General features: G+C 44.9%; 4 protein-coding genes across 4 annotated transcripts; 3 read left to right on the forward strand and 1 right to left on the reverse strand.

The window, feature by feature from the left end:
- The first annotated feature begins 6978 nt into the window (after window positions 1–6978).
- On the forward strand, window positions 6979–34234 carry GPR89B (G protein-coupled receptor 89B). The gene is made up of 14 exons (XM_054046809.1): window positions 6979–7107; window positions 10896–10955; window positions 11932–12035; window positions 12996–13102; window positions 15365–15466; window positions 19304–19424; window positions 19734–19814; window positions 25553–25662; window positions 26513–26601; window positions 27341–27433; window positions 27800–27895; window positions 32005–32094; window positions 33386–33451; window positions 33558–34234. Exons 1-14 carry the CDS (start codon window positions 7066–7068, stop codon window positions 33762–33764), a joined length of 1368 nt encoding a protein of 455 aa, XP_053902784.1. The 5' UTR covers window positions 6979–7065; the 3' UTR covers window positions 33765–34234.
- Window positions 34235–34703: 469 nt separating this feature from the next.
- Window positions 34704–49716, reverse strand: PDZK1 (PDZ domain containing 1). Its single transcript, XM_054046819.1, has 9 exons — window positions 49651–49716; window positions 45173–45384; window positions 44597–44840; window positions 43519–43655; window positions 41271–41466; window positions 40264–40460; window positions 37695–37889; window positions 36628–36927; window positions 34704–35586 (listed from the first exon to the last, which is right to left on the reverse strand). The coding sequence occupies exons 2-9, from the start codon at window positions 45380–45382 to the stop codon at window positions 35518–35520; spliced, it is 1548 nt and encodes a 515-aa protein (XP_053902794.1). The 5' UTR covers window positions 45383–45384; window positions 49651–49716; the 3' UTR covers window positions 34704–35517.
- Window positions 49717–65163: 15447 nt separating this feature from the next.
- Window positions 65164–71546, forward strand: LOC128830575 (uncharacterized). Its single transcript, XM_054016440.1, has 4 exons — window positions 65164–65279; window positions 66430–66783; window positions 69057–69202; window positions 69860–71546. The coding sequence occupies exons 1-3, from the start codon at window positions 65174–65176 to the stop codon at window positions 69197–69199; spliced, it is 603 nt and encodes a 200-aa protein (XP_053872415.1). The 5' UTR covers window positions 65164–65173; the 3' UTR covers window positions 69200–69202; window positions 69860–71546.
- A 17121-nt stretch (window positions 71547–88667) lies between these two features.
- On the forward strand, window positions 88668–103499 carry LOC128830611 (cell surface glycoprotein CD200 receptor 1-B-like). The gene is made up of 7 exons (XM_054016477.1): window positions 88668–88734; window positions 89860–90174; window positions 91322–91573; window positions 93367–93483; window positions 95410–95436; window positions 97400–97437; window positions 103352–103499. The coding sequence occupies exons 1-7, from the start codon at window positions 88668–88670 to the stop codon at window positions 103484–103486; spliced, it is 951 nt and encodes a 316-aa protein (XP_053872452.1). The 3' UTR covers window positions 103487–103499.
- Window positions 103500–121896: the final 18397 nt, after the last annotated feature.

The raw sequence follows: 121896 nt of genomic DNA on the forward strand, positions 1-121896 counted from the left end.
GGAACTGGGGGCTGGAGGATACAAGGTGATCCCTGCCTCGCCAGGGAAATGGGAAAGGGGGCCGGTGGATCTAAAGGGATCACCACCTCGCCAAAAGGCACACCTGCGTACTACATGTACACAAATTACAGTCCTGTCATTTGCAAGTTTCTGAAGAAATGGAATTGGTATACAAGATGCTCCAAAATTACAGTTTCCCCTAGAGCAGTGGTTCCCAAACTTTAACCACCTGTGAACCCCTTTCACTAAAATGTCAAGTCTCGCGAACCCCCTCCTAAAAATGAATATTTCCAGGGATTTTCTCCTTTACCTGAGTATAAATTATACAAGCAGTGATCGTGGAAATATAAAATTTGTTTTTATGACATGCTTATTACACACTATTTATTATTAATTACTGTTTATCATTTCATATTTTTATTACATTTATGAAAAGGGCAACACTCTTCCAAGATCTCACTTTCGTAGCTTGTATCACTTTGAATAAGCCTGTTATAAGACAAGGCTCCTATGTTTCATCAGGGACTATCAGACATGAAATAGCATGAAGGGATTTAAGAAGCCAACTCAAAGAGTTCTTCCTACACAAGCATTCAGGTCTTGAGCAGTCCAGGCAAACAACGCATGTTACAACAAAGCTTAAACTTGTTTTTCATAATAATTTTAAAAACAAGATTAGCTGCCTATTTAATTTTAAAAACAGCAAAAAATATCCACCTCCCTTTCCATTTCTTATAAGGAGTCTTGAAGTTTAAATCTCCTCAGTGTGATAGATGTGCTTGCTTTGAACTGCTTAGCTCTTGGAAGTCCAGGGGCTCCGGGCTGCTGGTCCCATGCTGCCCGGGGTCCCTAAGGACAGCTCTGTCCGCCATTAGGGAATTTTTTCCTGAGAACCCCTGGTAACATTTTGTGAACCCCCAGGGGTTCACGAACCCCAGTTTGGGAACTACTGCCCTAGAGGGAAGTTTCGACTTTGACAAGATTGTGCACCTCAAAGGTGCACTTCTAGCCAATAAAGTTGGGCAAGGTCCATTTGATGCATATTTCGATTGGTATGGAGAAACAGAAAAACAGTGCCGTGAATCTCAAATGAGGAGTCTCAAGGACTCCCAAGAGAATCTCAAAATACAATTAAAGGAGACAAAAGAGAAATTGGGTTTTTCCAAGCCCCTGCTGGCCAGCAGATATCTCTCTACCCTTTGAGGCCTCTTTGGGGTACCCCCTTAGCCCACTCCCTCCCGGGAGCACGCTCAGCCCAAGTCACAGAACTTGTTGCTCTTGCCTGCGCCTGTACCTTGGCCAAGGACAAATCTGTTACCATCTACACAGACTCCCGATATGCCTTCGGGGTGGTTCATGATTACGGACAACTATGGAAACACCGAGGATTTCTCATGTCGGGGGTGGGGGGGCAAGGATTAGTAATGGGCCTTTTGTTAATGCTCTTCTCTCTGCATTTCAGCTTCCTTCTGCTATTGCCATTGTACATTGTATTGCTTACCAGAAACCTTATGATGATGTTACAAGAGGAAATGCTTTGGTGGATGTTACTGCCAGACAGGCAGCCCTTTCCGAGTCTCTGGCTCCATTTAATCCTGTTTTCTTTATTTCACAGTCCCCCCCCCCCTCTGCCTAATACCCTCCAAGATTTAGCTCTCATGCAGGATTCAACCTCCGAGCATGAGAAAGATCGATGGAGGCGGGATGATTGTTCTTTACATCCTGATGCCTTGTGGCGCTCCCTAGATGGCCGCTTGGTGGCGCCCAAGGTCTTGCTCCCCTATCTTACAGTTGTGTCCCATGGAATGGCACACGTGAGCAAAGGGGGGATGATAGCATCAGTGCTGCAACATTGGTATGCCCTACATTTTTCCATAATGACGCAGCAGTACTGTAACTCTTGCCCTATCTGCCTAGTCGACAACAGTGGCAGACCAGTACGAGCAAAACCAGCTGCGCACCCCACCCCGTGGGGACCCTTTGTGAATATCCAGATTGATTTTATCAATATGCCAAAATGTTGTTCTTATGAATATGTCCTTGTTTGTGTTTGTATGGATTCCGGATGGATAGGGCCGATTCCATCACAGTGGTTAAAAGATCGTTAAAAGACTTTATCCCCCAGTTTGGTCTACCTGTCTCTATCAACAGTGACTGAGGCACCCATTTCACAGGCCGGATTATGCAACAGGTTTGCAAGGCCCTTAACGTCACCCAACACCAGGCACTAATGAAATGTGTCAGGTCTCTTTATTCACAGGTGAAAGAAGCACTACCCAAGGATCCTGAGCAACCCTGCCATTCGCTGGAACCAGGAGACTGGGTCTACATAAAGGTCCATCAGCGAAAGACCGCCCTAGCCCTGCGCTGGAAAGGCCCGTAGCAAGTCCTGTTAACAACCAACACCGCTGTGAAATGCCAAGGACTGACTGCCTGGACCCATGCTTCGCACTGCCAAAAGGCTCCTCCGCCACAAGATGGCTCTCCGATTAATAAGCGGAATATCACTCCTTCTGGTGCTGCTGTTCCTTCTGGACAGCAGAAGAAAAGGACAAGGGGAAGTGCTGGTAACCTTTCCCTTATCCACTGACAAAACTACATGCATTTGGATTTTGCTGAAAGACCCAAATCATTACAGGGTGATGTGCTAGTAACCTCTCCCCTGTATAATGCTAAACCACGACTGTTCCAAAAGAGAAAAAGGAACACTCGCACTGCTGAAACCCCCAAGGTCCAGGAATTCCTTACGACAAAGGACATTAAAAATTGGCCCTGGTGGAGAAAACGGAGTATTGTACATTGGCAGGGAGGGACTTGTGGGAGCCATGCTTGGGGATGTGGTATTGATTGGGTTTTGGGGTTTATTCCACAGGCTGCGCCCTGTGTTTTCGGGCAAGTACATCAGGATGTACTGCCCTCCCTAATTGGCTTCCGGAGGATGAATACCAAAAACACCTTGCTGCCACAAACATTAACCCCACCATCCCCTCCACCTCTGCCACCACCCCTGAAATTTACCCAAATACAGATAATACTGTATATTCTACTGAAACCCAATGGCCCAGACCTTCACATCTTAGTAATTTACTAAAATTTTGTTCAGAAAAATTATTTTTCAAAGTTCAGAATAGTTCATATGAGCGAACAACTGAGTGGAAAACAAATGGGTCGATGGAAATAGAAATATATGATATCACTACAAATGAGCCCCAGGAATCAGAAATTGAGATTGATAGGTTCTATGACAGGGTAGATATGATGGCCGTTCCTGGAATTTGCAGTATGGTAGATGAAAGAGGCCCTTACTGTTATTTGGTCACCAAATTAGTGAATAATCAAACGAATACCCAAAGAGTTTGTTCGGACACCGGAAAGTTTACCTGTACTGAAATAATTCCAGTAACTAATAATTTAACCTGCGCCATATTGCAATATACCCCTTCCTATGCTATTAATGTTAATGCCTCTCAAAAGTACATAAAAGTGTTTAGCCAACAGATGTGGTATGGTACTTCGCCAAAGAGGGATGTGTTAGGATATCGTTGGACTCTGATTAATGCTACTCTAGGAACTATAAAATTCACACTGCCCTTATCCAGCTTCCAAGTCACCTCTACATACCCTAATTGCTTGAAAGGGGCTGCCATTAGGTTAGCACAGCAAAGGGCCTGGGTTTCCTCTAGAAGAAAGAGGGACATGGCCGGACACTTATGGGATTGTGCCAACAGCGCAGCTGCAATTTGGAATATTTATAAAGGCCAACAACATGAAGAAAAATTAGCAAAAAGAAGAACAGGAGTACTTGTGGCACCTTAGAGACTAACAAGGTGCCACAAGTACTCCTGTTCTTCTTTTTGTGGATACAGACTAACACGGCTGCTACTCTGAAAGAAAAATTAGGACAATTGGAAAAGGCCACAGGTTTTATTACTGGAGCACAGTTAACTCACGTGCAGGCTGGAGTTGGTGAATTGCATGTTATTTCTGCCCTTAGTTCAGTGATCCAGAAACTGCTGACAACAATGGTGCTAAATATCACTGAGGCTGGGAAGGCCTTGCAGTGGGATCTGGCATGTTCAGAAATTCAGGATTTTCTGAATGACCAGCTGATGGCCATTCGGAGTGATCTTGAGCATCAGACTTGGCCCACTACCCTTACAGATACTTCAGGAGTATCATCTGACCTATGGCCCTGGAGACATAATTGGAGATTTTCTGGGTGGAAGTGCAGACATTCGCAATGCTCCTTCCAAGCATACGGACCCATTGGAGGAGTGTGGGCTCCCACATACCGAATCCTGCCGGGTCCATGGGGAGGATGCATGTGGGATTGGGTAATTCACCAAGACATTTGGGAAATTAAACTACCTGGTATGCCTAACCGATTTATAGTCAGGGCTCCTGGAATGACACCCGACATTTGGATAGGGATAGGGAGTCAATGGACACTCTGGCCATTAGAACCCCCACAGCTCCAGTGTGTACGCAAACTGAAGCCTGGGGAAGTTGTCACTGTTCATGATAAAGTTTGTTGGGAGGGTAAGGGACAAGGAATTACCCTGACAGGACACCTGCTTTTCCAAGCAAATAATACCTGTGTGTATGTTAAGGTCACCACTTTGCAAGACATACATTTTAATCTCATCACTGCGGCAGGCAATAATATTACTTATTGGCCTGCGGATAAAATTTTACAATCAGCCCTTAAGTTTCAGATACCTTTTAATTGGACTGCCTTGGTACCTGATCGGTTCCAAAATTTGCTTTCACTCCTACCAGAGGTCCAAAAAATTTCTGAATTTCAAGGGAAAATTCATATGCTCCAAAATATATATCAGATTGAAAAGAATGCTTTTCATACAGCCTATAGAGTGTCTACTTTATGTACTAAGTATGATGTATTGTGTTTTGTGACTAAGGCTATACAACAACCCCATCCTATTATTACAATGGCGATGTTAATGCTTTTATTATTATTGTTTAGCCTGGGATTATGTTGTTGTTGTTGTAAAGGACATAATAATAATAGCACCTTCCATGTTCATACCCATAACCATGCATTGTCGTTGCCTTCAACCAAAACCCCAAAGGCTGAGCCATTTGATTTAGAATCAGAAATACAAAATTAAATGAAAATGGAAGTTTAGGCCAAGGTGGTACAGGAAAGCTTTTTTTTCTGTATTCCTAATAAGGGAAAAATAGTAATGAGGAAGTGTGTTTGACTAGATGTTGCCTTTGAACTATAAAAGCCTTTGAACTATAAAAGCTTCCATGTTAAGGAGAGCAGCCAAGCTCGTTGTCTCTCCCTGCATGCTTGTAATAAAGGAGCCTAAGGGTAGGTCTACACTTACCCGGTAGTTCGGCGGCGAGCGATCGAACTTCTGGTTCGACTTATCGCGTCTTGTCTGGATGAGATAAGTCGAACCCGGAAGTGCTCGCCGTCGACTGCGGTACTCCAGCTAGACGAGAGGAGTACCGCGGAGTCGATGGGGGAGCCTGCCTGCCGCGTGTGGACCGAGGTAAGTTCAAACTAAGGTACTTCGAACTTCAGCTATGTTATTCACGTAGCTGAAGTTGTGTACCTTAGTTCGAATTAGGGGGTTAGTGTAGACCTGGCCTTAGGCTGTTCTGATCCAAACACAACGCATGGTAAATTTTTCCACAATACTGCTTTTCCTAACTGTTGCACAACTTTATATAGTGTGTGGACCACAACTCATGGAGAATCATGAACCTTTCTATTCATAATAGCACTGGCCATCTCCCCTCCACATCCCTTTGGTAACTACAGCAATTACTCACATGGAGAAAGTGAAATTAGGAAAGTGTTTAACGTCTTTTCAGTTTATTTAATGCAATTTAGCAGCTACAAATAAAGACAAACTATGCTATATGATAGGGTTACCATATCTCATAAATAAAAAAAGAGGACCCTCCACGGGCCCTGGCCCTGCCCATTTCCCCGCCCCTACTCCGCCCCTTCCCCACCCTAACTCTGCCCCCTCCTCCCTTCCACTCCCAGCCAGGGGGAAAGGGCTGCCCCAGTGCTACCGGCTTCAGGGTTTGCCGGGCAGCCCCCAGACCCTGCGCCCCCAGCCGGCGCTTCCCCAGCGCAGCTGGAGCCCGGGAGGGGAAGCGCCCAGCCGGGGGCGCAGGGTCTGGAGGCTGCCCGGCAAACCGTGAAGCCGGTAGCGCTCGGGCTTCGGGCAGCCCCTATGCCTCTGGACCCTGCGCCCCCAGCCGGGCACTTCCCCTCCCGGGCTCCGGCGGCGCAGGGTCTGGAGGCACGGGGCTGCCCAAAGCCGGTAGCGCTCGGGCAGCCCGGCTCTTAAATAGAGCCAAAGAGTCGGGGAGGAGCAGAGCCACCATTTTCCCGGACATGTTCGGCTTTTTGGCAATTCCCCCCGGACGGGGGTTTGAGTGCCGAAAAGCCGGACATGTCCGGGAAAAAGAGGACGTATGATAACCCTTCTATATGAACCAGCCACCTCCCAGCAGAGCACTGTTTGGGATCCTCTGCTTTACATCTATGTGATGACCAAACAGGGGGAGGGATAGCTCAGTGGCACTGGGATAAATGATACTTAGGTGAGTTGCCAGGTTTATATAGTCTCTTACATCTAGCAAGATTTATCTGCTCAACAAGTTCTAGCGTAAAACTCTTCCACGAAGAGGGCGGTTGGCTTGCAACGTAGGTGCTAGTGAAAATGAGACAAATAACAGGCACTGGACAAAACATTTGCTAGGATGCCTCAGCTCCAAGGCCCCGCCCCTCCGCACAGTTCCCGCCCCGCCCCCCGTTCATTGGCCCAGCCCCAAGCAGAACTCTCAGGCACCACTCTTTTTGCCTGGCCCCGCCCCCTAATCGACATCCCGGGCCCCGCCCCCTGCGGCCTGGCCCCGCCCCTCGCCGCGGAGCTCACCCGTCCCGCTGGCCCCGCCCCGCGCAGGCGCCGGGGGGGGGGGGGGGGGGGCGGACCCGGGCCGAGAGCGCGGCGCGCGCAGGCTGGGAGCCGGAGCGGCCGGTGGCGGGTCCGGGTAGCGACCCCTCCCCCCGCTGCCGCCATGAGCTTCCTGATCGACTCCGGCATCATGGTCACCTCCCAGGTACCGCCCGGGCTGGGCCCCGCGCGGACAGGCGGTGCCCAGCGGAGCGGGGCGGGCGCTGACCCGGACCCGGCGGCTCCGGGGGCTGTTTGACTGGACGCCGAGGCCCTCCCCGCCCCCCATCGCTGGGCCCCGCGCCGGCGGGGGCGGTGCTACAGCCCTGACCCCAGTTTCGTGTGACGCGGTTCCTCCCCCTCCCCCCCAGCGCTCACCAAAGGGGGGGATGGTCCCGGGCCCCCAGCGCTGCCCCCCCAAAGCTCTGTCACATCTGTGTGAAGAAAGTGAAACGGGCGGGGGACCCCCAAATTTCTCTCCACACTCCCCAAATCCTGCCCTGTCACCGGGCACGCGCTGCGCTGCGTCTCACAAGCCAGCAGAATCCGCCCTCGTGCCTCGGGGTGACTATTCCTGGCTCACTGCGATCCCCAGGGCGGTGGGGCGAAGGGGTTCCCCATTTATACAGTGGCCCAGTGGGAGTGCAGCTTCACTGCTAGCTTAGACTACGTCTCTCTCCCCTTTTGCTCGTGCTTGTGGTTCCCAACCCTTTCAGTGCCATGACTCTATGTTTCAGCAGGAAAAAAACAATCAGGACTTTCCCCCTTGTAACCACGAGAGAAGGTGGTTGTAACCTTCCCTGGACCTATTGATGGCCCTTGTTGAGAACCTGCTGCTGTGATGTATAGTCCACATCAGAATAAGACTATAAAAATCTCAACATCAATCAGGATCTTTTAATTACTAAAACGATATTCAGCTCAGTAAACTAATCTCCGGATTGTGATTCCAAGCAAGATGGGGTGACAGGCTATTGAGAATTGAATTCCTATAACCCAGCATAATTTGCACAAATCCAAATTTTCCATGTATGGGAACCCATGGAAAAGTTCAGCCTGCTGTCCTTTGAACTCTCTGTCTTGGTTCTATCATTGTCCAGAGTGCTGGTTAATCATGGCCTCTCCTTCCTGCTTGCAGCTTTGAGGAATCTGCTACAATTTTGCTTTCCAAGTTTGAAAGATTTTAATCTTTTTCTAGAAAGTATTTTTCGACAATTGTTGGAGCTCAGACATATCGTTCTCCCTTGATCCACCTGCAACCCAGGACCATCTCCATCTCTTTCATTTCCTCCAGTTTCCATCAGTCATCTTTCATTTAGTCTCCACTGTAGACATAGCTATCTCACTTGGAGCCTTATTAACTTCCAGTGTCTCTTGCCATCCTGTTCTTAATCCGTTTTAACTGAAATAACATTGCCCTGTTAGAGCCAAAACAATGTTATCTGCAGGGGGGGTACAACTCACTTACTTGAACCTACCTCACTTGCTAGTTACTTGTCCTATCTTCTTTCTCTCCCCCCTTCCCCCTTCCCCCCCCCCCCTGGTTATCCAGGTTCTTAAAAAATAGTGTCCTTTCCTCTATGATTACCTCTCTTGGTACAACTTCCCTGACTGCTTTCAGTCTGGTTTTTGATCATTTCATAGTGCTGCGGCTGTCTTCTGCATAGTAATGGCTTGTGCATTGTCTCTGTTGACACAACATTTTCTTCTTATCCTGCTTGATTTCAGTGTGGCTTTTGGACTGGTTGATCACTCTGTTCTCCTTAAGCAAGTCTCCCTTTCACTCACTTTCTGATTTGATTTCTTACCTTCTTAAATTGCTTCTCTTTCATTTCTGGTGGAGGCTTTGCATCATCTTCAGAAACATCAAGGTGCATACTTAAATTAGCCTATGTAATTGTGCCAATTTATTACTATTCTTCTTCTCTTCTGACCCCGTAATTATTGGCACAATCACTTGTGGTGTCTCAGTTAGACACTAAACTCTTAAGATTGTGTCTTCCTGAGTGTTTGTATAGTGCCAGGAACAAAGGAGCCCTAATCTTGATATTTTTAGCTAAAAATTTATTTGTGTTGATCATCTTCTAGTTTGTATTTCTCTGCTCCCTTTGTAGCTGCTACTTGCTAGCTTCTGCCTTGGAATCACTTTATGTAGATAAAACCTATAAGACTTCCTTAACTCATTCCCCAAACCTTCTGCTTGATGGTAATCAGTCTTACCTTTTTCTATCAGTCACTTCAAAGACTAAAGTCCTTTTTGTCCTGATTTCTCTGACTGCTCTCAATCACCTGCCTTAGTTCATACTTTTGGTTTCATAATTTTGGTGCCAAGGCAAAAATGTTTGGTCTTCCTTGGCTTATACTTTCCAGATCTTTGTCTGTAAATGTCATTCTTCTATTTCAGGAGCATAGTCAGAATTTGTCCTCACGTTGCTCATTTACTGCTTGGTACTGTTTACGTCTTTGTTCCTCCTTAATCCCTGCTCTCTGCATGTCGGGTCCATAATGCTATCAAATTTTTAATGTGCTCTAGGGATGGGGTACTCAATAGGCGGACCGCGGGTCAAATCTGGACCTCCAGACACTTTTGAAAGGACCCCAAAATCTTTTTATTTACTTATCTATTATCATTATTGCTGTTATTTTATTTTTATTATTTTCTCTGGTGTCTATCTGAACCTTGACTATACCTTGACCCAGAAATTGGGACGTTGGCAAAAAACAGACTACCCCGGCTCTAGGAAGTGACACTGTATCACTGCCATCTGTTCTGCCTTTCTGATCCTATCTCTGACATCAAAAATACCCCTTTAAAATAAATTTAAAAAAAGAATCCATATTCTTTCTGTTCATCTTCTCTTAACTTTTATCCACCTGTTTTTTAGACTGATGCCTTTGTGCCATCTGGGAGACAGGTGTGATCCTGTGGCTAGAGCAAGGCATTGGCAGTCAGGGCTCCAGAGTTCTATTCTTAGTTCTGCAACTGACTAGTTCACTTTTGACCAAGTCACCTAACCTCTGTGTGGATCAGTTTATCCATCCCCAAAATGGATATGGTATTTATTGTACCTCCAGAAAGGGTGTTGTGAGGCTTAGCTAATACAAGTTTGTAAAGTGTTTTGCTTTGAGAATCTCTGATAAGCACTATACAGGTATAAGTGAAAAGCATTATTGGGCTTGATCTGTCTTCTCCCTGTAACTTTTTACAGATGAGGCTCTTGCTTTCATGTATTCTGCCTTATTTGTAACTCCCTTCCCCTCCCTCTAAGCTGCTTGCCATCTTAAACTTTTTTTCTTTCACTTAAACCAGTCTTTCTAAAGCAGGGGTTCTCAAACTGGGGGTCGGGACCCGTCAGGGGGTCGCAAGGTTATTACATGGGGAGGTCGCGAAATGTCAGCCTCCAGCCCAAACCACACTTTGCCTCCAGCATTTATAATGGTGTTAAATATATAAAATGTGTTTTTAATTTATAAGGGGGGGGATCACACTCAGAGGCTTGCTATGTGAAAGGGGTCACCAATACAAAAGTTTGAGAACCACTGTTCTAAAGCATTGTGAAAGTGTGTTAAAGCCGCTATGTAAAAATAAAATGCATTCTAGGTCTTCATTAGTCTAGTGAAAGAGATGAATTCTGTAATATCTGTTCATACCTAGAAGCCTAGATGCTTGTTTTGACTCTTTCCCACTTCCTCTGCCTCCTTTCATTGAAAAGTTGTGCATTACTGGGTCTTTAGTAAGGCAGTGGTACTCTGTCTCAGTTACATTTCATCTCACTTAAAAATCTCTATCTCTCCACGCTAACAGCCGTTTTGGACCTCTCTGGTTATTGGATACATAGGAACTATGTGACCAGGCGCTGTAGTGCTTTGCCTGATGTTGCCCAGAAGCTTTCGGCTTTACGTTTTGCAAGTTTCTTCCTAACCAATGTCTTTGGATTGGCCTCTCTTTTACAGGTGCTCTTCTTTGGATTTGGATGGCTGTTCTTCATGCGCAAGCTATTCAAAGACTATGAGGTGAGAAGGAGCTGTTTCATTCAAACTGTGACTCTACATCTTACAGTGAAGCTGTCACACTGAAATCTAGTTCATTTAATAAAATCAGTAAAAAACAGCTTGGGGTACTAGTACCTCCTTTCAGCTGTATTTTTGTGATTTTACAGTTACATTTTCCTGTTCTTAAAAAAGAACGTTTTTCCTCCTCTGTTGCTATTTGAAAAACCCACCTAGATAACAGGGGAAATGGACAATACTGGGGAAACAGTGAAAGTTATCATACACAGTGCTGTTAAATATAAACAAATTGAAAATGTAGGAAATATATATTTATATATATTCCTCATCACTTTTGGTTATACTCACCGTGAGTGTTCCTCATAACAGTCATAGGTAAAAATTTTTCTCACACAGACATTTTTAAGTTGATAGTGTCCCTTGAATTTAAATTTTGGAAAGCTGTTAAAAAAGGACAGTGTGACTGGATTGTTAGGAAGAAGCCATTGGGGAATAGAATTGTGACAGTGTAGCAAAATAGGAGGGATATGAGAGAGAGTATTGTGTAGGCTACGAATGGCCAAAGTGCAGGCCAAATGTAGTCCCACAGAGTATTGCAATACGATCCATGGCTTCCCATGTCTATAATTCAGAGTTTGGGCCAGCTGAGAGTACAGGGCCCAGCAAGTGATGCACCATTTTGATTCATGTGGCCTGATGCATTGTATTCTGGAGCATGTAGTCTTTCTACGTACAGCACCTCTGTCTTAAGTACAAAGGCAGCTACAATCAGCTCAATGTTGTACAAACTGGATGTAATCCTCTGGCTCCTTGCAAACTGCCAGTTTATCCTCCTGTTTTGGCAAGGTTCGGGCACCTCAAGTGTAGACCCTGTTCTGTGCTGAGGCACCTCATGGTTTATTTCCCCTGTCTGATATGTACCTGGCCAATACCGTGTGAGGATGGAAGTGACTCCTGTCTCGTGTTTGCTCCATCACAGGTGCGACAGTATGTGGTGCAGGTGGTCTTCTCTGTGACCTTCGCCTTCTCCTGCACCATGTTTGAACTCATCATCTTTGAGATCCTGGGGGTGCTAAATAGCAGGTAGGTATGGGGGCTACCACACTTTCCTAGATAAAGGCCTGGCCTTCGTTTTATTCTCTAGCTACTCTAGTACTATTTCTGAGTTAATTGTCCCCATATCAAGGAAAAGCTGTAGGCAACGTTATGAATAGCTCAGTGAAGACATCTGAGCAGCAGGGTCATTCATATGATTGAGCATGAGGCTGGAAGCCAGGAGCTGCTGAGTCTCATCCAGTCTCTGCTACCGACTTGCTCAGGGTCCTTAGGGCAAGTCACTTATCTCCCTGCCTCAGTTTCTCCATCTATAAAATAAGGATTCTGTTTACTATTTCCCTCAGGGGTGTTGTGAGGATTAATTCAGATAATGTTTGTGAAGTGCTCTGTAATTATAAAGAGCTACAGAGAGTATTTGCTCAGTGCTTGACTGTGGTGAAAACAGCAAATAAGATACTATGTTAATTGAAGAGTAAGAATAATACAACAGAAACTATAAATCGATGATACGTTCGCACCTTATAATCAGTATTGCTCGACTTATCTAAAATGACTGAAGACATGCACTAAGGGATTCCGTATAAAAAGAGAGTTCAAAGTATTAGGCTTACTTCAGAAAGGAATAGAAAAAGAGGATATTGAACAGAGGAATATAGAAGCTGCCGGCTGGGTGCTCCGACTTACCTTTTCCCATGATACAAGAATAAGAGTGCACTCAAGGAAATTAAAACGCAACACATTTAAAATGGATAAAAGGAAATCTTGATTAGATAGCCCATTGCTGTGTTCTGGTATGCCAATTGCTTTTTTATGAACATTTGTGAGCTCTAGAGTAAGATCCAATTTGGGGTGTCCCAGTGTGCTGCTTTTAGGCGGGTGTTATCTAGTGCAACTTAGACTGAAGGGGAGGGGTGAGATGTGTTCAGCTTTAAGAGGAAATCTTTGCATTATGATCAGGCCCTGACCAATCTTTTGATTCCTTTTCAGTTCCCGGTATTTTCATTGGAAACTGAACCTGTGTGTGATTTTGCTCGTCCTAGTCTTCATGGTGCCTTTTTATATTGGCTACTTCATTGTGAGCAATATTAGACTATGTGAGTATACAGATTTACAGCAGTGAGATTGCTAGGTTTGAGAATTATGCCTCACAATGGGGGACAGGCCCCTTTCTCTTTGAAAGATGTCTCATTTTTCTCCCTACTCTGGCAGTTGTGACTGGGTAGCTCCTCTTTACCTGTCTCTGAAAGTTCTCAGGACTTCCAGTGTGACAGACTGTTCACTCTGGAAGTAATTAAATCAACCATTGGCCCTTAATACTTTAAACAAGGGGGATCATAAAAAATATCGGTATTCAGTAAATTGTCTCACTACATAAGAGCTGATTATTATTTATTTCTTCTTGCTCAACATCAGCAACTGCTATTTCGGTTCTTCCTTTCAGCCATGTTTCTGCCTCTTCACCTTTCTTTCTTTTAGCTTTGTTCCCCCTCCCCCCCATCTTCCTCTTTCTTGCATTTGCTTGATTTTCAGTCTTTGTTTATATTGAAGCTGATCGGTAAATATAAAGCACCAAATTCTAGTCCCAATACCTCTCTGGGCTCAGAGCCCCCACTAAGCAGGTTGGAAGACATTCTGCATGATACCTGCAGATGATATTTTTCTTCATGTTTTCTTCCCTTTCTCAGTTCTTGGAGGTGATTAGTGCCTGTTGGTAACATTATTGGAATTTGTTGCTTTACTATTTGCAGGTCAGTTGGTCCTTAGAGCCCTTGCGTTGACTGTCTTGTTTTGGGGGGAAGTCAAATGACACATGGAAGCCTAGTTAAATTAGTCCTCACTCTTCTCCCCAACCTTCCTAAGATGAGGACTCAAGCTCCTCATTGGCTGACATACCTGTCTGCTGCTGCTTACTCTCCTATATGCTAGTCCTTCCCCAGCCTTAGCTGCTGATGTTCAGCATCTCTCTGTTACAACTTAGAGTGGAGGGTGGGTGCGTGCACTGACTGGGATGAAGATGAGGTTCCTGGCAGAGGACGTGTAGTGGGTGTTGACCAGGTCACACCTTCTAGTGTCTAATGACTCTCTCTCTCTCTCTCCTCCCCACCCCAGAATCCTAGAAGCTGTTCAGTTCTTAGACAATGGGCAGTATTCTGTGCTGACTTGCAGCCTGCGCAACCCAATTGACTTTAGTGTTTCCATTACCTCTTTCCCGCTGTGTGTTCTTACTACTTAGCTTACTACTCCAGTGTCTTCCATTTCTCCTGCAGGTGTTTTTAAACTCAGAACTTTGATCTGCTCATTAATCCTTGTATTCCTTGTAATATTTTCCAGAGGCATTGTTAATTCTGACGGTGTTTTGGGTTCCCCAGCTGCATTCTTCATTGATGGATTTAAACATTCCCTCCCATTGGCCTTTAATCACAAGATTGCTTAATTTCTTTTGGAAAATTTGTTTGTTTAAAAATATTTTTAATTAACAAGCATTTTTTGTGATCAGAGGTCAGGAAAAGCTTCTAGTTACAAATCGTAAAGCCTGGGTCACATATGAGCACACACCGACCCTGTCAGTTCTAACACATTCTAACCCAATCTTCTGTGTGCATTCACAAGTAGGGCTAGGGTCCTCCAACACTAGGGTCCCCTCACCCTCTCCCCTGTACAGCAGAAGGGCAAGATGCAGTCCACAGACTCTTCCAAGTGCAGGAACTGTTCCCTTACAGCAGAGGTTCTCAGCCTGTGGGCTGCTTGCAGCCCAATCAGCACATAGCTGTGACCTATTTGACATCCTTAGGGCCATACGAGTAGTTTATATATTGTGTGGCTGTGGCCTACTTAGATATAGAGAGCTGCATATGCAGCCCACAGTGGTAAATAGGTTGAGAACCACTGCCTTGCAGCATGCTACAGGCCCTAGCCCTGCTAATGGGGGAAAGAAGTATCAACAGAAGTGGAGTCAGGGCTCTGCCCTACCCCTGCCCAAGTTAGAACAGCTGATCATGCATATTGCATCTCCTTAAGAAATGTGGCAGCATATGTCGTCCCAGTGTGTGCGAGCTTCAGGATCGTTTATACCTCCTTGAGGAGCTGGCTTTCCCAGAGCTCCAAAAAGAGGATTCATTGCATTACTCCTTGCTCTTGACTATGCCTGTCAGGTGATTGAGCCATTTAGAGTTGGCCAGTTTCATAAGAGTTACAGTACTAGATACTGCTAGCACAGTAGCAGTGCTAGATTGCTCCAGTTTTAATCATCTCTATGCAACACAATCTTGAGACCAATGTAGTGATTCTGCAGCCTTTCATGAAACCTAGACACAGGAACTTCCTAACAATGCCTGTTTTCTCTCCCCTTTTCTCAGTGCATAGGCAAAGGCTGCTCTTTGCCTGTGTTGTTTGGTTGACATTCATGTATTTCTTCTGGAAACTGGGAGATCCATTTCCTATCCTCAGCCCAAAACATGGTGAGTTTTCATATGTATGTTTCTTGCTTTCTCCTCCTTCTCCTCTGCATAGATAGTGCTTCAGCATTTCACTGTCTGGCTCTTGGCAACTCTGTGAACTGAAGTACATTCCATAGCTGGTTGCTTACTCCTGAGAATAAGCTCTGAAAGTCAGGAAACCCCCAGGAACCTTTAATGTCACCACAACACAGGTCCAAACAACTGGACTACCTAATTCATTTGTATTGTTTTCCCTCCAGAAAACAGCGGAAATATATCAGGTCAGGAAGTCCTGGGTGAATCTGGAATCCAGAGGAACTTAACATTGCTTGCATTTTACTGGGGGCACAGTCCCCAAAATGTCAGACCTAAATGTTGACCACCATGTTTACTCTTTCTTTTCTTGCGGGTGCTAAAGCAAGTCCATGGAAGAAGAGAACTTAGAAAAATCAACACCCATTATTGAATAGTCAGTATTGAATTCTCGAGTCCTGATTTTTGTTACCATGTTGTTCTCCAGCTCCTTTTGAAATGAGTGAGGATTCTGTTCACAGAGGTGGTTGCAGAATCAGGCCTTAAATGCTTAATGGATGAATTCTCCCTCATTTGATGAGCCCCAGCATTGAAAGAAACCAAGAAGAAAGGAGAAATTAACAGGCTGGCCTGACCCTATAATAGCTGAAAGATTTCACCTGTGATTCTAAAACATTTTTTCTCTCTTCGGCCCGGTCTACACTGTGGGGGGAGGGATAGATCTAAGATGCTCAACTTCAGCTACGAGAATAGCGTAGCTGAAGTTGACGTATCTTAGATCGACTTAGAATTACTTACTTCGCGTCCTCACGGCATGGGATCGACAGCCGCGGCTCCCCCGTCGACTTTGCTTCCGCCTCTCGCCGAGCTGGAGTTCAGCAGTCGACGGGAGAGCGATCAGGGATTGATTTATAGCGCCCACTACACGCGATAAATTGATCCCCGATAGATGGATCGCTACCCGCCGATCCGGTGGGTAGTGTAGACGTACCCTGAGAGAGAATGCCTGATTGCTTCACGTCCCACTGAAATCCACCTTTCTCTGGGATTGAATACAGTATCTATTCAGTAGTGTAGAGAAACATTGCATAGCAGTTTAAGGAACTGCAGGAAAGTAGTGTGTATCCCAGGGATCGGGGCACGCGACCTGTCAGGGTAAGCCCCTTGGCGGGCCGAGCTGGTTTGTTTACCTGCCGTGTCCGCAGGTTCGGCCGATCGCAGCTCCCACTGGCCGCGGTTCGCCACTCCAGGCCAATGGGGACTGCGGGAAGTCGTGGCCAGCATATCCCTCGGCCGCCGCTGCTTCCCGCAGCCCCCATTGGCCTGGGACGGCGAACCGCTGCCAGTGGGAGCTGCAATCTGCCGAACCTGCGGACGCGGCAGGTAAACAAACCAGCCCGGCCCGCCAGGGGCTTTCCCTGGCGGCCCGCATGCCAAAGGTTGCTGATTCCTGGTGTATCCATTTAAAGCTGCAGGAAGAGCTTGGTTTGGCAGAATGTAACCACCCAACTGGAATTTGGCCAGGGCACTGGAGTTAACCCTCTTAATCTATGTGTAAAAGTGTCATGGAATCATTGACCACTAGAAATTTCAAGAATCTCATTTTTTTTACATCTGCTCTTAAAGACAACACTTATAGCCACATGGTGCCCCTTAGTACCATATGCAGGCATTGGCACAGAGAGACTATAAGAGAAGAGCGTCCTCTGTTGCATCACCACTGTGATTAGTATTTACTTTAGTTTTCCACTAAAACTTTTGTTGGCCCCCATTCTGACTTTATAAAATGAACACTTTGTATGTCACCTCTCTGATCACAAAAGGAAGAATGCTAGGAAAAGCTTGGGATATCTTGCTTTAAGCAGTTGAACACGTCATTTTTAAAAGCATCTATATTTTACCTGCTCCTGTATATAACAGCATGCGGGGCAAAAGGCCAATGTATTGTTGCTCTCTAACTGGTGTAAATCTGCATGTGGCTGCATATGACTCTGTGGTCAAGCCCCTTTTGTTAAGGCCCTTTGCTATTGTTTTCATCATTTATTCCCCTTCCCTGAAGCATGAAATGTGGCCTGGCTCTCAGCCACCTCAGCTTCACAATCATATAAGCTCCAAATGTGCAGTGTATGGCTGCTGCTTTGTATCTCGTTCCCCAAAGGTGAGTGGTGTTTACTAGTCCATGATACCAGATTTCTATGAAAATCTGGTGTGTGGTTGTAGCTGGCAATAGAAAGTTGGGAAGGACAAATGAATCTTAGTATTTTAACTGCCTTGGTTGCAATGCAGAGCCTTAGTCTGTGTTTTATTGCAATGTTTTAGTGTGACTTTAGCGCTAATAAAAAATGCCAGATTGACAGTGTCACAGTTCATGGCAACTGCACCCATATTCCCCCTCCATGGTCCCTTGAGGGCACCCATTACGGGCTCCTCAGCAGTCACCTCTCTTGGTGATCCATGTGTCTCTCTCTCTCCTGACCAGGGTTTTCCAGGCTGCACTGTTCCTTGCCTACACTGAGTTCCCCTGCAAGTCAGACTGCCTAACCAGGCCAGAGTCTGCTCTTTGCTCTCTCTTCAAATGCTATGAACAATGTAATTGCCAGCAGTTGTAAGTTACCACGCAGCACTTTCTAAGCACTCGTGTGTATTCTCATAACAGAGAAAATATATAAAAACAATAAAAGCTCCTATATACGTATTAAAAGCTTACCAGCGCTCACCTATGAGTCTTATGGGGCCTCAGTAGGCTAAAGACCTTCCTACCCCTGCCAGGAAGACTGGTGTCCCCCTTAGACAGCAGGTCCTGTCCATTTGCTGGATCAGAAGGAAGACCCTGAGTCAATTTAAACTCAGGCTATTTATCCCAAAGTCCTTTTTTTTATCTGTTGGTCTCTGGAGAATCCAGTCTGGAACAGTATATGTGAGCCTCTCTAGGTGGTGGTACCTCTCTGGAGGTGTTTGAACCTGAGTGAATTTGCCCAATTACCACGCAGTGTACAAGGAGCTGAGGCAGCCCTGCCTCATGGAGTAGAACACGATCATACTTAAACCGTTCATGTAAAACAGTGGACCCCAAAGGTACTGCTTGGAGTTGTAATATCTCCCCCATGAAGATGTTACATACAATCCTGTTTCACAATAATACTTAAATGTAATGCCATAAGTCTTTCAGGAATATTGCAGGAAATTGCCATATCTGTTACAGATAGCACCTCTGGTAGTCTCTGTATCCACCAGATGGATATAGCACAGCCAGCATCAGCAGCAGTTTCTCTCTACCCTAACCCCATGCCCTATAAGCACGTGTCAGATCTGATGTGGAGGGATCACTTCTACGAGAGAGGGGCCAGTTTTGATCTCTGTAGTCTTGTCAATTCTTGGTCTCTTTGCTGAAAATGATACCCTTGGTGCCATACATGCTAGTTGTAGGAGTGGGCTTTGTGACATGGACAGATGTCTGCCAGAAAGTAAACTAAGACCACCAAGCAGCCATCATATGACAAAAATTGGTCACTTCTGGGCTAGTGATTTAGAACGGAAGGGTAATGTGCAGCCCATTCCCAGTCTCCTACAGACTCTGTTTAGCCTTGGTTTCCTGTCCTGTTTTTAAACCTGAGAGTTTCACATACTTCCCTGGGAGAGCATTCTCTTCCTCCTCTCCCCACCCCCTGCCTGTATACACTTTGAATCACCTCTGGTACCTGGATTCTGAAGGCAATTAGTTTGGCTAAGTAATTGAATGAGTACTATAGTCTTTTATGAGGACACCAAAGTGTAAAGAAGTACAGTAAAAGCAACCCCTTATTTACATTGTCTTCTTTTTTTCAGGAATCTTGTCCATAGAGCAGCTCATTAGCCGAGTGGGTGTGATTGGGGTGACACTCATGGCTCTGCTTTCTGGATTTGGTGCAGTTAACTGTCCATACACATACATGTCCTACTTTCTCAGGTAACCACAGCCTCTTGGAATTTTATTCTGTACACTCCTTGAGACTTTTTCCTTCTTCCTGTGTGTGCACTCTCTCAGATTCCCCTAGGACACTGCCCAGGTTTGGTCCTGGGCCTTCCTTTCCTGTCCCCCCAAGCCTGCTGATTTTAGCTGTCCCATCTACACTGCAAGACCCCTTCCATCACTGATGTATGCTGTCCTCACATAGACTCTTCAGTTCCAATTTGTTTGTCCCACATGCTTTTCCTTATTCACATTCTCCTTGGAGTGGAGTACCAAGGCTAATGGGGTATTGTGTGTATGTTACAGGAATGTGACAGATGCAGATATTCTAGCCCTGGAGCGCCGTCTCCTACAAACCATAGACATGATCATCAGCAAGAAGAAAAGGTGAGGAGAACAGAGCAGAGTCAAGATACTTTAATACTGTTGGGGTTAGCAGATTGCAGGGATACGGTGTTCTTGGAATAGCCAAAATCTTGGCTGCCAGGAGTTGTTAAGTAGTTGCATAACTGTGTCAGATAAGATTCCTTGCTTTGGTGAAACAAGTGCCCTGAAGGGGTTAGAATGGTGTATTGTAGCAGTCATTTCATTGCCTGAAACAAAATCTGTTCTGTTCCATTACAAGCCTAGACCCTGAACTTCCCAAGGTACCTTCCAGCTGCACATTTTTAGGATAGGGAGGAATTAAATAGTTAGAGGGTCTTTGTTATTGGAGAACTTCTCTGTGCTGTGCTGGATGTCACAAGGGCCAATATTTTGAGTTGGGAGAGAGGGCTGCTTTAGCTTAAAATAATTATCAATGACCTTGAAGAGGGCTTGATGCCAAATGTGGCTCTACTGGCTGCAGATACAAAAAAGGGGACCAGTAAACACAGTGGAATCATAGATTGCATTGACAATGCTATGAAAAGGTTTCAGCTTAGGGTTGGATAAGTGGCTCATGCATTTCAGTGCAGTGAAATGTTGAAGTAATGAGGCTGGGAGCCAGCAGTGATTATAGAGATTATGTTGTAGTGTAAATGGGAGCATGAGGGACAATATACAGCAGCTGCTTTTGTATTTGAACCAGTTCTTGAAGTCTTGTACAGATGGTCCAAAGCATCAAACAGTACCATCCCGTAATGGCTTTATGTGATTCTGCTTTATGAAAGCTTGTGTCACAGCCCCGTAATGACTACCAGAGTGCAGCAGTTCTCAAACTTCACTGCACCGTGACCCCCTTCTGACAACAAAAATGACTACATGACCCCGGGACCAAAGCCTGAGCCTGCCTGAGCCTCACCACCCCAGGCAAGGGGGCCAAAGCCAAAACCCAGGCAGTGGGGCTTGAGCTTTGGCTTCGGCCCTGGGTTGTGAGGTTCGGGCCTCTGCCCTGGGCCCCAGGAAGTCTAATGCCAGCCCTGGTGACCCCATTACAATGGGGTCCCGACCCATAGTTTGAGAACTGCTGCCACAGAGCATTGCTGCATTCAGACCAGTCCTCACAGCTCTGGGGAGAAGGCAGTTGTACAATGACAGAGGTGCTCCAAGGAGAGAGACATTTGGTGGGTTGTGTGGTCACTGAAAGAACATAATAACCGCCATACTGGGTCAGACCAAAGGTCCATCAAGCCCAGTATCCTGTCCTCTGACAGTGGCCAATGGCAGGTGCCCCAAAGGGAATGAATAGACAGGTTATCATCAAGTGATCCATGCCCTGTCACCCAATCCCAGCTTCTGGCGAACAGAGGCTAGGGAAACCATTCCTGCCCATCCTGGCTAATAGCCATTGATGGATCTATCTTCCATGAATCTGTCTAGCTCCCTTTTGAACCCTCTTATAGTATTGGCCTTCACAACACCCTTTGGCAAGGAGTACCAGAGTTTGACAGTGCGTTGCATGGAAAAAATACTTTCTTGTGTTTGTTTTAAACCTGCTACCTATTAATTTCATTTGGTGGCCCCTTGTTCTTGTATTATGAGAAGTAGTAAATAACACTTCCTTATTTAATTTCTCCACACCAGTCATGATTTTATAGATCTCTATCATATCCCCGCTTAGGCGCCTCTTTTCAAAGTTGAAAAGTCCCAGTCTTATTAATCTCTCCTCATACAGAAGCCGTTTTATACCCCTAATAATTTTTGTTTCCCTTTTCTGAACCTTTTCCAATTCCAATATATCTTTTTTTGAGATGGGGTGACCACGTCTGCACGCAGTATTCAAGATGTGGGTATACCATGGATTTATATAGAGGCACTATGATAGTTTCTGTCGTCTTATCTATCCCTTTCTTGATGATTCCCAACATTCTGTTTGCTTTTTTGACTGCCGCTACACACTGAGTGCATGATTTCAGAGAACGATCCACAATGATTCCAAGAGCTCTTTCTTGAGTGATAACAGCTAATTTAGACCCCATCGTTGTATATGTATAGTTAAGATTATGTTTTCCAATGTGCATTACTTTGCATTTATCAACATTACATTTCATCTGCCATTTTGTTGCCCAGTCACCCAGTTTTGTGAGATCCTTTTGTAGCTCTTCGCAGTCTGCCTGGGACTTAACTATTTTGAGTAGTTTTGTATCATCTGCAAATTTTGCACCTCACTGTTTACCCTTTTTCCAGCTCGTTTATGAATATGTTAAATAGGACTGGCCCCAGTACAGATCCCTGGGGCACACCACTATTTACTTCTCTCCATTCTGAAAACTGACCATTTATTCCTACCCTTTGTTTCTTATCTTTTAACCAGTTACCAATCCGTGAGAGAACCTTCCCTCTTAGCCCATGACTGCTTACTTTGCTTAAGAGCCTTTGGTGAGGGACCTTGTCACAGGCTTTCTGAAAATCTAAATACACTATATCCACTGGATCCCCCTTGTCCACATGCTTATTGACCCCCTCAAAGAATTCTAGTAGATTGGTGAGGCATGATTTCCCTTTACAAAAACCATGTTGACTATTTCCCAGAAAATTATGTTCCTCTGTGTCTGACAATTTTGTTCTTTACGATAGTTTCAACCAATTTGCCCAGTACTGAAGTGAGGCTTTCCGGCCTGTAGTTGCCAGGGTCACCTCTGGAGCCCTTTTTAAAAATTGGCATCACATTAGCTATCCTTCAGTTATTTGGTACAGAAGCTGATTTAGATGATAGGTTACAGATGACAGTTAGTAGTCCTGCAATTTCACATTTGAGTTCCTTCAGAACTCTTCGGTGAATACCATCAGGTTCTGGAGACTTATTACTGTTTAGTTTATCAATTTGTTCCAAAATCTCCTCTAATGACACCTCAATTTAGGACAGTTCCTCAGATCTGTCACCCAAAAAGAATGACTCGGGCTTGGGAATCTCCCTCACAGCCGCAACAGTGATGACCGATGCAAAGAATTCATTTAGTTTCTCTGCAATGGCCTTATTGTCTTTGAGTGCTCCTTTAGCATCTCAATCGTCCAGTGGCCCCACTGGTTGTTTAGCAGGCTTTCTGCTTCTGATGTATTTAAAAAATTGTTTGCAATTACTTTGGAGTCTTTGGCCAGCTGTTCTTCAAATTCTTTTTTCGTCTTTTTAATTATATTTTTACACTTCATTTGCCAGAGTTTATGCTCTTTTCTATTTTCCTCATTAGAATTTATCTTCCACTTTTTAAAGGATGCCTTTTGCCTCTCACTGCTTCTTTTAGCAGTTGTTGTTTAACCACAGTGGCTCTTTTTTGGTTCTCTTACTATTTTTTTAAATTGGGGTATACATTTAAGTTGAGCCTCTATTATGGTGTCTTTAAAAAGTTTCCACGCAGCTTGCAAGGATTTTACTTTTGGCACTGTACCTTTTAATTTCTGTTTCACTAACCTCCTCATTTTTGTGTAGTTCCCCTTTCTGAAATTAAATGCTACAGTGTTGGGCCGCTGTGGAGTTTTTCCCGCCACAGGGATGTTAAATTTAATTATATTATGGTCACTATTACTAAGCGGTCCAGCTATATTCACCTCTTGGACCTGATCCTGTGCTCCACTTAGGACTAAATCAAGAATTGCCTCTCCTCTGGTGGGTTCCAGGACCAGCTGCTCCAAGAAGCAGTGATTTAAGGTGTCAAGAAACTTTATCTCAGCATCCCTTCCTGAGGTGATATGTAACCAGTTAATATGGGGATACTTGAAATTCACCATTATTATTATTATTGAGTTTTTTATTTTATAGCCTCTCTAATCTCCCTGAGCATTTCAGAGTCACTAACACCATCCTCGTCAGGTGGTCTGTAATATAGCCCTACTACTATATTCTTATTTTTCAAGCATGGACTTATTATCCATAGAGATTCTATCATACAGTTTAGTTCATTTAAGATTTTTACTTCATTTGATTCTACGCTTTCTTTCATATATAGTGCCACTTCCCCACCAGCACGACTTGTTCTGTCCTTCCGATATATTTTGTATGCTGGTATTACTGTGTCCCATTGATTATCCTCATTCCACCAGGTTTCTGTGATGCCTATTATATCAATAATGTCATTTAATACTAGGCACTCAGTTCACCCATCTTATTATTTAGACTTCTAGCATTGGTATATAAGCATTTTAAAAACTTGTCATTTTTTGGCTGTCCCTATTGCATTACGTAATTTAATGGGACTTTTTTTCATTTGACTGTTTCCCATCAAATCCTCCCTGTATTTTATCATTTTCCATCCTCTCTTCCTTATTAGGACATAGCGAATCTCCATTTATAGATCCTCCCCTAAGGGATGTCCAAACCACATGCTTCTCTGCATCTGTCGGCTTTCCCCCAGTCCTTAGTTTAAAAACTGTTCTATGACCTTTTTAATTTTAAGCGCCAGCAATCTGGTTCCATTTTGGTTTAGGTGGAGCCCATCTTTCCTGTATAGGCTCCCTCTCTCCCAAAAGTTTCCCCAGTTCCTAATAAATCTAAACCCCTCCTCCCTACACCGTCATCTCATTCATGCATTGAGACGCTGCAGTTCTGCCTGTCTAACTGGCCCTGCGCGTGGAACTGGAAGCATTTCAGAGAATGCTACCATGGAGATCCTGGACTTCAATTTCTTACCTAACAGCCTAAATTTGGCCTCCAGGACCTCTCTCCTATCCTTCCCCATGTCGTTGGTATCTACATGTACCACAACCACTGGCTCCTCCCCAGCACTACACATAAGCCTATCTAGATATCTGGAGAGATCTGCAATCTTCACACCAAGCAGGCAAGTCACCATGCGGTTTTCCTGATCATCACAAACCCAGCTATCTATGTTTCTAATGATCAAATCGCCCATTACTAATACCTGTCTCTTCCTAATAACTGGAGTTCCCTCCCCTGGAGAAATATCCTCAGTGCGAGAGGATACCACAGCATCATCTGGGAGGAGGGTCGCAACTACGGGATCGTTTCCCTCTGCTCCAGTTAGATGTTCTCCTTCCCTGAGGCCTTCATTTACTGTGTCCTGGAAAGTCTCATCTGTGTACCTCTCTGTCTCCCTTAGCTCCTCCAGCTCAGCCACCCTGGTCTCCAAAGTCCGTACACGGTCTCTGAGGGCCAGGAGCTCCTTGCACTGAATCCATACATATGTCACCAGCCCATAGGGCAGGTAATTGTACATGCTGCATTGGGTGCAATAAACTGGGTAGCTCCCACTCTGTTGCTGGACTTCTGCCTGCATTCTCTTTTTTTTTTACTCCCAAAGCTTGTTTCGTTGTTGGTGCTTTGTTTTTATCAAGTGGTGTTTTGACCTTTAAGTGCACAGAATGTTAGGTGTCTCTAGCCCCTGCTCACACTCCCCCTTTAAACTCCCTTGCCAAACTCCCCTGTTAGCAGTTCCTGTCCTCTGAGATAGAAGATTGCGGAGTCACATGATCTGGAAGAGGACATGGGAGGCTGACAAGTCACATGCCTGAGACACCAGTTGAATCTTTATTTTTAATTCGTGGGAAATCCATTCTGTATTACTGAAACCTCAACAGCATGGCAGCTTGTTTGATTAGGACTGGATTCCATTCCTGAGCAAACTAAGATGTTTTGGAGCAGGATTGGTGATTGGGTGAATGGTAGGGGTGTGTCTCTGCACTGAATAAGTTTCACAATGTCTGCTGTACAAGGCATCTTTTTCTGAGAACTGAATCTTTTCTCTTTTCAGAATGGCAATGGCCCACAGGACCATGTTCCAAAGAGGGGAAGTGCACAACAAACCCACCGGCTTCTGGGGAATGATAAAAAGTGTTACCACATCAGCCTCTGGCAGTGAAAGTATCCTTCTTTTCCTGTCCCTGGGGCTTTAGGCTAGTTCCCTGCTGAGTAGAAATGGGATTTAATTAGGAAAAAGGACAGGGAGGCCAGTGTTGTTAAGCATTTATATATCACACAGCTCTTCCCAAAGCATAGTGTAAGAAACACTTTATGCCCCAAAGAGCTTACACTATAGCACAACAAAATATTGGACATCTGCTCAGGTAAGGGTTGGTGTAGGGAGAGTGTTGATGAGAACAAGATAGAAAGGAATCCTGTGAGAAGGGTGGGTTGGGACTTGAGAAACAGTGGAAGTTACAGAAAGACAATAGTTTTTGCTAAGCATTCAGATTCAGATCTCCCAAAATGCTTCAGGGGAGGGGCAGGGAACCTTACTGAGAGCCATATGGGTAGGCTTCTGGGCCAACAGGAAGGAGCAGGAGGGTATGCATGGTGAGGAAAATTCTCCACAGGATTTGATAACTAGTCTGTAATTCCCAGCAGAAGTCCTGTAGATGGTGATGGAGTGCAAGTAACACAAGGAAGTTCTAGTGGAGATTAAGGTGTGCGGATATTATAAAAACAAAGCAGCTAGTTTTTGGGAGAGACTTGGTTCCATTTGGTAGTGTGCATTCCTCTGCTTGTGATACAGAGATCAGTTATGTGATCCTGTTAAAGGTACCATGCTGCCCAGCATTGTTACAATGGAGTGCTCTGAAGATTCTATCATATGAGGGTTTTTGGAGCAGTTTAAACTGAGATTGTGTCTGTGCAGGGAGCCCAGGAATGGAGGAACCTCAGGGTATGTTTGTTTCTAGCTGATGTTAGGAACTTCTGCAGAATTCTACCCTTGACTCTTCTGGTTTGCCAGATCTGTCCCTTATCCAGCAGGAAGTTGATGCGTTGGAAGAGCTGAGTCGGCAGCTTTTCCTGGAAACTGCTGACCTGCATGCAACTAAGGTACATAGCAAAGAGCCAGATTGATAGTCTGGGAGAGGATGAGCAGAATAGACAGAAGTAATTTTAAAGTCATTCAGCTGGCAACAACGAAAACAGCAGCAGGTTTCTCAGCTTTGACACAATATTGGAAGAGTCTGTTTCTCAAATCTGGGGGTCAGATGGCAAGCTGTTTTCCCCAGTTCAGATATGCTGTGGAACATGTACCGGGCCTCAGAAAAGGCCAGCAATCCCAAACTGTGTTGGGAGAGTGGAGGGGAGTAACCAAGGCCTGTGCTCAGTTCCCCTGCTAATAAGGCCCTGACTTAGTCTTTTCTTCTGCAGATTGGCCTCACAATGTACTGAAGTGATGAGTTCTTATGTTCTATAAAAATTAATACATGTCAGTGCTAAAATATCAGGAGGTTGCATGGCTTAGTGGAAGCCAGGAATAGAAGTTTGGAGAGCTAGGTTCTCTTTCCAGATCTTTATGAGCTGTGACACTTTGGCACGTCACTGGTCAGTGCCTCAGTTTCCCCATTAATAAGAGGAGCTACTGTTACAGCTCTCTCTCACATGGGGTTTGAGGTTCATTCATTAATGTAAGTGTTTGTAAACACTTGAATGGTGAGAGCTGTAGAAGGACAAAGTAATCATTGCTGTTTTTTACTGGTAATTGTTTAAAACTTAAAAAATTGAATTTTATGTGAACCTGAAAATGTTAAATGTATGGGTGGTTTTTGTTGTTTTTGTTTCCTTTCAGGAGAGAATAGAATACTCCAAAACTTTCCAGGGGAAATACTTTAATTTCCTGGGTTACTTTTTCTCCATCTATTGTGTCTGGAAAATCTTCATGGTATGTGAATGTCATATATTCATAAACCTCTTGCATGGAGGGTTACACCTTGCTTAGATTGTTTGATACATACGGGTAATGAGACTTTACACACAGATTCTTGCCTGCACCTTAAGAATATTCTTCCAGTTTCCTTTCATACATCCTGCTCCTGGAAATTAGTTTTTGAATGAAATTAGCATCCATTTGGGATAACTGTTTCTTACTTCATTGTGTGTTTTCATACATTTTGTATACTCTCAGTTAACTCTATGGGACTGTTCTGTGATGAAATACAGAGCAAAGGACATGTATGTGTGTCACAGATACAGTTGTGCTGTGTATACCACATTCCCTTGAACTGATGCACTTGTCTCTCTCCTGCAGGCAACCATCAATATCGTATTTGATCGAGTTGGGAAGACTGATCCAGTCACAAGAGGAATTGAGATCACTGTAAATTATCTGGGAATCCAGTTTGATGTGAGAAACATTTAAAACCCCCCACTCACATCCGTAATTGCTGTTTTATCTATTACTAACTGAACTGGTGTTGTGGGAGCAGCTGGTGGGGATTAATGGGGCTCTGAGAAGGGGCTTAGATTTCTCCACCAATCTGGGAGCACATCATTTTAACCATGTTTCTAGTGAAAGTTAATGCTGGAGGATGTCCACTATCCACACAATAGGCCTATTGCATGTTAGTAGCTCACCATGCTGCACACCCTGACCTGGAGGGAGGAAAGGGTCCTTTGAGCTTTCATGTCACGGTCCCATGAGATGCGAGCATTCCATTCACCCCCATCTTAATGGAGTTATTGCCATAGGTGGTTGTATATAACTCTCAGGCAGAGATTCATGGTTAGAGCAGAGAACTCTGAGCTGGATTTTTGTTTGTGGCTCTGCTATTGACTAATGTCCTTGGAGAAGTCACTTAACCATTATGAGCCTCCGTTTTCCAATCTGTAAAATTAGAATAATACCGATCTTTTGGGATGTTGAACACTTCAATGGAGGGCACTATGGAAGTGGCTGTCCACGACGTGTCAATATGTGGAGGGGTGCAGTGGACAGTGTGTGTGCACGTACACTGCGTGAATTTACAGTTCATGTGAATAGATCTCTGAGGACTTAGATTAGTATTTGTTAATAAGAATGGACAACGTACTCAGCTGTGAATAAGAGATGAATAGTCTCTGGCCTGCAGAACTTAGTTTGTGTTAGTGTATTCATGGGCAGACAATTTTACAATGCGCATTCTATGTGAATAGTAATAAGTGTGTGCTTGCACAATTTGTGTACTAGTTGGTTTGTGGCACATGATTACAAGTGAAACATGAAATGACTCCACCTCCCCGGGGGGGTGCTCCATTTGAATTAGGGCTTGTGTTTTTATTTCTGCTTAATTCAGCTTTCACTTTTTTCTTGTAAAGTGTTACTCTTTTCTTACACTGTATTGGGGCAGGCAAACTTTTTGGCCTGAGGGCCGCATCAAGTTTCAGAAATTGTATGGAGCGCCCCCCCCCCCCCCCCGTCCCATCCAACCCCCCCGTCCCCTGACTGCCCTGGGAACCTCTGACTGCTCCCTGCCGGACCATCCGACCCCCCCTCATTCCTGACTGTGTCCCGCCCCCCCCCCCCGGGATCCCTGCCCCATCCAACCATCCCTTCTCCCTGTCCCCTGACTGCCCCCAGAACCCCTGTCCCCTGCCACTCCATCCAACTCCCCCTCCTTCTTGACTGTCCCCCCCGTGACCTCTGCCCCCATTCAACCCCCACTGTTCCCCGCCCTCTGACCGCCCCGACCCCTATCCACACCCCTGCTCACCCCCCCGAACTCCCCTGCCCACTATCCAACCCCTCCTGCTCCCTGCTCCCTTACCGCGCTGCCTGGAGCACTGGTGGCTGGCGGTGCTACAGCCGCGCCGTTGCCACCACGCAGCACAGAGCACCGGGTCAGGCCGGGCTCTGCAGCTGCGCTGCCCCAGAAGCTCATCGCCCCTCTGCCCAGAGCATTACGCCTCCCCAGCCAGGAAGGTCCCGCGGGCCATAGTTTGCCCACCTCTGCACTATATAAATAATTACACACGCAAAACTACATTAAAAGGACATGAGTGAGGTTTTGACGTCAAGCACTCAAAAGTTAGGAAATGCCAGCATTAAGGTTGCTTGTGCAGCCTTAATTCAGCTTTCTTGTGCATATGCATTCTGGTACAGTCTGTAGTTCCATGATCACTAGGGGCCTACCAAATTCACGGTCTATTTTGGTCAGTTTCACAGTCATAGGATTTTAAAATCATAAATTTCATGATTTCAAATATTTAAATCTGAAATTTCAGTGTTGTAACTGTAGGAATCCTGACCCAAAAGAGGGTTGTAGGGGGTGAGTTGCAAGGTTATTGTGGTGGGGGATCACGGTATTGCCACCCTTACTTCTGCACTGCTACTGGCAGTGGTGCTGCCATCAGAGCTGGCTGACTGGAGAGTGGTGGCTGCTTGCCAGGAGCCAGCAGCAGTGCAGAAGTAAAGATGTCATGATCGGGCGCTGCCTTCACAGCTAGGTGCCTGGCTAGCAGCCTCTGCTCTCTGGCCACCCAGCTCTGAAGGCAGCACAGAAATAAGGGTGGCAATACCCAACCTTCCTAAAATAACCTTGCCCCCCTCCCTGCATAACTCCCGTTCGGGTCGGGGCCTACAGTTAGAGAAACACTGGTGAAATCTGCATAGTATAGGGCAAAAGTACACAAAAGACCAGATTTCATGGGTGAGACATGACTCATTTTTCATGGCCATGAATTTGATAGGGTCCTAATGATAACATACTATTTTTTTCCTCTCTCTCTCCCCCCCCACCCCGGTTCCTCCCTCAGGCTTCCTGGACCAGATGCAGAAGGAGGAAGGGTAATAATAGAGAGCACAGTAGAGACAGGCTCCCTGATCTCAGTTTAGGTGTCTGGACCTCAGGATGGATTGATTTAAATCAAGGCAATTTAAATAATGATTTAAATCACTAAGTGGAAAGCCTCTATTTTGATCAATGATTTTTAATCAACTTTTCTATTTGTACTTCAGTTACCTTCTAAAAGAAGGTACATTCTCATGGGTTGATCTAACCATTAAAACATTGATTTACAGCTAAATAGAGCCCTTACACTAGATTTGATAGAACCTATTTGCTACCTAGGAAGATACAACACTATATATACATTTATTAAAGCAATTATATAGCTTAATATTTTCAGATTCTTTTTAATTCTACATTTTTAGTGTGTTAGAAAATAGTGAATGAGATATTATTTACTAGATAATTAACTTTTTGCTCATTATTTGTATCTGACTGCATTAGGATGGTAACTGGAAGTTATTTAAATACACAGAACAGCATATATTTATATTTATTAAACAAAACAACCTTAAATGTTTTGTATACATAAGCTTCTCTTACCAAAATGTGTTTCACATTTACAAATAAATTGTAGGAAGTTTAGGCCTTAATGTCTTTTATATTAAATCAAGATTTAATTTTGAACAGGTTTATTTTTAAAAAGAAAAATGTATTGTAATTTAAACAACAATAAAAAAATATCTGATTAAAAGAAAAATGATAGATTTTAATCCACCCTGCTGGACCTGGCACAATCCCCAGCAGCTCAGAGCTGCAATTTCAGGGAAAGTCCTGCTGAGCCTCAGGCTGGAGCATTTTCAATCTGAATGGAATCTGCAGGGAATATAACTGCATTCCAGCAGGTCTCTACCAAGTCTATGCAAACTGCATTTTTTCTCAAGTTTATGTAACTTGGACAGATTTGGGTGGATTTTGACAAGGATGTCAAAAGGCATATCCCTCCCAAATTTCAAGCCCCTACTCCAACGTATGGGGGCTTTACTGCTTTTCAAAGAAAAGATCTCCAGAATTTTTTAACATGGTCAAAACAATGTACTTTTCCGTAGCCTTGTTTTTGGAAATGGCTGAATTGTTTGGACTGAAACTTTTTGGAATTTTGAGGCAGACACTTTCCATGGAAAATTTCAGCCCAAATAATTAAAATTTGGCCAAGTTATAACCAATTGAAAAGAGGGTCTTATAATGAAATGTGTTGGGCAACCTTAATGATAGACGGGGCTACCAGCCCTTCCTATAATAATAATAATCTCCTCTGCTTGTTGTAGCCATATACCAGCTATCCAGAAGAGGGCAGTGGTTCACATGTTTATTGTGAAAAGATGGAAACACAGAGGGACCTTGCCTAGTATATTACATGTATCTACAAGGCAGTTACCTTTATGTACCAAATAGATGTGTGTTCTTTTGTATTTACTCTATAAATATTCACATCTGAACCCTCAGTTCCTTCCATGAAGTCCACATAGGCTAGATCTGTGCATTTCCTATGTGTGTAGAGTAAGCACTTGCACATGAAAGTACCCATCTTTGTGCCCGTGCAGGAGAATATATACCTGTATGTAAATTTCTCTACAGTGAGTATCTGCACAGTATGAGAATTCAGAGATCCTGTTAAGTGCACATCCACACACATTCTTCAAATGCTTGGCCCCAGGGATTTAACAATTTCCTGTTTTTGTTGCTGCAGGTAAAATTCTGGTCTCAGCACATTTCCTTTATCCTCGTTGGAATAATCATCGTCACCTCCATCAGAGGCTTACTGATCACACTCACAAAGGTACGCCTGGCCAGAGCCCTCTTATGTGATAGCAGTCCAGGAGAGCTTGCGTGTATTTCTAATTTAGTCAAGAGAACATTGTGTAAACAAGAGGTTTTCAATCTTTTTTTCATTTGTGGATCCCAAAAAAATTTTGAATGGAGGTGCGGACCCCTTTGGAAATCTTAAACCACCGGTGTAAACCTTCAGTACAAATGTAGGACCTGTGGTCTCTATTCAGTTAGTAGACAAATAGGGGATGAGGAAGGCTGGGATAGAAGTCCTTGCAGGGAGTGGGATGGAGAAAAAAGTCTTTTATGGCTGAATTAGAGAAGGGGAGGATAACTTTTCCTGGCTTATCTTGGGTATGGTCCTATTGAGAATTCTTTCAGCAATTTCCGTCACTAAATGCAGTGCACAATCTATAAGTGCCTCCAGTCCAAGCAGAGGAATGGTGTTAATGTTAGGGCTGTAAATAGTATTATAAATGTTTTAAAACTCTTAGAATAATCTGAGACTCTCTCCTTGCCCTAGACTTCCTCTCTTAAAAAAAAAAAAAAATCTCCGTGTTGCTACCAACAGTAGTCATGCTAGTGTAAATTGGCTTCCATTGTTTTAATCAGCAGGCTTTCTAATTTCTCAGAACAGATCTAGTGATTAATCCCTGGTTGCCGCCTGTGAGCAGTTTATATTAGCCCTTCCACTGTTTTTTTTACTATCAGTGGTAGTAAGATTGGGAAATTTTAAGAGACGCAGTGTAATGTAGACAAGGCATAACAGTGATGTGGAAGCCTGGATCTGTTAGTATTGGGTATTGAATGGCGATTAAGAGGACTTGGGTTGCTTCATTTAAACTGCTAGCTATTTCTGGGGAGCAGGTAGGGGATTAATGCTTTAGTACAACCACGGGGGAAAACTGGCAACACACAACAGGGTGACCCATCGATGCTGGCCAGTAAACTGGGCTTAGGGTACCTAGGCTAGAATGTATTTTGGGTTGTTTTTTTGTTTTGTTTTGTTTTTTAAAACTGGATTCTCCACACTGGCTGGCCATGCAGTGTTAGTAGCTGGTTTAGTGGGACCTATGTTAAAACACTTGTAGCTCTACTGAGGACAAGGCCCAGGTCTGTATCTTTGAAAGGTGTGGTGTACAAACACATCTAGGAAGCATGTCTTTTTCCTTCAGTGCTGGTTTCTAGGACTAAAGGGGAATGATTGGAGCATATATTCCTTCCATGTTCCTGTAGAAGGGAGCACAAACATGCCTGGTGATGAGAGTCCTATTTTCAGTACTTTTTTTTCCTCTTTACAGTTCTTCTATGCCATCTCCAGCAGTAAGTCCTCCAATGTTATTGTTCTGCTGTTGGCACAGATCATGGTGAGTATCCAGACCTGCTAGTGAGCTTTTATCATATTGTCCCATCTCAGCAAAGTAGCCACCTGTGAAGCAGTTAACTGATGCGCTTCCTGTATCTTATCTCCAGGGGATGTACTTCGTCTCTTCTGTGCTCCTAATCCGGATGAGTATGCCCCCGGAGTATCGCACTATCATTACAGAAGTCTTGGGGGAGCTGCAGTTCAATTTCTATCACCGTTGGTTTGATGTGATATTCCTGGTTAGCGCTCTCTCCAGCATCCTTTTCCTCTACTTGGCACATAAACAGGCCCCAGAGAAGCACATGGCGCTCTGAATCCATTCCAGTTCTGCCCACTGTTCTATAATCCCTTCTGGTGGACTACTGCAACTCATTAGGGGTGACAGGATTTGGACAGAGGGAGGGCAGATCTTTCTGTGCTCTGATGATGTAATTGGCCCTTCTGACTTCCACAGTTGCACTTAGAAGCTATATGGTTCATTCTGTGAAGAGGGTGCCATGAGCTGAACAAACAGCAGAGGCAGGAGAAAAGTGGAGGACAGCTGAGAGCCACGGAATAGGAAACTCCATGGGACAGGTGTGTCTTATGGTATTGAAAAATCTGCCAAGGATGGTCTGAAGAGAGACCTCTTAAAATCACGGGTAGAAGAATTCTGCGTAAAGGACACCGAGGAAACGTGATTTCAGTTTAAAAACAAATCAGTCTTAATCCAGAGTTGGAGGGTGTTGATTCTGGATCTGAATGTCTGAGTCTGTGAAATTAAATCAGCTTTCGTAATACCTCACCACTAGCAGCATAATTGTTTGTGTCAGTCCCAGGGACTTCAATGAAGATGAGGAAGTGTGTGAATGTCATTGTTTGGCAGAGGGGGAAGTGGATTGAGATTCATGGGAGATGTGCATGATTAGTATCTAGCTTCCTTAGGAACTGGAAGTCAGTCCTTTGTTACCATTTAGGGCCTAATGAATCAGAATCCATGCCTTGGGTTACTGTTCACTGGAGTTTAGTGCGAAGTCAAAGATAGTAGCTATAACTAGTTTGTTATATACTAGAAATTCAGTGCTCCCCACTGACCGATACATTCTACATCAGCCCATGTCCCTTGTTGGCTTAATGCAAGTCACTAAGGTAAATTTCACCCATGCAACTTAAACGTACAGCTTCCTGAAAACCATTCTCCAGATCTTGCTCATTTTAAAGCTGTTGTGGAACATACATCATAGATAGCAGGAGTAAGACCCGGGAAAGAGAAATAGCCACGCTGAATGATTTATTTATGCTTTGTCTCAAGCTTACACCAAGGAGGTATAACATCCACTATCGGTACTACAGAGCTGGTTCATATTGCATTAGAGACAAGGTGTTGGTATGTAGGCAAACAAAGCTGTTTACACTGAATTACAGACACTGTTCAAACTGCCATGATCTGCAGCTAGGAGAGTGGGGTGGAGGGAATGGTGCTTGTAGCTTCTGAACAGTGAACTATTAAGTTAACCTATTGTTTTGAATGGACAATATCGACAGCTTGTTAGCAAGTGAAAAGTGTTCTTCACAGAATATATTAGCTTATCATGATATATTACATCTACTGGGTTAAACTGATTTTACTACAGTAAATATAGCATGTAATAGCCACAGTGATTAGGAGGAAAGAAGTCTCTTGTGGGGGATGTGAGAGATCAATTTCTATATTAAGGAGCTTTCTTGTGCTTATTGATTTGTGAATCACATTTCCTCCCCCGCAAGATGGCAGATGTTCCTGATTAGTCATTTAAGCTTTTACAGAGCAATAGTAGAAGTAAGTAACTGTCCATTTCACCGGGCAGAAGACCAGTGAACTACGATTAGCAGCATTAGGTAAGTGAGTGGTTGTTCTTGGGGGTGGTGGGATTGTTCCCCTTCAGGGAAAGTTAGTTAGAAGGAAGTTGCTGTTCCAGTCCTCACAAGTATGAAGTTCCATAGCACAGTGTGGTTCTGGGAGGAAAAAGAACAAAGACTGCTTGGAGGAAGAGAACTTTCTTTAAACCTTGGAAGATGTCTGATTGATTTCTGTTGTGGTCTATCTCATCATAACTGTGTGTCATCATCCTCTTCTGCTGAGGCAATTGAGAGTGAAGAGGAGGAGGAGGAGCTGGCCTGTGGAAAAGCAATAAGTAGAAATTTCTGATTATTTTATAGTTGTAGATAATGTCGTAGAGATTCCTCATGCCACTGTGAACTAACAGTCTGTTCTGAACCTATGCCCAGTAGGAATTTGCCTTTGCGTGAGAAGCTTAGTGAATTACTCTTTTAAATGCACTTTACAAAGCGACTAAATTGTCTAGTGGGAATTCCATGTTCTTGCTCAACTTCCATATCAAATCGACCAAGGTCACAGATAAAAAGAAGGGTTTAACTATAGCTCTGCAAATTCAGCCTGGGACATAAGACATCACTGTAAGAATCTGCAGTTGGAACTTAGTTACAATTCTGGTGATAATACATGTGGAGGAATAGAATCCAGTTCGTTCCTTCCTAGCTTTATTGTGTCTCCTGCATGAACGGGAGTAAAAACTTGTTTATTTTTCACAGCAAAGACCTGAATCCACACAGGGATCAGAGCAGTTGAGTACAGGTGTCATTTTTCTGACAATAGCAAATTTCAAACTCTTGTTGCTGGCATAATGTCCCTGAACCAGTGTGGTCAGAATATTTATTTTTTCTCAGGACCTTTGTTGATCCCACTTTGTCACAGTCTACCCATGCCACGCCCGCCAAAGAATCAGCACTGTTTTAGAGTACTTCACATGGTTTTCCCATGTTCACAGTTACTTGGGTCCTGTGGTTGAACAAAGAATTCCTGAGGATATGGTTCTCACCTACGTTAATGAATGCTCTCTCTCATGCTCTCTCTCACATATGCACACGTGCATACACACACACTCTCTCTCTCTCCCCTCTCCTGTCTTCCCTTCCCAGGCTCCAGTAGATACTGCGTGTGGGGACTAGAGAGAGGAGGCAGTTCTACCCTACTGTAACCAGGTCTGCCACTCCATACTAATTAACATAGATCAGATCTGGTAAATCCAGAATACAACTAGAATTCATAGACCCTCCCTCAAGTGAATTTAGTGACTGATTCAGGTTCCTTTCCCCACCACCTGGTCCACAAGATTTGGTTAACTCAAGATTACCCACCCTTTCTCTTGGTTCCGGCGAGGTCCTCTCTGGCTCTGCTGATGGGTTCTCTGTATACGCAGGAGGATCAGTAGTGTCATATAGCTGATCTGCCAGAGAGGCAGTAATAGGAATATTCTGAGACTTAAAATATTCATAGGTTGCTTTTCTGCACACCAGTAGTGTCAATCTGTCACCACTGTCACTGATTTTTGCTACAACCTTATCATAGGTTTCGTTCAGTACATTCACGCCATTCACTTCCACCAAAATGTCGTCCTCTTCCAGTCCTGCTGCATCAGCTGGCCCACCTTTCCGTATCTGCAAACAGAGGCTCTGAAGCTGTGATACCAGCACAGTACCATTAAAGTTGCATTAACACCCAAGTATTATAGAGAATGAATGTTCTATGATTTTTTTTCCCCAATACAGGAGGTAGAGTAAGGATTGGAAAAAATTATTCTGGAGCAGAACTTAATTGGAGAAGGAGAAAGGATGAGACTTTAACATAGTATTCCAATATTTCCACTTTTATTACCAGTCCTGTAATGGGTTTTGACTTGGATAGGACTTCTGTTGTGGGGAAGAGGCCATGGTGGTGGTATGTAGACTTAACTGTGGTACTTAAGGGATCAGAGAATGGTTTGTTGTATTTTACATTTGTATAGTGTCTTGTGGATCTCTTATCCCTTACATATATTATTATATTCAGTACAACACCCCTGCGGGTTAGAGAAGTATTAAGGAAGAAGAGAAAATACAGACAAAAGTTATGCAATTTACCCCAGAAGTTTTGCAGAGCTAGGAATATATCCCAGGTCTCCTCACTCCCACTCCTGTACCTTAATCACAAGACCATCCTTTCACCTCTAGGGGTATGAATTCATCCCGAGTTCAAGGACTAAAACTCTGCTATCAGCCAAGAGCACATAGGACAGACCTTGCCTTTTTGTTACAAATGGCTTAGAATGACTTGCTCTGAGTGCAGTCACAGCACAGAAGGAAGGGAATGGATGTCTAACTGTAGCCCAGACACTTCCCTTCTGGTGTCTTATGCTTCTCCCAGGCTAAAAGTCCTAGGTTAGTACCTCTTTGATGAAATGCATGGGCATATTCTTGGTTGCACCCAAACAGAAGCCGAATCCACTAGGACCCTTCACCAGCCTGCAGATTTTGGGCTTGTGATTCACCTCCTGCTCAGCATGTGAGGTCGGCTCTTCCTCTGCATCAGCTGGAAAAGAATCTTGTCTTTCCTGGTCGTACAAACATGGGGAAACTTGAGCCTGAAAGACCAAAAGCAAAAGAAAGAGTTTATATGAACGTAAAAACTCCTACAGAAAAATCTGTCTAAGGCTGTCAGTTAATGGCCGATAACTCTCACGATTAATCTCTGTTTTAATTGCTTTGTTAAACAATAGAATACCAATTGAAATTTATTAAATATTTTTGGATGTTTTTCTACATTTTCAAATACACCTCTACTCCGATATAACGCGACCCAATATAACACGAATTTGGCTATAATGCGGTAAAGCAGCGCTCCAGGGGGGCGGGGCTGTGCACTCCAGTGGATCGAAGAAAGTTCGATATAACGCAGTTTCACCTATAATGCGGTAAGATTTTTTGGCTCCAGAGAACAGCGTTATATCGGGGTAGAGGTATATATTAATTTCAATTACAACACAGAATACAAAGTGTTCACTGCTCACATTGTATTATTTTTTATTACAAATATTTGCACTGTAAAAATGATAAACTGTATTTTTCAATTCACCTCATACAAGTACTGTAGTACAATCTCTTTATTGTGAAAGTGCAACTTACGAATGTAGACTTTTTGTTACATAACTGCACTCAAAAACAAAACAATATAAAAATTTTAGAGCCTACAATTCCACTCTGTCCTACTTCTCCTTCAGCCAATTGCTAGACAAACAAGTTTGTTTACATTTACCAGAGATAATGCTGCCCACTTCTTATTTACAATGTCACCTGAAAGTGAGAACAGACGTTCGCATGGCAATTTTGTAGTCAGCATTGCAAGGTATTTACATACCAGATATGCTAAACATTCGTATGGCCCTTCATGCTTCAGCCACCATTCCAGAGGACATGCTTCCATGCTGATGACACTTGTTAAAAAAAATGTGTTAATTACATTTGTGACTGAACTCCTTGGTGGAGAATTATGTCTCCAGCTCTATTTTACCCGCATTCTGCCATATGTTTCATGTTATAGTAGTCTCGGATGATGACTCAGCACATGTTGTTCATTGTAAGAACGCTTTCACTGCAGATTTCACAAAACGCAAAGAAGGTACCAATGTGAGATTTCTAAAGGTAGCTACAGCACTTGACCCAAGGTTTAAGAATCGGAAGTGCCTTCCAAAATCTCAGAAGGATGAGATGTGGAGCATGCTTTCAGAAGTCTTAAAAGAGCAAAACTCTAATGCGGAAACTACAGAACCTGAACCACCAAAAAAGAAAATCAGCCTTCTGCTGGTGGCATCTGACTCAGATGATGAAAATGAACATGCATCGGTCTGCACTGCTTTGGATTGTTATCAAGCAGAACCCGTCATCAACCTGGACGCATGTCCTCTGGAATGGTGGTTGAATCATGAAGGGACATATGAATTTTTAGTGCATCTGACATGTAAATATCATGCAACGCTGGCTACAGAAATGCCACGAGAACACCTGTCCTCCCTTTCAGGTGACATTGTGAACAAGAAGCAGGCAGCATTATCTCCTGCAAATGTAAATAAACTTGTTTGAGCAATTGGCTGAACAGAAAATAGGACTGAGTGGACTTGTAGGTGCTAAAGTTTGACATTTTGTTTTTGAATGCAGTTATTTTTGTGTGCATAATTCTACATTTGTAAGTTGATTGCACTACTGTACTTGTATTAAGTGAATTGAAAAATACTATATCTTGTTTTTTTACAGTGCAAATATTTGTAATAAAAAATAAATATAAAGTGAGCACTGTATACTTTGTATTCTGTATTATAACTGAAATCAATATATTTGAAAATGTAGAAAACATCCAAAAATATTTAAATAAATGGTATTCTGTTATTGTTCAACAGTGCCAAAAATATTTAAATAAATGGTATTCTGTTGTTCAACAGTGCTATTAATCGTGCAGTTAATCTTTTAAAGTTCTTGACAGCCCTAGTCTAACATCTTGTTGCATTTGAAATCTTTACAGTAGTCAGGATAGGTCCCACCTGTGAATTCTACTTGCTTATTAAAACCTCTTCAGTGATAGAGGTAGAAAGTTGCAACGTGGGCACAAATGTGAGCAGGGAGTTTTCCTCTAATTCTTGTAGGAAACTGCCTGGTAGTTGCAATTGGTTAACTTGTTGGTCTCTGCACTGACCTGCTCAAATCTGGTATTGTTCCATTAGTATATAGGAAGGTCTAGGGCGAGAGTAAATTGGGAAGTTTAATGACATACTGCAGAAGTCTCTGCTGAGGGAGACTAAGACATGAACCCATCTCAGATGGTTGCTATAGCGAGTACTTGAATAAGGGCTATTAAAAAGCCTTTGAAATGGTGCTTCTTTCAGAATGGACACACTATTTCATTGCTGCCCATGTCTTACCTAGTGAGGAGCTATACAAGCCCAACCCCAGCCTGCATTGCCTTACCAGTTTATACATGGTGTCTGTCTGTTTATCCACCACCAGTAACGTGGTCTTTTCCCCACACCTCTTAATCTTCTCCACCACGGTGTCGTGATCCAGTGCCTCCACTGACTCTCCATTTACAGCCACCAGGATATCATTGTCCTTTAGACCCGCCTTGGCTGCTGGGCTACCAGAATCAATGTCCTTAATTAAATGACCTGCTCTCCAAAAAAATAAAAAAAAAGAATACAGGCCTAGTTCAAATAGAGAAAAGCAGTTGTTCATGGGATGTGTTTGGTTTGGATGATAGAAGATATTTAAGATGGTAGAAACTCATTCTCTGATTTCAGGTTGAAATAAGCTTCCTGATTTAGCTAATTCTGCAGTAACCCTAGTGCAGATCTAGATCTCCTTTCAAGTGACTTGAATACAGGTTCCCTTTCCCCTGAACAAGACACATGGAAGTTGTGGTTTACTCTGAGGCAAGGGGCGGGGGAGTTTAAGCCTACTTAAAATTGAGCACTTCGTGGTTTTGGTGAACCCAGTTGTGAGAGAGCAACTAAGGATCCCTTTGAAGTCATTCAGATATGCCAGGATTCTATTGTGAAAAACCATCAGACATTACCCTGGACACATTGCTGACCCTCAAAAATGTGGGATTGGAGGCTGCCACAAGTGAAGATTATGGGAGCTGGACTGTAGTGGGTGAGGAGGGCCACAAGCAGCACAGTGGAATGTTCCACCTCAGATTGGAAGGTTTGAAGGAAATTAATAGATTCCAAGGCCAGGAGGGACCATTTGTGATCATCTAGTCTGGCCTCCTGTATAAAACAGGCTATAAATTGGAGGTGCCTGGCTGTGGTGAGGTGTGTTGGGGGGGGAGGGAGGGGCGGGACACTGGGTTGGCAGCAGGACAGGAAATGATCTTTCCAAGATGAGCAGTAGGCGCTGGGGAGTAGGAGTCCTACAGGCCCCATAAAAGCGCACTACAGAGTACGCAGGGGCCTGGCTGATGGCTGGGTTCTCACCGTTACTATTTTGTTCCATCCTCAGGTAAAACCCATAGCCGTTGTCTCCTTTCTTGAGCTCCACAAGTCGAGGTTTGTGGGGAAGCAGTTTCAGGCTGGCTGTCTCTCTTTTCAGCAGCATCTGGTGGTTGCTGTAATACTGGTCAGTTTCATTATCTGATAGCAGAAACACAACATGGTTCCCAGACTTCTTCACCTGCAATGACACATACAATCTCAAACACAGGCCTTTGAGTGGAGTGTGGGGACTGTGGAGAGCTTTATGTTGGCAGGTTCTTTGATGTACAATGGTGGGCTGTAAGTGAATGGGTATAGGATCTATACAGACTAGGTTGTTGGATGGTGCTCTAATATGTGCACCCATGTGCTGCCTATATGACTGTAGACAGCCACACCTACCACAAGTTGCTGTAACATTCAGCTCTGATTGCTCTGGAGCTACTTCCAATCCCCTTACATTCCCATACCCTAACTTTGTGTTTTTTTGTCTGTCCCCATCATACCTCTGTTTCTCTACTCCCATTCTTCTCTCCATCTTCACTCAAGCCTGCATGTTTCTTCTCATAAAAAGTATTGCAACAATCGTACAGAACACAAGTACTGCAGTTTTTCATAGTTAATATACTAGTTTGGATCATTATAGTGGATTGCTTCGCAAACTTGTTTGATCGCTCCCCTCCCCCCTTCTTTGTGTCTGTAGTAGTTTGTGTCCTCCCCCCATGTACAAATACCACCACCCAGCTCTGAAGGCAGAGCGGAGAGCAGCGGCTGCTGGCTGGGTGCCCAGCTCTGAAGGCAGCACTGTGCCAGCAGCAGCAGCACAGAAGTAAGGGTGTCAGTGTGAAAGAGAGATTCAGCAATATCACTTCACAGCAGAATTAGTGCCCAATTGCTACCCTTATTTCTGCGCTGTCACTCCAGGGTTGACAGCCACCTCCAGGTATGGGATTGGGATGGTGGGGAGGAAAGCCTGAGCCCATGCTGTCTCCCAGTGAGGGATTGGGGGGGCGGGGGAGGGGAAGGAGAGGAGAGCCCAAGCCCAGGAGGTGGAGCCCCTGCTGTCCCTGCTTCCCGGGAGTGCATGGCCCTTCTGCATGAGCCCCAGCCATCCAGGGCTGACAGCCAGAGTGCTTAAAAAAAAAAAAGACACCCAAAACAAAAACACACAGCTTGCATCTCCCCTGACACGTTCCCGGGCCTCCCTTGGGAGTTGAGAACCACAGTGGAATGCTGTAGGATTTGTAGTTTGGATAGAGGTACTCTGAAAGCTTTTCTAGCTCAAGCTGCTTCATAGTCATACTATGTTTGAATGCTTAAAGCCTCAGCATGTGTAATTTTTACCAAAGTGACTAATGGAAAAGTCACATGTTCTTTTCTTTCCATTCTTATCTCTGATGGATCAGTGTTTGGTTTGATCTCTCAAACTACATTCATTATTTTCCCTAACACCAAGTAGATCTTTAAAACCACCATCACCACAAATAGGAATATACCAGTTGTTGGGAGGATGTGGCAGAAGGACATTTCATGATCAGAAATGCAGGCTTTCTTGCACACTTCGTTCACTCTGGGCTCCTTTTACTGACAGCTAGGTTACATTATTTGGCTCTGATCGAGTTTGTAAACTGCACTGTTAAAATTAGTTTTGCGTTTCTTAGCAGGAGGGAATCCCATTTCCTGGAAATCCTCCTTTTCCTAACTATCCAGTTCTTCACACCAAACCCTTCTTTAGCTAAATCACAGAGCACAAACTGCTGTGCTTTCCAGTCTTATCATCCTAATATCAGAAAGATTCCCCATTGTACTAGACTCCATCCCAGACATGCTGATTTCATCCTCCTGGGCACCAGAAAGATTTTCAGAATTCCTAGAACTGTGCCACCATTTATTTAATCAGGCTTATGGCAACAGTACAGTTGTGGTGCTTACACCACTTGGGCCTGACTTGAGGGCAATATTCTTCCAAAGCAAGCTTAGGGTGTTGGGTGGAAGTCTGTCCCTGACTTTCAAGAACAGCCAACCTTTTCAGCCGCCTTGCACTCCGGCTACCCTGACCCATCCAAGAAACAAAGCCAAAGTAGCAGCATATTTTGTGACTGAAGTGTTGCTGATAATGTACGGTATTGGCCTCAGCCTCTTCACCTGCTCTGTGAATGCATTCAAACAGTGTTGACACTGCTGCCCAGTAGCCTCGGGCGGAGGAACTGGCCTTAAATGAAGGAAGAAGAGGAGTCGTACTAGTAGATACCTTTTCAACCACTTCCTCATGTTTGTCATTTTCCACGTTCTCCCCATTCACTTCGATCAGGCGGTCATTATGTTGGACTCCTGCTTTTGCAGCCACTCCTTGTGGGGACAAGCCTATGATGAAGACGCCCTTCTGACCTAGAACAGGTGAGAGAACTTACTACACAGAGCAAGCCACTGGAACATGCCTCCACTGGTTGCCAAGCAAATTCCATGCTGATGTAAGGTGCTGTAGTGACAGCCCTGGAGACCAAGGGGCTCTGTTCATCCATAGAACAGATACAGTGACAGCACAAGATTTTTCTACCCAGCCACACCTCTGTGCCTCATCCTGGCCCTGGAGGGATAATCTCTAGAGAGGGGAGGGAACTTCATCATCTATGGTCCAAACTATTGTTTGCCTCTCTGCTAAGACTGCCCTCAAGGCACCAATTATTGTGGCTTGGTTGATTGTTAGTACTAATGAAAATGGAGTGATTTTCTAAAGTTTGAATTGGTTAAGGACCACTTTTATTGTTTAATGTGGCTTATCCACACGTCAGAGTTTCTTGTGTTTGAAAGACTTCCAAATTTCATCCTGGGTTAGTCTAGTGCACAGTGTTATTTACATTGTGTTAGCACCCTCTGTGAGCTAGGCACTTTCCAAACAGAGAGACAGTACAGGTCTACAGACCCCTACCCATTCTTTTGCCTACAGGGTTCAAAAGAAAAATAAAATTCTTTAGTTCAATTTTGTGCTTCCCACGTGAACGCATCTAGATCAGAAGAGGCTCTTTGCCCTTTGCACACTGTCATCCTTTGCTTCAGCCCCTTTCACATGGTTGTTTTCAGATAAGCTCCAGAACCCTGAGGGCTGGTTCCCACCGTAATTCAAAGGAGGTGCCTGGGACTTTGAGCAATCATTTGTAGGGTGCTTCTGGCATCTGAGGAGGGCCTGGTACCAATGGTTTTAGCAAGTCTGCTTCAACAGCTGACAGAAAATAGAACAGGCTGGTGAAGAACCAACTCCCATCCCCACTCCTAACCAGAGGAAATGTGCCCTTGGGAAATTGCCTACCCCCTACACCCATTATTCTCACCAACTGTGGTTTTCAAGGAGAAGTCGTAACTGTTTCTCTCCTTCACCAGGTAGCAGAGCCGAGGCTGTGGAACTGGAGCTGTCACTCCATTTGTCACTGGAGGTTGCTTCTTTTGCTGCTGGGTTGTCTGCTTCTGACCCAACTCTTCAAAGTTCACCCCTTCTTTCTCTGCCTTTTCATAGGATGCATCATCCAGAATGAGGACAGTTATAGAATTCCCACTCCTTTTGACCATCTCCACTACCTGCAATAGATAGACTGAGCTTGGAGGTGGTAATGGCAGAAAAGCATCCAGATGGCTGATATAAATTCCCCCCTCTGGAGCACAGCACATACTAGCTCTGCAGCTTCCACTGCCCTTAGTATTTCATCAAGGATCTTTTCCCCTCTGCTCAAGCTCCAGAGAAGCCAATACGTGAGGTACAAATGATCCTGTGAGCTCAGTTATTCAGCTCTCAGATTTCCCAGCAGGAGTTACTGTGAGGAGTGGCAGGTGAAGGTTTGCTGAACTGAATACCAAAAGTGGGGCTGAAGTTTTGAGAAATGGCTGGGACCACAAAATATAGTTAGACTTACCTGTGCATGCTCTTCCTTGTCTACAAATAACCCATTGACCCTCAGAATTCTGTCTCCATCCTTCAGCCCGGCCCTGTCAGCTGGACTGCCCTCCTCCACGTTCCGGATGAGGTGACCTAATTTGTTTTTCTCAATGCGCAGGTAGAATCCATAACTCTCCCCCTCTTGTTTGGTCACTATGCATTCTCGAGGCTGGAGAGCAGAGGTCATTTCTGCCAAGCAGAATGGAAAAGGGGTATGTGTAAAAACAGGACCAGGAAAAGGAAGTATGTCCCCTTTAAATATGCACTGGGTAGGTCATTTGAGCCAAAGTGTTTTTAACAAAGATAAAGAAAGAAGAACATGCTTTTGTCCTCCATCTCAGATGAAGATGGTGTCTGCCTCTTGCTAAGGAGGAGACTGACTGAAGGCAGAATGCCAGAGAGAGAACTTGTCTGCTGTGGAAAATAAGATGGGAAAACTGTGGTCAGGGTCTATTCCAGAAATGAGCCTCATGGGAGAGAAACCATAATTCAGATTAAGTTGACAAGTGTTGTCAGTGGTAAAGAAAATTGAGGTGTGGCTAAAATGGAATTCTTAGAAGAGGGCAAGATTAAGAAAGAAACAGGTAGCTTTGAGCAAAGTGACCCTTCTTAGTATTTTTGGCTAAACAGAATTAAGTTGGAACAACAGAGGTTTTTATTTGGGTCATTAATTGGTCAAAGAGACTGTTGGGGGAAATATTACTCCTGGGGGAATTGTGCGCCACTGCGCAATGCAGAGTTTTGCAGAAATTAACGTCGTGTGCAGAATGTCCTTCCTCCACAGAAATGGGCTGTGGTGCTGCTAGGTGCCACTAGGGGCCACTGGAATTAGAAGATCCAAGCTTGCACATAGAAGACACTGCTGGGGGAGGGAGAAGGAGCTAAGGATTCCTGGCAGCTGCAGTTCCCAGCATGGCCTGAGGGAAGGAGAGGGCAGCGTGCAGGAAACGCCGTGCAAGCCTGAGACCGAGCATCAGGCTGTTTCTCCCTCTGGATCTCTGCAGGGGAGGGGGTCGGGAGTCTGGGCAGGCAGGGTGGGGAGGGGGCGGAGGAGGGGCTGCAGCTGGCCTCTGGGGGGCAGAGAGGGTGTGGGTATCTGGGCTGGGGGGGACCATGATTGGACTCTGCAGAGGAGAGGGTTCAGGTGTATTGGCTGGGGGGGGCCCGCAGCTGGGCTCTGGGGGGGGAGGGAGGGGTTGTGAGTGTCTGGGCTCTGGGAGGGGTGGGGAGGAAAGGGACAGAGAAACAGGAACTGGGTTGTTTCATAGGGTTTTCTTCAACTCTCTACTCCTGGGGGAATTTTTTTGTGTGTCTGTATTGTTACAGACATACTTGCTGACAGGTATTTTTAAATAAATTACCGAAATAAATGAAACTGGCGTGATTATGTAGTGCTATTTTGGCAAATAAAATTTGCAGAATTTTTCAGAATTTTAAAATATTGTGTGCAGAATTTTTTGTGTGTGTGTGGCGCAGAATGCCCCCAGGAGTAAAAATATTAAATTAAGGGAGCCTGCAGCTGCTGATCTGTTCTAATTACTGTACGAAGCCCTTTTTTCTGGCTAAGTTCAATGTCTGTCTCTATATCCCCAACCCCTTCCACACAGAATGAAATGTTTACTTCCCTCCTTTTGCATAAGGGTTAAATTCTCTCTTGTCCCATTTGTGCTGAGTCTGGAGTGATAACAAGGGGTTTATTGGTCCCTTTGGAAGTGCAGCCAGTCCCACCCATTGAATAAAAATATTTGAGATAGGAGGGGCTAAGGGTCCTTTGGCTCTGATAGTGTTCTTCATACTCAGACTTCAGGTGCAGAGAACTAGAGGTAGGCATTGCTATTGTAGATGTTTCTGCAGTAAATGCGGGGAGGAAAGAGAAATAGATGCCCAGGAAAGAATCTGGGTTTACTAAATGTTTTGAATCCCTTCTGGCCTAGTCTACACTTAAAACTTCTACTTGCATAGCTGTGTTGGTCAGGAGTGTGCAAACCCACCTTCCCAGCTGATAAAAACCCCCAGTGTACATGCAGTTATACTGACAGAAGAGGGCTTTGGTCAGCATAGCTAATGTCATTCAGGAGGCAGTCTTACACCAGTGGAAAAACTCCTGTTGATGTATGTCTACAGGAGGGAGCTATGTTAGCATAGAGGTAGCCTCACTGGTTTGGGAATGGGTTTTAACTATTTTGCTGCTGGTTGTTTGAGCAGAAATGTCTAGATAATATACTTATCCCACAATCCTAACCTGCCTTCTCAGGTACCAAAGATCTCAGTTCACTACCTGTCTTATTGCCAGAGCTTCCCGCTTCTCACCCTGCTGACCTCCACAGTACAGTGATGCGTAATTAGTACAAAAATTGTGACACACCTTGGAGGAAATTGGATATCTTGAAGGAATTTGAATACAGTGTAGAAATAGCAGGCTATGTTCATTATTTTCCATTTAATTCACTGAAAAACTCAGTTTTTAAGTGTTATGTTAAATGATGCTGAATTTCCAGTCTGCTGCCCCAGCGTGCCACACAAACCAGGGGATTTCCATGCAGAATTTAGGGCCAGCTGCCTGTGCAGCAGATGGGGTTTTGGTGTATCATTACGAGGTGGGATGGAACTCTGTTCTTTTGGGTGCCTGACCATTATAAAATGCACATCAAGGGAGAGTTTAATACATGGAAAATAAGGTGTGTGACTTCACTTTGGGGAACAGGACCAAGGGAAGCCAGTTTCACTGTTTCAACAGCTCCTGCCAAAGAACTGTGCTAATATGTGTTTGTGTAGGGGTTGCGGGTGATTAACTAGGACATCTTTCTCTGAGTCGCTTTTCAGAAGTCTGTGTAATGATGTAGTTAATGACCTATAGCCCTTTGGATGGGCTTTGGCTGCTTACCATCACTAAGAGAGAAATCTGTCAAATGACCAAGGCAAGCTGTGATGCAGAGATTACCCATTAATCACAGCCTGGGCAATTAAAGTCCATGTGATCATCTACTGTAAAGTTTTACATGTCTATCTCACTACAACTGTGTGTTACTAAAATTGCTCCAGGTTCCTGACCCTGTGAGCCACCCTCTGTGACCACCCACAGGATACTAGCCTAGGTCCACAGAGTCCATGAGCTGCTTTGTGGCTAGTGAGAATCATCAAACAATAAATTTGGGTTAGTTTATAGAGAAATAGGTCCATGTCACAGGGATGGTCTGGCCTGGGACTTTCTGGGTCTGGAGATCATTAAAAAGACAATATTTCCAAGAAGCATTGACAAAATTTGTCCAAGATCCCATTTATACCAGAGAAGTCCTAGCTGCTGACATGTCCCTCCAAATTGTTCACTGTTGCTATCCCCCTGGAGGTGGATGGACGGACAGACTCACACACACCACTCTTGTCAATTGGATTATATTCTGGAATAGCTATTCCTGATTAACTCCTTGTGTGGACCCTCTCATTCTGGAATAAGAGTCCCTTATTCAGAGCTATTTAACAAATTCAGAATAAGGTACTCATTCTTGAATGCGAGTGCTCACACAGAGTTAATCAGGAAGTTAATCTGCTTTAAATTCAAACCAGACTTTATTCTAGATTAATTTTCATGTGTAAACAAGCCCTAAAACAATCACCCCCCTCTTTTTTTTTTAAAGATGGTTGCGCCTTTAGTGAAGAAGCATAGGTGGGGCAGATCAACTAGCATATTGAAGGTCAGAGGGGCACAGATGTGTTATGGAAGATGAAGGAAGATACTGGAAGGTTTTGGTATCTTGGAACCCCACCCATTGATCAGACAGCTGGAAGGATTTAATATACTGCAATACCTCAAACTTAGCTCGGAACATATCCACAAAAGAGAAATTAAGACTGAAGTAAATTCTATTCTAGCAGGTGGATTCTTTCCTAGTATCCAGGGATACTTTTATACCTAGACCTGATCTGGAAAATTTCTCCTGGCAGAGGTTCTTCAGGCCATCCCAAATACAGCTCCCCTGTACGTAGAGAATAGGAGCCCACAGCACATGATTTATCTGTCCTCCCTTTGAAAATTCAAGATTTGCCCTGATTCTAGCCACCATCAGTTGTACTATGGCAAATCCTCAGTGTAGACAGGCAAAGCTACCACTTGTACTTGTGGAGCTTACCCCGCTGGAAACTAGAATCATTGGTGAAAATTGCAGCTCATACTGTTTGTCCTATGTTTTCTAGGAGTTTACACCAGAGCCTGAAATAGAGGCAAATCCCAGTGTCTAAGGTCTAAGAAACATTCAGGTGCAGAGAAACTGATGGTAAACTCATGCACCTCAGCGGAAAGTGGGGAAGCTAGCACAGGGCTCAATGTTACTAAACTTCTTTTGCTGCAAAAAAGCTTTATGGGGAATGGGGGTAAAGAACCTAAAAGATAACCAGGATAGTAACTACTGGGAGGTTTTGGGGGAAAGGGGTTAGTGAAGAAAGAAGGGAAGTTCTTACCTGTGTCTGCGTAGAGCTGTTCCTTAGGGAATTCTCTCCAGCAGTCTCTCCTGTGGCTGTACCTGTAGGTACAGCTGGACTTTGATTGAGCAAAGGTTGATTTAAAAGATTATTTATTTAACTGAGTCTCATGCATGTGTTTACCTACTTGATAACCTGCTTGCAGAGGTGCAAATCACTTCTCCTTTCTCAGCAACTTTGAATTCTGCTGCGGTGTTTCACTGATCATTATACTCTCAAACTCAGACTTTCACGGGGAGCAGATCCAAGACAAGCCTGATCTTTGCTCTTGGTGAGAGCTTTCCCCTGAGAGAGACAAGGGTTCCCAAGAAGCAGATCCAAGACCTGCTCATCCGCTAGGAATGAGCATCTGCAGGCTCTGGTGACAGAGACTCAGCTATTGGAAATAACGCTCCTGTTGCACCTCTGCTGGTTGTAGTCTCCAAATTAGTAACGGGCCTACAATGTGGTAAAATGGCATTGTGGGCTTCCATGTTTAATGTCTGATTGTTTCCATAGCAAATTAGCCTGGTTTACAAGGAAAAGTAAATTTAAAAGACACATTTCCCTGTGTAAACTGACCACATTTTCTATGGAATCAGTGAGGCACGATATCCATGTCTGTCATGGGCTAAAGAATAGGAACAATCAGTCCCAAGAGGGGTAGGGGTAGTGGAAGTGAAAGGCATGGAAATCTCAACCTGAATGTTGCATTAATATGATCTTTGCATATATGCTGGATGAATGTGGATATATATAATACATATATGGAAATCTGCCTGCTGGACCTTGGGCATGGACTCCGTGTGAGTTTGCAAGGCATGCTGAGGGTAGGAATTATTATTTGTATTACAATAGTATCTAGAGGCCCCAACAAAAATTGAAGCCCCACTGTGCTAGGTGCTCTACAAACACATAGTGAGATGGAGTCCCTGCCCCAAACAGCTTACAATGTAAACCAACATGAGTGACAAAAGGTGGACAGGGAAACAGAGGCAGAGCGGTGAAAAGCAACATGTCTGAGGTCACCCAGCAGGTCAGCTGCGGAGGTGGGAAGAGAACCCAAGTCTCTCATGTCCCCGTCTTTTCCACAGGTCATGTGCCCCTCCAGGAGCAGCATGATATTTGGGTTATCTGTCAGGAGGTTTTGTTGGTGTAATGTAGTTTCATTTGATATTCACTAAGGGCCATTTGGCTCGATGTGCTTGGGGGGTACAGATAAGGCTGTAAGAGCCATGTATTGTTTTGAGAACTGCATTTTGCATCTATAGAGCAGTTCCAGAAGGTCAGAATATGGGGTGTAGGCTGTGTGGTTCCGGAGGGCCAGGGTGGGGTTGAGGGAGATAGTGTTAGGGGAGTGTCTACCAGTTGAGGGTGGGGGATTGGGATTCTCTTCTTCTGGTGGGTGAGTTGCAGGAAAATTTGATAATTGGGAATGGGGGTGGGAATGATCTTTAGATGTGAGTGTGATGGGTTTGGCCCTGCAGCTGGGCAGGAGAATGGGTGTGGGTGCATGAGTAATCAGGCAGTGAGGTCAGAGCAAGGGTCTTTGGGGAAGGATGAGTCAGCATTTCCAAGCGTATGGGCCACATTAAAGCATGGGCAAGCTAGGCATGTGCCTAGGGCCCAGTTTGTGTTTGGGGAGAGAAGGGGGTCAACCTGAATGTCGCTGTGACTCTGTGCATAAGGTCACAACTCCACTCACTCAGATTTGACCCTGCCACCCTTCCTTCATAGCAGAGGGGCCAAACCTGAGTGGGCAGTGGTGTGGCCAGTGCTGCTGCTCCTTGTCACTGCTGTGGGGCTGGTTCCTGCACCAGACAACTGCTGGAGCTTGACTGCCATCCAGGTGCTGGATGAGGGGATGGGCTGAATTAATAGGGGTCATGTGATTGCCTGAAACACTTGGGCTTCATAGGGTATGTCTAGAGTTGCCAATTTTGGTTGGACGTATTCCTGGAGGTTTCATCACATGACATAATCTTTAATTAAAGATTAATCTTTAATTCCTGGAGACTCCAGGACAATCCTGAAGGGCTGGCAACCCTATATGTCTGTCTACACAGCGAATGGCGGGGAGTTTCAGCGCCTGGGTCTGTAGACTTGGGCTCGTTCCAATGTTAAAAATAGCCATGCAGACACTGGGGCTCAGTTGGAACTTGGGCTCTGTAGCCTAGGGAGGGGTGTGGGCTTCACGGGCCAAGCCACAATGTCTGCGTTGCTGTTTTTAGCACCATAGCACGAACCTGAATCTGTCGTCCCAGGCTCTGAGACTCGTGGCCACTTGCTGGGTAGATGCACCCATAAGAGGGTCTGGGAGAACTGATTTTGGAGGAGAAACTGCAGTGAGCAAGTTGGACTCCTATGGAAGGCACTGAAGTGGGGTTTGGGAACACTCCCTGGAATTAGAACCCTACCTCAGAGCAGGGAAGACTCAAAGATATCCCAAAGGAGCCGAGACTGTAAGGGGATTTCAAGGAAAGAGCTTGGGATTCAGGGCTCTATCCCAGAGAGATTAAAAGATAGCCCAGAAGAGGACCAGGAACTGAGCCCAGAGGGCGGCCCGAGAGGGGCCCAAGCCGGGTGAAAGAATGTTTTGTTTGTTTGGACTTTTGTTATCCCAGAAGGGAATTGAACTCTGTGTGTGACCCAGCTGGAGGGCTGAGCCACGTGAATCCCAGGGGAGAGAGAAAACCCTCGTTCCATAGGTCAATTTATACTTGAGTATTTATAGATCTACTAAGTTTATCACTACGCTGTAAAATGTTTCAGAAGAGTTCTGTTATAAAAGAATAAAATAAAAAAAAATGGAGACAGGGAGTGCTTGCAGTGCCACATTCAGCCAGCAGGGAGAGGCACATATTTGGGGACTGAAGTATTGCTGATAATATATTGACCTCAGCCTCCCCACCTGCACACCCTATGATAATCAGGCTTGTTTTCAAGCATATCTCTGCCATTGTGGGTGCTAAACGTTTACTTAAAAAAAAATCGAAAGTTGATATTTTCATGTAATCACCTGTTTCCAATAGCAGGAGCTATAAGGGAAACACCAAATATTGCATGACTCGTCAATACTGACACAGGACAGTTTAATACAATAAGTATAATATTCCATGACAAATTATGAACTCACTTTAACAATGACCAACTAATGGGGTCATTCTCCCCTTGGTTAATTCACCTTTACCTAAATCCTGGATGTGGGGGCTTAGTGCCTGGGCGCACTCCATCTATCGTGTTTCTTCCCATCTCAGCTGCATTTGCCTCTTCGTGCACTCACATCTGCTAACATTTAGGGAGTAACAACTTTAAAGGAAGCCTGTGTTTTCTCTGCTCTTATTTGATCCTAACAGGTGGTCTCAGAGCAAATTCCCAGAGGCTTATCTTTGCCATCTAAACAGTCGCTTATTTATTAGACCTTATTCCAGTTTTGTATCACACATAAATGTTTTACAGGGATTGAAGGTGCATGTTGTGGTGCCTTATTGATTGTACGTTACAGGATCATATTTGCACGATGTGTTAAGAGAAAAACCTTTGTTTAACTATAGAGTGTAGGGGCAATCCCAGGTTTTAATAAGAGTAAAGTGAGCCAATCCTCTAGCCAGTAAGTAAAAGAACTTTTAGAGCTTCTATAACACCTCCATCCAAATTACATATAGTAACTATTATGTTCCCTATCTTCAATGAAACTGAGGCCTGGAAGGGATAAATGACTTGCCCAAGGTCACAGAAAGAGAGAGGAGAAGCTGGGAATGGAATCCAAGTTTTGTGAATCCTTGCCCTGTGCTCTAACCCAGTGGTCCTCAATGGAAGAGGTTGTGAACAGGTGTCAAGGGGGTCACAAACAACCTGTCATTACCATATTGCTAAATGGGTGGGGGATCGTGGTGTGCAAAAGGCTGAGAACTGTTACTCTAACCATGAGCCCACTCTGCTGCCCTGTGAGAGAGCCGTTCTTCAGCACCAGGACTGAGGGTTACTTTGTTGCTGGCTCATGAGCAAACCTGCAGTGTCACGTTATACAACATAGGAATACTGAGTAGGAGTAGAGAAGTTATAGTACCTCTTGTATTTGGCAATGATGTGACTGCTACTGGAAAACAGTTGTGATGTGTGTGACGTTGCACCCCATAAGGCTTCATGGAAATATGCTTATGAATGTATATATGATATAACTGGAATATGTTTTATGCTACATATGCCATGTAACGGTTTTGATTTACTGAATATATTCATCTTATTTGTCAGGGATTTGGAGCAATCAAATTTTTGAATTGCTTTTCTCCGGCTCCGCTCCAGCTCCGGGCAAAAACCTACTGGTCCGCACTCCAGCTCCGGGCTCCGCTCCAAAGCCCTGCTATTTGTATGCATATGTCATTGTATTCAAAGTTATGGACATTGGCTGTGTACTTGCTTGATTTCTAAGTAGCTTTAGTAAAGCATTTGGTCAGCTTCTTGAGAAAGGAATGTGCAAATTAGGTGCCCAATCAAGAAACATTTAAAGGACAATGAATCTTGGATCCACATAAGAAGTCTACCTGAGAACATTCAGGGTACCATGTAAACAATGACTGCTGCTTGTAAAAACTGAGTCATGCATGGAAATGTCACTTGCCCATGTGACTCCAAAACTCCAGCTTGGAGCTGGACTTGGCATAGGAGAGAGGAGTGGGTCTCCATCCACAAGAGAAAGTCTATTTAAGCCCGTGGGAGACCCCTCCATTTTGTCTTCAGCTGGCTAAAGAGAGAGCCTCTCCATCCCCAAGGAAACCTGAAAGAAACTGGCGAACAATTTATGAGTTTACCCTGTGTACGTTTTATACAGGGTAAAACGGATTTATTTGGGGTTTGGACCCCATTGGGAGTTGGGCATCTGAGTGTTAAAGACAGGAACACTTTTTAAGCTGCTTTCAGTTTAAGCCTACAGCTGTTAGGGGACAGGGTTCAGACCTGGGTCTGGGTTTGCAGCAAGCTAGCAGGTCTGGCTCAAACCAGGCCGGGCATTGAAGTGCAAAGCTGCCTGGACAGGAAAGCAGGGACAGAAGTAGTCTTGGCACATCAGTTGGCAGCCCCAAGGGGGTTTCTGTGATCCAACCCGGCACAACAGTGTCCAGTTCTATTGTTCCCATTTCAAGAAGGCTGTTGATAAATTGGAGCAGGTTCATAGAAGAGCCACGAGAATGATTAAAGGATTAGAAAACATGCCTTATAGTGATAGACTCAAAGAGCTCAATCTATTTAGATTAACAAAGAGAAGATTTAGGAGTGACGGACAAGAGATTATAAATACCTACGTAGGGAACAAATATTTGATAACAGGTTTTTTTAATCTAGCATACAGAGGTATAACAAGATCCAGTGGTTGGAAGTTGAACTAGACAAATTCAGACCGGAAATAAGCTGTACATTTTTAACAGAGAAGGTAATTAATTAATAGTTGTTTCAGTTTACCAGAGGGTCATGGTAGATTCTCCATTGCTGACAATTTAAATATCAAGACTGGATGTTTTTCCAAAAGATACACCTCTACCCCGATATAACACGACCCAATATAACACGAATTTGAATGTAACGCAGTAAAGCAGTGCTCGGGAGGGGGGAGGGGGACTGTGCACTCGGGCGGATCAAAGCAAGTTCAATATAGGTTTCACCTATAACGCGGTAAGATTTTTTTGGCTCCCGAGGAGAATGTTATATTGGGGTAGAGGTGTATGCTCTAGTATAGACAAGACTTATTTGGGGAAAGTTCTATGGCCTGTGCTATGCAGTCAGTAATCCCTTCTGGCCTGGGAATCTATGACTCTATGAAAAACGTTGTTTCCACTTGTTTTTCTCATGTATGTCTTCGGATAATTTTTTTTCCTGGTCTGTTTACTGTGCTGACTATTTAGTGTGTGGGGTCCTCTGAGGATTTAAAAATCCAGATTTGTAGTAAGATAAAGATATGTCTTTTTCTTCTTTTATAATAAGAATGTCATTTGAACAGCTATTTTGATTTCTGCTCAGCTCAGTGGAAAATAAGGAGAAATAATTGCATTGAAAAAAAGACTTTTTTGCTAATTCACTTGTCCTGAGATTAAAGGAAATAACATGCAGCAGTAGATGCCGTGAATGGGTGTGTTTTCAATTAAGACTTAGGCTACGTCCTTACTACGGGGGGGGGAGGAGGGAGGTGTCGGTTTAAGATACGCAAATTCAGCTGCGTGAATAGCATAGCTGAATTCGACGTATCGGAGCCGACTTACCCCGCTGTGAGGACGGCGGCAAATTGACCTCCACGGCTCTCCCGTCGACGGCACTTACTCCTACTTGCCCCAGTGGAGTACAAGCGCCGATTCGGGGATCGATTGTCGCGTCCCAACGAGACGCAATAATTCGATCCCAGAGAGGTCGATTTCTACCCCCCGATTCAGGCGGGTAGTGTAGATGTAGCCTTAGAATGCAGTCTTAAGTTTTATTTTAAATTTTTTGTTTTTGTTTTTAATGTAACAGATTTTTTTTTAAATTACAACTTCTAAAAAGAAGAGGAGACAGGTTCCAACACCTGTCCCATCAGTTTGAGTTCTGGGGGAAGGGGATAAAAATCCCTGAGCAGAAGGAACTGTATCACTGTGCTTCTTGGAATTTGGAGAGGGCAGTCTTTCTAAGCATAAGCAAGGGATTTGCAAGATGCTTCGCTTCGGTTAGCCCAAAAGGACATATAGAGCTTTCACATTACAGCAGCTTCTATTACCTTTTGAAACTTAAGACTATAACTCATTTGCATGAGTATGTTTACCTGCTTTTACCTTGAAAATAACTGTCCTATTTCTTTTTCCTAGTTAATAAATCTCTAGTTAGTTTATTACAGGATTAGCTACAAGAGTTGTCTTTGGTAACAGATCCAAGGTATAATTGACCTGGGATGAATGACTGGTTCTGTGGGACTGGGAGTAACCTGAATATTGTGATTTTTGGTGCAAGGGACCCTCTGTCACAAAGGCAGGCTTGCCTGGGTGGCAAGATAGACCAGAGTGCCCAAGGGGACTGTCTGACTTCATGTTAAGGCTGTTCAGGTGCTTGAGAAGTTCACACTCAATATTTGATTGGTGAAATCTAATTATAGAACACAGAACCAGTTTGGGGTTTGTGCCCTGCTTCTTAACAGTCTGCCCTGAGGTTCACACTCATGGTCGTGAGCCACTCCAGATAACCTGACAGTGTGCTTGTCTGACCAGCATAGGCCGTGGGTATAAGAGACCGGGGAGGCTAAGCGTCCCCAAACTGCCTGCCCACTGCCTTTGGAGTGCGCCGCTGCCGAAAGGGTAGCCAGCCATGGCCCCTGTCATGCTCATCCTCTTCCCGCCCTGCTCTGCCCGCATGGGAGCCTTGGGGGAGGGGGTGAAGAGGCGCACACGGACAGTGAGTGGCTGGCCGATCAGCTGGCCGGTGGGCGGGGCCTGGGGCGAAGAGGCGCATGTGTGTGAGTGGCCAGCCGGCTGGCTCAACTGGCGGGCAGATGGGGGGGGGGCAAAGAGGCATGAGCGGTGGGCGGGGGGGCCTGGGGGAGGGGGATCAAAGAGGCGTGAGCGGCGGGGGGGGTGTCTCGGGGAGCTGGCCAAGCATGGGCGGGACTTCTGGGGGAGGAGGCTGAACGGGGTCAGGCCTGGGGGCAGGACCACAGTCCAGGTGTGCGCAGCTTCCCCAATGGAGGAGTTACACCTCGCCCGCGTTTACCAGATATTAAGAGAGAGACAAGGTGGGTGAGGTAACTTTTGTCTCTCTTACCAACAGAAGTTGGTCCCATAAAAGATATTACCTTACCCACCTTGTCTCTGTAATATTGTGGGACCAACATGGCTACAATTACACTGCATGCAGATATGAATGTGCATTTTTAGTGGCGTGTGTATGAATGAGAGTGTGTTAGAGCATAAATGAGCTCTTATAAAGCCTACAGAGGAGTGGCACATAACCAGGCTGAGAGTAGCTATGAGTCAAATAACGATTTACTCTGTAAAGTCCCACAGGTGTTCATGTTTGAGTTAAAAGAAGCTACATATCTAACCTTGAGAAACGTCATTTCCACCTAAGTTTTTGGTTACCCAGATATAACAAATTGGGGTTATCCTCAACATTTTTATTATAAATGTTATTGAAACATTTTCTATGACCATTCCTTTGGGGGAGGGGAGCAAAAACTTTGGTATAAAATAAAGACTGGCAAAGCTGTTCTTTTGGGTTTGTAGTTTTACATCTTAGTGAATTAAAATGGGAGTTGTTTTCTCCACTATTTGTTCTTCTTTGAACAAAGTGTATAAATATTGAATTGGCTTTTATAATGTCCTTTTATCTGAGGACTATAGGCCCCAGCAGCACCTTTTTTAGGTTATTGGCTAAGGATTGTTTCTTGGATATAAATTTATGAGTTTGGGGATTTTAATCTAATCTTTTAAATTTAGATATTTGTAATGTTTCTATAATACATCTGTATAGCTTTATTTTAGTGTGAGGTGTTGGCTTAGTTAATTATCTATATATATAAATAAAATACAAAACTCAAACTTTGTCTAGTCAATGTTCCATCATTGAACCAGACATCTGGGGTCTTTAAATCTCTTGACAATCTGTCATTGTTACTGTGTGTGTGTGCGAGAGAGAGAGAGAGAGATGAAATTTCAGTCTGCATGCAGGACTGTGATTGTATCAGAACTGCTCGGGTACCCTGATATATTGGGTTGGGAGAGCAGAACGCAGGATGTTTTTCACTGAGGGCTGCTGCCTTTGGAATTCTTTCCCCCTGAATACCTGCTCTTCTCCCTTCTGGCACTGGTATGGTCTGTGGTCTGAAGATCATAGGGAAAAGAGCTATCTGATGCCATGTACTGGTGAGGTGGAGGAAGAGATAATGAATCCAACCTTATTTGTATGGTTGATAGCCACCATGCCAGTGTGAACATTTTGGTCATTTTAGTTAAAATTCCCTTAAGTTTTGGATGTGTGGGGTAATGAAATGTTAGGTCCTTCTACCTGGTGGAAAGGACTTTGCTTAAAGAATATGCTATTTTCCCCCAGGCAGCCCCTTGCTGAGCTGCAGAGTGCAATGACAGAACTGAATGAATTCCAGTGAGGAGCTCCCTTTTACCCAGCACCCACAGAACTGAAATTGCTATAGCTGGTGGTTCCTTAGGCACGAGTGTAACTTCCCATAGTTCTGGTTTCCAGTGCATACAGAGAAGACATCGATGCATCCAAGGGCAAAACTGAGGCCAAAGTTGGTTGCTTGTTCACAATTCCAGATCCCTATTTCCTTTATGCATTGTTCATGCAGAAATAGCTGTGAGCCAGAAGAGCATGCTAGGTCCTAATGTGCAAATGAAATGTACCATGTGTCTTATTTGGGGGTAGAATTCCTATTGGGTGCATTGAAGTCCTGCCACAAGAAGTAACTTGACCTGGATTCTCTCAGCACTGTGGACACACTGGAAAGTCTACGTGATTGTAAAGGTGATGAGGTGACCTATTTGCAGCCCCTTCAGCACCAATTTCCTGTCTTATCTTTGTACATCTTAGATGAATTGATATTTGGCTTTGTTTTTGAGGTAATATATGGCTGTGCACCTACTGTGTTGAGCTGCTAATAGAAATGTGGGGGAGGAGAGTTCCTGCTCTCCATTAGCTAGTGTCATCTTTGTGGTTTTGAAAGGCTTGTGTCTGACACCACATGCAGTATGGTAATCATAGGAACAAGCCCTCTGTTGTTTGCAGTTAGGACAGGGGAGGTGATGAGGAGGCGATACAGGCTAATTGTAGCCTGCAGACTCTCGATGCAGGTGCTAGTTCTCCCCAGAGCAGAGGCACACCGACCAAAAGGGAAGACACACACAAATCAAGAAGTAAAAATAACCAATGAGTTGCTTAATCAATGGGGTTCTTTATTAAAAAAAAATCCCAATGAACCAATGGTTAAATTGGGGAGTAGCAGTTTTATAGTATCAATACCACTTTTTAGATTTCAAGGAGGTTTGAGCTTGTCATAGTCTTGGTTAGCCTACACATCTAGATACCTGAATTGCCTTTTTAAGACACTAGGTGGAATCTCAGTGCTATGATCACATAACTGTATAACTGTACAACCCAGCTCGCCATCTGTCATGGTGGTTGCGATCTGCATCATCTGAAAGGATTCAATTTTAAGGCTATGTTTATATCCAGGTAGTTATGCTGTTTTTCACTCACAACAGTTGGTCTTGTTTAAAATATACTCTCCTCCTTTCCGGGATAAAAACATTGGAGGGTACGTTGTCTTCATGGCAGTGCAAGCAAAATAACCTCCATTATTCAGGATTGAGAAGTTCCAGACTCAGACTCCATCATCTCATATGGGCACACACACAACAGTGTGGGACAAATTTGTGTAGCTTTTAACTGTCTGTTAGTCACTTTATAATTACTAGAGCTGACAGGAGGATGACAAGTCTATTTGATGGCAACTTTTAAGTTTCAAAATTTGTGTTCCACTGAGGCCTATACCTGGGTCTTCCACCTCCCTGGCCAGTACTCTAATCACTCAGCTATTCAATTAGAGTGTCTCTCTTCCTGCCCTTCCCCTCAAAAAACCTTTCATGAACATTCCATGGAAACCAATATGTCTCCATGAAACAGTTTGGCTTAGATAAAACAGAACATTTTGCCAAAATTTGCCAAAGATTCCAACCAGCTCTAATGATTACACTGTCTTTTTTGAGCAAAGTAATTTGAAAGTGACTGGATTTAAATACTTAAAGTTAGGCTTTGAAGCTAACTCTAGTTTTGTGATAAATAGGAGCCATTTTACATCTCTGGTGCTGCATACTATACAGAAGTACTGGAACCTTAATATTTTTTCTGAATGGAAAGATTCTGCAGAGCAGAAAAATCATGGAATACATGAACACGCTGGAGAATATATTGTCTGGAGCAATCCCACAATGGCAAGGAGAAAGACTAGACTATCTTATATTGTAGGTCGTTTCCTGTCTAATATACCCTTGCCTTGCAAAACTGTCATGAAAACATACATCTTGGGCACAAAATGCACTCATCCCACTCTTTCCTATGACTGAATAATTACAGGTACTGATGAATCTAAAGAGATTTTATTTGCCTTAAAACAAACAAGCATTCATTACTTCAAGGGAGTGGGGAATAGAATTTTGCTGTTCATTTCTTTAGTTGAAGATTAGAACTGGTTGATTGAATATTTTATTTTTTGTAGCTCTATATAAAACAAGCTTGGCATGTTTAAGTTTCACATGCTACTCCTGACATCTTCCTGCTTCACTCAAAAATCCAACAGCTATATGGGAAAGTGGATGGCTCAGGGGAGCAGTAATAGGATACAAAGCAAAGTACATCACAAAGTTGCCAGCTTGAATCTAGCCTGGGTCTCTAGCAGTTTAAAGGTTTTTAACCTTCTGATGTCTGTAGAATGGCTTGTGTGGAGAGAGTGAGGCTTTTCAGTTCAGTTTCTAGCGGATGTGTATCCACATGATTACATCATAGTCACAGTTGATTACCTCGGTGAGCACCCTCAGCAGAGGCCCGGGATTTGCCGGGATTTAATGGGTCCTAGACAGTAAGTCCCTTTGTCAACGTTAGAAGTAGCCCCTTTAGGGCAATACTGAGGCACAATGAAGGGTGGATAGGAAGAGTAATCTGGGAGAATCTTGGGCTGCTACTTGAGTCTTTGCACTTTTGGCAGAGGATGTCTGTTTCAAGGGCTGTCAATCTGGTACCCTTCACCAGCATTGAAGTCATTTACATTTAGTTTGCTGTTGCAAACTGCCTTGCTGAGTAGAGGATTTTATTTCTCAGCCTCTGAATGAGTATGGGAGGCTGACCTACCCTCTGCTAGTACAGTCTATGGTCTGGATTGCCTTTATGAATTACTGAAACTGTGGCTTCACTGATTTCCCCTCCCCCACCACACACACATTAGCCACCATCTTTTAAAAAGCTATTGAAAGAGCAACAGAGCTTGCACTCTTTTTTTCATGCTCTGTAACTAAAATTAATCAAATATTTGTAAAATGTTACCTGCTACTTACTCTACTACTTACGGACTACAGTAAAAAAAACAAACCTCTAACACAAAAAGACCATGAGGGCCCTTGTCAAACAGTGCATCATTATTGAGTTGGGACCATTAGAATTAGTTTGTTAGGGATATGCGAGGTGGTTTGGGTAATGTAGGAACTATCCCAAACCTTTGCATCATGGAAACTTCTCCGGGGTTTGGATACATGGTTGTCATTTTCACACCTCTCTGTTCTCCCTGGTTCTAATCAAGAGCAGAAGAGCTGAAATATACTGAGAGAGGAGCTGTTCCTGCCACGTTTCTAGCTCAGCTGGAAATCGTTAGTACTAGAAAACGTATGAAAGCCAAGATTCCCAGCAGGGCAGGCACCAGCTAAAGATGCAGGTGCTTGGGGCGGCCAATACCAAGCGGCAGCACTCCAGCCGCTATTGGGGCGGCACGTCTGGGTCTTTGGCGGCAATTCGGCGGCGGGTCCCTCAGTCCCTCTCGGAACGAAGGACCTGCCGCCGAATTGCCGCCAAAGAGTGGAGCGGCGTGATCGTGCTGTCACGGCATTTTTTAATTTTTATTTTTTTGTCTCTTGGGGCAGCAGAAATCCTGGAGCCGGCCCTGATTCCCAGCCTGGTTTTGTTCTTGTATATGGCTTATTGAGCCTGGTGGAGGGAGGGAAATCCCCACTTCTGGATACTTTTCCATACCAAACTTCAGAACTTCTTGAGATGTGCTCATCCTTGCTTCTAGAAGAGGGTGTTACTAATCAGTAGAGATGAGTGAACTCAGAGTTCAAGATTTCACACACTTCTCTAACTAGGTTTTAGATTCAGAAAACTTTTTCTATATCATTTAAACCCTTGTCTTTTTTCTGTAGTAGGTGATAGAATCTTTTAAAAAGACGTCTTTATTTTCCTAGCTAGAAGAGAAGCATATGTTCTGTATTAGGGATCAGAGGCCTAGTACCCCTCAACATTAGGCTGATGCAAATGGGTGCCCTATATTTGGTACATACAATTTTTAGGGCTGTTGATTAATTGCAGTTAACTCATGTGATTAACTCAAAAAAATTAATCACAATTAAAAAAATAATCATGATTAATCACAGTTTTAATCGCACTGTTAAACAATAGAATACCAATTGAAATTTATTAAATATTTTGGATGTTTTTCTACATTTTCATATACACCTCTACCCTGATATAACGCGACCCAATATAACACGAATTCGGATATAATGCGGTAAAGCAGCGCTCCGGGGGGGTAGGGCTGCATGCTCCAGCGGATCAAAGCAAGTTCGATATAATGCGGTTTCACCTATAATGCGGTAAGATTTTTGGCTCCCGAGGACAGCGTTATATCGGGGTAGAGGTGTATATTGTATTCTGTGTTGTAATTGAAATCAAAATACATATTATTTTTGATTACAAATATTTGCACTGTAAAAATAATAAACAAAAGAAATAGTATTTTTCAATTCACCACATAAAAGTACTGTAGTGCAATCTTTGTCGTGAAAGTGCAACTTACAAATGTAGATTTTTTTTGTTACATAACTGCGCTCAAAAACAAAACAATGTAAAACTTCAGAGCCTACAAGTCCACTCAGTCCTACTTCTTGTTCAGTCAATCGCTAAGACAAACAGGTTTGTTTACATTTACAGGAGATAATGCTGCCCTCTTCTTATTTACAATGTCACCAGAAAGTGAGAACAGGCATTTGCATGGCATGTTTGTAGCTGGCATTGCAAGGTATTTACGGGCCAGATACGCTAAACAATCGTATGGCCCTTCATGCTTTAGCCACCATTCCAGAGGATATGCTTCCATGCTGATGACGATCGTTAAAAAAATAATGCGTTAATTAAATTTGTGACTGAACTCATTGGGGGAGAATTGTATATCCCCTACTCTGTTTTAGCCGCATTCTGCCATACATTTCGTGTTATAGCAGTCTTGGATGATGACCCAGCACATCTAGTTCATTTTAAGAACACTTTCGCTGTAGTTTTCACAAAACACAAAGAAGGAATCAATGTGAGATTTCTAACTGACACAAGGTTTAAGAATCTGAAGTGCCGTCCAAAATCTGAGAGGGATGAGGTGTGGAACATGCTTTCAGAAGTCTTAAAAGAGCAACACTCTGATGCAGAAGCTACAGAACCTGAACCACCAAAAAAGAAAATCAACCTTCTGCTGGTGGCATCTGACTCAGATGATGAAAATGAACATGTGTCAGTCTGCACTGCTTTGGATTGTTATTGAGCAGAACCCGTCATCAGCATGGATGCATGTCCTCTGGAATGATGGTTGAAATACGAAGGGACATATGAATCTTTAGCGCATCTGGCACATAAATATCTTGCAACACTGGCTACAACAGTGCCATGCCAACACTTTCAGGTGACGCTGTAAGTAAGAAGTGGGCAGCATTCTCTCCTGCAAATTTAAACAAACTTGTCCTAGTGATTGGCTGAACAAGAAGTAGGACTGAGTGGACTTGCAGGCTCTAAAATGTTACATTGTTTATTTTTGAATGCAGTTATTTTTTTGTACATAATTCTACATTTGTAGGTTCAACTTTCATGATAAAGAGATTGCCTTACAGTACTTATATTAGGTGAATTGAAAAATACTATTTCTTTTGTTTTTTTACAGTGCAAATACTTGTAATCAAAAATAAATATAAAGTGAGCACTGTACACTTTGTATTCTGTGTTGTAATTGAAATCAGTATATTTGAAAATGTAGAAAACATCCAAAATATTTAAATAAATTGCATTCTATTATTGTTTAAAAGTGCGATTAATCATGCAATTAATAGCAATTAATTTTTTTTAATCGCTTGACAGCCCTAATAATTTTTAATTCTCTTTTTTCCTCCCTCGCTCCTTGAAGCCCCCAGAATATGAAAACAATAGCACTTAAGTCAAAATTTCATACCCAGGATGTTCAAGTTCATAAGTGTGGAAAAAGGAAGTCTGCCTTTTCTGCTAAATGATAATGAATGGGATGGAGTAAACTGGGATTTTTTTATTTCTAACAACATTTTGCTGGGGTTCATGGCTCCTTTTCAACAAGCTATACAAGTAATTTGATAAGATGGCTGGTACCAAGCCATGCTGAAAAGGAAGAGAAGCTATAGAGAATATGGTCGAATACTTGAGAATTTCTTAAATGTTATTAAAACCACTGCAAATTATAGTGATGATTATTTCACTCCGTTCTAGGGAGGTGTGATTTTCTGCATGCGTGTGTGCGTGTTGTGCCGTGTGAGTGTTAATGGTCTTCTGGCTCTTTAAGAAGATTTCTGCACTGTGGTTATTTGGCAGTGTGCTTTAACCAGTAACTAGTGTGGGGAGGTTTGTACTTTTCTGACAGCTCATAAGCGGCAGAAGAGGCTTCTAATGCTCTTTCTTTGCTGTGAGAGGAAAGGGTCTGCTGATAATTGTCCGAGATTTCAATCTGATGGTACTCCAGAAAATAATGAGGATCAGGGGTTGGCTGATTGGGCATGGAAGAAGCAGCCTTATTGTGGCTCTCCTGTGGGCAGCATTGGGAATAAAAGCTGCAGGTAAGTAGAGCCCTGCAAATCTGGGGTTATCCATGGACCATGTTTGCAGATCATGGCTTGGATGCGGATACAAATTTTGTATCTGCCAGGGCTTTACAGGTAAGGCCAAGCCAGGCAAGACGTAGCATGTTGCCATCATTTTTCAAGCCCAATCTAGAAGTTAGTTTTGTATACTGAAGAGAGAAGCTGTCTGGGGAATGGGAAAGGAGGGGTGTATCTCAATACCCTTCCTAGACAGACTCTGAATCACGTCTGTCTCCTCATGTCTTCTCCATTGGTAAATTTAGCTCCCTGGCACAGTGACTGAGGGTGTGTTCCCACGGCAAGTGAAAGGTGTGATTGTAGCTCTATACCCATGCTAGCTTTAATCTAGCTAGCACAGGTAACGACAGCAGTATAGGCATGAGGGGGCACAGGCTTTAAGCACTAGCCAGCAAGGAGAGTATAAGCCTCCAGGGACCCTAGGTTGCTAGCCTCTGCTGAAGCTGTCCCCCCACATCTACACCGCCATTGTTACCCATGCTGGCTAGATTAAAGCTCAGGTCATTTGCCTATCCATTCTACAATCACACTGTTCACTTGCAGTGTGGACATAGCCTGAGAGAGAAGCTGAACTCTGACCTCAGAAGACGGAATATCCAGAGCTGGCTAGAAAAAGGTTTAATTTTCCCGTGAAACATTGTGATTGTTCTTTTGAAAAATACAAAAGTTTTCAGTCAAACTACTGAAAATGGAAAATGTTGGGTTTTTAGGTTTTCTAATGAAAATAAACTTTTTTTGAGGAAAGCTGACATTTATCAAATTTTCTGTTGAAGCTCTCCTGGGCAGAAAATATTTGGCCAACCTGCATGTCCTAGACCTTGTAGAAGATAGGTGAGGGATACTGTGATATCCCTCCTCACACAGCTCCGCAGAAGGGCTGCCAAGAAACACAGAGGTTATGGGAAAAGCCAAATTATTAATGATTTGTATTACAACAGCACCTGGAGGCATTAACCAAGGTCAGGGCCTCATTGTGCTAAGCAATGTGCATGCAGAGTATGAGACGATCCCTACCCCAAGAGCTTACAAGTGACCTGAAAGATACGAGGCAGGTTAATGCTCATACAATAGCCTCTCCAGTTAATGGGTCTGCTCTCTTACTCTCCAGGATGTGACATGCTTGAAATCAAATACCCATCAGCCCGCGTTAAGCTTAAAGAAGGAGATCCCCTGACCTTGAATTGCACAGTGTGGTATGAAAAGGAACAGGAACAGAAACAGTCTTCAGATCTGAAGGTCTACTGGTGTAAACAGGTGGAAAATCAGAGCAGCTGTGCTAAGGTTGGCGAAGAGCTGGAACGCTTGCTATCAACAATGAGCTTAAATCCCCAAGCAAGGGTCAGCTTGTCTCTGCTCCTGGAGATTCATAATGTCAGCCGTTCAGACAGCGGTGGTTACCAGTGCAGAGCCAGTGCAAATAACCAGATTGCTATCGGTCACTATATCCGAGTGGAAGTAACAGGTAAGCAGTGAAAAGCAACAGAGGGTCCTGTGGCACCTTTGAGACTAACAGAAGTACTGGGAGCATAAGCTTTCGTGGGTAAGAACCTCACTTCTTCAGATGAAGAAGTGAGGTTCTTACCCACGAAAGCTTATGCTCCCAGTACTTCTGTTAGTCTCAAAGGTGCCACAGGACCCTCTGTTGCTTTTTACAGATTCAGACTAACACGGCTACCCCTCAGGTAAGCAGTGGTAGCTTTAAGATTTGTTTGGGCAGTGAGGTGCTAGAGGCGAGAGGGGTAAATGCAACACATTCTTGTCCTTTACATTTGTCCTTTACATATGATAAAAAAATGTCAATGAATTGCATCATCTCATCCTGATGCAATGATATCACACACTAATGTCACCTCATGATATAGCATTGCCATATTATGACACTTGGAATCAGTTTAAGGCTTTTTAATTGTCTCTCCAGTTTGGCTCACTGGATGTGGGACAGGAATGTGATAATTGAGGTGTTCTTGAATTTCAGATTGGCTGATGGCGCCACTTGATCTACTAGGGGTGGGAGCAGCCTCCAGCTTTGCATTGTGGGTACCAAAGCAGTTCTTGTAGGTAATTACAGGGGGAGAACAAGGGCATGACGAAAAGAGTGTTAGATTGAGGTGCTGCCAGTCTGTAACTCAGAGGCAAAGTTCACTCCCACACTGGCTCGCCTGGTACTTGCTCCTGTTTTTAACCACAGAACCTGATAAATTCACACGTGGCAAAGAAATGCTTTAAATTGATGACTGGGTGTATATGAGCATGGAATCATCAGTCTTGTGGGTGAGGATCACCCATGGCTGCCTTGAGGTGAATGTAGATTTTGTGAGGGTCGGTGCTTACAGAGATGGAGCTCACAAGGTCAGGGCCAGCACTGCTGAGCTACTTCTCACAGAGCTGAACTACTTTTCCATTTCACATGAATAAGAAAAAAGTGTTGCATAGAGAAAGGGCAGGAAGGGCTGAGAAACACCAGGGTCCCTGCCACCTGCCCCCTGAATCTTCTCGGTTGATCATGCAATCTGTTCTCATCTGAGCTACCAAATGACCCCTGCTCAGTGCTCCAAAGGAAAGGATCATCCCTTCCCCTGAACCTTCCAAAGTCCCTGCCAGTATCTCCTAGGGGTAAAGTCACTCCTAACACAAAACTGGGTGATCAATACATCCCTGTGCTGGATACAGAGTGCTCCTGAGCCAGACAGAGGAGAGTGGCTGAAAACCCAGCTGTCAAGCAAGTGCTGTTTGGGAAATTCTCCAGAAGTTCAGGGCAGGTTTTCCCAGCTAATAAGCCAGCCGGGAAGTCAGAGAAAGGCGAACATGCAGAAGCACAGCCCTGGAGGAATCATTCGTACCATGGGCAGTAGCCAGTGGGATACACCCTTGAGAACAGGCAGTACTGTGTGTGGACTCTTATGCTGTAGCTTGAGGGAGGAGGGTCAGACAGATGTGGAGCGTGTGTGTGTTTTACATTGTGCCCATGCTTGGTCACTTGCTGTGCACTTAGGCAGTGCCAAAGCTATTGCCCCTGTGAATCCAAGCAGTTCCCTAGTCCAGACATTCTCTGTTCCACCGCCTTGTCCACAAATATAAACTAACATGCTATTCTGCCTCTAAATGACTCTCTCTTTCCACTTGAGCATCACTCTCCTTTCCTTCTGTGTTCCAGATCCTGGTTCCAGCTCCCCAGACCTGCCATCATCAGTTGGCCCCACTTCTTTTCACTTACACAAAGAAAGGATTTGCCTTGCAGCCACACTATTACTTTATGCTTGCTTTTGCTCTCCCCATCCCCTCACCCCCACCTGTACACATAATGAGTGAGCTGTGGACCACAGTTGCTAAAAGTGGCAACCAAACCTGAACTCGACCACACTGGAGTCACCTCATCAGTTCTTATGCATCATCTTCATAATGCAGTGCAGCATTGTAACACCCCAGTGTGGTGTTATGCTGGACCCTGCCAGAGTCACATCTGTGCTACTCTGACTGGGAGGAGCAGGTTCATGTTCTTTCCAAGCCGCTCACCCAGCCTAATTGTTAACAATGCATCGAAATTATATTCTCATTCACTGTGTTTCCCCTTTCATGCTGCCAGGAGCTTTCTCCAAAATGTTTCAACTCACTTTTCTTTCTTTTTTTTCTTTAGCTGCCTTCTCTGTGGCTTAAGAAAGCCGCTGTGGTTTGAGTTTACAGTGAGACAGTTCTGCCAAGTGTTTTTACTTACCTGCACTTTGTTCATGCTTGTAGCAGAAGAATTAAACCTTGTGAGTTCTTTGAACACCACAGGGAGTCCAGAGGCTATCTCCCAAGGCAGCAAAGCTCCAAGGATGGATTCCTGGCTGGAAAAGACATGGGCACTGATCATGATACTCTGGCTGACCCTTTCTTAAAAGGTAGGAAAAGATGTATACATTCTCTCTAGAGAGAGATGCTGTGATCTGCCATCCTCTAAAATCATGGTAGAGCCACACAGCTGGGTTTTCAGAATGACCCTGTTTTCCTTTTTCTTGAGAAAACCGCTATTTTGTAGAATGCTTCATCTCCCATCACTGCCATACCATAGAGGTTAATGGACTAGAGTCCCCATCCAGGAAGGCAGAGTGAACCCCACTAGTAGTAATGCCTGTGCTTTCATGGGGTTGGCACAAGGTGCCACTGCTCCAAGCTTGGTCTCCTGCAGGCAGTAATAGTGACATCTGTGGTTTTCTGACTTCTTGTATGAAGCAGGCCGTGTGGCCTCAGAGCTGATTTGGCTTATGGGCTCTAAGTGTTGCCTGTTTTATGTGGTCATGAGCCCCTGGGGATTCGCAGGCAGCCCTGATATGTGTTAATGTGACCCGAGCCATTGTGCAAACAAATATTGAGTGTGAACCCATTTAGTTGATTTTAAAATGAGATGGCCGTCTTAGGGCCATGATGACCCTTCAGCATGAACTTTGGGATGACTTTTGGGGACTTACGCTGGTCTGTATTTGGACAAGCTTATGCTTTGTTAATGTGGACATAGTACTTGACTCATTAATGGGCAGCTAGTTGTTTTTATTTCTTAGGGCACATGTGATGAAGATATGGTTTCTGGTGCTTGGGCAGATTCCTCTAAATGGCAGAGTAAAAGTTAACGGACTAAACTCCTATAAAGTTGTAATAGCAAATTCATTGCATTGCACAGGACTGCATTTCAGCGTTTCATGGAAGACTGTTCCCGAAGAAGGATTTTCAGTGGCTTAATGTCTGAGCACCTGGATGGCAGCTCTGCAGGATTATTTATTGTTTCCTACACTAGTGGTTAACCCGTCAACACCCCCTCATCAGACAGAGGGACTCACGCTCGTCAGCATTGGAAGTGAAATTCTGTAGTCTCTGATATCAGTCTTGTGCGTTTTGTCTCCACTATAACTGAGGATGGATTTCTCAGTGTAGAGCATTTAAAGGGCAGGAAGAGATTTCTTTCCATGTCTTCTTTCTGGACCTATCCAGAGAGAGCTTCTAGCACTCCTTGCCTCAACCTGCTACACTCCCTCTTTAAAGAAAGATTCCACAGTGCTTCTCTCCTGTGGCCATTCTGTCATCTGCATTGTCTTCTACCATGTTCTGTTCTACCACCTACTCTCTCTGGGTTGCTTTAAGGGTGCTGGAAGCTCTTATCTAATCCCAAGCAGTGGGAGGTAGAATTCTGTAAACAGGGTTTTGCAGCTTTTGTAGCTTTAGGATTCCAATTGGATTTATACTGCAGGTCAGTTTGGGGAATTGGAAAGAGAGACCTTCTACGGATTAGCTCCTAGATACACCTCTACCCCGATATAACACGACCCAATATAACACGAATTCGGATATAACACGGTAAAGCAGTGCTCCGGGGTGGGCTGCGCACTCCAGCGGATCAAAGCAAGTTCGATATAACGCGGTAAGATTTTTTGGCTCTCAAGGACAGTGTTATATCCGGGTAGAGGTGTACTTGTTTGTTAGTTTAGGCCCAAAATTATGTGTGTAGGAAGAGGGAACAATATAAGTCTTTTTAATTTTCAGTTACAACTTCTTTGGGAGCAATTGAACAGGATATCCTCCATGTGTACATTGTGGGCTTCTCAGAGCAGGGGTCAGACCTTCTTCTGTTTGGAAAACGAGCACACTGTGGGTATTACTGGAAATAGCTAAGTAATAACTGTAACCCTAAGCACAACAGCAGTGGGATAGTGCATGAGAACTTGAAAATGAAAATGACTAAAGATTTAAAGACTAAATAGAATGTTCTACAAACAGAGATCATAAATGTGCAAATTATTTTTTAAAAATTCTTCAGTTTTAATAATTGTAGGATTTTTAAATACAGTATTTTATCTTGACTGTATGCTTTTAAAAACAGATGGCTTTTTTGCAGACATAATTCTATAAATCTGCTTTTGGGGGAATAGGGAGCTCCTTTTAGACACAACGTTTGCTACCAAATCTACGTGGGAAGGTGCTGTGTTTATATCTGTTGGCACATTCATGAGTATGATGCCTCTTGGTATCTTTGTTTCAAAGTCCCTGAGTAGCTGCCCTGATGCTGGTGTTTGATAAGCATTTCTGACCTATGCCATGTTGTAATAGTTGTGTGTGCAGCATGGACTGTAAAGGCAGAGAATTATCCTATAAATGAATAAAATACATAAGTCATATGATGTCTATCTCCCTAGTTATCACTGAGAATTATCCTAGTTATTTATCGACTCTGAAGGGCTGTGCTGCTTTTTATGTATACTCTGTGATTCCTTTTGTCACAAGGAACCAATGTTAACCTGACATTAAATGTTCCACCTGAGTTGTTGAAATAATAAAGTGTTTGTTTATGGCTGATAGAAGCTGGTGCTCAAAGGGCATCCTCACTTTGCAGAGGCAGCATACAGCATGTGCGTCTCATCAGGCATGTTGGGCAGGAAGAACACTCTGTGATGCTGTGGTTTGGGTTCCACTAAAATGACTCAGGCTCCGCTGAGGTGTTTTTAGGACTGTTATTCAGCAGACAGTATGCTGTACAGTTACACACACAAAATACTATTCTATTTCTGTAGCATGGTGTAGCTATACTTCCATCTAGTGGTGAAAATATAAGTAGCAATATATAAAGAGACCAAGGAGAAGTCTCATATTTTAAACTTTGCCAGGCATTGGAAGAGAAAGTAAGGATTGTACCTGCAGAGAGACACACTTTACTTAAGAAGCTAAAATCTCTTTGAACTCTCTTGAGTTTCTATATTCTATACAACATACAAGGTATAAGCCTTTTCATATACAACAGCTACAAGACAAGTTGTTGTAACCCACAACCCCCAGGCTATACATAATCCTTTCAGTAAAATGCACAACCCTTGATCACAGCAGGGCCATAGTTAATAGGAGACCACGCAGCACTTCTATACTGGGAGAAAGAGTTGAGTGTATGTTTCCAGGATGGCTTGGAAGAAACAGAACATATTCCTCAGTTAAGCTACACTCAGTGTGACTCCTGTTTCTATGGAATAGCTACACGTTATTTATATGATCAATACTGACAAAAAGTGGGGTCCCAGATAGGCTGTAGACTCTCTGTAGCCCTGTGCTCCCAGTGCCCTTCTAGCATGGGAGAGTTTGATTCCCAAAGCTCAAACGTTGGCAAACCAAGAGTTAAGGTGATGCATCACAGCAACATAGCCTTCTTTCATCTCTGCTCCAAGGAGATCACATTATCATTCCGTTCCCTCAGCCTCTGCCAGCCAGCAGCAAGTACTCCTCAGATCAATGGTGCTGCACAGCGCATTGTGAGTGTCCAGTAGACTGTACCAGTAGGAGCTCTGACTTTGAGATCTTCTGGGCACAGAGAAAATGGCAGTTTTGGGTGAGGGGCAGCTAAGATATTGTTATATTTCCAGGATGGTGGCAGGGGGACACATTTGGACTGCTGGCTACTGCTGGTCAAAAAATTTCCATCAAAACACTTTTTCAATAGAAAACTGAACTTTTGAATGAATGAAATTTTCAGTGAGAAATTTCAACTTATTTAAAAGCAAGACAAATACCATCTCCCCCCCCCCAGCTACACACACACTCACTCACTCACTTTTGGCTGAAAAGTTGAAATTTTCAGTGAAAAAGAATCAATTTTTCTGATCAGCTGTACCATTGGCCAAGCTACCTCACACTGCTAGTACCTAATTCTGCTGGAAGATTTCCAGACAGAACTGGCTGGTGGCCACAGAGTTTTGGTTGCTGACCCCTCTCTGTCTCTTAGTTCAGTAAACTGATAAGTGTTAGGATATTGAGTCTGGAGATTATGGGTGAGAGTTTCAAAACAGTTGGGAGACCTTTGTTAAACCTCAGTGACCCTCCCATGCAGAGATCAGAGAAGGCACCATCATTTAAAGTTACAGCACAGTTTAAACAGAGCTATAATGTAGGTAACAGTGTTATTAAAAGTGATTTGCCAGAAACAACCATAGTTCAAAAGTTCTGCTAATACCTCCCAGTGATCCAAATTTATATCTTTTTGGCTGTTCAGCAGTTGCAGTAACATACAGCAGTGTCTCCTCAGAAGCGAGCCTTAACAATAAACAGTGTAACAATCACACACAATTCAGACATTTGATAGAGAGGCAACTGTTCAAAAAGCCCAAAGAACTCATTTTAATTCATCATATACAACCATCCACACCTCAGCAGGTTATTCTGGAGGGCCCTAGCACTGGTTTCTGCACTACTGTAGCAGATTGGCTTGTCCTGTGGGCTGGAGAGCCTGGGGCTAAGTCACACCTGATTACAGAATGAGCCTCACCTGAGGGGAATCAGGCAATTCCCCATGAAGAGCAGAGGTGGCTGCAGCAAAAGGGCAAAGCTCAGGGAGAAAAAAGAATTTTGGTATGATCATGATAGCTGAGAGTTTGGAGGGTAATACTCAAGTGAGCAGGAGGCTTTGGGTGGGGCAGAAAGCCCTGCCTGTCTTTGGGACTGGATATCAGAGCCCCAGTGAGGGAGGACTGGCTGAGAGATTGGATCAGGATGGAAGAGGGGCCCTGGAGCTGAAAGAACAGCCCAGAGCAAGTATGGACTTTTCTTTGTGTTGCTAGAATGGATTTTAGTTTGGGGCTGTAGATTGTTGTAAACTGGTTGTGGTATTAAACTAGCCCCATGCAGGGGTACTGTTAACTAGAGAAAGCCCTGAACAGAGGAAAAACAAAGGAGGGGAGCCTGCAGAGACACCCCTGGCCAGAATGGAGGCTCAGTAAGCAGCAGTCCTGCTACAACCACAATGTTTCCTTTTCTAGGCTTTGTGCACTAGAGCAGGTGCCTCTTGGCTATTCTGGGCTTGATAGTGTATTTTAAGGCTTCTCCTATAGAGTTCTGGGATCTTCACAGAATGGTTGGTATTGTGAGAACCTATCTGATTCAGGATGCCCACATACCGAGGTGTACACATACATGAAATACAGCTCCTTTTAAAATCTAATGCTCTTGCATGATGGGGGAGTTGGCCTGTCATCAAATGAGGGCCTGTTCACTGGATCCATAGCCCCAGGTATAAGGAAGATAGTGTGGGTACCTTGGTATAACTAGTGCAGTTCCCAGAGGAATTCTATATACATCAACTGGAGTGTGATGCTGCCCACCGTACACTCGTCAGACTTACACTGCAGCTGGCTTCTGGTGTTTCTAAGTTAGTCTCCAGCATAACTTATCTCCAAGAGGCAGGGGTTCCCCTTAAAGAGACTTGCTGATCTGCCTCTGAAGCACAGAGCTCTAGTCCCTGAAGCGGAGGGCAATGGTGGATTAAAGCTGACTAGGTAGCAGAACCAAAACTTCAGGTTCCACTCAGAACATCCCCCAACTTGCTCTGCTCCCCTCCCCCCGCAAAGCTTAGCTGCACATGTTGCCCTCCTGCTTCCGGACAACTTGTCCTCCTCGGCTATACAGACTGCCTCCCTCCCACCCATGTGGCCCACCTTAGGCTATTCTCTGTATTCTGGGGCCAACCGGTACTGGCCTCATTGCTCTCATCTCTGGTCAGCCAGCACCATAGGCAATGCATTTACACTTGCTGTTTGCCATCAGCAGTCTTGCCCTTGTCTCGGAAGCTGGGGGAATCCCTTCTGTGTTGCTCAGGTAGCTGTTGCACTCACCCTCTGCCCTCACTTCATCAAGGTAGTCAACAATGCATTCAGCAAGCCCGCTCGGTCGGGGCACTGTGCACACTAGGGTTGCTCTTTGCTGTCACTTCTCCCTCTGGTCACTTGCATGGCATGATGGGATACTGATAAAACATGAAGGACTGGGGGAAGGGAACTGCATTCATGGTGCCTCTCCTGTCCCTGTTATCTGTGGAAGGCAGCCAGCCAGCAACAATGAGCTGAAAGCTGTTCTTGTGGGGGATAGGATGAGGAGGGGAGAAAGTTACCTGATATGAGTGGATCAGAATGGGAAGGAGTCATACAGGCCATGCCTCTCCTTCTTCCCTGACCTGGTACTAAATTCTGGTATCCTAGCAGCGGGTGATAGGCAACAGCAGTCATCTGTGAGGCAAGGCACTTAATGCTGCTTACCTACCACTCCCTGCCTGCTGCAGCTGTTTCTGACTGGATGTAGGAGGGTCTAGATGCCAGTGACCCATTATTATTTTCCTAATGTGCACTTTGGATGCTGTATAAGTAAATAAAAGTAGCTGCCCTGAAGAGCTTTCAGTTTAAATGGATGGTTCCTAACCTTTTGCTTGTGGAGTCTCCCCTTACAATGCTTTGGCAGATGGATATCCTCCGCTTCTATCTCTGTTCCAGCTACCCAGCCCAGTTACTGCCAGCTTCTTCCCTGTGCATTTGCTCTCTGTTCTTTTCTGCCTATCATTTCTTGTTCTTTTTACCTTTGTTTCTCTTCTTTTCTGTGACCCTGTTTCTGCTTTTCACAGACTCATAGAAATGTAGAACTGGGGTGAAATCAATAGGTCAACTAGTCCAGTCCCCTGCACTGAAGCAAGATCAAGTATTATGTAGACCATCCCTGATAGCTGTTTGTCTAACCTGTTCTTAAAAATCTCCAATGACAGAGATTCTACAAGCTCCCTAGGTAATTTGTTCCAATGCTTTACCACCCTTACCACTAGGAAGTTTTTCCTAATGTCCAACCTAAATCTCCCTTGCTGCAATTTAAGCCCACTGCTTCTTGTTCTGTGCTCAGTGGACAAAAAGAACAATTCATCACCCTCTTTTATAACAACCTCTTATGTACGTGAAGAGTTATCACGTCCCCTCTCAATTTTTTCTACTCCATACTAAACAAACCGATTTTTTTTTCCAGTCTCTCCTCTGGACAGTCTTCAGTTTGTTCACATCTTTCCTGAAGTGTGGCACCCAGAACTAGAAATAGTGCTCCCATTGAAGCCTTTATCAGTGCTGAGTATAGTGGGAGAATTACTACTTGTGTCTGTCTTACAACACTCCTTTTAACAGTGTTCTGGGATGTGGTCACTTTTTTTGTGACAATACGACCTTTGTTGACTCTCATTTAGTTTGTGATCCACTATGACCCCCAGAATCTTTTCTACAATACTCCTTCTTAGGCAGTCATTTCCCATTTTGGATTTGTCAGTTGATTGTTCCTTCCTAAGTGTAGTCCTTTGTATTTCTTATTGAATTTCATCCTATTTATTTCACACCATTTCTCCAGTTTGTCCAGATTATTTTTTAATTCTAATCCTGTCCTCCAAAGCACTTGTAACTCCTCCTAGCTTGGTTTCATCTACAAACTTTGTGTACTCTCTAGGCCATTATCCAACTCATTTATGAAGATATTGACTAGAACCAGAACAGATCCCTGTGGAATCCCACTTGATGTGCCCATCCATCTTGACCATTCCATCCATCCCCCTTCACTTGTTTTGTAGCTCCATTGCACCAGAAAGCTACAGGCTGATTGGTGTTTGTGTGTGGCGGGGGTGGAGGGGGTTTCCATTAGTGACTCCATGAGTCTAGACACATGTTGTTGACGCTTAGGTGAGTGCCTGATTCTGCAGCCCTGTCAATGTGAGCTGCTCCTGTGGCCACCTGATTTAGAAGCCTATGTGGGGGGAAGGAGGACATGATGAGCTTCCCCCTGCATTACCCATACTCACCAGGGCACATTGGTGAAGGGCAGACCTGAGCTTGTGGAACTTTCTGTACTCCCAACGTTCTTTTTCCTCTGGGCTAGTAAAGGGGCCCCCCACACTGGTGAGCAATGGTCTGAATGAAGCAATGCTATATCCTGAGGATTAATCTTTCCCTGGAGCTCACATCAATCTGCTGGATGATCTCAAAACCCTCATTATCACAGCCAGCTACCAGAAGTTATGCTAACACTTTACAGACAGGGAGAGAAGACAATCACAAGCCACTGGTGTGAATTGCCCACAAAGCACCAAGCCTTGCAACATCGCAGCTGCTGAAACTGTTCCTAAAATTGCAAGCCTATCACTGTAGAGAAAGCTATGCGCAGTGCTGGAAGAAGCAGATGTGGCTAACAGCTCTTCAAATGTGTTGATGACTATAAATACCTTAAATGATGTGATTGATCTCTCTGACACTGGACATTGTGCATTTCTGGGTCAGTTTTACAGGGGCGGTGAGGTTTTCCAGCAAAGATTTTGTATTTCAATTGTTCTTGCACAGGTGCTGACTTTTTTGTTTTTTGTCAGTGGGTGCTTTTGAAAAGATGTGCATGTTTGGGGGCGGGGAGGCTATTTTCAGCATATTTTTGTACTTCTTTCATATTCTATTTATTGAATATGTCTACAATGTTATTTTAGCGGGTGGAGGGGCTCAGGAGAGGGGGTAGAGAGGAACTGGTGGGGGGCTCAGGGGAGGGGGCTGAGTGGGAGCAGAGCCAAGGGGTAGATCTGGGGGTGGGGCACAGTTTGGGTGCCAGTGCGCCCCCCCCCACTTATAGGGAGCTTCTGGTGCTCCCACCCAGCTTCCTCAAATGCAAGAGCCACGTGCCACCTATGACTGTGACTCATGGGTAATAGGCACCCCCTATTTTTTTTTCAGTGGGTGCTTGAGCCCAGGAGCACCCATGGTGTCCGCGTCTATGTGTTCTTGTTTGTTACATCCATTGTAAAAGCCAAGAATGAAAAGCCAGCAGAATAAACTCAGCTCCCTCCTCATCCCTTGGTAACAATGTATCAGCACCATTTATTCCACAAGATCCCAAAGTGCTTTACAAACTGTACAGTGTACCATAGGCGTGCGCAGCACATTTCATTAGGGTGTGCACCCAGGGAGCCCTGCCCTAGCCCTGCCCCCACCCCATCCACTCCCTCCTACTTCCTGCCCCCTGACTGTCCCCTCAGAACCCCCAACCCCCCCTGCTCCTTGTCCCCTGACTACCCCCTCCTGGGACCCCTGCCCCAAACTGCCCCCCAGGATCTCACCCCCTATCTAAGCCTCCTTGTCCTCTGACTGCCCCGACCCTTATCCACACCCCCGCCCCCAGACAGGCCCCTGGGACTCCCACGCCTATCCAACCACTCCCCGCCCCCTGACAAGACCCCCAGAACTCCCGACCCATACAACCCCCCCTGCTCCCTGCCTGCCCCAACCCTCTTCACACCCCTGCCTCCTGACAGGCCCCCCCCTGAACTCCCGACTCATCCAACCCCCCCAGCTCCTTGTCCCCTGACCACCCCCTCCAGAGACCCCCCCCCCCACCATAACTGCCCCCCCGGACCCTCCTTGCTCCCAGTCCCCTGACTGCCCTGACCCCTATCCAGCCCCTGCCCCTGACAGACCATGGGACTCCCATGCTCCATCCAATCCCCCTTGATCCCTGACTGCCCCCTCCAGAGACCCCCAAACCCCTAACCACCCCCCCGGGATCCCACCCCCTATTCAACCCACCCTGTTCTCTGTCCCCATCCCTTATTCAACCCCCACCCCCCGGCCTTGGACCCCTTACCATGAGGCTCCTAGCAGCATGTTTTGCTCCGCGCAGAGTCAGACACACTGCCCCACACATGGGTAGCAGGTTTGTAGAAATTTTGGTGGTGCACAGAATCCACCCCCCCAACTCTGCCCCCCACCTGCCTAAGGCTCTGGGAGGGAGTTTGGGTGGGGGGAGGAGGTCTGGGGTGCAGATCCTGGGCTGGGGATTAGGGTGCAGGAGAGGTGCAGAGTGCAGGCTCTGGGATGGAGTTTGGGTGGTGGAGGGGGTGTGTGGGAAGGGGGAGGGGGTGCACGCTCTGGGAGGGAGTTTGGGGATAGGGGGTGCAGGGGTGAGGGTTGTGGGGCTGAGGATGAGGGGTTAATGATGCAGGAGGGAGCTCAGGGCTGGGGCAGAGGATTAGGGTGCGGAGGATGAGGGCTTTGGCTGGGGCTGGGGATGAGGGGTTTAGGGAGTGAGAGGGGGCTCAGGGCTCGGGCAGAGGATTAGGGTGTGGGTGGATGAGGGCTCTGGTTGGGGCTGGGGATGAGGGGTTCATGATGCAGGAGAGGGCTCAGGGCTAGGGCAGAGGATTAGGGTGTGTGGGGATGAGGGCTGGGCTGAGGGGTTTCGGGCATTGGAGAGGCTCAGGGCTAAGGCAGAAGAGCAGGGTAAGGGCAGCCTGCCCTGCCATAGCGGTGGGGGCACTAGGATCCTGGGGCAGCAGACAGCAGTTGCTGCCAGGAGCTGCTCTGCATAGGAATGTGCTACACTGGCAGCACAGGCAGGCACGGGAGAGGCACGTGCCGCTTTCTTCCAGGCAGGGACGCGGTGGGGCAGGGGAGGGAGACCTGCGGTGCTGGGTGGCAGGTGGGGGCTGGGGCCCGCTTCAGGCAGGGCCGGGGGAGAGACCCAGCTCCAAATATTGGTGGAGCAGACAGCAGAGCCCCCAGCCCTGAATATTCCTGGAGCATGGCTCCAGGGAAGGTGGGGGAGGGGCCGGCAGCTTGCTGCGCCGGGAGAGTGGAGTCATTTGCCCACCCCTGAATTAAGGTGTGCCTGGGCACACCCGGCACACCCCGTGCGAATGCCTATGCAGTGTACATACAGCATCACTGGATTGCAGCCAGCTATGGAGTGGGAGGGCAGTAGCCAGAGGCTCTCAGGTGGAAAGGAAAATTTTTGTCTAGGGACACTAGGGCATACTCCAAGTCTTATGAAAAATGCCCTGGGAGCCTCATGTTCACCCACAGAAGATATGACCTCAGTGCTCTCTTTTCTGGTTGCTATGGACTATCACTATAGCAGACAATGTTCTTCTGAAGTGTTTGGGTCTGACATATGAGCAGAAGTATGGAAGTGCCTGGGACAAGCGGGCATGAACATGTTGACACAACTGTTTACAGGCAAGTCTCATCTTATGCGCATTTAACATGCACGAATTCAGCTTTGCGCGGTCGGCAAAAACAAAACAAAAAACAAAAAAAAGAGAAAAATTACAATTTAAATACTGTACCTTTAGTGCGGGTGATTCTGCCCGCCATTACACTCAATGTAATTTTGACTATACACGATTTTCACTTTACGCGCTGACAGCAGAACGTAACCCCAGCGTAAGATGAGACTCACCTGTAATTTCATCCTGAGGACTGAGAAGATGCCTGGAGAAGGAGCACATTAGTACCAATATTTAAGAGAAAAAGAGATTGTGGTGGGTTGCACTTACCTCTTGAGTACCCCCTTGCCATCCGGTAGGTGGCTGCCATTCTCTTTGGCTACCAGCACACACTGCTGGCTGTCAGCCTGCCTCTGTGGGTCTTCTGTGACTTGGCTCTCCAGCTGGGTCACACAGTCCTAACCCACTTCTGGGGTATAAGGAACTCAAATAGAATCAGTTTATTTCCCTTCAGGGCCAATTACAAACAAAATAGTTTCTTATCCATTCTGGATTAAATTCCTTCACTGGGATTGAATCCGCAGGGTTCCTTCTTAGACCCTGCCACTGACTGTGGCCAGTAATCTGCCCTGCCCTGGCCTGGCTCCTCTGGCTGCAGCCTTAGGAACATCCCTCCTCATTCCTCTGGCTCCTAACATAAGAGCAGCCAACTGGGTCAGACCAAAGGTCCATCTAGCCCAGTATCCTGTCTTCTGACAGTGGCCAATGCCAGGTGCCCCAGAGGGAATGAACAGAACAGGAAATCCATCCCCTGTCACCCATTCCCAGCTTCTGGCAAACAGAGGCTAGGGACACCATCCCTGCCCATCCTGGCTAATAGCCATTGATGGACCTATCCTCCATGAACTTATCTAGTTCTTTTTTGAACCCTGTTACTGACCTACAGACAAGCAAGCCTTTAGGTCTGCTGGGTCTCGATTGGCTGTTGCTGGTCCCTAGCTCTTCTGGCTGCTGGAGGACCAGATCTCACTGCTTCCCAAAATGCTGCTCTTTTATTCACCACAGACTGTTTCACGGGGTGGGGTGCAGCAGAGCAGTGGGACTTCCAGTAGGGGGCCTCAAAGTCCTGGTGCACTCCATCACAGAGCCATACAAGTCTGTGGTGGCTATTGTGGCATTAAACTCACGAGCCACACAAGAAGATCTGGGAGAAAGTTATTTGTAAAAGACTACAAAGAGAAGTGAAGTTCAGTGACAATCAGTTTGGATTCATGCCAGGTAAGTCAACAATGGATGCTATCTTTGCACTAAGATTGCTTGTGGAAAAATATAGAGAAAGGAAGAAAATCCTGCCGATAGTATTCATTGATCTTGAGAACGCTTATGTGACTGTGTTCTGAGAGAAGTATCTGGTGCTGTATGAGAATGAAAGATACCTGAAGACTATATCAGACTTGTCCAGGACATGTCTGAGGGTACAGTTACCATAGTTAGAAGGCCAGGGGAGAAACTGAAGAGTTTCTAGTAAGACTTGGAGTACATCAGGGCTTGGCACTAAGTCCCTTCCTGTTCATGTTGGTGATCAATGCATTCACAGAAAACATGCAGAGAGTGACATCCGGTACATGCTTTCTGAAGATGAAAATGGGGAGGAAAAGACAAGTGCTACAGCTCAAACACTAGCAATGGTTCTAGTTAAGGTTACCCAAACTCTTCCATTATAACTCCCTGTTTTCGGGTCACTCATAACTTTTCAAAATTCTCAGCTGTTTGGCTGAATTTTTCCCCAGGCTGGTTGGTAACTGTCTGCCTGCCTGAAGGTGAAATTTTCTGGAAAGTTTGCTTAAAAATGGCACAGTCACTTATGAGTCTGAGAAGTGTGTGTGTGTGCATGGTGGGGAATAAATTTTTTACTAGTGAGGGCCCAGGAGGATACATTCTAGGAGGAGGGCATCCTTCAGTTTTGCTCAGTCTCTATCGGAGCCCCACAGATGGAGGCTGCTTGGGGGATGTGGTGAATCAGCACATTCCTTGGCCAGCACCTCACATTCCTGGGAAAGTGTTGGCTGCTGCGGGTGTCTGGCAACAAGAGAGCTCTGGGTACAATTGCAGCTGCAAGTCTCCTCTTTCACAATGGTGATAGCCAGCATTACACAGGGCTGAATCAAGCCCTGTAATAGCACACTGTAATGGGCTACTTTGAGAAGGTTTGAGAGAGACTGGGGAGAGGGGAGAGGAGGGGAAGGGGATTGATACAAAGTGTTCTTGTGGTGGGTGGCATGCGGCCTGACACCAGATCTAGGGTAGATCCAGGTACTGCTGTGTGAGGATTCTGAGTGCATAGAAAATGTGTGGGATGTTTAGGCAATGTGGCCTTATCTCATTCTTCTGGATAACTCTGCTGTTCTGTACTATATGACATGTTAAATGCACAGCATAACAACATGGGGAGTTAACATTGCTCTGGCCACCTTACTTTTTTTGTCTAGTTTTAAGAGGTTATAAAGATTATATGGAGGTGCTCTATTAATAGATGACTATAATGGTCCCCTCTGCCCTTACAATGTCTGCCTCTGTGAAAGAGAAGCTGCTTTGTTTTAGAAGATGAGAACATGCTTTATGAGATGAGTGGTGTTTTGAAAAATGCAATGGTGAGTGAGGCCATGATTACATGTAGACAGCTGTTACCCTGTCCTCATGATCTGCACTGTGGCATATCTAAGGATATATCATAGGACTGTCGGACACTTTGGATCAGTGGTTCTCAAACTTTTGCTGAGGCTCTCGGCGGACCACTTAATGATCTTTCCAAATGTTGTTTGTACCGTTAGCTAACTATTGTAAAGCGCTTTGGATAAAAGAGCTATATAAAAAAAACCTTCATAATAATGAAGGTTTTTTTGTTCTACAAACAAAAGCACACAACTCATATTTTAATATCAGTAGTCTTACATTTCTAATGCGATGGATGTGCACTTTCTCCCCCGCCATAGCAGCCATAGAGCTGAGGCTGGGAAGGGGGGCCGTCTTTCTCCGGCAGCTGCAGCCCTGGAGCTGGGGAAAGTAGTCTCTTTCCCTGGCCACCACAGCTCTGCATGTCCCAAATTTCCCCCACCCCCTCTTCTCACCCCACTGCCCCCTCCCACTTACCCCCCATTCCCACCATGGCTACCACCTCACATGTGCGTCTTCTTCAGGGTCCAGGCGCCTGCGCAGTTCCACTAATTAGGTGGGTGGCCCTTCATTTTCTCGTGTGCGGCCGCCCAGGCGCTCACCTTAGAGGGATCTATCTGTGGACTACCTGAATGGAGCTCACGGAGCACTGGTGGTCCACAGACCACAGTTTAAGAACCTCTGCTTTGGATGTTATAAATTCTAATAGCATTGGTGCCGGTGTCTGCTTTTATTTAAGTTTTTATTCCACTGCTTTGCATAGCATAGACATTTGCAGCTTGTCTGTTAATTATGTACAATAGCTTATCTAAGTGGTTGTTTTTGTTAGATTTTAACTGTGAGCCCACATCCTCCTTGGGGGAGTCTTCACGCTGAAGTCTGATTTTAGCTGAGCTGAGTTGTAGCTGAGGGACAGTTTCTCTGAGGCACTGTTGCAAGACGTTATGCTTCTGTGAGAGGTCAGTAATCTTAATTACTTCTCCTTTAAAGTCACGGAGATGGCGATAGAAAATGCCATCTAAATAGCTGTGTTGGACACAAGCGCAAGGGGATTGTGATGCTCATCTATGACCAGAACTAGGCAGTCCAGGACTGAGATTGTTTCAGGCAAATCAGAATAATCATAGAATCATAGCACCATTGGGTTATAAGGGACCACAAAGGTCGTCTAGTCTACCCGCTGCCAAAATGCAGGATTTGTTGGCTAAACCATCCAAGACATTCATGGACATCATAGTGAAAAAGAATGAGCAATGAGGATTTAGGAACCGAGTGAGAACAGAAATTGATTCTAGCCTAGTAGTAATAATGACTTTGAATAGAACTTTATTTAGAGTTTGGTTAAAAAAGAGCGCCTAGAATATTATTCAGAGGTTCTTTGGGTTTTCTGTTGGGACAATTGGATCTGGTGTGGGTTTTGTTTTTTAAAGGAATTCAGAATATTTCATGGTTCAGGCTGATAGTGATTGAAAGCTTGTTCCTCTGCATTGGCTGTTTGACCTATGGCAGGGGTGGGCAAACAATGGCCCGAGGGCTGCATCCGGCCTGTCAGACATTTTAATCCAGCCCTCGAGCTCCTGTGGGGGTTAGGATCTTTCCCCACTCCGGTGCTCCAGCTCGGGAGCGGGTCGGGGGCTTGCCTTGCTCTGCTCCGCTTGGCTCCCGGAAGCAGGAGTAGCCAGGGGGCTCCGCATGCTGCCCCTGCCCCAAGCACTGGCTCTGCAGCTCCCATTGGCCGGCAACTGCAGCCAATGGGAGCTGCGGGGGCAGTGCCTGCTGACCGGGCAGCACGCAGAGTGGCGTGGCCCCGCCTCTGGAGGGGGGACGGGCCGCTGTTTCCAGGAGCCACTTCAGGTAAGCGCCACACGGATCCTGCACTCCTGAGCCCCCCGCCCGCCGCACTCCAACCCCCTGCCTCAGCCCTCATTGCCCTCCAAAACCCTTTGATCCCAACCTGGAGCACCCTTCTGCACCCCAAACTCCTCATTCCCAGCTCCACCCCAGAGTCTGCACCCCCAGCCAGAGCCGCACCCCCCTGTGCGCCCCAATCCCCTGCCGCAGCTGGCCCTTCATACAATTTCCATACCGAGATGTGACCCTCAGGCCAAAAAGTTTGCTCACCCCTGGCCTATGGAGATGAATTGGGTATCTCAGTTCAGTTTCTAGTGGACAGGTATCTACATAATAAATCCCCATCACAGCTAGTACCCTTATAGGGTTTTAGCGAGGGGAGGGAGCAGTCAAAGATTGCACAGACACATCCCCAGAGGTGGTTATTTCAAAAGGCTGAAGCATATTGGTGGTGCTGCCTATGCTGCTCCTTTTCTGTGACCAGCCGACTCTACTCCAGGGCTGACAATCAGATACCTTTCACCAGCACTAAAATTCATTAAAAATGGAGCAAAATATTAGCAGTGGCATTCTCCTACTGCAGTATCAATACAAATGGAAGGAACAGAGCATGTATTATAAAGGCTGTATCCAGCTGCTATCTAATATCAAGTCTAAGTGACAGTTACAGTTTATTTTAATGTTGCGGTAGCAACACATTAGTTAGAGCAGAGTAAACAATACAAACCCAAATCTGAAAATAATCCTTTGTGTTTTGGTTTGTTTTTTAAATGGGTTCATTTCAGTTATGTTTGGTCCCCTTTTGTGTTTTGCTTTTTCATAATAGGCTAAACTATTCAGGGAAAGTAAATCTTAAAAGTCACAAACAATGTTTTTCATTTAATGCACGGACGTCCATAAAAGGGGCAGAAACAATATTATTTGATTCCAGCTAAGCAACACAGGTTTCAAAAAAAGAACTGGATAAATTCATGGAGGATGGGTCCATCAATGGCTATTAGCCTGGATGGGCAGGAATGGTGTCCCTAGCCTCTGTTTGCCAGAAGCTGGGAATGAGCGATAGGGGATGGATCACTTGTTCTGTCCATTCCCTCTGGGGCACCTGGCATTGGCCACTGTCGGCAGACAGGATACTTGGCTGGATGGACCTTTGGTCTGACCCAGTATGGCCGTTCTTATGTTCATTTTCAATCATTCACAACCATCCTGTAGAACTAAAATATATATGAATTGAATAAATTCAGGAAAAATCATCTGCTCATGATATTTCACAAGCCAATAATAAGGCTACTTTTAAAACAATTAATTAAATAATTTTGCAAATTATTAGCTGCATTGTAGCAAATGGTTAGTGAATTGATAAGGCTGAGTTGGTGCTTTCATTCAAACCCTGGTTTTCAGGTGTTTGAAATTGTGTTAAAAAAATTGCCTGATGCATGAAAAGTTTCAGCACAGGTTCTCAATCCAGATATGTGTGTGTGTGTGTGTGTGTGTTGCAGGAGAAAATTGTGAAGAAAATCCCTTTAGCTGTTGTCTGAGCATGAATATTATTTTATATTATAAAATATATATTAAACATTTTTTGTTAAGGGAATTGGTGATATTTCTTACACTCAGATATCAGAAATGTAGCTTTATTTTGTTTGTTTTTTTCTGTGCACCAAACATTAGAGCTGGTCAGAAAAATGGAATTTTAAATGTTAAATGATGCTGCCATTTCAAATGACATACTCATTCGTGTAACGCTAAGGAGGGTGGCCTCCATGGCATAGCCCTTCCTTGACTTCAACATACTAGCACATGTGCCAGATCCTAAATCATTATAGCCCCATTCAAATCTGCCCGTTTACATCATCTGAGGCTTTGACCCACTGTATGTGCACTGTTATACTAATTGTTTAGTGCAAAGAGGCTGGATCCTAAGCTGTTCTCTTTTCCTCCATACCACGAACTGAAGAGTGCGCTTACATTTAAATGCCAGGGTGATCGTTCTCAGTCCACACACATTGCCCAGAAGAAAAGCTCTGTTGTAACATTTTTGTGTTGCATCAATATCACTGTTTTTGTTTCAAACTATAAAAGTGAAAGTAATTCATACATTCACATACTAATACATATACTTGCAAATGTATTAATATTATGAATAAACATTTCTATGCATCATAACTGCATGGTTCCCTACACAGATGATAAAAAACATGGTCTCTGCAGCAAAGAATTTGCCTTGATCTTGCAAATAACGATGCCCATTTGTATAGTTATGCTCAGTGTCCCACTGACATCGTATGTACAGATGCAACTGTTTGCATGATCAAGTGCTAAATTAGACCACTGTAGGCCATGAAGTTAAACAAAGGATGGGGAATGGGATGAGGGTTAAAACAAAAAATGAGTCGTGAGTGAATCATAAAAGTTTGATCATTTTAAAATAAAGACTTCCCCTCCTTCTAAAAGAAGCACTTGCAGCTTTTAAGATTCTCTCGCCTAAGTGGCCGAAGCAGCAAACCTGTGTGATTCTGGAATTAAGGTAAACAAAATGCTCAGTAATGCTGTGCTTAAATATCTATCATCGTATTGCAAAACAAAAGATCTTTTCAGAGCAAACACAAATCCACTTGTTGTTAGTTATTAGTTTATTGCAGTAGTACCTGGAAGCCACAGTAGGACAGGGTCCATATTGAGCAATGCTTCACAAAAACACACTAAACCACAGTACCTGTTCTGATGCGCTAATGGGCTAAGGCCTTGATCCTGCAATGACTCTGTGTGGGCACAGCAGTGCAACCATCGGGAGCCCCATCAATTTTTAACAAGCTATAGTGGTGTGTTCTCACATAACCAGTTGCAGGATTGAGATCTAAACGGAAGTGATGCTGTCAATAGGATGCGCTATATGTCTGAAAACTGGGACCCAAAGCATACATATATAATCCAGGACCATATAGAACATGCCAAGTCTTCCATTTAAAAATTAGTTATAGTTTTTGCATTGAGATATCACAAATATCACCAGTTTCCTTAACAACAAAAATTATGCTCAGCCACAGCTAAATGGATTTTCTTCAAAATTCTCCTCTTCAAAACACATACTTCTAGGCTGAGAATCTGTACTGAAAATTCTCATGCAGCAGGTCATCTTTTAATGAAATTTTAAGCACCTGAAAATAGCACTTTTGAATGAAAGCACCATCTCATCCTTAATGATCAGTACTTCAACATTTGCTTTAATACAGCCAATAACTTGCAAAAGTAATTTCTTTAAAACAGAAGTCTCTTTTTTGCTTGTGGAGTATCATGCATTATATATGTTACTAAATAGCATTAAATGCAACATGCCTTATTTCTCTGAAGAAAATAGGAAATAAATAAGACCTAGTTTAAAAAGTTGTGATCATTTGCAGCAAACAGCTGTCCATTCTGTTCTATTACAGAAGTGGCATCACTCTTACAGAAATTAAAAACAAGGAGGGCTTACCAGCCATTCCCAGGGCTATTCCCATTAATGAATGTAGGTGCCCCCATCAAATGATGTAAAATTAGACCCTGAACATTCTTATACATACATTTGCCTCAGTTTTCAAAATGGGATGCAATGTGTCCAGGTTCTTATTGGCAGAGCACTCTTTGCTGCTTCTTTAGAATATTTGACTGATAAACAGATGCAATAAAAACACAAATTAAAGAGATTTCTATCAGTGAATGGATGGATACTACTACTACTAAATAAAAAAGTCAGCTGTAGAGAGATTGACATTTATTTGTGAAACAAGTTTCTTCATTTTCATGAACGCTTTGTCAAAGCTGGATGTAACTTTTGTTGATGTGCCTTCTTGAGGGGTCAGAAAAAATATCTGAAAGAATCCGACAAAGGGTCTTTTACAGAACATTTATTTTTAAGGGAAGCCGATGATTTGTTTCATGTTCTAACTTTGCTCTTCTCTCAAAACAGGAAATTATTTGGGGGACATACATAGTGACCCATTATTCCAAATCATCGTCATTACCTTCATTTTGTGCAGTTTGCCCTAATCCCCTCCCAACACATGGCCCAGATGTGGCCAATTCTGGCTGAGTTCCTTCTTTTCCTAATTAAAGTGGTTCAAGGGCCAGGTAAGTGTGGAAGATCATTAAATGAATATAATACCGTGAGTTCCAGAGGACTGATAAGTAGTCTCCTCTTTCAACAAACTGTTACTCTAAAATTGACAAGGGGAAACTACTGAATAAAGCAAGCCGCAGTACAAACAAAGGAGAGGCCCTACTACAAAAGAAAAATAAACTTCACAGACAGATTTGGCCAGAAGTAGTGCTGCCACTTAATGTGAAAGCAGAAGAGTGGCACGAATTAGGATTACAGTACACACAATCTTTCTGCACCGCTGGACTGCCGCAATAAGGTGCTGCTGGATAGGACTGCAGCACAAATAACATGAAGGCCCCATCTAGAGTACAATTTAATGCAAATCACCAGGGTTGAAAATTGCAGTATAGACAGGACTTTCCTGTGTCCCCGTAACTGCACTAATGCTGTGGGCAACCTAGGGTTTTTAAGATTGCTACAAGTATGTGATTAGGTTCCATCTATATTACAGAGTTTTTTTAGCTGTGTTATAACCAGGTCCTCTGAGGAATTCCCTTCCTTTCTTGAGTGATTCCCTCACCCTACCACTTTCTCAAAGCCCTCTATCAAGGTGAACAAAATTCCTTGGCAGTAGAGGCTTTCATTGTGACGTTAGCCCACCACCATAAATCAATACAAAGTACCACAAGGCACTGTCTCCATGGCACACCCAATTCCTGACGTCTAGGCAAGCAGGAGACTGGGCATGGAAAATAAACACATATTTTATGTGGCCACACAGAGCACTAACATAGAGTTGCCAGCCCGTTGGAAAAATTCTTGAGCAGTAAGTAAGTGAGAGGAATCAGGCTCCAACTTCATAGTGTCTTTAAATGGTGACCGAGGCCTAGGATCTGCAGTAACAAGGTGCTTCCATAGAAGGTGGGACCAGTGAGGTCAGTCCTGGAAACTCATGTCACCCTGGCACATCTCAAGTTCTCAGCTAATTTTTAAACCATTTACCATAAATATATAGAGAAGTGTCCAGGATGCTGCAGGAAGAGGTTTCAATACAGTATGGGAGCAGAGATGTTTGATCCTAATGAAATTAAAACTCCATAAACTATAATGGCAGCTCAAGTGACGTTTTCAATTCCGCTCTTCTTCCCATGTAGCTGACAGCACAGCATCTGCAGTGGTAGGCACCAAGGCTGTGCTAAGATGCCCTAACACCTCAGTGTCATCTCTGATTTTGGTAATATGGAAAATAAGACCAAAGAGTGAAAGTCACTGCTCGTTGGCATATAGAGCGGATGCCAATAAGACAGACAGAACAAACTGCAGTGAGAGGATGACTTGGGAATCTAGTCCTGATCATGACCCCGCCCTTCAGATTCACCCTGTGAGACTTGCTGATGAGGGTAATTACACCTGTGAAATTGCAACTAGCGATGGGACTTTTTCCCTAGTCTCTGCTCTCACTGTGTTAGGTAAGAAAAACCTTGTGTGTCTTGATTTTTGTTATTAAAATGAAGAAGAGCTCTGTGGAGCTCAAAAGCTTTTCTCTCTCACCAACAGAAGTTGGTCCAATAAAAGATATTACCTCACCCACCTTATCATAATTCATGTCACTTGCTTTTCCTTCTTGGTACTTGCCTCTGAGATAATGGCTAAGCTAGTCTGTCCCCTTCCTCTTCTTAATCTGAGTTTTTCTCTGTCTGGTCAAGGGCAGAATATGTATTGCTGGTGTCTAGTCTGAATAGTTCCATGGGATTCCTTCTTGCCCTACCCACTTCCCTTTCATATTGTCAGATTCTGAATTCTTCCTACGTATTCATAAAAATTCCAGCTGTGATTTTTACCACGCTGTGTTCTCACCAGTCTGTGTTTTGCTAACAGATAGTCAGACCCCTTGTTGTAATCATTGATTCTAAAGCAGAAAGAACCACTGTGATCATCTAGTCTGACTTCCTGTAAAACACAGGCTATAGAACTCCCCTGAAATAATTCCTGTTTGAACTAGAGCAGTGGTTGGTTCCCAAACTTGTTCCGCCGCTTGTTCAGGGAAAGCCACTGGCGGGCCAGGCCGGTTTGTGTACCTGCCACGTCCGCTGGTTCGGCCGATCGCAGCTCCCAGTGGCCGCGGTTCGCTGCTCCAGGCCAATGAGAGCTGCTGGAAGCGGCGCGGGCCGAGGGACATACTGGCCTGCCAGGGGCTTTCCCTGAACAAGCGGAGGAACAAGTTTGGGAACCACTGAACTAGAGCATTTCTTTTAGAAAAGCATCCACTCTTGATTTAAAAATTGCCAGTGATGGAGAATCCTATGCCTTTCCTCTAGCTGCCTCCCCACTCCCCTCTGCCATCATCATCATCATCTTCTGTTTTTGCTGTGATCTTCATGCACAAAACAAAGGGGGTCAAGACTTTCAAAAGCGTCTAGTGATTTTCGGGTGTCCGATTTAGGCCTTTTTAAGGTGTCTTGACTTTTCAGAGAGTGGGAGTTCAGCACATTTAAGGTGTCTCAGTTTGGGCACCCAAAAATCACTAGTCACTTTTGAAGGACTTGGTAGGGGAATTTTTACCTACTGCAATAAAAAAAAAAAAAAAAAAAAAACTGTTTCCCTTCTCTCCTGCAGTCCCTCCTGTGGTGACTCTGACTCATGGTAGCAACGGGGTTGTTGTGTGCCAGGCATCTGCAGGGAAACCAGCTGCAGAAATCTCATGGGCCGAAGGGAATGGTCACAGCACTGAGAACAAAACTCATCACACCAATGGAACAGTGACCACACTCAGCAATATGCCTATGATCAACAGCACCAATGCTCACGTGACCTGCTTAGTTACCCATCCAGCCATGAACCAGACCCAGACTATAGAACTATCATCAGGTGAGTACCACTTCTCTGTAAATGGTCTCTGTTATCTGGTAACGCCATGTACATCTCTACTTTATCACTTCAGACAAGTGCCAGTGCAAATGGTGAGGGCCAAGCAACTTTGTTGAGTTACTTTGATGTGCTACACTGAATATTTATAGGGGTAAAGCTCTAAAGAAACACTCTATAACAATAGACAAATGGCGCATAATCTATCCTCAACTTTCTATAGAATGTCTTGAGCATTCTAGAATGAAGCTGTTGTAATGGCCCCTGCAGCGTTCTTTCTCCTCCTTCACTGATGTAGTGAGAGTTCCCCCTCCTGTTTCAATCACTGGGGGCAGCCACAGTGTCTTAAGTAGCCACAGATTTGTCACATTGGTTTTAGAAGTGGGATTTGAACCCCAGGTGCTGAATTATATCTAGCTATATAGAAAGATCATCTTAGCACAGCCCTTATTTCTGGCTCAGCCAGGAGACATTTCCTTTGGGCTCGTCTGATACAGCTGCTATCTATTGTCTCAAGGGTTCTTGTCCAATGCTTGAATGTGGCAATGTGTAGAATGCAAGGTCAGCCTCCAGACAGAGGTCACCACTAGCTGCTTAGAGTCCAATTCTGGTCTCTGCCAATGAGCTGGACAGGTGTCCACATTACAAACTCCGAACACAGTGGACACCAGAAGACCTTGTCACAAATCTGTCCTTGGCAGAGCACCACCTTCAGGAGTTATATGAGGAGCGCAATTGTGCAGGTCGAATTGCCCCCACCCCAGCAGACACTGTAGGATGTATCAGTCTAACAGGGGCCAGCCCTCAGCCCTCCAGCTGAAGCCTTTTGGCTATTTCAGGGTTCTCAGGGTTCCAGGTGAAGCAATAGGACAGACCACTGTCAGCAAACAAGGTTAAATAAAAAGGAAAAGGAAGAAAACATGCAGGCAGCTTTAGTCAGGATATTGGCCCCTCTTACTTCAAAGGGCCATGGAAGTATTCCAGTCTAACCCAGAGTTCATTGGTCTCTAGTACAAGTCTGTCTCCTTCCCCTTCTTAGCCCAGGGAATCCATGTCTGCCTTCTGCAAGGGCAGGACTCTGCAGGGTGTCAGACCTCTCTCAACAGCCTGTTCCCTTCCCAGGGTTGCCCCCACCTGAGTGGAGGTCCCTCCTTTTAACTCCGCCTCCAATCCTGGCAGGATTTGCATGTGTGGAGGGGCAGAGCCACTGCAGCCCCAAGCAGCTCCTTAACTTCATCCTTGCTGGCCCGGGATTTATATACCCAGTCATAGTTCTTTGTTAGAAATCACAGCAGAGAGACCAAGAACCAAACAGGGCATGAAGACTGAGCTACACTCTCCTCCTGAGAGGACAGTCACTTGTCATCAGGGTTGAAGCACAATGACAGGGTAGTGAGAGGAAGCTTGGTCTGGTGTCTCCAGCACTGAATTTACTTGACTGAAGAGAGACACGGTACACTTGGCATTCCACCCACAAGAATGGATCAGGCTAACCCACCTCTAGGGTGATTCCTGAACACCAGGAGAACCACTGTGATTCTGGGGCTTCATCAGGATTTAACTCTTCCAAAGACACCATGTTAGATGTCCATCTAGTTTTCAGAGGAGCCTGATGTAAGATATTGTAATAAGCTAGTCAGAGGGGAGTGTGTGTGTGTATAATCTTTCTGTCTCATATACCGTAAGAGCAGAGGGAGAACTCCCCTCTCCCTGGCTTGGGTAAAATCCACTAGTTACATAATCTGTGGATTTCTCCATCAAGGGTTATAACTTTCATTGTATCGGTATCTTGGCAGAACTTTCTGCGGACATGACACTTTCACCCATACTCCATTATTTCCTGATATGCACCTCTTCATGTATCGCTGTTGCAGTTGTTGCTCTGATTTTATACCGGACTTTAAAATGCAGAGGTAAGCCATTTGGAACTTAGTCACTTACTGCTTCACGAGGGGTGGAAATGCCCCAGTATCACATTACTGACTCTGCATGTTTACAAGGAAATGTACCTTATCACTGACCTGTTTGGGCAGGTTGGGGTTGGGGGGAAAGCTCAGGGCTCCAGTTACTGACCATGTCCAAGACCTATGAAATGTGCTAAAGAAACAGTGGTGATTTTTCTATAGAACTTTTAAACCAACCCAAGAATTCCACAGCAGAGGTATAATTCTCTGTTAAATTCTATATGTGGCTGAAAGTTTTTATAGAACAGATATTCTTTATTACAAGATGAGGAGTTTTAGAGTAATTGAATAGAACCTCTATTGATTTCATCTGCATTCAATCCTATGGGCTTTGTATTAAGGGCTGTGTCCCTGTTTAGATATACGAAAATGTTTCATTACCTCATGGCTGACTTACCCGGTAGGGGGAAATATCCCTTTATTCTGCCACTGGCCATGTCAGATGATGGAAGTGCCCCACTAACTGGATGGGAGAAGTGCACCTATGCAATCAGTGATTTTTCTCGACCTCTTGTGAATGTTAGATCTAAGTTTGAGGGTATGTCTATACAGCAAAAGCTGTGCATGGGCTAGCCTACTACCTGAGCTAGCTTCAATCCAGCTAGCACAGGAAACCGTAACAGTGAAGACAGTGCCGCACAGGCTTCAGAACAGGCTACTGAGCTGAGTATGTATCCAAGGTCTATGCTGGGCTTGTACTGCCTGCACAGCAGTGAAGACAATGTAATTGTAACCCACGTTAGCTGGATTCAAGCTAGCTCAGGTAGGCTAGCCCGTGCACATGTTGTGTAGACATATCCTGAGACAAGGGGGTTTAGGGTTAAACTATGTCCAGTAGGTGTTGTTAATATTTCCCCTGTATGTTTTAGAATGAGGTCAAAAGGCCATTGAATTTCACTTTCACATCCTGCCAGGGAGGTGGGTGGATGATCTGCCGTTAGGCTTAGCATGTCTCTCTTCTCTCTACAATTTCCATGTTATCTAAACTCCTGTGATAATTTCCTCCAGCCCTGGGGGCCAGATGTGAAACTCCTGCTGCTACTTAAGATGGAAGCCTCCACCCAATTAGACACGTAACGTTTCCAAAGAGAAAATACTCTCTGGATAACCAGGTTCAATTTCTTATTAAAAATAGCAGAGAGGCAGGTTAAGTGACTCCCACAGGTCTATTCACTATGGAATATCCCAGGGCAGAGACCCCAGGTTTGCTTTCTGACTGATACAGTGGTTTATATTTCAAGGGGTCTGTTGCTCATACATAAAAACAGTGTCACAATCAGGATTTGTTACAGCCCATAATGGAGGGCTTTAATGTTTCAGATGTTTCCAGTCACTGCAATTTTAAGACTTAAAATTCTCAACAGTTACCTTTAATCCAGTTTTAACTCCTTTATTAGGGCCTGACCCAATGGCCATGTCAGTCAATGGGAAAACCTCCCATAGACTTCAACACGCATCAGGTCCATATTGAATACACTTGTACTGAAGATGGAATCTAACCTGAGATTGTGCTTTGGTATTGACTGGAATGAAGTCAAATGGTTTCAGGAGTATGATTGGAATAGAAGACAAAGTAGGAGGGGTGAATCAACACTTGGGGGGCTAGTTGGAATGGGAGGTAGCTGTGGCAACAGCTGGAACACAAGAGATGGCTTGAGTACAGTGAAAGCAGAAGGACCATGGATGCAGGAGTACCCAAGTGGGAAGGCTGAGTGAAATGGGAAGTAAGTGGAGTAATATAGGAGAGGCAGAGGGATCTAAGTTACTCTCCTCTTCCAGAATTACTGCTTGTCTAGTTTCTCTTCCCTACTGAATGTGATTCAGATGATTTCCCCCCTCCCCCCGATGTATTACATTGTAGGTGTATTTGCTGAGGCAGGGCCAGAGGCGTGGTGGGGCTGGGTGACAGGCAGCCTAAAGAGAGATGGGGCTGGTAGGAACAGAGGAGGTAGGATACAGTGAGAAAAGGAAGAGGCAGCAGCCGAAAGCAGTTGTCACCAAAGGATTGACATTTGCAATGACATTTGTTTGCAGCAATTTGATAGGTGACTCTCAATGGCATACCACTATGGTGCTTTGCCGATGTGCAAGAATAAAGGGACCATTTTAAAACCAGTTTTTCCCCACCCTTGCTAATCATGTTCAATTCAATATCTGCAAGCTTCTCCGACAGCAGCCTTTAATGTTCACATATTCTTACTTCTACTGGAGTGTCTGAACATGTTATAGAAATGGAAAGTAAAACAATTGCAAACCTGCTGACAATGAGGCCTTGTCTACACTACGAGAGTAGTTCGATTTTACTTAAATCGAATTTTTGGAATCGATATTGCAAAGTCGAACGTGTGTGTCCACACTAAGGACAGTAATTCGACTTTGTGAGTCCACACTAACGGGGAAAGCGTCGACATTGGAAGTGGTGCACTGTGGTCAGCTATCCCACAGTTCCCGGAGTCCCCGCTGCCCATTGGAATTCTGGGTGGAGCCGCAAATGCCTTCTGGGTAAAAAAAAGGTGTCCAGGGTGCTTTTGGGTAACTGTCGTCATCCGTCCATCACTCCCGCCCTCCCTCCCTGAAAGCGCCGGCGGGAAATCAGTTCGCGCACTTTTCTAGTCAGTGACAGCGCGGACGCCACAGCACTGCGAGCATGGAGCCTGCTGCAACCATCACTGCAGTTGTGGCCGCTCTCAACGCCTCGCAACTTATCATACACCTTTCCCTGAGGCAGATGCAGAAAAGTCAGGCGAGGAGGCTACGTCAACGCGGTGATGGCCTGAAGTCTGAGAGTAGCACAGACCTCTCAGAAAGCAGGGGACCCAGCGCTGAGAACATCACGGTGGCAATGGGTCATGTTGATGCCGTCGAAAGGAGATTCTGGGCACGGGAAACAAGCACTGAGTGGTGGGACCGCATAGTGCTGCAGGTCTGGGATGAATCCCAGTGGCTGCGAAACTTTCGCATGCGGAAGGGAACTTTCCTGGAACTTTGTGAGTTGCTGTCCCCTGCCCTGAAGCGCAATGACACCCGGATGCGAGCAGCCCTGACTGTCCAGAAGCGAGTGGCCATAGCCCTGTGGAAGCTTGCAACGCCAGACAGCTACCGGTCAGTCGCGAACCAGTTTGGGGTGGGCAAATCTACCGTGGGGGTTGTTGTGATGCAAGTAGCCAAGGCAATCATTGATGTACTGCTGCCAAAGGTAGTCACCCTGGGAAACGTGGAGGCGATCATAGATGGCTTCGCAGCGATGGGATTCCCAAACTGCGGTGGGGCCATAGATGGAACTCACATCCCTATCCTGGCACCGGAACACCAGGCCAGCCAGTACATTAACAGAAAGGGCTACTTTTCCATGGTGCTGCAAGCACTGGTGGACCACAGGGGACGTTTTACCAACATCTACGTGGGATGGCCGGGCAAGGTTCATGACGCTCGTGTTTTCAGGAACTCTGGTCTGTTTAGACGGCTGCAGCAAGGTATTTACTTCCCGGACCACAAAATAACTGTTGGGGATGTGGAGATGCCTATAGTCATCCTCGGGGACCCAGCCTACCCGCTAATGCCCTGGCTCATGAAGCCCTATACTGGCGCCCTGGACACTGAAAAAGAACTCTTCAACTACCGGCTGAGCAAGTGCAGAATGGTGGTGGAGTGTGCTTTTGGCCGTCTCAAGGGGAGATGGAGAAGCTTACTGACTCGCTGTGATCTCAGCGAAACCAATATCCCCATTGTTATTGCAGCTTGCTGTGTGCTCCACAATCTCTGTGAGAGCAAGGGGGAGACCTTTATGGCGGGGTGGGAGGTTGAGGAAAATAGCCTGGCTGCTGATTACTCACAGCCAGACAGCCGGGCGATTAGAAGAGACCAGCGGGAAGCGCTGTGCATCCGGAAAGCTTTGAAAGCAAAGTTCCTGAGTGAGCAGGGTAACCTGTGACTTTAAAGTTTGTGTATTGAGAAGCTAAACCTGCCCCCATTTCTTTGCCCAGTTAATGTTGACTATCCTATCCAGTTACATACCCCCTTCACCCCACTTCCAACACACGTTTCAAAATAAAAATAGTTCTACTTTGTTAAAGCACACCGTTTTCTTTAATACTGTATTCGCGGGAATTTTTTAAAACTGGGACGCAGACTGTGGTGCGGAGCGGGTGTACTGTAGTGGCGCGAATGCAGCTTCTAAACTCAAGGATTGACAGGCTCCGCTGCGGTGGGATGGTTGTTTCAACGGAGCCTGTCACCCCTCCTGATAGGGACTGTGTGTATGGGGGGGTCTATGTGACTTTGTGGCAGGGGGAGGACGGTTACAGATCCCCTGCTGTGTGGCTCTGTGATCCTGCCTAAGGACCGCCGCTTAAGATCTGTAACTGCCCTCCCCTGCCACAAAGTCACAGAGCAACCCACCCCCCACCACATAACATGAAAACAACCTCCCAGACTAACCAGGGTAACTAGTCACTGCATCACTGCACTATGTATGTGCCCTGCTGCTGTGCCTGCCCCCGACTATATACCCTGCCAAAGGTGACTGTCCTGTCGAATTACCAACCCCCTATCCCCCCCTCCTGCAAAAGAACATGATGGAAACAGTAGTTAACAGAAACGTATTTTTTATTATCAACCAAACATGGAACTGGGAAAGTGAAACTTGGACGGGGGCTTGTGTCAGGCGGGAAGGAAAGAACTTGTCAAATTTTGGGGAATGAGAGCCTTCTGCTGCTCGAGCTCTCTGCAGGGGTGGAGTGAGAGTTAGCAGGGACTCTGCCGCCTCTCCTTCTGTGCACTTTGGGTGAGGGGAGTATGGGACTTGGTGGCGGGGGAGGGCGGTTAGAGATGGACTGCAGCGGGGCTCTGTCCTCCTGCCTCCGTTCCTGCAGAACATCCACAAGGCGCCGGAGCGTGTCCGTTTGCTCCCTCATTAGTCCAAGCAGGGTTTGAGTCGCCTGCTGGTCTTCCTGACGCCACCTCTCCTCCCGATCCATGTTGGCTTGGTGCATTCGGGTCAAGTTCTCCCGCCACTGGGTCTGCTGTGCTGCCTGGGCTCTGGAGCAGGCTATAAGCTCCGAGAACATGTCCTCCCGTGTCCTCTTCTTCTTATGCCTAATCCGCGCTAGCCTCTGGGAGTGTGATGACAGGCTAGGTTGTGAGACAGTCGCAGATGGGGCTGTGGGAATGGGAAAAAGGGAGTGAATTCCTCAGAAAGATAAATGTAGTTGTGAACAAAGAACATAGTCTTTCTCTGTTAACAAGACCATGCACAGCACCTCTCACATGCGCACTCAGCACAAGGTCGAATTCTCGGCCTTCGCATTCAGTGCCTGGGGTCTTCTACAGCACATTTGAGAAGCCTCTCAGGAGAACGGAATTTCTGTTGCAGGCAGACATGGTAAGCCGTAGACTTGTGGCAGCTTAAAACTTTAATATTAGCAATGGCCTCATTTCACATTGAAATCAATGTCGGTCCCTGCTGCCAGCAATTCGGCAAGCAGGAAGTCTGCTCCTGTCCCACACCCTCGCGGCTGTCCCCGGGAACGATCCCTTTCGGCTGCCCCTCTCCCGCCTCCACCGCGTGGCTGCAAACCAGCGGTTACAGTTCTGTAAAGGAACGGCAAAGCAGTCCCAACACTAACATTCCCCTACCTCATTCAAAGCAGGTCATCATGAGCGACATCACCCTCATGAGGATCTCTGACAGCGAGAAAGAGAGAATGCTCCGGGAAAGCCTGCAAAGACCAGGGCCGTATGCCGCCATGCTGTGCAGAGCAATGATTCCAGAGTACTTGATAGTCTCGTGGCGTGGCAACGTGTCCTACTACGGAGGACCCAATAAGGCCGCTCTCCCCAAGAACCTAATGCAGCGGATTTCCAATTACCTCCAGGAGAGCTTCCTCGAGATGTCACAGGAGGATTTCTGCTCCATCCCCGGACATATAGACCGCATTTTACTGTAGCTGCTGTAGCAGTGACTAACCAGTAGAGCGGCTTGGGCAGGACAATCATGCAAAACCGGACATTGCTAGATTTTTTTTCAATAGTTGCACTGCCCATGACTGAACCGTTAAGCTAATCAAACTAATCATGAGAAACCCATTTTTTAAATTGTTAATATTCCTGTTCTGTTACAAATAAATGTTTAGATTTTTACAACACTTACTGGCTGATCCTTCCCCAGATTCTGTGTCCGGGGTAACGGCTGGGGAGGGTTGGTAGGGGATCTCTGTAAGGGTGATGAAGAGATCCTGGCTGTCGGGGAAATCAGCGTTGTGAGCGCTGTCGACTGCCTCGTCCTCCTCATCTCCTTCCTCATCTTCCCCGTCCGCTAACATGTCCGAGGATCCAGCCGTGGACACTATCCCATCCTCAGAGTCCACGGTCACTGGTGGGGTAGTGGTGGCGGCCGCACCGAGGATGGAATGCAGTGCCTCGTAGAAACGGGATGTCTGGGGATGGGATCCGGAGCGTCCGTTTGCCTCTTTGGTCTTCTGGTAGCCTTGTCTCAGCTCCTTGATTTTCACGCGGCACTGCGTTACATCCCGGCTGTATCCTCTCTCTGCCATGTCTTTAGAGATCTTCTCGTAGATCTTTGCATTCCGTCTTTTGGATCGCAGCTCGGAAAGCACGGACTCATTGCCCCACACAGCGATGAGATCCAAGACTTCCCGATCAGTCCATGCTGGGGCCCTCTTTCTATTCTGAGATTGCACGGCCATCACTGCTGGAGAGCTCTGCATCGTTGCCAGTGCTGCTGAGCTCGCCACGATGTCCAGACAGGAAATGAGATTCAAACTGGCCAGACAGGAAAAGGAATTCAAATTCAAATTTTCCCGGGGCTTTTCCTGTGTGGCAGTTCAGAGCATCCGAGCTCGTACTGCTGTCCAGAGCGTCAACAGAGTGGTGCACTGTGGGATAGCTCCCGGAGCTATTAGCGTCGATTTCCATCCACACCTAGCGTAATTTGACATGGCCATGTCGAATTTAGCGCTACTCCCCTCGTCGGGGAGGAGTACAGAAGTCGAATTAAAGAGACCTCTATGTCGAACTAAATACCTTCGCGGTGTGGACGGGTGCAGGGTTAATTCGATGTAACGGCGCTAACTTCGACATAAACGCCTAGTGTAGACCAGGCCTAAAGGAATTCTAACAGTGACAATACAACTGTCAACTAAGCCAAGGAGTTCAGCTGTGTTGAGATGAAAGTTTTTCAACTAATAGCAGAGGAAATATAGATAATAACTACCACGTGTGTGTTGTCCCATCAAACCATTTTGATCTGATGATATCTTATTTTCAGCCTCCTGGTTATCTGGACTGGCAGATGCTACCACAGTAAGTGGAATTTATTCTGATTTTGGACTGACACATCCAGTTTCATTTTAACTTACCTGGTCTCCCACAGCCCCAATATGTCAATTTCTATGTTTTTGTATCATTGTCTATGTGGCTATATATTAATGAAAATGTCTGTGACCTGTATGTTTGTGTCTTTTTTTTTTGTGTATATTTAAAATGCACCAAGTAATTGCATAATTGTAGGCAAGGGATGTAATGCAACATCTGCCATAAAAATATCATAAATTATTTATTAGAAAAATAATGCAGTTTTAAGGTTGAGTGTTTGAATGCACTGACTTTCGTGAGATCAGAATTATGGTTCCCATGGCAACCTTAACTCTGCCCTTGTGTATGTAAGCAGTACACTAGGGTCTTTGATGCCACATAGGCACTGCATGACTAAACAGGTGATCACATCCATAGCATTTTGTTTTCATCTATAGGTATAGAAAAGATGCACTTGCTTTCCCTTATCTTATATTATTTGTCAAGCTGTATTTTGTCACATGGTCCACTTCTGTGTGATTCTGTAATGAAAGGCCCCGTGGTGATGCACACATTCTAGGAGAAAGTGGCAAAGTGTTTGTGGAAGCTAGCACTCTGAACTCTCTGATTTAAAATCTAAATATTGACCTTAGCTTTTAAATATAATTTCCTTCAGTACAATCGAAATACTAGATAGATACAGTGTGAAAATACCTACCGCAGGTTTGGCCCTATTGAAGTTAGTGAAAAAACTCCCATTTACTTCAGTAAGGTCAGGATCTCAGCTCAGGTTTTCATTGTAATTTTGTTGTGGTAGCGATGCCACAGTATCTATAGACCTTACTGTTTTTTACTGTCTAGTTTCAACCATCCTTGTTCAGCAACTCTCTGTCATCTTATTATCTACACAGCAGCTCCCTTAATCTCTACAGATTAATAACATTCAGAATTATTAATGCAGTTGTGCAGGCTGGCAGGGATATATTAAAAACTACGAAGTCTGATGTGGACAGTGAGAAATAGAGGAAGGTAACAAACTGTCTAAACCCTGAGAGGTGAGGAGCACCTGTTGAGCTTGCAAAGCTCCCTTTGGTCAGTGGGAGTTGCAGGAAATAAGTCGGTGTTCAGCTCCTCTCAGGACCTGGCATAAAGTGAGTAAATTACAAATGAAGAAATATCTCCTTATTCAGGGATGTTTGCATGTGAAAGCAGTGAGGCTACCTATAGAACTAAAGGAAAATCTGGGGAGATTTTTCTTTCCTAATAGTTCTATTCCAGGTCTCTGAGAAAGAGCATTTAGGTAAAATTGCCAAATAGTATTTGATTACTTCTTAATGGGAACAACAAGTCTACTTAAGCAGATGCCGTCGTGTTATTTTTGTGCTTAGATTTTTTGTTTTGTCTCACCCTTCTGCTGTTTGTTTGCTCCCAATGCCTTTCAGTAGCAGTGATACATGCAGGTTTGCTTTGCTGCCTGTTCCTAGTGGTTGTTTTATCTCCTTCCATGTTGGTTACTGTTGGGCCATTACTTTGGAGGTCAGTCTGCTGCCCCTGGAAAGCCCATGCACTGTTCCTAACCCAGTGTAGCTAGTATCACTCCCAACTCCCTGGGTCCAATCAGTAGCACAATGGGCTGTGCAGCTTCTCAGACAGCAACATTACTATGAAAGTAAAACAGAGACTTCTGTTCATTGTAAATTCTGCTTAATGATGGCAGTCACCCATCAGGGTGTCCCAAGCAAGAGAATTTCACCATATCCTTAGTTATGTTATACTGTTAGCATCAGCATTTTATAAACAGCTTTGCATGTTACTGTTGCAAAGTGAAGGGGAGTTATTGTATCTGTGAAAAGATGCATGCCAGGCTGACCTTGTATTAAATGTCTGTGTTGTTTACAACAATTCTGGGTGGATGGAAGGACAATGTCTGAGTAGGAGGTGAGTTGGCCAAAAGCCCCAGCAATAACTACACCACAGTTTCATATACCGAGTCATATAGTCTCAGACAAGTGCAAATTTGGCTGTCCTAAACCGTGATATGTGGAAGGGGAACAAGAGATTACAGGGCCTGAACTGAACAGGTCTCATTCTTTCCTGTAATAAGTTGGTAATTTATGACATGATGGTGGTGATGGTTGTTGGTATTATTATAGTGTGTAGGCAGGGGTGCTGGAATAATTTGTATAGTGGGGGTGCTGAGAGCCACTGAACCAAACAAACCCTGTATATGATGGAAACCACTTCAAGTCGGGGTGCGGAGCGCCCCTAGTTCCAACACTTATGTGTGTAGGAACCTGAATCATGGACCAGGTCCTCATTGTGCTGCTGTATTTCTCTCCACCCTCAGGTGTCATCATCTCTGCCCCATCTCTTCATTCAGAGTAAATTGTGATGTAACTTCACATGTCACTGTCCTGATTTCATCCATTTCACTTTTCACTTTGTTCTGTATTTGGGATGTTGTATAAAAATCTGCTTAATGTATTGATTTTTCTTTGTATTGCAGACTAGGAATAACCTCAGGCCTGGGACAGTTAACACAACTAACTCTTCCACCGTGGAAAGTATCTATCAGAATTACAGTGTACAGAACATACATAAAAATATTAATTCTCTAAAAACACAAAGGCAAAGAGTCTAGTCCTAGCTCAGCTATTGTCTGTATCAAGAATATCTAACACATCCTGGGACTGTTCTGAAATGGGGTTAGAAGTCCTGCAGCACACGCGTATACCTGCTCCAAAAGTTCTGTCCTTTTTGTCAGGAAGACTTGGCTTTGATCCACTTTTGCAGATTCCTCTCTGAGTTGCTGAATTACTTTTATGTGATTGGCCTTCAGAAATTGAAGGAGTTCTTATTGTCTTCATCACTCAGGAAAATGGAGGCAGAAAGACAGGTGGGGATCAACATGTTTTAGTAAATTTTCTCCCTTTTTGGATGTCCATAAATACCTTTGTCTGAAATGTTAAGGCCCAAGCTTCAAAAACATTCATCAAAATGTCATGTGTAAGCTTCTATGCATTTTTAGGGGGGAGGGATAGCTCAGTGGTTTGAGCATTGGCCTGCTAAACCCAGCGTTGTGAGTTCAATCCTTGAGGGGGCCATTTAGGGATCTTGGGTAAAAAGTCTGTCTGGGGATTGGCCCTGCTTTGAGCAGGGGGTTGGACTAGATGACCTCCTGAGGTCCCTTCCAACCTTGATATTCTATGGAGCCTTGGGCATGGAAAATGAATACTTGTGTGCCTAGTTGCCAGCCGACTGTGAAAACATGGGAATTACATTTTGACAGTTGCACTACCTCTGGAATCCTGTGGTGGAAACAAATGAAACTAAGGACCCCAAAAACTCTTAAGGATAGGGAGCCCCCCATTGCAGAAATGCAGTACTTGTCTAACTGGCAGAATTAAAAGAAGTTTGACTAGGTCGAAAGAATGGTTTACATTCAGAATTAGCAACATGGGACTGGTAGCAGCTGATTTTATATTATATCCTCTGACTTTTTTTTTTTTAATTCTGATTTGTATAGACCTTGCATATGTAATGATAGAAGCCAAACAAATGCATTTGAACTTGATCTGTAAGTGGGAATGAGTGATGGGCAACATTGAAAAGTTTAGTCAAGTAAACATCTAAAAACCATGAATGTGTGTCTGAATCTGCATCCAAACCTCTTTGGGTATATAGTTATTTGACCACTTAGAAATGTATGGCCATGCGGAACTCAGATATTTGTGTTAGGTACTCAGAGGACTTCAGGACTGAGCAACATAAAAATACAAAGGGCCAGGTTGTGGGCAGCCTGTGCAGGGACAGAAAGGGGAGAAACTTGTTCCTTTACATCCTGGTGCAGCCTTCCTTGCATTTTGGTATGTGGAGCTAAGTGGAGGTAATTGTTGTTGTTTAATATTGGAATGAAAATCTCCCAAGAACAGACTTTGTCATAACTAGAGCTGGTGGAAACTTGGAATTTCCATTCTGCAGATTCCAGTTCCATTCTGATTTGGAATGATATCTAGAAATTCCAAAATTTCCCATGGACAGGACACTCTGAAAAATTTTCAGTTTGGAAAAATCAGAACATTTCTCTTCAGTGGCCAGCTGCCTGCAGAATTCCCCCAGAATCTGGGGTGTCTCCTGTTGTGCAACAAAGAGCCTGAAAGCTCTGAGAGCCTCCGCTTTAGCTGGGGCTGCTTGACTTCCATTTATGGCAGGGCTAGAGTGCCACTGCTAAAGAAACTGCTTCTGAGAACAAGTGACTGTCTGATCAGGAAGTGATCAAGATTCAGGGACAGTATTTGTCATTCATTTGTGATTATTTTTAATATTATGTTTTACTGTATATCCATTTTATTTTGTTGAAGGGAAGATATAACAGTAAGGTTGATAATGACCCCTGTCATGAGCGGTATTGCATTTGTATCTCTGACCTGGATTATGTGTTGAGAATGGAAAGTAAAGTTTCAGTTGCTTGCCAGTGTTTCTACATGTCACACTATTATTGTGCCCTTGAACGCAACACAGAATCATGGTGATGTTTTGGCTGCATTAGCTTCTGAGCTGGGTGGTGCTCTGGTTCCTCCTGGTATGGCCTGCTGCCACCCAGGGACCAGACAGTGGAGTGGAGCAACCGCAGCAGTGGACAGAATTCCAGCCATGGAGCCCAGCACAAGAAGCTGGGCCCCAGGCTTTTTCCAGTTTGTGGGTCTCTGCAGCCCCATCTCTGAGGCCTACGGTACCAGAACTCTGCCTTCCAACTCCTGGCCTTACAGGTGATGTCAGCAGCTGCAGCCCCAGAAGTTCACTATGGATCCTGTGGGGTGATATGTAGGGGGTGGGGAGATTCCATGAAGTAGAGGGAGTGGGAAGGAGGCAGACACTGGGGGATTTCCAGGAAGGAATGAGAGATTTGGGGTTGAGGGCGTTCCTAGCAACCAAGGTGGTGTGTGTAGAAAGCAGAGACTTGAGGAGAGGTGAGGTAGTTGGTGCTTTTTCAATCTATGACTGCCAGGGTTGCTTTTGTAACTCTTCATATCTAGGAATGAAACCACCCTTCCTGAAAAAGCTCCAGCTGCTACAAAAACCAGCAGCTTGTTTGCCTAGCTTCCAGGGCCGGCTCTAGGTTTTTGGCCACCCCAAGCAAAAAAATTTTTGGCTGCCCCCCACTCCAGCTCTGGGTTCTCTATTCCCCCCTCCCACCCTCACCCCTTGCCGTCCCAGCCCTGGGCTCCCCCCACCAGTGATGACTCTGCCCACTCCCCCCTCACCTCCAGCCAGTCCGGCGCTGGCAGGGTCGGGGTAAGCAGCGGGCTCCCGGGCCACATCTCAGCCCAGGGTCCCTCCATCCAGGGCTCCCGCCTCCAGTACCGGCCGGGACCTGGGAGGGCAGAGCTGGGGGACCGTCCCCACAGAGGGCTGAAGAGCAGGGGCAGGGTAGCCCCAGAGACAGTGGAGCCCCGGAGAGCGGGACACAGGCCGCGCACGACAGCACCCCGCCCTCTATGGCCCCGCTGCTGCTGCTTCTGGCCACCCTGCCACAGTCCCTGGGCTGCAGCGCTGGGGGCGGCCGCCCTGCGGCACCTGCAGGCGGCTCCGTGTGCCCCGTGGGGTGTCCCCCAGCCTGAGTGTCCCCCACTCGAAGCCTGCCCGGAACAGCCACAAGGTGTGGGTGCTGCTTCCCCACGGCACGAACCGCAGTGGCTACAGGGTGCCCCCACTCGTGCACGACGTGCTGCTGCTGCCAGGGCCGGCTCTAGGCGTTTGCTGCCAGAAGCACCAAAAAAAAAAAAAAAAAAAAAAAAAATGGCCAGAATGCTGCCCTTGAAAATGTGCTGCCCCAAGCACATGCTTGGTTTGCTGGTGCCTAGAGCCGGCCCTGCTAGCTTCACAAGTTGCCATGAACACACCACCCTAGCTTTCTAATCTCTACATTGACTCCCCATTGAATACAGACACCAGTTCAAGATCTCTGTCATGTAACTCAAAATCCTCCATAGGATGGGCCCTAGCTACCTGAGAGAGTGCCCCCCCTTCCTGACCACACAGTCCAATGATAGCTATGTTCTACTGAAACCGCAAAACTGTAGAGAGAGATTTGTGCGTCAGAGATAGGACCTTCAAGAGCTGGACCTAGAGGATGGAACTCACTCCCACAAGCGACAAGAATGACCACACAACTAACCACTTTCCACAGCTAAATGCAGAACATGTAACAGTTTTCGCTGTTTCTGTACAGACATACAAAAGCCTCCCACACATACAAACACTTAAACACCATATGAACTATTCAAGCTATTTCTCCTGTAGACTGGAAGAGGGAAAATAATGCATAATTTAAGTACTTGGAAGGCATTCAGATACTATGGAGTTGGGGCTATATGCCAACCTAGGCCTGAAAACCTTCAGAGAAAAAGCTGTACAAGAATTCCAAGATATGATCAACTTTTCAGCTGAAGACCTAGTGCAAGAGTTACCATATCTCTGACCAGAATAAAAGATATGGGTTAAAGAACACAACAAGGTCAGGTGTGGGAACAGCAAGAATGCCCTACCAGAATGCCTTTGCAGAATGAGAATTCAGATTTGCCCTATTCCTGAAATACCACCTCAAAGATCTCTATAACTCTCTGGAGGGACTATGGCAGTCTGGAAGATATTTAGTGCCACCAGTCAGGATGGAGCTGTGATAAGATCTTGTCGGTTTACAGTGCTTTAGTAGAGAGCTGACTGAGTGTGAAGCAGGGTCAGGTCATCTAGCTTGTGTTCAGTTAAACCTTTGAGTATTATTATTTTGTTCTGAAATGAAGACGGAAATTGTGCTGGCAGGCACTGAAAGGGTTAATACTGTTGGTCTCACAATACAGAGAAGTAGGGCTGGTGCTGCCTCACTTCGGAGTTCTGTCTAATACAGCTGCAACCACATAGGCCTTCTCTGTTCCCCACTCCTACCTGCGCTACCGCATTACAGTTGACAGGTGGGGGAGGAGGAAGAATGAGGAGGCTGCAGCAGCATCTGGTGCTATGTGGTAGCTGGGGAAGGTAATGCAGGCCGCAGCTTCATCTCTATGGCATGGTTCGTGTGGGCAGAGGTCTGGCTCTTCCCCACTTCCAAGAAACCTCGTTGTCCTCCCATAAAATTTCGCTGTAGCCCTGTGGGCCAGTCCGACTCTGCTTTCATCACTGGCTTACGTCAAAGCAAAAACACTAAACACCGTAGGACTCCAGCTAGTTCCTGCTCAGCTAAATTAACAGATGCTGCAAAATTTTGGAGGGATTAATGTATCTGTTTCTCAGTCACCGCACTGTACCCAAGGGACAAAGTTGACCCCTTGTGGTGTGAAGTCTATAACCTGGCTTCTCGTACACTGTGGGCTAGATTAATAAAGGGAGTTAGGTGCCTAACTGCATGTTAGGGGACCAGCTTCAACAAGAGAGACCCACATCAGAATACCCCATAGCCCCAGGGGTTACAGTACTTACCTGAGAGATGAGACTCATGCTCTAATTCAGGGGTTCTCAAACTTCATTGCACCGTGACCCCCTTCTGACAACAACAATTAGTACACGACACCAGGACTGAAGCCTGAGAACTGCCTAAGCCCCACCGCCCCAGGGCAGGGGACAAAGCCAAAGCCCCACTGCCCCAGGCCGGGGGGCCAGAGCGCTTCAGCCCCAGGTCGGGGGTTTGTAACCTTAGCCCCACTGCCCAGGCCTGAAGACCTCAAGCTTGGGCTTTGGCCCTGGGCCCCAGCAAGTCTAAGCCAGCCCTGGCGACCTCCGGTCGTGACCCACAGTTTGAGAGCCACTACCCTAAGGCTAGGTCTACACTACGGCGTGGGGGGGAGAGGTTGACCTAAGATACGCAACTTCAGCTACGGAAATAGCGTAGCTGAAGTCGGCGTATTTTAGGTTGATTTAACTGGCTGTGAGGATGGCGGCGAGTCGACCACTGCCTCTCCCCCATCGAATCCGCTTCTGCCTCTCACTGCGGTGGAGTTCCAGAGTCGACGGCAGAGCGATCGGGATCGATTTTATTGTGTCTAAGCTAGACGCGATAAATTGATCCCCGATAGATCCATCGCTACCGATCGATCAGGTAGGTGGGGGAATTGAACGTAGATCTCCCATATCCTGGCAGAGTAACCTAATCACTGGACTAATGGTTATAGAGGAGGCAGCCTCCTCCCTCCACCAGCACTTGCATAAGAAATGCCTTAGGTGTTTGGCTCCAGGAGAGAATTTACAGGTGTTTACTCCTTGCCGACATAGGTGTCTCCTTCCAGCTCAGATTTAGGTGCCAAGTCCCTTGAGAGGGGTGGGGCTTAGGATACAACCCTTTTGTTTGCCCCTCCCATCGTCTAGCTTAGGTAGCTCCCTGTTCAGTGTCTGGCTCTTAGGTGCCTAAGAATGGGATTCACATCTCCCTCCAGTCATTGTATAGGGAGCCTGGGTGTCTAACTCAAGCTTTGTGAATCCCAGTGGTTTTCTAGTTGCCTAAAAGTTAAGCATTGCAATGGTCAGTCCCTTTGGTGAATCTATGTTCTGCTGTCATGCCGTTGGCCAAGCGGTACATATTAGGTCTGGCAGAAGATATATATTCTAGTCTGTCTTAGAAAACGAGACTTGGCCATTAGTTTGTTCTTGTGCTTATCTGTTCTGTGTGATAGAAATAAAACAAGTCGTGGTTAATTTTCTTTATTGTAAATTATTTCCCACATCCTGTGATGTAGTGGTCAGTCTGATGTGTGTCACCTTTGAGCTGCATTAAGTAGGCACAGTTGATCTGGTGCAAAGTAGCGGATCAGTTGCTTTAACTTCATCTTCTCTGAAGTCATAGCGAGAAAGGAATATCTGGCTAACCAGATGGTGACTCACAATGGACATTCTGAATCCGTGAGCTGAGAGGTTTCTGGACAGATGCATAGAGCTGAGAACGGGTAGGTTGTCATAGTGAGAGGAACAATAGGAAGTTAGGAATCAAGGCAGAATGAGGCTTGCTTTTGGCTTTTATGATTTATTACTTATACAATGTGATTCTGTTATAGGTTTGCACAACGTGTCCATCATGGTGATATCTGAGCACCTTTCAGAGATGCATGAAGTAATGTGACTGGTTTCTGTCATGTACGTTGCTGTCTGTACTTCTGTCTTCTCTCAAGGTGAAAAATTGTCTATAGATTTTATTGTTATGCACTGATATGCTTGTATTTGTTATGGCAAAGTCAAAAAGGTGCATCTTGCACTCAGGATGGAAAGTGGGGAGAATTGAGGTGTCTTAATCAAATGCTGAGACAGTTCTGTGTCCTACACAAACTTAAACTAAATGTAATTAGGTTATTCTGTTTATTGTTCTCAGGCAATATAGTTTAAAAAAATGAATATACACCTCTACCCCGATATAATGCTGTTCTGGGGAGCCAAAAAATCTTACTGCATTATAGGTGAAACCACGTTATGTCGAGCTTGCTTTGATGCGCCGGAGTGCACAGCCCCCCCCCCCCCCGGAGCACTGCTTTACCGTGTTATATCCAAATTCATGTTATATCGGGCTGCGTTATATCGGGGTAGAGGTGTAGGTGATTCATAAAGGCGCATGGAATAGTGCATATAATCCAAGTGAGTATTGGCTTAAAATAATTTCTGTTTAACAGTTTTCTTGGTCCATGTACAAGGAGTTGATGGGATCAGATCAATTTCTAGTGGACAGGTGTTAATGCCATAACAAATAATCACAGCTAACATTAATTTGTAATGGCACTTTTATCACCAGTCCTGGTAGAAAAGCCAAGTATTGAAAGAGTACAGAGAATACTATTCTGTGATAACTTCTCAGCCGTTCCCAGAGAGAGGGAGTTAGGACACATCTACACCAGAAAATTTTAGCCAGGGTAGTAATATTGCTTAGGGGTGTGATATTTTACAACATTTTTATAATGGCAAAAACCCTAGTGTAGTTATTTGGGGAAATTGGTATAAACTATACCAGTGCCTCTCAAACTTTTTTACTGGTGACCCCTTTCACATAGCAAACCTCTGAGTGTGCCCCCCCCCTATAAATTAAAAACACTTTTTTATATATTTAACACCATTATAAATGCTGGAGGCAAAGCGAGGTTTGGGGTGACAGCTCGCGACCCCCCATGTTATAATCTCGTGACCTCCTGAGGAGTCCTGATCCCCAGTTTGAGAATCCCTGAACTATATCAACAAAACTACATTTTTTGCTGGTAGAAGCTGTGTCTACTCTAGGAGGGTTTGCTGGTAGAGCTCCACCAGCCACTCTTTTCTAGTGTAGACTAGACCTCATTCATCTGTAAAACGGGGTCAGGGCCATAGCAACAAAGAACATGACCCCCTCCGAACGGTGGCCCCCTCTGAACATATGTCTGGGCGGGGCCCCTTACAATGCAGAAACTGGAATGCGGTATTTATTTTGCCACTTTTAGGGGCCCCCTTCTTTGCGGGGCCCCCTCCGGTTGGAGGGTACGGAGGGCGCTCACTACGCCTCTGAATGGGGTGCCCCCTTTTGACACTCATTGCATGCCCTGACGGCTCTCTTTCTTACTTTCTGGGTGCTCCCTTTCATGGCTTGGCCCTCCGGCCAGGTCACTAAGTGTTTTCCCCCTTCCAGGGTATCAAAGTCTTTGCCTACAAACTGTCTTAGGCAGTCTTCCCATTCACTGCTCCGACTGTGCCACTTCCCCAGTGGCTGGTAGGGAACCCAGGCCCGCCCTCTACTCCAGGTTCCAGCACAGGGACCCTCTAATCAGCAGCTAAGATCTGTATCATCTTAAACTTTGCTGTCATTTCCCTGAGCCTTTTCCTACACCCTGTCCTTTAGGTTTTCCTCCTTCTCTCTCTAATGTTTAGAGAGTGGCTACAGGCTCCCTCACTGCAGCCCTCTTCTGCTGGCAGCTTCCTGACTGTTCTTTCTCAGCTGGTTCCATCATGGTTTGTTTAATTCCCCTCAGCTGTGACCTAGATGGTTAATTGGCCCCTTCCCAGCCTCATTAATCCCTTCTAGGCTAGTGTGGGGTGAACAGCTCATCATAGGGGGATAACAGCACTTCCCTACCTCACTGGGGTGTCGTGAGGATAAATACATTAAAGAATTATGAGTCACTCAGATATTATGGTAACTGGGCCATATAAGTACCAGAGCTTCCAGAACAGGTCTGAGACATGGTATTGTGGTAGTGTGGGGGAAGCTTTCAGAGCCACTACCTATTGTGCAGATAAAAGTCTTCAGTCTCCAAAGGTACCATCCCTGCACCTTTTACCAGCACTAAATTTATTTTTTTTAAAATTAAAAAGTGGCATTTTTCTGTTGAGGCATCAATGCCAACCAAAGGAATGAAATATAGAATATTTATTATTGTGGCTTCAACAGTGTTCTAGCTACTGTTAATCAAGGAAATGTTAGTATAATACACTGTGTAGCAGTAAATGATGCTAGAGCTAGTTCTATTGTAAAAAACTCTATTTTTGATTGCAATTTTCCCTGTGGCGGGGAAAACAGCACAGCAGCCCAACACTGTAGTATTTAATTTCAGAAAGGGGAACTACACAAAAACGAGGAAGTTAGTTAAACAGAAATTAAAAGGTACAGTGTCAAAAGTGAAATCCCTGCAAGCTTCATGGAAACTTTTAAAGACACCATAATAGAGGCTCAACTTAAATATATACCCCAAATTAAAAAACATAGTAAGAGAACCAAAAGAGTGCCACTGTGGCTAAACAACAAAGTAAAAGAAGCAGTGAGAGGCAAAAAGGCATCCTTTAAAAAGGGGAAGTTAAATCCTAGTGAGGAAAATAGAAGGGAGCATAAACTCTGGCAAATGAAATGTAAAAATATAATTAGGAAGGCCAAAAAAATAATTTGAAGAACAGCTACTCCAAGATTCAAAAAGTAATAGCAATTTTTTTTTAAGTATATCAGAAGCAGGGAGCCTGCTAAACAACCAGTGGGGCCATTGGACGATCAAGATGCTAGAGGAGCACTCAAGGACGATAAGGCCATTGCGGAGAAACTAAATGAATTCTTTGCGTTGGTCTTCACGGTTGAGGATGTGAGGGAGATTCCCAAACCTGAGCCATTCTTTTTAGGTGACAAATCTGAGGAACTGTCGCAGATTGTGGTGTCATTAGAGGAGGTTTTGGAACAAATTGATAAACTAAACAGTAATAAGTCACCAGGACCAGATGGTATTCATCCAAGAGTTCTGAAGGAATTCAAATATGAAATTGCAGAACTACTAACTATAGTCTGTAACCTATCATTTAAATCAGCTTCTGTACCGCATGGCTGGAGGATAGCTAATGTGACGCTAATTTTTAAAAAGGGCTCCAGAGGTGATCCTGGCAATTACAGGCCAGTAAACTTGACTTCAGTCCCAGGCAAACTGGTTGAAACTATAGTAAAGAACAAAGTTGTCAGACACATAGATGAACATAATTTGTTGGGGGAAGAGTAAAATGTTTTTTGTAAAGGGAAATCATGCCTCTCCAATTTACTAGAATTCTTTGAGGGGGTCAATAAGCATGTGGACAAGGGGGATCCAGTGGATATAGTGTATTTAGATTTTCAGAAAGTCTTTGACAAGGTCCCTCACCAAAAGTTCTTAAGGAAAATAAGCTGTCATGGATTGGTAACTGGTTAAAAGATAGGAAACAAAGGGTAGGAATAAATGGTCAGTTTTCAGAATGGAGAGAAGTAAATAGTGGTGTCCCCCAGGGATCAGTACTGGGGCCGGTCTTATTCAACATATTCATAAATGATCTGGAAAGGGGGTAAACAGTGAGGTGGCAAAATTTGCAGATGATACAAAACTACTCAAAATAGTTAAGTCCCAGGCAGACTGCGAAGAGCTACAAAAGGATCTCTCAAAACTGGGTGACTGGGCAACAAAATGGCAGATGAAATTCAATGTTGATAAATGCAAAGTAATGCACATTGGAAAACACAATCCCAACTATACATATACAATGAGGGGGTCTAAATTAGCTGTTACCACTCAAGAAAGAGATCTTGGAGTCATTGTGGATAGTTCTCTGAAATCATCCACTCAATGTGCAGCGGCAATCAAAAAAGTGAACGGAATGTTGAGAATCATTAAGAAAGGGATAGATAATAAGACAGAAAATGTCATATTGCCTCTATATAAATCCATGGTACGCCCACATCTTGACTAATGCATGCAGATGTGGTCGCCCCATCTCAAAAAAGATATATTGGAATTGGAAAAGGTTCAGAAAAGGGCAACAAAAATGATTAGGAGTATGGAACGGCTTCCGTATTAGGAGAGATTAATAAAGCTGGGACTTTTCAGCTTGGAAAAGAGATGACTAAGGGAGGATGTGATAGAGGTCTATAACATCATGACTGGTGTGGAGAAAGTAAATAAGGAAATGTTATTTACTCCTTCTTGTAACACAAGAACTAGGGGTCACCAAATGAAATTAATAGGCAGCAGGTTTAAAACAAACAAAAGAAAGTTTTTTTTTCCACACAGCACACAGTCAACCTGTGGAACTCCTTGCCAGAGGATGTTGTGAAAGCCAAGACTATAACAGGGTTCAAAAAAGAACTAGATAAGTTTATGGATGATAGGTCTATCAATGGCTATTAGACAGGATGGACAGGGATGGTGTCCCTAGCCTCTGTTTGCTAGAAGCTGGGAATGGGTGACTGGGATGGATCACTGGATGATTACCTGTTCTGTTCATTCCCTCTGGGGCACCTGGCATTGGCCACTGTTGGAAGACAGGATCTGGGCTAGCTGGACCTTTGGTCTGACCCAGTATGGCTGTTTTTATGTTCTTATAAACTTTCTCAAAAACTGCTTTTTTAGCTAAAACTTCTCATGAGTAGGTCTAGGAGGATGAGCATGAATGTCTGTCCTTCATCCGTTGATAAGAGGCAATCATTCATCAGTGCCACTAAGGCAGTTTGTTTCATGCCCTGATCTGAATCCAGATTATGTTGGATCTAAAATGTTAGCTTCAGTTTGGTGACCTTATAATTGGCCTTTTGCTAAGTTCTCTATCAGGTTGCGCAGGAATGGAGGATTTGACATTGGGTGGTAGAACTGAAGCATCTAAGTTGGGGTTCTTCATTGATGGTCAGACTACTGTGTATTGGAAGAGGAAGGGAAGATTCCTCTCTGAATGAGGCATTGGCTATTTAAGTTAGCAGTGGCACCAGTTGTTCATGACTCTTTCACAAACTGGGAAGGCATGGATCAGATTCGCAAATCTTGGGTCATCCAGTGCAGGGTGTCAGAAAACCAAGGAAATACATGTGATGGGGAGGAAGAAGCCATCATGTGGCTGAAATCAGTGTAGAATGGTAATGATATACCAGGTTCTCAGTTCTGGCGTACTGTTGTCCTTTAGCAGGTTTTGGAATTTATTGGAGTCCATGGGTACATCTACACTGCGTGCTTCTTTCGGAAGCATGTAGCATACCTACCCACATAGTCCCCCTAGAAGGGGTATAAATGGTAGGGTAGCTGGCGGGGTGCAGCTTAGGTGAGTAGAGTAAAGACACACCTGAAGGGTGCACATATGTACATGAGTATATACCCTACACAGCTTGCCCAAGCAGTACCTCCCCATCTACACTGCTATTTTTAGCACTGGAGTGTCTCACAGCTTTCCTGCTGTCAGAGCCTTTCCCCACCACAGGGAAAGACTCCAGCATTGGGAAAGGCTCTGGCAAGGGGGAGGCAACAGGAAAAGGCTGAGGCAGTTCCCTGATGTGGAACCTTTCCCCGTCCCAGGGAAAGACTCCAGTAGCAGGAAGGCAGTGTGGGGGAAAAGACTCCGCCAGCTTCCTGTTGCTGGAGCCCTTCCACCACCACAGGGAAAGACTCCAGCAGGGGGTTTCCCTGCTCCCTGCCAGAACCTTTCCTCCCCTCAATGAAAGGCACTGGCAGTGGGGAGCTCCTGAAGTCTTTCCCTGCTGTCTCTGTGCTGTTGGAGTTTTTCACTGACACATGTAGTTATACATTGCAGTGTGGACACAACTTGCTTTTCACTGTGGCATGTAGTTATACATACTCTACATGCCACCAACATTGATGAGTAGTGTAGATGTAGTCCAGGAGTCCTTGTGGTAGAACCAGGATCATTAGTCTTTCTTGTTGCCTAGTCACTGGAAGGACTCTGACCACTGCTTTCGTGAGGTGATGGTCTGTCCAAGACAGCAGCTGCATTGTGATGGCTTTTATGTTGACGTGTAGGCCCAAGATCAGGCCAAGGGCAGGACTAGTTGTGTGGGATTGGATATTTGTAATTATTCCAAATCCAAGTATTAACCTCAGAAAATTCAGAGTAAAGGTTCACCTTACAAGGTTAACCTTACAAACTTGCTTAGGTTTGGAAATGCATGGTGAAGGTACCCAAATAACCTTACCACTGCCCTGTAGTGATGCCATGCAGTAATCATACAATTATAATTAATGTATATTACTTTTTGTGGTCTTAGGTAAAATGAAACTGATTTTTAAGGGCACAGTAGATTGTTTCATATTATTTTTATCCCACGATGTCACTATAGTTCAGGATAACAAACTTGTCACAGCAATCAAATGAATGATCTAGCTGAAACAGTTGAGCTAGATTGTTCCTTGCAGTGCTTATGGTGGAGGACAAATAATATTTCTTGGTCTCCGCCCACAGCGTCACAAAGGTTCAAGTTATTAAGCAAAACTCTTCCGGGTTCATTCAGTGCCTGGACTATCATCTTTCTCTCACTCTAGCACAATTCCTGTTCGCAGACTGTAACACACATGTTTAGACCACAATTTTCAAAAGTGGCCTCAGGTTTTGGACACCTTTGTACACTCGTATGAGACACCTTGCGACTGATTTTCAGAAGTACTGAGCACCTGCAGCTTCTGTTGTTTTCAATGGGAACGGCAGATGCTCAGCACTTCTGAAAATCACATGACTCAAACTGGGCATCCAAAATCAGGAGGCATTCATGAACAGGTAGTCTTAACAAGTCCTCAGTGATTAATAGGAACAATAAGTCATAACAGTAAAATAATAGCTTCTAAATACAAAAGATTGACATTTGTTTCAGGCTGCTCATTGATTGCATGGCTTCACTCCAGGGCTGAGTTAAGATTGTTTGGAAGCCTTAACTGTAGTAACATAGTTCTAACCTATTGTACCCTTCGCACTGCATCCCACGGATAAGCCAACAGAGAGTTAATAACTAAAGTTGCAATTCTGTTAAAGAGGAGAGCTTGGGAACGAATTTCACAGTTACCTGTGATTCTGAGTAAGTTTCTCTATTTTTACCTCCTGTAGTTCACCCTGATCTTTCCTGAAAGATGTATGAAGCACAGGCAGCTCTGGTTACTCTCCTCCTCCTCCTCCTTTTCAAACTGTTTCAAGTGGTAGGTAAGTGAGAAAGTTCCCGGAGTAAATGCAATTCACTAACTACTCCTCACAACTTAGGGTCTCATCCAGCTGCCAGTGATGTCAACGGAAAGACTCTTTCCCTGATTTCAGGGGAATTGCATCTGGACCCTTCTATCCAACTTTTCAAGATTGCTCAGCATGGAATAGCTCTCACTGTTCTCCCTGAGAACTGCTGGGTCCTGAGCGCTTCTTAAAACCTGGCCATTACTGCCGTTACTGAGCAGTTGACTGTGGAACAGAGACAGGGATATGATGTATGTCAGCAGGAGTCCCCTCTGGTCTGCAGTCACCGGCGCAGCAACTGGCTCCCCATCTAGCAGCTCTTTGGTGAAACTCTGCACCGCTGTGCTTTGGTGTCTGTATGCCCCTTGTTCAGAGTTGTTGGTTCTGCTGCTGCTGGGGCAGCTGTTCCCTCTTCATTCTCCTTCCAAACTTCTTGCACTTGGTTTTTCATACCTCCTCTCAAGTGTTCACTGACTCAAACTTTCCCCAGTGTGGGGTAACCAGATGTCCCAATTTTATAGGGACAGTCCCGATACTTGGGACTTTGTCTTATATAGGCACCTATTATCTCCTACCCCTCTTCCCTGATTTTTCACCGTTGCTATCTGGTCACCCTACCCTATTAGTCTGCAGGCAATTCTGTGTCCTTGTTTTGGAGTGGCACTCTGCCCCACCCCCAGCTAATTAGGTTTGGTTCTCCTTTGGCCAAGTCTGTACAATGGATTGCAGAGTAGTGGAGGGAAAGAGAGGAGGGGCTTCATCCAGTCCCACAAAGGGGGAGTACTTCTGCAAACCTAGAGGGGTATTTTGAAATTGTAACATGTTAGAGCAAGAGGTTACTGTAATTTACATGTATCAAATTAGAGAAAGGGCTTGCTGTAGTTTACACATTTCTCCGACTTCTCAGCGTGTAAATTACACCAATTTGCTCTCTTAGTCTGAGTAGCTTTAAGAAAAGCCCCCTAAGTTAATGTGTCAGCAGCACTCCTCCAACTTGTCTCCTAAGAGGTTGAGCCTGTGAGTTTAGAGAGAGTTTAGAACAGACGTGGGCAAACTATGGCTCTGGGCGGCGGGACTGCGAGCTCTTGCTGGGCAGCACAACTGCAGAGCCACAGCCTGACCTGGTGCTCTGTGCTGTGCAGTGGCATGGCTGGCTCCAGCTGAGTGGCGCGGCTGCCTGTTCTGGTGCTCTGGGCGGCGCGTCTGTAGCGCTGCCAGCCACTGGTGCTCCAGGCAGCGCAGTAAGGGGGCAGGAAGCTGGGAAGGGGGGTTGGATAGAGGGCAGGGGAGTTTGGTGGGTGGGGAGCGGGGGTATGGATAGGGATCGGGGTGGTCAGAGTGCAGGGAGCAGGGGGTTTGAATGGGGGCAGGGGTCCCGGGAGGGCAGTCAGGAAGGAGAGGGGAGGTTGGATGGGACGGTGGGGGACAGTCAGGGGCAGGGGTTCCGGGGGCGATCAGGGAGAAGGGGTGGTTGGATGGGGCAGGGGTCCCAGGGGGCACAGTCAGGAATGAGAGAAGGGGTTGGATGGGGCGGCGGAGGGCAGTCAGGGGCACGGGTTCTGGAAAGTCAGGGGACAGGGAGAGGTGGATGGGGCAGAGGTCCCAGGGGGGCCATCAGGGGACAAAGAACAGGGAGTGTGTGGATGGGGCAGAAGTCCCGGGGGGGCCATCAGGGGGCGAGAAGCAGGGGGGGTCAGATAGCGGGTGGGGGCCGGGCCACGCCTGGCTGTTTGGGGAGGCACAGCCTCCCCTAAACGGCCCTCCATACAATTTTGGAAACCCGATGTGGCCCTCAGGCCAAAAAGTTTGCCCGCCCCGGTTTAGAACAAGTATAAATCAACATAATGTACACGTTACTCCAGTCCCTTCTGTGTGTATGTTATGCTAATTTAAATAATTTCCTGGCTTTGTCAGGCCACCTAAAATAGTGGCTGAACTAGCAACGTCGCTCAGGGCGGTAAAAAAAAAAAAAAAAAAGAAAAAAAATCGTGTCCTGTGAGATGTGGTTAGGTAAAACGAAGCCCCACTGTGGACACAGGTAGGTCAACGCAAGAATTCTTCCCATCAACCTAGCTACAACCTCTCAGAGGTGAATTTACTACAGAAACAACAAAACCCCTTCCATTGCTGTAGCAAGGGTATTAAGCAGCGTGGCTGTAGTGTCTGTGTAGAACTTGTGGTGTAGACATATCCATAGCCCAAGACTCACTTGGGGCTTATCTACAAGGTGGTGGAGAAAAAGGCAGCAGTAGCTAGTGCACACTGTGCACTGAGTGCCTTTGTGCGCAATAGCTTAATGCAATTTGAAAGTGCATTAAACTAAACTGTCCCAGAGCACTCTTAGTGTGCTGTAAGAGTGTCCACATGGGAAGCTAGTGAGGAGAAGCTGTGTGCTTTAAATTCACACTCTAGTTTACTGCGCACTAACTTCCACATGTAGACAATTTCTGTGACTCATCTCTGAGTTTGGCCCCATGTCTCTCTCCTACTTCTAAGTTTGATTGAACTTACATTGCAGTCACATCATGTTTCCTCTTCCTGAATATACTGTATTCTTTCTTATGTTTGAGCAGCACAAAATCTTTTAAAAACTAAATTCAGGAATCTAAATGGACTTCTTGATACATAACATGATATAAAACATGAATAAGTTGGAAACAGATAATTCGTTTACATAAGCATATCATGAAATCTAGTAGATCTTTTTACAGCCCTTCCACTTCTAGTGGTAATAATAATAATAAAAAAAGAATACCTTTAAAATAAGGAACTTGAGACCTAGCTCCAAGATCCGAACTAAAAAGGATGTAATTCCATTTCATAATCTACCTGCACTACCATTTAAACACTTATATAATCCATGGAGTTAACTAGCCCAGTGTGTTTGTCTAATTCCATAACAGCTAAAGAAATTGTTGGTAAATAAAAACATTTGGGTTTCAGTGCAATTATTATATTCTCCATTACATATTATTAAAACTTACACCTCCTTATTGTCTTTATACTCCCTGCTCTAAGCTAAACAGCTAGAGATGAAGAGGGCAGAATTTCATAGTGTAATGTTCCTTTGTTCTTTTTTTCAGGTGATGTAACTGTTAACTGTACTGTTGAATTTCAAGTTCGGAGAGGTTTACAATATGAGAGCAAACCTGGGGACCCCCTCAGTATAGAGTGTCCAGTGAAGTACTGCACAGAAAAGCCAGCCATACACTGGTGCTTTATACAGGGGACGAGCTGCCTACTTTTGAAAGATGGGCCAACAAGATACACAGTGTGGAGAGAAGGGAATGTGGCTGTTCTGAACTTTATGCCGATTCATCAGCGTAACAGTGGTATCGTTGCAGCATTACTCTGGGCAACCTGAGATATCAGAGCCATGCAATAAGTGTTATTGTTAGAGGTGAGTTTGGTATCAGGGTCACCTATACTCCTGCATATTAAATACAGATATGCATTTGGATGCTGTTTAATGCATCCCAGGGGGATAAAATGGTGGAGGATGTTCTACTGAAGTATTAAGTCTGCACTCATCACCATGCTATCCCAGCACCTTACAAATGCACATCAGTCCTGGCCCATGAGAGGTTTGGAATTCTCTCGTCTCTTTTAATCTGCAGTCATCTCGAGCAGTTAATGCAACTTGCCCTGTCTACGTTAGGGTTTTAAAACAAGTTTGCTATCGCATTTTACAAATGCACCTTTTTATCTAGCATGGATCAACCTGGATTGGGTCAGGCTCCCTTCAAAACCTGTCAGTGTTATTTTAGCTCAGTATCCGTGCCCCAGGGGTTGACTCTGCTGCCTTTTGAAGGGTCCCAGATGCTACTGGCTTGGAGAGTGGGAGACCAGGCCTGAAAATTAAACCCAGATCTCTCGCGTGACAGCCCAGAGCATTAGTTATAGGGACAGCGCTATGGCATTAAAAACAGCAGTGTAGACATGCCTGCTCAGGCTCTGAAGCCTGGGAAGGGGATTGGGCTTCAGAGCCTGAGCCGCAATGTATATTTAGTTGATTTTAGCACAGTAGTGTGAGCATGCGTCTGTAGACCCGAGCTCTGAGACTTGCTGCCGCAGGTTTTAAAACACAGTGTAGACGCACCCTGCCGCACCAGGCACCAGAACTGAGAATAGGGATTCTTGCACCTCATTCAGTATACAAGATGTACCATGCTCTGTAGATGAAGCTCGGTTGTGTAGTGAAGGAGGCAGGGGACTGCAGAGAGGATGAATGGTCTGGTGGTTAATGCAACTGAATGCTGCCCTGGAGAAATGGATTCTATCCCGGCATCTGCTAAAGTTCCTGTACAATGCTAGTCAAGTCACTTAAACCACAGTTTTCATGGGTGGTCACTAATTGTGTGTTCCTCATTTTCTGGGTGCCTAGCTTGAGACCCTGATTTGCAGAAGTGTTGCTGAGTGCCCACAGCCACAACTGAAGTCAATGGGTTTTCAGCGTACAAAGTCCTATATAATGCTAAGAACTCTGAAATCAGATCCTAAGCATCTCAGATTGGACACCCAAAATTAATGTATAGTTTTCACCTTAATCTCTCTGTGCTTCAGATGTCCCATCTGTAAAATGTGAAAATAAATGAATTCGTGTTTGTGAAGCACTCAGAT

The sequence above is a fragment of the Malaclemys terrapin genome, chromosome 1 (assembly GCF_027887155.1).
Source record: "Malaclemys terrapin pileata isolate rMalTer1 chromosome 1, rMalTer1.hap1, whole genome shotgun sequence".
In the NCBI taxonomy this organism is placed as follows: domain Eukaryota; kingdom Metazoa; phylum Chordata; order Testudines; family Emydidae; genus Malaclemys; species Malaclemys terrapin.

Coding starts and splice junctions, on each gene's coding strand:
- GPR89B (XM_054046809.1), top strand. CDS start 7,066: ATGAGCTTCCTGATCGACTCCGGCATCATGGTCACCTCCCAG. Junction 13,103..15,364: donor TGTGAGCAATATTAGACTAT/GTGAGTATACAG, acceptor CCCTTTTCTCAG/TGCATAGGCAAAGGCTGCTC. Junction 19,425..19,733: donor TACATGTCCTACTTTCTCAG/GTAACCACAGCC, acceptor TGTATGTTACAG/GAATGTGACAGATGCAGATA.
- PDZK1 (XM_054046819.1), bottom strand. CDS start 45,382: ATGACCTCTGCTCTCCAGCCTCGAGAATGCATAGTGACCAAACAAGAG. Junction 37,890..40,263: donor CAGACACCATGTATAAACTG/GTAAGGCAATGC, acceptor TTGGTCTTTCAG/GCTCAAGTTTCCCCATGTTT. Junction 36,928..37,694: donor CCATGCATTTCATCAAAGAG/GTACTAACCTAG, acceptor CTCTGTTTGCAG/ATACGGAAAGGTGGGCCAGC.
- LOC128830575 (XM_054016440.1), top strand. CDS start 65,174: ATGGTACTCCAGAAAATAATGAGGATCAGGGGTTGGCTGATTGGGCAT. Junction 65,280..66,429: donor ATTGGGAATAAAAGCTGCAG/GTAAGTAGAGCC, acceptor CTTACTCTCCAG/GATGTGACATGCTTGAAATC. Junction 66,784..69,056: donor TATCCGAGTGGAAGTAACAG/GTAAGCAGTGAA, acceptor TCATGCTTGTAG/CAGAAGAATTAAACCTTGTG.
- LOC128830611 (XM_054016477.1), top strand. CDS start 88,668: ATGGCCCAGATGTGGCCAATTCTGGCTGAGTTCCTTCTTTTCCTAATT. Junction 90,175..91,321: donor CTCTGCTCTCACTGTGTTAG/GTAAGAAAAACC, acceptor TCTCTCCTGCAG/TCCCTCCTGTGGTGACTCTG. Junction 91,574..93,366: donor GACTATAGAACTATCATCAG/GTGAGTACCACT, acceptor GTATCTTGGCAG/AACTTTCTGCGGACATGACA.